The 144,179-nt window shown below is 37.5% G+C and overlaps 26 protein-coding genes across 26 annotated transcripts in view; 16 read left to right on the forward strand and 10 right to left on the reverse strand.

Moving 5' to 3' along the window:
- Nucleotides 1-220, forward strand: part of EAF02_010890 (uncharacterized protein) — a gene marked incomplete at both ends in the record, with an annotated part of 1,165 nt that extends 945 nt beyond the window's left edge. The window contains one exon of the mRNA XM_038906938.1: nucleotides 1-220. This exon is cut by the window's left edge and continues 385 nt beyond it. Within this exon, the coding sequence (XP_038753228.1) occupies nucleotides 1-220 (220 nt within the window).
- A 6,387-nt stretch (nucleotides 221-6,607) lies between these two features.
- On the forward strand, nucleotides 6,608-8,414 carry EAF02_010891 (uncharacterized protein; the record flags this gene model as incomplete). The annotated part of the gene is made up of 2 exons (XM_038906939.1): nucleotides 6,608-6,755; nucleotides 6,817-8,414. 2 exons carry the CDS (start codon nucleotides 6,608-6,610, stop codon nucleotides 8,412-8,414), a joined length of 1,746 nt encoding a protein of 581 aa, XP_038753229.1.
- A 390-nt stretch (nucleotides 8,415-8,804) lies between these two features.
- EAF02_010892 (uncharacterized protein) lies at nucleotides 8,805-10,312 on the reverse strand (the record flags this gene model as incomplete). Its single annotated transcript, XM_038906940.1, has 3 exons — nucleotides 8,805-9,280; nucleotides 9,335-10,064; nucleotides 10,166-10,312. The coding sequence occupies 3 exons, from the start codon at nucleotides 10,310-10,312 to the stop codon at nucleotides 8,805-8,807; spliced, it is 1,353 nt and encodes a 450-aa protein (XP_038753230.1).
- A 994-nt stretch (nucleotides 10,313-11,306) lies between these two features.
- Nucleotides 11,307-13,476, reverse strand: EAF02_010893 (uncharacterized protein; the record flags this gene model as incomplete). The annotated part of the gene is made up of 9 exons (XM_038906941.1): nucleotides 11,307-11,666; nucleotides 11,714-11,870; nucleotides 11,917-12,032; nucleotides 12,088-12,211; nucleotides 12,262-12,514; nucleotides 12,564-12,678; nucleotides 12,727-12,825; nucleotides 12,880-13,238; nucleotides 13,290-13,476. The coding sequence occupies 9 exons, from the start codon at nucleotides 13,474-13,476 to the stop codon at nucleotides 11,307-11,309; spliced, it is 1,770 nt and encodes a 589-aa protein (XP_038753231.1).
- A 572-nt stretch (nucleotides 13,477-14,048) lies between these two features.
- EAF02_010894 (uncharacterized protein) lies at nucleotides 14,049-15,682 on the forward strand (the record flags this gene model as incomplete). The annotated part of the gene is made up of 3 exons (XM_038906942.1): nucleotides 14,049-14,174; nucleotides 14,224-15,145; nucleotides 15,210-15,682. The coding sequence occupies 3 exons, from the start codon at nucleotides 14,049-14,051 to the stop codon at nucleotides 15,680-15,682; spliced, it is 1,521 nt and encodes a 506-aa protein (XP_038753232.1).
- A 596-nt stretch (nucleotides 15,683-16,278) lies between these two features.
- On the reverse strand, nucleotides 16,279-16,850 carry EAF02_010895 (uncharacterized protein; the record flags this gene model as incomplete). Its single annotated transcript, XM_038906943.1, has 3 exons — nucleotides 16,279-16,523; nucleotides 16,625-16,632; nucleotides 16,786-16,850. The coding sequence occupies 3 exons, from the start codon at nucleotides 16,848-16,850 to the stop codon at nucleotides 16,279-16,281; spliced, it is 318 nt and encodes a 105-aa protein (XP_038753233.1).
- Nucleotides 16,851-17,602: 752 nt separating this feature from the next.
- Nucleotides 17,603-18,175, forward strand: EAF02_010896 (uncharacterized protein; the record flags this gene model as incomplete). Its single annotated transcript, XM_038906944.1, has 2 exons — nucleotides 17,603-17,848; nucleotides 17,963-18,175. The coding sequence occupies 2 exons, from the start codon at nucleotides 17,603-17,605 to the stop codon at nucleotides 18,173-18,175; spliced, it is 459 nt and encodes a 152-aa protein (XP_038753234.1).
- A 1,019-nt stretch (nucleotides 18,176-19,194) lies between these two features.
- Nucleotides 19,195-20,319, forward strand: EAF02_010897 (uncharacterized protein; the record flags this gene model as incomplete). Its single annotated transcript, XM_038906945.1, has 1 exon — nucleotides 19,195-20,319. One exon carries the CDS (start codon nucleotides 19,195-19,197, stop codon nucleotides 20,317-20,319), a length of 1,125 nt encoding a protein of 374 aa, XP_038753235.1.
- A 1,294-nt stretch (nucleotides 20,320-21,613) lies between these two features.
- On the reverse strand, nucleotides 21,614-21,844 carry EAF02_010898 (uncharacterized protein; the record flags this gene model as incomplete). Its single annotated transcript, XM_038906946.1, is given in 2 exon segments — nucleotides 21,614-21,722; nucleotides 21,735-21,844. 2 exon segments carry the CDS (start codon nucleotides 21,842-21,844, stop codon nucleotides 21,614-21,616), a joined length of 219 nt encoding a protein of 72 aa, XP_038753236.1.
- Nucleotides 21,845-22,788: 944 nt separating this feature from the next.
- On the reverse strand, nucleotides 22,789-24,199 carry EAF02_010899 (uncharacterized protein; the record flags this gene model as incomplete). Its single annotated transcript, XM_038906947.1, has 4 exons — nucleotides 22,789-23,016; nucleotides 23,066-23,243; nucleotides 23,337-23,795; nucleotides 23,859-24,199. 4 exons carry the CDS (start codon nucleotides 24,197-24,199, stop codon nucleotides 22,789-22,791), a joined length of 1,206 nt encoding a protein of 401 aa, XP_038753237.1.
- Nucleotides 24,200-25,457: 1,258 nt separating this feature from the next.
- Nucleotides 25,458-26,302, forward strand: EAF02_010900 (uncharacterized protein; the record flags this gene model as incomplete). Its single annotated transcript, XM_038906948.1, has 2 exons — nucleotides 25,458-25,505; nucleotides 26,045-26,302. The coding sequence occupies 2 exons, from the start codon at nucleotides 25,458-25,460 to the stop codon at nucleotides 26,300-26,302; spliced, it is 306 nt and encodes a 101-aa protein (XP_038753238.1).
- Nucleotides 26,303-26,702: 400 nt separating this feature from the next.
- EAF02_010901 (uncharacterized protein) lies at nucleotides 26,703-27,315 on the forward strand (the record flags this gene model as incomplete). Its single annotated transcript, XM_038906949.1, has 2 exons — nucleotides 26,703-26,972; nucleotides 27,304-27,315. The coding sequence occupies 2 exons, from the start codon at nucleotides 26,703-26,705 to the stop codon at nucleotides 27,313-27,315; spliced, it is 282 nt and encodes a 93-aa protein (XP_038753239.1).
- A 27,489-nt stretch (nucleotides 27,316-54,804) lies between these two features.
- Nucleotides 54,805-56,693, forward strand: EAF02_010902 (uncharacterized protein). Its single transcript, XM_038906950.1, has 3 exons — nucleotides 54,805-55,166; nucleotides 55,220-56,019; nucleotides 56,076-56,693. The coding sequence occupies exons 1-3, from the start codon at nucleotides 54,952-54,954 to the stop codon at nucleotides 56,570-56,572; spliced, it is 1,512 nt and encodes a 503-aa protein (XP_038753240.1). The 5' UTR covers nucleotides 54,805-54,951; the 3' UTR covers nucleotides 56,573-56,693.
- Nucleotides 56,694-56,950: 257 nt separating this feature from the next.
- On the reverse strand, nucleotides 56,951-57,415 carry EAF02_010903 (uncharacterized protein; the record flags this gene model as incomplete). The annotated part of the gene is made up of 1 exon (XM_038906951.1): nucleotides 56,951-57,415. The coding sequence occupies one exon, from the start codon at nucleotides 57,413-57,415 to the stop codon at nucleotides 56,951-56,953; it is 465 nt and encodes a 154-aa protein (XP_038753241.1).
- A 2,808-nt stretch (nucleotides 57,416-60,223) lies between these two features.
- Nucleotides 60,224-60,602, forward strand: EAF02_010904 (uncharacterized protein; the record flags this gene model as incomplete). The annotated part of the gene is made up of 2 exons (XM_038906952.1): nucleotides 60,224-60,424; nucleotides 60,489-60,602. The coding sequence occupies 2 exons, from the start codon at nucleotides 60,224-60,226 to the stop codon at nucleotides 60,600-60,602; spliced, it is 315 nt and encodes a 104-aa protein (XP_038753242.1).
- Nucleotides 60,603-67,965: 7,363 nt separating this feature from the next.
- Nucleotides 67,966-70,419, forward strand: EAF02_010905 (uncharacterized protein; the record flags this gene model as incomplete). Its single annotated transcript, XM_038906953.1, has 3 exons — nucleotides 67,966-68,104; nucleotides 68,156-69,712; nucleotides 69,776-70,419. 3 exons carry the CDS (start codon nucleotides 67,966-67,968, stop codon nucleotides 70,417-70,419), a joined length of 2,340 nt encoding a protein of 779 aa, XP_038753243.1.
- Nucleotides 70,420-70,954: 535 nt separating this feature from the next.
- Nucleotides 70,955-73,001, reverse strand: EAF02_010906 (uncharacterized protein; the record flags this gene model as incomplete). Its single annotated transcript, XM_038906954.1, has 3 exons — nucleotides 70,955-71,170; nucleotides 71,243-72,169; nucleotides 72,249-73,001. The coding sequence occupies 3 exons, from the start codon at nucleotides 72,999-73,001 to the stop codon at nucleotides 70,955-70,957; spliced, it is 1,896 nt and encodes a 631-aa protein (XP_038753244.1).
- Nucleotides 73,002-77,204: 4,203 nt separating this feature from the next.
- On the forward strand, nucleotides 77,205-77,886 carry EAF02_010907 (uncharacterized protein; the record flags this gene model as incomplete). The annotated part of the gene is made up of 2 exons (XM_038906955.1): nucleotides 77,205-77,633; nucleotides 77,701-77,886. The coding sequence occupies 2 exons, from the start codon at nucleotides 77,205-77,207 to the stop codon at nucleotides 77,884-77,886; spliced, it is 615 nt and encodes a 204-aa protein (XP_038753245.1).
- Nucleotides 77,887-78,991: 1,105 nt separating this feature from the next.
- Nucleotides 78,992-80,096, forward strand: EAF02_010908 (uncharacterized protein; the record flags this gene model as incomplete). Its single annotated transcript, XM_038906956.1, has 3 exons — nucleotides 78,992-79,053; nucleotides 79,100-79,794; nucleotides 79,867-80,096. The coding sequence occupies 3 exons, from the start codon at nucleotides 78,992-78,994 to the stop codon at nucleotides 80,094-80,096; spliced, it is 987 nt and encodes a 328-aa protein (XP_038753246.1).
- A 577-nt stretch (nucleotides 80,097-80,673) lies between these two features.
- On the reverse strand, nucleotides 80,674-82,792 carry EAF02_010909 (uncharacterized protein; the record flags this gene model as incomplete). The annotated part of the gene is made up of 9 exons (XM_038906957.1): nucleotides 80,674-80,842; nucleotides 80,903-81,063; nucleotides 81,129-81,239; nucleotides 81,321-81,650; nucleotides 81,738-81,829; nucleotides 81,919-82,033; nucleotides 82,113-82,374; nucleotides 82,426-82,489; nucleotides 82,543-82,792. 9 exons carry the CDS (start codon nucleotides 82,790-82,792, stop codon nucleotides 80,674-80,676), a joined length of 1,554 nt encoding a protein of 517 aa, XP_038753247.1.
- Nucleotides 82,793-83,634: 842 nt separating this feature from the next.
- EAF02_010910 (uncharacterized protein) lies at nucleotides 83,635-85,841 on the reverse strand (the record flags this gene model as incomplete). Its single annotated transcript, XM_038906958.1, has 3 exons — nucleotides 83,635-84,753; nucleotides 84,922-85,775; nucleotides 85,838-85,841. 3 exons carry the CDS (start codon nucleotides 85,839-85,841, stop codon nucleotides 83,848-83,850), a joined length of 1,764 nt encoding a protein of 587 aa, XP_038753248.1. The 3' UTR covers nucleotides 83,635-83,847.
- A 14,699-nt stretch (nucleotides 85,842-100,540) lies between these two features.
- EAF02_010911 (uncharacterized protein) lies at nucleotides 100,541-102,319 on the reverse strand (the record flags this gene model as incomplete). The annotated part of the gene is made up of 3 exons (XM_038906959.1): nucleotides 100,541-100,977; nucleotides 101,041-102,071; nucleotides 102,120-102,319. 3 exons carry the CDS (start codon nucleotides 102,317-102,319, stop codon nucleotides 100,541-100,543), a joined length of 1,668 nt encoding a protein of 555 aa, XP_038753249.1.
- A 771-nt stretch (nucleotides 102,320-103,090) lies between these two features.
- EAF02_010912 (uncharacterized protein) lies at nucleotides 103,091-104,718 on the forward strand. The gene is made up of 2 exons (XM_038906960.1): nucleotides 103,091-103,757; nucleotides 103,839-104,718. Exons 1-2 carry the CDS (start codon nucleotides 103,375-103,377, stop codon nucleotides 104,539-104,541), a joined length of 1,086 nt encoding a protein of 361 aa, XP_038753250.1. The 5' UTR covers nucleotides 103,091-103,374; the 3' UTR covers nucleotides 104,542-104,718.
- A 1,171-nt stretch (nucleotides 104,719-105,889) lies between these two features.
- On the forward strand, nucleotides 105,890-106,827 carry EAF02_010913 (uncharacterized protein; the record flags this gene model as incomplete). Its single annotated transcript, XM_038906961.1, has 3 exons — nucleotides 105,890-106,233; nucleotides 106,291-106,358; nucleotides 106,419-106,827. 3 exons carry the CDS (start codon nucleotides 105,890-105,892, stop codon nucleotides 106,439-106,441), a joined length of 435 nt encoding a protein of 144 aa, XP_038753251.1. The 3' UTR covers nucleotides 106,442-106,827.
- Nucleotides 106,828-107,315: 488 nt separating this feature from the next.
- EAF02_010914 (uncharacterized protein) lies at nucleotides 107,316-109,084 on the forward strand (the record flags this gene model as incomplete). The annotated part of the gene is made up of 2 exons (XM_038906962.1): nucleotides 107,316-107,634; nucleotides 107,700-109,084. The coding sequence occupies 2 exons, from the start codon at nucleotides 107,316-107,318 to the stop codon at nucleotides 109,082-109,084; spliced, it is 1,704 nt and encodes a 567-aa protein (XP_038753252.1).
- Nucleotides 109,085-109,810: 726 nt separating this feature from the next.
- Nucleotides 109,811-111,098, forward strand: EAF02_010915 (uncharacterized protein; the record flags this gene model as incomplete). Its single annotated transcript, XM_038906963.1, has 4 exons — nucleotides 109,811-109,825; nucleotides 109,930-110,014; nucleotides 110,076-110,353; nucleotides 110,409-111,098. 4 exons carry the CDS (start codon nucleotides 109,811-109,813, stop codon nucleotides 111,096-111,098), a joined length of 1,068 nt encoding a protein of 355 aa, XP_038753253.1.
- Between the last annotated feature and the right edge of the window lie 33,081 nt (nucleotides 111,099-144,179).

The raw sequence follows: 144,179 nt of genomic DNA on the forward strand, positions 1-144,179 counted from the left end.
ATTGGAAACAGAATACAGGGCTACGCAGACAGATAAGGGGGGAATAGAAGGCTGGGTGAAGTTGATGGGGAAACAGTTGTTTGATGTTCTTGGGGATGGGGAAGAGAGAAAGGAGGCTGAGAAAGAGGTTTGTGAGGTTTTGGAAAGTGTGTGTAGGAGTCCGGGGGGTGGAGATTGGATTGGCTATGTGAGATTGAGGGGGATGATTAGGAGGGTTTAGAGTCTGGGGTTTGAGGCTCTAGGTTTAGGGGGGAGGATGTTTGGATTTTTTTCGGGTTGGCTGAATGATTTGATGAGAGAGTAGATTTCAAGGAGAGGGCTGGTAGGTTGATTCTCATTTCTGCTACGTTAGTCTTAACTTGGTTTTTATGGAAAGAAGCTGCACGCCTACAGATCCTCTTCGGAAGAAGTTTCTCTGCAACTAGAAAAAACTCAAAAACGTGACTTTTGAAGCCCATGAAAGTGCACAATGCCTATTCCGGTACTTGTACCAAAATGTTTTCGTCCCAAGACTCGAAACTAGTTCGCCACATTAGAAGTTCATTTTTATCGAAAGGTGGAGTTACTCCTGTATCAACTGGTGGGAGAAATGAGTACTTCGTATTTTTGCTCCATATTGCATTATCGCCATTAACATTTCTTTAATTTTATTCCTGTTGCTAATATCGTTCGAGAAAATTCGAAAATTTGTTGTCATTAAATTAATTCATATTATCACATGTCGTCCCACGACTCTTTTTCTTTTCTCCTTTCTCCCTTTGGATACCCGCACTCTCAGATTGTCAGATAGGTGACTGTAGAATGTAGCAAAAAATTCAGATACAGAGTCCCTTGACTTAAGTATAGGTCCGGATTAGAGTGAGTACAGCTCGGATAGTACAGTAGAGATTGACAATAAAGAGGCATTTTTTGAGCATGAGAATGGTGCGATAGAATTCGAAAGGCAGATTTGGAAGCTATGAGAAGTGACGGAGAGAGACCGAGTTAGAGATCATACTACGCACAGTTGAGAGCACAGGTAAATATCTACACTTCTATTGGATAAAAGTTTCTAGGCTCTTTCAAACTCTTGGATCAGTATAAAAGAGAGCAGATTTTCTTTCCCAGTGTCAAAAGATTGCATTCAAGACCACAGAAAAATACGTATTCATTTTTGCCTGCTATTAGTACATCATTATAAGAGTAGGGGGATTGCCGTTGCATGTGTTGCCAGCGAGGAATCATTGTCGAACTGAAGAATGATTGTTGAGTGTCATTATTAATGACCTATTTGTCTTCTTTTATCATCGCTCAACTTATTCAACATGAGAATCTCACATGCGAGAGCCGAGTTAAGCTTCCGAATTCACTGTCTAGAGAGATTCATCACATGTTTTCTCATCATCGGTCGATGTTTAAGTTTTTGTGACAACGAGAACCTCACAAATGCGGATTCAGTTTGTGAATATAAGTGAGTTTTATACAATGACAAGCTCCAAGATACAGTTGTTCAATAACTCAAAGTCTACGCAACTACACCCCACCAATCTCCTGGAAAAAGCCCAGTGTCGAAACTCACAGAGGTGTCGTAGATATCTGGTGCATTGAGAATAGCGCTTTTATACCCAGATTCGATGCTACCTACGCGAGAACTCGAGAAGTTCTTGATTTTCAAAAGAACAACCATTTGAAGTGGAAATGGAAGGTAATTCAGTTGTGTGTAAATTGCAGTTATTTTTAGTTCCGCTTGCAAAACCCAGCGCTCGCGTTACACATGGCTATGCTTGAAGAACTTCGTGTGTTTAAATAATATACGTCTTCTCTCGATTTTTCTTTATTCTGAGGATTAAGCAGATGATACTCTTTTGTTTGACTTGGAGTCTGTGTTCTTTTAGTTTCGAGTGTTCATGCTGTAATAAAGTTGAGCATATATTCCTAAGGAAAGATTCCTCATTACGTTGAATGTAAGCTAAGAGCTTTTGTAGCTCCCCAACAAAAATACTATCATTAAAACCTATCACTTTCTTAAAAATTCACCACTATCATCTAGATATCTCGTTGTCGGTTCGACTCATACTAACCAACGCTCTCATATAGTATATTATTATCGTAATTATCTGAGCCGAGATCCCATTAATTCTTCGAGAGTAATAATATATCCAGCATTCTGGGCACGATAGAATTCTCGAGAGATGATGGATAGAGATATTTGAACTAGAAGACTTCCTCTAACTCTACAATACGGAGCTGAACGAACGCCAAGAGTTTCTTCTATTCATAGGGCGAGCTTTGTATACACTTAGATTGTGGAGGAAAGGGGCTTAGCTTGGAAGAAGAAGAACAGGGAACACAATGTTTGGATGAGGTGGGAGGTGGGCCTGGATAGGAATATTAAACGTTTTGTTGTCATTGTGGATGGATATTTCACTTGAAGACTTGTGACACACCATTTAACTTCCTGTCTAGTTTCAAGATTACCCAGGAGCATAATTTCACTCATCTTGTAATTCTATCTTTAGATCTGAAGTCCCAGCGATGACTGGTTTTCTGCCACCATCGCGTTGATTTCTAGTGTTGTTTATAAAACTGACAGTGCATTGCCGTAAGTCATCTCAATGTCAACCCTAAATTACACAAAATCGCGAAGGTGTCTGTAATCGACCTCCGAGCTTCCCTTGATGGACTATGAGCTGATATAGCTTGCGGAACGCATCGCCCTCAATAATAAGAATGCTCTCCCATAAATCTAGACTCCCATTAATCTCTAGATTTATGATATTATTAAGAAATTAGAGACCCGTATCAAGCGAAATCAATTGAACATCAACGTGGAAGACCATTATTGCTTAAGTATGCCTGAAGTATCCTGCTTGGAGGAGTTTGTTTGAAGTTTCCATGAAGGCTATTGCGCGGTGTGCGCACTTGCTCGTGTAAATACTTGATACATTCAGATATGAAGGTACCAAACGAAGCTTTAAACAATGAGAAATCCCTTTTCCACCATATTATGAGCCATATTCACTTGACGAAGCACCTCAAACCATCCTATCACGAGTCTTAACTTATGCCCTTCAGAGGGAAATCCAACCCTAGATGTGCAACAAACTACCAAAAGTCTCGAGTAATCTCAATAAAATTTCATGATTCACCAATTCCTAACAAAATGAAAGTCATATCGCGAATCCTAATCATGATACTGAAAGACGAGTAGTATCCCACCCTTGCCATGTCGTCATCACATAAGCACAACGCCCGAATCCTTCAATCTCTATACGCCAGTTCGGTGAATACTAGGCCAAATGCGGTATAGCAATTGTATTAGAATACTCCCCCAGATATCGAGATACAATGTTTCCACGAGCGGTGCAATCACCTTATCACCTCTTTGAACTTCGAAGTTTGCACATCTAGAGATTGAACTTTCTCCGGACGCACGATATCTTATCTCTTGGTTGGAATCGTGAAGTTTTGTTGTATGTCTCGAATTTGAACGTTCTCCGGAAAGCAAAGTTTGCTCCTCAGACTTAAGACATGACTAGATTGCTCAATGGTTGTATTGAATGGCCATAGTATGATGGGTCAGCAGCAAGAATGGCATGGTGGTCATTTTCTCTTCTCTCATGGTCTCGTCCATGAATAAGAAAGTGTTGATACACCCTTCTTTTCAAATGATAATAAATGAATACTTTGGAGCATTTTGACCCGAGGTCTAATAGTTAGAAGGCCCGACATCCACTCATTCTCACGACAGGTTTAATTGATTCGTTAACAAGGCAAAACTATTGGACTTGCCTCCGAGTTAGCCGGACATGAGCGAGTGCGAAGAATATACAATAGACTGTATTCATTGACTTGAATTGGCGCCGGTCAAGCCTCGTATCTGTAGATTTCTTCCCACACCCTTGAGCTGACATAAAATCGGACCGAGAATACTACCAATATAGAATCATCATCATCGTTTTTGCAAAGATGTGAGATAAATAATGCTACCATGTTTGACAGATGAGATCCTGGGGAAAGTGAAATTGTCTCTACCTACGGCAGCGTTCGCCTTACCAGGTTTGTAAATATTGGAGTAAATCTGGAAAAGGACCGATTCCCCGCACCTCCGCAAACTGCAGATCAATCCTCTAGTTATATGCTTCAATTGCTATTCGTACAATCCACATGAAGTTTTGAGGGGTATCTCTGCATTCTTTTCGCGAGATGCTTATCATGTCGCTTGATAATATGCCACTTTCAATCTATCATGTCGATTAGGCCACTAGGCTTATCAATGTCGATGGTACTTTGACAGCACACGAGTTTTTCACCAAAATAGTTTGAGTTGCCCACTCTCAATGACGAGAAGTGCCACGCAAAGCATCGAAACCGAGTCAAGGAACGTCGAGGAACCGATCCAACTTCTAGTTCCCCCTAGTAAAAGAAGGACTTTGACCTGAGCCGTCTAGCCGGCGAATTCTGAACTTCGCAGGGAAGAAGACAGTATCAACATGTCCCATACGAGTAAAAACCATTGTGCACTTCGTGCATCAAGCTTATGCACGAGCTCTCATCCTACTTTACTGGCGTCACTAATCTCCATGCGGGGCAGCAATTCCATCTTGCATCTCCTCATATTCACTAAATCTAACCTGGAGACTCCAGAATCCAGCGACTTTGTCAATGTGGGACATTGTTAAGATTCCACGTGATGGTGGATCATATGCTGACGTATATCCGCTTTAGCAACTTAAAGCCCGTTTACCTTACCATAGATGGAAAAGTTGTCAGCGTTGCGATTCCAACAGGATATCTAATCCGAGCACCTATCGGGCCTTATATTGCGCTTATTGACTCAAATTGTGGAAATCGAGGTTGGTTTATCGATTCATTGGAATTTTATGAGAGCTTCGTAAGCCAAGGTGAACGGGTATCGGCACAAACACGGGGTCTCCAATTTGGGGTTCAGTAAGGTTGAGAGTCGGCTAAACGTCGGTTATCGCTCTTATTCAGTGCCGTTTCGACACCCGAGTCGGCTTTAGTAAGGAGTTTGGCTTACAAAAAGAGGATTTTGGAAAAACATTCTTTCGATACAAGGAAAGTAATTGCTTTGGTGATGTGCTGTGATGTATGTCTCCTGTCTCCTCCAATAAGGCGTGGTCATCGGGTGATTATGGACGTTGATTAGTTCGTATGGCTGTCAGACTGTGAGGATGCTCGGATATCGATCCTAGAATCCCGCTATTTGTCGGGACCGAAAAGAAAAAATTGTTGAAGCAATTTCAGAATTTTATGCTCATTTTTCATCATCTACATCCTTCAGTATTTAATGATATGATGCTAGTAAAACGGTCTGTTGCGGGGAATGAAATTGTCTGATTAACAAGATTCTTGAAAGCGTATAGAGCTAGAACTGATGCGAGCCCCTTTATTTTCCGGAAACTCTCCTCGTCACCATTCTACATATGTCCCCACCACAGTGTCTCCACTGGCACTAGGAAAAATAGAATTATCAAACATGCACTAGGATATTCTTACCATATACGAAGTAGAGATTCAGCTCCTTGATGTTCAAAGTGATGTTGGGGTTTCCCCACCCCGACGAACCTCGGGGTCGAAAAGTCACTCCATCTGGAGAAAAAGGGCCGAATAAATATGGAGTCTATCTTACCCGCCGCCCGCAAAGTGTTGTCAGCGGTCGAGGAGAAGTCATAAGTGCGGAGTTTAGCGGAGTTGTAAACATTGCCTTGTTCGTTGCCGACATGTTAGTATTAGCGAGGGAAGTCTTCGAATATTGACGAGAAACTTATTGACTATCGCGCTTATTTGTCTGATGTCGTTGAAGGCCAAGAGTCCAAGCAAAGCTTGACGATATTCGCATGACGAACAGCGCCCCAGTCGACGGGTGGCTTGTAGAGCCAGCCTGACGGTTGATAGGCTAAGGCTTTGGAGCCCTATTAATCGCACTATGGCACTATAATCCTTGCATCTAGTTTGTTCCGTAGCCTTGGCACATGATGCAGTGGTAGAATCCTAGCCGAGACTTATCATTCTTCAGGGTGGCGCGCGCGACTCTCTAATTCAGAAATAGAAGAATGGTCTAAAATTGGGGAAATGAGAGAGGACACAACTTCTGGTCTAATGGGAATGCAAGGAATCAGGATATTCAAGAGTGGCTTGAGCTCCGGTTGTTTATTGACAAATGGCAACCCGAGCTACTGGCAACGAACCCTGGGGAGGAAGTTGGAAAAGATGGAAGAATGGGGATCTTCGTATGACATTCAGGCTTCCCCGAATCCTCCATGAGTTCTATTCATACATTGATAACCAAAGAGTTGGGAATTAACGTGTGGCACACCTTCCCAGAGCGTCCACTTTGAAGTGGGGAGAATCTTTTGCTGAAAGACTACTCTTGAGTTTATCTGTTATTTAGTGTTCTCGAGCCTAAGCTTGATCGGGAATCCCCGCGGGAAAGGCTTTATCCTTGAATATCCGTAGAAAGTGGGAGATACGGAGTATATATATGAAGTTCTCTTCTTCTTTGTCTTCTTTTCACAGACTGTCTTCATTTCATCTTCATCGGGCTCCGCCTCCCCTCATCTCACTCCTCCAATTGCGCTCTCGTTTCATTTTCACGCCGACGACAATGGCCATCATGGCAGAAAAGGGGGCTCCGAGCCAGTCGCTCGTTGCTCGACAGAATGCAGCCAAAGCTCATGGTCTCATGGGCATGCTCAAGAATCCTTATGTGTTCTTGACATGTTTATTCGCATCATTGGGTTGTATGATGTATGGTTAGTACAAGCATTTCAATTCCTTATGACTAGCGAGCACTGGCTAACATTGGAATAACAGGTTACGACCAAGGAGTCATGTCCCCAATCCTGGTTATGGAAAACTTCGAGAACGAATTCCCAACTCTCACTTCGTCGACACTTCAAGGATGGCTCGTTGCTTCCCTTGAGCTTGGTGCCTGGTTCGGGGCTCTTTTCAACGGATACCTCGCAGATAAAATCTCAAGAAAATACAGTATGATGGTTGCCGTTCTCATTTTCACACTCGGTACTGGTCTCCAAACTGGTGCTCAGAATCCATCATACTTCTTCGCAGGTCGTATCATCGGCGGTGTGGGTATTGGTATGTTCTCCATGGTCATTCCATTATATCAAGCAGAAATTGCCCCTCCAGAACTTAGAGGATCTTTGGTGTCACTTCAACAACTTTCCATTACCATCGGAACTACCATTGCTTTCTGGCTCGACTTTGGGTTCTCCTTCTCTGGTGGAAACAAGTGTAAGCCAGAGGGTATTGCAGACCCATATCTCGCTGATGGCACCTATAATGCTGCTGCAAACCATGGACACCCTTGTACCGGTCAAAACCAAATTTCCTGGAGAGTCCCATTGGCATTGCAATTGATTCCGGCATGGACCCTTTTCATTGGAATGTTCTTCTTCCCATTCTCTCCTAGATGGTTGATGTTGAAGCATCGCGAAGAAGAGGCTATTGCATCTCTCTGCAAACTCAGACGTCTTGACGCCAATGATCCATTATTGCGAGCCGAATTCCTCGAAATTAAGGCCGCTGTCATGTTCGACGAGGAAACCCAAGCGGAGCAAATTGGCGCTGGTGGAATGATGGCCCCATGGAAAGCATTATTCGTTCCACATGTATTCAAAAGAATCTTTTTAGGATGTGCTGTGATGGTGTTCCAACAGTTTACTGGTATCAACGCTGTCTTGTACTATGCCCCTCAAATTTTCGCCAGTTTTGGTTTCTCTAGCACTACCACTACTCTTCTCGCTACTGGGGTCACTGGTATCTTGCAAGTTCTCTTCACTTTACCAGCTGTTTTGTACCTTGATAAATTCGGTCGCAAGACTTTCCTCATTGTTGGTGCCATTGGTATGTGCATCTGCCACATCGTTGTCGCTGCCGTCGAAGGTGTTTACGAAGACCAATGGAACCTCAATGAAGGCCTTGCTGTTACACAAGGATGGGTCGCCATTGTGTTCATTTGGTTATTTGCGGTCAACTTCGCCTATTCTTGGGGACCTGTCACTTGGGTTCTTGCTCAAGAAATCTTCCCAGCCAGTGTCAGATCCCGTGGTGTCTCCCTTGTCGCATCTACCAACTGGATGTTCAACTTTATCATCGGCTTGACCACCAAAGACATGCTTGGCTCCATGAAATATGGTACATACATCTTCTTTGCTGTATTCAGTGCCGGAGGTGGCTTCTTCATCTGGAAATTCTTCCCTGAAACAAAGGACAAGACATTGGAGGAACTCGATCTGTACTTCGGCGGTAGCATTGACAGTATTGCGGCTGCAGATAAAGCAAGAATGCAAAGTATCAACGAGAGACTTGGTCTTGCTAATGCAGAGCGACCCGAAGATATCAAGTTGAACAACGACGAGAAGATTGCTACAACTATTCACCAAGAATTGTAAACAAAAAAGTTGATGTAAGGTTAAAGTCACGTGGGCCGTGTGGGGTCCTGGATCATACATGTGAGATCACCAGGTGGATGTCAATGATTAGCATATGTAATGAAACAATAAGACGAATTCCGATTAAAGAGAAAAATCTCCCTATCTTGTGCTCAACAGTGTGTAGGTATTTCCACGCGATGTCTCCAAATGTTCTTTGGGCCATCCGCTCCGCTCTCAGCTCTCTGCCAGGAAAAGATTTCTATGCGTACGAGACTACTTCAAATGATCTTGATTCGATTGCTAGACGTAAGCCACCTCCTAAAATCAATGCAAAGAGAACGTGCCAATTCCATCTTGTGCTATTATTCCGTTTTGAACAGTCCGAATACACATGAGAGTAATGAGAAGTCACTTTCTTGGCACTGTCACTTTCGCAACTACCTGCGCTGGTACAAGCGAATTCCACACCTCCTGTTGGTGAATATCCCGGAAAAACAATCCGCCGTAATAAGTATACGCAACAGTTCCAACCTCATTTGCGGGAAATCCTGCTTCCTCGCCCCGAACCTGCATTGTATCAGGATTATATTTATCCTCCCCCTCGGGTGTTATTGAATCTCCGGGTTGTGGATAATATATCTTATAATAATCAACTGGCTCTGCTCTCAGAATCTGACTCAACATGAAGGCCTCTCTGCAAATTCTTAACATTACTTCCCGGGTGGTCTTTACATCTTCTTTTTTTGGCACAGGTCTTAAGAAGTCTTCCCAAGCTGATACCAAAGCAACTATCTTCCTCTCTGAATCTCTCTCTCGAATCACCTTTGCACACCTGTAGGTAAATTTTCTCCAATTATGGCAGTCAAGACTCTCGAAAAGTTGACCTGCAAAGTCATTAGCAAGGACCAGCTTTACATTTGACACTATCTGGTCATCACCTTTAGAAGATTCCCGGAGCTTCCTTTCAAAAGCTGTAAGTCCAGCTTCCATCTTTACACCCTCGTCTTCATCATCAAGGCCGAATGCTGGCTGAAGCAATATCTCATCGCTCAAAAATTGAAAGACAGCCCTTTTGAGGCGACAATATCGTTCAAAGTCTGGTTTCTTTTCGAAAGCCCATCTCAAAGTTCTGTCTCTCCATTTATGTTGACCGATAAGCTCCATCTTCGGCTCTTGTTTCCAATCTAGGTATAAGAAGACGAAGGTATCCAGCTTATGTAACATTTGTTTATATCTTTCTCCATACAGCGACATTGGCCCAGCCTTCTCCACACTGTTGTATCTGTTGACCCACCGACGCCACGCATCAGGATCCTTGTCCAGCCGTTCGACTCTTTTTCTTTGCAGTTCTTTATTTTCATTCTTGAGTTCCTCAAGTTGAGTCTCTAATTCTTGCACATTTTGAGGATTCTGATGAGCTTGTGCTTGTGCTTGATAGTCGTTACACTGAGCTTGAAGGTTCTGAACCTCGGCTTTCAATTTTTCGACAACATTTTGAACCTGAGCAAATTTCAATTCTGCTTGAACTTGGCCGCTTTTGTCGGGTGCACTAGCTATTTGGCGGCCGAAGACTTTAAGCTCTTCTGATATCTTCTGATAATTGCTTTCAAGGATTTTGTATCGTTTCTGGGACTCATCCTTTTCATTTTCGGGAGCATCTGCTTCGGACTGCCGAATGATGTTCATTAGTAATGGAAAATAAAATGCAATATTGAAGCCATAATTCAGAAATTACAAAACAAGTCATACATGACTGGGGTCAAACTTACTGGGACTTCACCACGTTGAGATAGCATTTTCTCAAGCTCAATTTGAATCTGCTCGAGCATCTTACCCACCAGCTCTACAGCTTGTTGAACAGCTCCTCCATCTTGAACATCTTGGCTGTCTTTGGGCGCGGGAATCTCGGGATTCATTTTGAATACTGTAATTGCACCTTCTGGAGATTGGTTGAATTATGTCTTCGTTGAGCTCATGGAGCAGATTTTGAGGACTCGAGTGTTGTGATCTGACTACTTTCACTAATTTTGTCATGAAAGAGACCACCATATCGTTCATTGTCAAAGAACTAGAGACTATTTCTTTGTCAGTCTCGATATCATGCCAACCATTCCCTTATCACAGTGCTTACTCTTTTCCGTTTTCCGTTTTCAGTGTCGGATCTTGTAAGTATCAAGTCTTTCAAAAATCTTTGTACATACGATGTTTGTTCGATCGATATCCATTACATCAATTATCCAATGTTGTTATGTGCCTAACCGAAGGCAACCTCTCACATACCTAAATGCTCTTTCTCTTCATTAAAATTTAATTATTGCTTTGAATTATCAGGGTTATGTTTTGAGAGATAATAGATGAAGTTTTAAGGAAGAAAAGTATTATTTAGTATGTGTGAGGTTGTCCTTGACTGTCATGATAGTGAATAGAGGTATAATATGACAAGCTAAAAGTCTTGGTATAAGATGGTGCACCACACACTGTACGAAGAAATCAGTCGCCAATTGATGGCTCGGTCTTCACTTTGATATTTCGAGCCGTACATCAAGGCCAGATGCATCAAACAATAGTGGGGGCATGGATTTGGAGAACAATGAAAATATCAGTTCAATCTCACGCTTTGAGTGTCACTTCAAGCATCTTGAATATTCGTGCAATGATTCATCATAAATCAAACAATCTGCAAATAAATTCTCAGAAACTTCAGAAGAGATTTGAATTAATTATGCTTCTTGTAAAGTTGAGAGGCGTTTTATGAGTTCATCGGCCCACTGTTGAAACCTCCAACCAAATGACAAAACAACACGCAAAGTTCCTTGTATCAACAATTTATTCCCTTGAAAAAAATACCACTACAGTGCGAATATCTGTAATCAAAACCTCTTTGGGTTTGAGTAGCCTCTGACTTGGAATTCAGGAATACCTCGCCTTGACACTACCCATGTTTTTGCCCTTGTACTCAAGTGAAAACATCATGATAGCGGAGTTGATTGTCACTACCAACTTGTAATGAACATCCCAGCACGGGTTTCCAAGCCTGTCAGTTTTCTCCCTGAACGTCTTTGGATCCACGCTTCTCAGATCAACTTGCAGGCTACAATTTACTGCGACCGTCGGATCGGGGCGGATAGGCGCACTGTCAACTTCACAGTGTTCAAGATGTTCCCTGAATATAAGATTCTCATCCGAAATGCTGTGAATAGTTCGATAAAACGAGAAGCGGATCTTCTGTGGTCGTTGGAGATTGTCTCCGCGCTGTATGTACCAAGTCATCTAGTTTTGTGAGTAGACAATCAGAGCGAGAAGTTGTTCTGTCTTACACGTCGTGTTCTCCACTTTCCGTATACATCCATGAACTTGGGATAGCCTTTATCTTCTATGTCATGATAGATATTACTAGCTGTGATACCATAGTGTCGTGTCGCCTGTGTTGAAACTACCATGACTTTTTGCGGAAGCTGAGTCAGGACAGCACCCCTTACAGCGTATCAGCAACTTTCTTCCTTGCACTTAGAGAACTTACTTGACGATTGCGGACCAAGCATCATGCGGCTGGATAACTTGGATAGTTGGGTGCTCTTGATCAAGTCGAGATTTGAGGTACCCCGAACAACCAAAACCGCCTACAAGTATGATTGCCTAGAAAGGGTTATTGAAAATTTCAAGAAACTTCGAGGTAGGTTATCTTTATAACCTTGATTGTTTTCGCCTTTGGATGGTTCTCCACGAGTCTCTTGGCTATAACATCCTGCACCTGCTTGTTGACCTTGACTATGATATCTGCAATTACAGGGTCAAATATGAGTTTTAAGTCATAACTGTTAACGTATTAGCTCTGTTGATATTTACTGACTGAAGACAGCCTCACCATTTCAAAGTCCAATGATCGTTCTCAAGGCCTATCTTTTCGCCGTTGAGGAGATTTCCCATGAAAAAATTGAATATATGCTGGTCACCGGCAAGGTTACCATTGAAGACTCGCTTGACAGTAGACTCGAATTGCATAAAGGCATCCGCGAAAACCTTAGCATTCTTGGGATCGTGAAATTGAGCTTCCCCCACCAGTTCTCTCAGGACTTCCTCAAACCTTTTGTTGAGATTCAATGAGCCTGCCATGCAGCCTCAGTGCGGTTCAGCCCAATGTTCATACCAGCCGAGAATAAGACTTACCGGTACCAGGTACGAGCTCTTTCAACTCTAACCTGGGATCCAATTTAACGATCTCATATGATATGAGATCCACTGTACCACCACCAGCATCGCAAATCACGATTGCATCACCGATCTAGAGGAGATGTTAGTCGGGGACCTATAAGGAAGAGTGTAGTCATACCGATAGCGCCTTGTCTTTGAATTCGGTTAGCGCATATAATGCTGCTGCTTCCGGTTCTTTGACGAGAGTCACTGGATAAAACCCCGCATTCCTAGCTGCCTGTATGAAGAATACCAGTCAGCCTCCCAACGCATGTACACGGAAGATACCAACCTGCAAAGTTAAGTCTTTCGCCCTGTCTGACCAGACAGCGGGCACGGAAAGGACAAATTTCTTTTCACAATCTTGAATGTAATCCTCAGGCCAACCAGCCACGATTCTTTCCATAGCGTGTTTGTAAATGGCTCGCATAAAATCAGCTGCCACTTCAACGGCTGGCTTGCCCGAGCGCTCGAGGTCGCGTCTGAAAGTCGACGCGGAAGCATAGGATGGCATTTCCTGTGTAGGATCAAGTAGTAGTTTGATTCCGTGTATCGGGTGTTCGTTATGTTTCTGAGCTCCCCAGGCAAAGCCTCCGGCATTTCTCTTATAGCTTATGATCGTAGGGGTTTTCGGTTGTTTGCAGAGAAGCCCTTTGCGTTGGGTTAGAAATTTCAAAGAGAGCAGTACATCAGAAGCCCTACCTGGCCACATTTCCACACCATGAACCCTAGGGTTCTCACCTGGAAGAAATGCAAATGCAACGCCGCTATACGTCGTTCCAAAGTCCATTGCGATAATGATTTGCTCGTCAGATTTGTAAGTGTTTTGATCTCTAGGGGGTGTCAAAATTCCACTGGTTGGCTTATCTTGCTCTATTTGGTTGACCATGGTGACAAGTGTCGCAAGAAGGACTACAGTACTAAGCTGTTGATATGAAGATACACAGTGTACTGCTATTAGAAACAGAAAAGATTTCATACTGTGACGAAACCTCTATTTATGGATATCATGTCTAAGATAAATTCTTTGTTAGTGTGTTGGTACATTCTGCAACTTACTAAAGTAGATTCAGCGACGAACGTAATAGAATCTTCCAAACTTCCAAATCTCACAGATTTTTTGATCATGAAATTTCTGCTCCATAACTCACTCCGTCAACGTGTGCTGGCTGAACTGGTGCAGCTTCCAGCCAAGTCTACAATTGTTAAAAAATTCGATGGCACATCTAGAAGATGGGACTCACCTTCTTCGTGCTCTGAGAATGATATGGAAGAATAGAAATGTGAGACAATGCACTCTGTCGGCCTTCTGCGCCGTGTTCTTAGCTTACAAGTAGTTTTACACAACTCGGATTCATATCGCGTTCGCAGGAGCATATCTTTGGTACGAACTACAAACCGCAGTCACGGAACTACGCAAGTTAATACAAGGAGCTAAATACCAACTCGATGATGGAGAACATGGAATCTCAACTTCCTTTTGACGATCCATATTTGCACGTCAGACGAGAAACAGAAGAACCCACAGATTATAATGGGATCAGGGGGCGGCCTTGTTATTTTCGTCGATTGTATGATGGACTTTTTGTAAGTAAAAAATCTAGCCACTGTCCCAGACCAAGATTAATTGTCATAGCCGAGGAAAATAGCAGGGAAGACTGTCACCTTTCACAACACCAACGACCTTACACAGCTTGCTGCTGAGATCAATCTCTTGAAACAGAAAATGGATAGTCTATTTCCAGAAAGAGACCAGGCTAGAATTCAGAACCAGGCTTTCTCGCAGCAGCTTGAAAATTTCACTCGCGAAAACAATGGACTCAACACCAGGTGCGAGAAGCTACAGCACGATATCAGCGTCTGCTTCAACCAGAGAAAATCTTGCGAAGCAGCTGCTGAGAAGACTCTCGAAGATCTAGACAGTACGAAAAGCTTACTTCAAGCAAAAAAGGACGAGCTTCACAAACTTGAGCATAAATACAACACAGTGGTCATGGATCAGAAATCTCAAGCTCAAAAACATCAAAATCTGTTGGAAAACTTCGAAATACAAAAGAGACAGAATCTCACCCTGAGTAACGAGCTCACAACATCCAATAATCAGAACCGTTTGACATCCAATTGTGTAGACTTGCCACAGAAGCTTGAAGCGCTCGAGGAAGAAATTGAATATCATAAACAAAAAGCCATGAGATTTCGAGAAATCATTCAAAAATCAAATGCACCAATGGAGATCAACGAAATAGTTGTTTGCGAAGAATTTAAATGGCTACGAGAAGAAATCCATCGCATCATTCACAGTTCCTATACAATGAGGCGAGTCCATCCAGTACGTCGAAATCCGACCTTACAGATTGCCGAAAATTATCTTTCCAATCTTTTCAGTCTTGGTCTTGAACGATTTGAATTAGAAAATGCAGTGAGAGCTTTCGTGTTCGGCCGCTTGGATCAATCTCTGCTGCTCAAACCTTTCTTTGGACTTGAAGATATGGATGAGAGCTTGGATATGCAGCTTGGGCTGAGAAATTTCGAGTCAGTGCTCAATCAGAATCACCCAGGTATGTTGCGCTCACCATCTACCTTCATTCTGAATAGATATATTTTGAGTACTGACACCTCTAGACAAACACGACGAAATCGCCGAATGGAGAACCGCAACAATGAAATGTGCGAAACTATTGCAACCCGTCAACCCAAGTCGTCTACCAGGCCCTTGCATCCACGTCGCTAAAGAATTGATGTGGCTTTTAGACCCCTTACTAAAACACTCCCAGAATGAGACAGATCAGCTCATGGGTCGCTGGCAGACACTTTGCATGAACGCCCTCAAGTTTACCATCAAGCTGAGGAATTACAAAGATGTGTACCGCTGCGAGGTTCCTCTACCAGGAGACGTGCTTAACGATGACGAGATAGACATACAATCTGAAGTTCGTAGGGAGGATTGCAAGAAGTATGCTGTACCAAATGGCTGGACTATTGCGTACGCTCTTTCGGGTGCATTAGTCAGATACTCAGCCGAGGAGCCGGAGACAAAGGTAGTCTTATTGAAGCCATGGGTAGTGACATATGCTCATCCAGGCGAGAGTGAATGAATTCTTTTCTGAGATTTGGGGTCTGCTGACCTGGCCTTAAATTTTCCTGGTCAGAAACAATGGTTGGCGAGGGTGGTAGGCGCATTGAAAAGGATAGGCGTTGCATTTAACATCGGGCGGTACAGACCGCTCACCTATCAAGGTCATCGAGCTCAAGGACCACTTCGTAAATTCAGAGGTTCTCTTCCGCGCAATGGGTCACCATATATTATCTATTCACCATCCTTTGTGACACGTATCTGGTGAAGGAGATATGTTGGCGCGTGTTACCATGAATGACAGCCTACTTTTGCTTCTCACAATGCCTGGTGTCCGTCCCTTCACAAAAATCTTGTCAATTCTCATGTCATGGTGTTGTGCTCGTCTCATGAACTTAGCCCAGAACGCGCTATTTTGATTAAGGCATCGAGTAGAAGCTCGCGGCAACAATGCCGGCTTACTTGATTGTTCTTTCCAGGCCGCAACATTCCACCCATGGCGCAGTGTGATATATATTGGTTGCTGGGAAAGTATCTTCATACATCGTACACAATCTTTGACTGGGCATGTTGCCAGAGTGGTTAATGGGTAAGACTTGAATGAATAATTCGGTTATCTTATGGTTTCGGCCTCGTAGGTTCAAATCCTGCACATGTCGTGAGAAACATTTTGCCATTTCTTTTGGTTCCACGACTTTGGATGATTTGAAAGAACCTTGGAAGTGCTTTCATTAATAAGTTTGTGGCTGGTAGCTGGGCAGTGATTCTGAGTGGATAGTACGTTGTGCGCAGCCCCGCAGAAAATAGCGGACTGGTGGAACTCTTAACGCCGTGATATTCACATTTTAACGCCGAAATAGGTACTGAGTGTTGGCACCACATTCATTTTGATGCGGGCGTTAAAGCATTCGAGATGTTGTCCCATTTCCACGTCATGGCTGGCTGGTGTCTTGTTTTGACGCACGTTTTTCACTGATCGAATCTCTTCAGATGGCTCAGATCGTTGCGTTTCATGCTTTCGATGAAGGTGGATAGAACTGGATTTGGATCAGCACGCAGGAGGTATTGGGCACTGAGTGTTTATGTCTTTTCTCTTTTTCCCTTAGAGCAGAAGTGTCGGTTCACGTCAGGATTCTGTCGGCTGGTGTCGTGGGTAAGTTAATGGCTGCAGGAAGTCCGGAGTGATGCATCACACGTTCATCGTCTTGTGGGTTTTGTTGAGCGACCGCATGTGGAATAAGGATAATCAACCGGGGAAATTATTCGTTGTCCCAAAAAATGCCCAAACCTTTGAGCTCAGCGAAGGTTACATTGATGTATAGCAATGCGACGAGCCACTTAAACATAATGCCTGGCATTGCTGTCGAATCCATGTCTTTATCGTGATGTTCCATGGTTCGGTGGAAGTCGACCTATTGAGGCGACAGCAAGCACACTAGCTATGACGAACATGTACAGGACAATGAGGTAAATTCATGCCTTCGTTCAATGTCGAGTAGACTTTGGTTGAGATGCAAGATCTTACCTTACGTCTTGACCGGAAACGACAACAAGATTAGAGGAAGGAAAGAAAGAGGAGAAATATATAATCATGTATAGCAATAGACATTGTTTTCTTATGTGTGTAGGTAACTTTTAATCGAGTAAATATAATATAAATTTTTAGTTAATTTAATTAAGTTGTCGTCGTTGTGTATTCAATTATTCAATATTTGCAATGGGTGGTGAGGTGATGAATTATCAAACATGATAGGCATTCCTGATAGCGTAGAGGAAATCGAATCTCGCGAACTTTAATTTCCAAACATTCCAAACAAAACAACCTCAACCTACAAATCATCCCACCACCCGTCAACCCTCAACCCGTCAACCTTACCACGATCCCTCAACGTCGCACTCTTCCTCGACGATAACCCGTATCCCTTCTCAAAACACCATCATCATGGCCGATACCGAAATGGATGTCGATGCGCCTTCATCACCACAAGAGCAACGAAATGACACCAAGAATGCCTCGATGACAACTCATTCAAATGCGACAGCGGTACGATCTATCGAAGGCTGGATCATCATCGTCACCAATGTACATGAAGAAGCTAGTGAGGAGGACTTGAATGACAAATTCGCAGACTTTGGAGAGATCAAGAATCTTCATTTGAACCTCGACAGAAGAACTGGATACGTCAAGGTGAGCTCATACGATTACGTCTTTTGCATGGAAGCTCTCGGATCAATTTAGCATTCTCGCCTTGGGGATTTGTAAGACAATTTCGGACAGCTAACACAAAATGTCTGCAAGTAGGGCTACGCATTGATCGAATACCCAACATTGGACGAGGCAAGGGCCGCTATTGACGGTGCGCATAACACCAAGTTGCTGGAACAGACTGTTGAGGTGGACTTTGCATTTGTTAGACCGCCACCAGGAGGAAAGGGTAGAGGAGGTCGGGCACCTGCCAAAGGTAGAGCCAGGAGCCGATCACGTAGTCCCAGTGGTAGAGAAGGGGGCGATTGAACGAGTGCAGGTGACGATATTGTGCCACATGAATGGTAGATACATGAATGATTTCTAATCATCAAATTACATTCTTGAGGAGCGGTGGAAGAAATCTGGGGAAAATTACAAGGAATATGGAGGAAAATTAGAAAAGCTCCCTAGGTACTATGTACACCTCCTTTAAAAGCCGATGTGTTTTCATGGGAAAGACATGTCGGCGTATATTCAAATCATTACGGTTGTAAGTGCATCTAATCGCCTTGGAATTCGGGGCAGAACATGTCACTAATCTATATTTAGTATGGAGATACCAATGAGATACCAAGATGAATTACCATTGAATTTCCTCTGTAATCTATTTCATTCTAACGAGTCTGAGCCCCACGAGAATTTGATCGTTACATCTCCGAAGTTTTCATCCAACTGTTGGACATCGCCGAGACGTAACACTTGTCTACACCAACGCGTTCTTGTATAAAAAGAGTTGTCTTTGCAGAAAGTTAGAGGACCCTACTCACATTTCTCCAAGAACCTAGTGGACCCTACATTCAGAAAGAAAAAAGACTCTATTCCGATTTGAAGAACCTTGTACGGTGGGCTGACATAGAATGATGTGAGCGAGCTTTCCCCCTGGCACCACATTATTTTGACATTTACCGACGATTTTGCTTCTTCCACAGACAAGGCTTTATCCGGGAATCCCACCATACCCTTGACAACCTTTCCTTCTAGAGATCCTGGAATCCCAGAGGGTCATGCAAGCATATCTGTCGATCTAACAACACTCTCCGACAGCATCTAACAACACTTGGACCACTACTATATAAGTATCCTGTATCACCAGACCTTTGAATCCTCATACCACTTCATCTTGTACAGTTTACATATTCACACCGCTACACGCAAAGAAGACCATTGAAAATATCTTCACATTGATATATCTACTACTTTCGGTTGCACCATTATATATTGTCTTTATTGTCTTTTAATCCAAACAACTCTTTATCTCTCCCTCACCTTGGTGAATCAACGTCACAATGGCTCGTACATTTTTAGATACTCTCCCAAGAGAGATTCGCGATCAAATATACGGATATGTTCTATCATCCCACTCCAGAAGTGTGTATCTATCCGAAAGCGTGGTCAATGACCCCGATTACCCTCAAGAAGAATATTCAGCAGCTGGAAAGCCCCCATATACCATCCGCTCCAAATCTCACGGCGAAACCATACGCCTTTCCTTTTTACGAACCTGTCGTCAAATTTACCATGAAGCTAAAGTTGTCTTCTGGGAGCAGAACTCACTCATTCTCGATGGCATTCTTCCTCGAACATATATCGATCACCCTATACTCGGCAGACTGCCAGGTTCGATAGCCTCGATGGCTACCTCGGTCGAACTCAAGATAGATATATTAGGTCGTTCAGCTTTCCGCAGGAAGTCTGAATTATCCGAAGACAGTCCTTCGCTTGTTCCATTCGAATACCAATTGAAGGATCTAGCACGATGGCCAAACCTAAAGAGAATAAAACTACATATGAGTCTCGGGGAAGACCCATGGGGTAATTACGACGGGTATGGGCACAGTGGTTTCGCAAGACTACTCTACTGGAGACTTAGAGGCGGATCAAATGACCATTGGCATAACTTGGTCCGATCAAACATCAAAGCGTTGGAAGAAGCGGGCGGAAAGGATGGTTACCTGTCTCACGTCAAGAAGGAATTGGATATCAACACAGGCTGCGCACTTCCTAACGGTAATGGCTTCCCTCAAAGAATGCTAAAGGTGTCTACTGGATCTCCTGGAGAAGTTCTACAAGAATTAAGTGAGGCATGGTTTGGTACTCTATCAGTTGATGGTAGACTATCTTATCTGGAGGGTGAAGAGAAAGAAGATATGTTTGTTCAACAGCCAGCACCACGTCTACCTATGCTCGATCATTTCTTCTTCTTCAAATACGACATTGATCGTTGGGTGGACGGACAATCAGGTGTAAGGTTATGGGGCAAAGCAAAGCAAATTTGGCCAGCAGGAGATGAGGGTAAACAGGCAAGAAGAGGAGCTTGGGAGGATTCAGGGAGAATGGGTTGTTCTTTTGATGTTATGCGCGAGATTCACTGGCCATGGAAACAAATGTCACCGCCTGACTTTATTCCGTAAACTTTGGGTTTGAGTCTCTTTCTCAATTGTTACATGTATTACGAGTTTTCCTATCTCTGTATCACTTATTATGAAGTATATCCTCAGCTAGGCGTTGTGGAATTTTGCCTTTGAAATCTTTACAAATACATAATTTACACATATATCTACCTCTTCAATGCAATGTATTCATGTGCTGTCGACTTCGAATATTATCTTTTTTATCTCTCCAATTTTTTTCTTTGTTTAAAGCTTAGCCACGGTGTCGTTGCCGGGTACTATTACGACTGGCGACCCCCATCCACCAGCACAAACACCCAAACAGACAATCCACGTACATACATAGCAGCTGCAGTCAGCGCTATTGAATGCGGGGTAAGGGAATTGGGACAAGTGATACAATGGTGCCTGTCGGAAAGACTGGGCTTACTTGCCACTTTGAAGTCAAAGACCAATGAGTGAGGAGAGCCAAGAAGAGATTCGGTGGTGGTGGAAACAAAGCTGCAGCATGCTGGACCCGAGTCAACCTCGTGAGAGATTGCGGGGCGTGGGTACTGAGATGATAGGAGGATAGTCTATCGGATGCTTGTCTTGAGTATGGGTTGAGTGTTTTTGATATGTTTTTTGATAGGGGATGAGTGATAGGTTGGGGATGTGTTATAACTTATGGGAAAGGATAGAGGGAGGCATTTTTGCAGTTGCATATGCGGATGCGGACTAGGTATCTGATGATAAGGCTAAAACGAAAGCGAGGGATCCCGAGAGCAAAAGCGTGGGATATTATGAGATGAGATCTAGACAGGGTAGAGGCGTCGGCCAGAAGATGAGTTGGGATTTAATTCGCTTGTCGAGTAGTATTTTCACATGTCCTCTCTTTCGAATGCGGATCTGGGGGTGGCGAAATATTATTATTGGGAATTGGTGTCACCTGTTATGCAGTGCATGTGTTTTTATTGTTACTTGACAGCAATATCTCAAATTGGATTGGTAATTTAAATTCTGAAGGCGTTTTAAGAAATTGAGCTGAATCACCTGCCACGATCAAACACTCGGGGGGAGCGCAACCATTCACGTGCACCTCAGTCCTCGCTTGGAAATCCGTGCTTTATTTCATCCATCACTCGGCACCCCCAACAAAACTTCCCCGGCGAACACCCCCAACATCCCGCGCGCAAAATTCTTTAACGGAACATTTATACTCTGCCCCCATAATACTTTTTCGATCCGAATTGAGTTTTTTGAGAATCGTACCGATCGTACGAATTGTGAATTTGTGATTTGATCATCGGCCCGGAAAATCGTTTTTCAAAGGGGCTTATCGGACCCGAGTTGCGGGTTCGGCGGGTGGTGCTACGAGTGTGGGATCTTCAGCTGGGTTGGATGGAAAGGCTTGGTAGGATGGATTTGGATGTGCACAGTATACTCTGGATACCTACCCCTTGGAATTCTGAGGTGGAAGAAGTTCATTGGAAGATGGAAATGGAAGAGCAGTCTCTCCACCCACACCAGTTCGTCCAGCACTCTTAGTATCGTACCCTCCATGCATACGGAGAGTATATTTGCGTCTCCGCTTCACCCTTCATCCTAGTATTTCCAACGCCTATCTATCTCGCCTTATGATGTGGGCATTGGGAAGCGGAGTAGCGTGAACTCGGTGTAACTAGGTTGAAGGGTCTTGCTGTGTACCGGTTCACCGAAAAGATAGGCTGTGTGTTATAGGCAGAAGCTGGTAAGGGAGGATGAAATGCTGTCAGCAATAGCCTATGGTTGTACTACATTTGATGGTAATGGTTCTGGAACACGGGGGTCATGATTTTGAAGACGGCGGGATAGGGTATTGAAGATGGATGGACTAGACTGGGTGTCGCGGTCTCACCGTTGCTTTCTTTTGGCTGACCTGTTGAGATTGACGACATTGATAGAAATCGGAACTATCCGAAGCTCGGGGCGCGGCGTTGATCTTGTTGAGTGCCATGGCTGCAGGGCTTTGATGGAGAACATCAGCTATCTAGATTCTGATTGAGCCTCACGGAACAATGTCTACGGTTGCTTCCCGAAATCAGTTGTTCTTACGTCAGCGTAGTTCATCACCTCTTCGAGTCTATGCGCCGAGATGGTTGTGTGGAGCTTCTTTCTCAAACACTGCAGAGAGAGTGGATATGTGTACTTGCAATGTGGATACAACTGTGCATACTGAGTGGGAAGATTCTTTTGAACGATCATCGATGATTCAACGATGATGATGACTCAGAGATAAAAGATCCAAGACGCAAGATGACATCGAGCTACCACCACCATCGAACCTTACAGCCACGATCGAACTTTGTCAGGAATGCGCTTGTCGCAGATGCATAATCGCGATCTGATATCTTAAAAATGACCTCATGTTACTTCTACAAATCCTCTTGAAACACATCTAGATCGCGATACACTCTATTCTCAAGACCAGATCGCTGATCCTTTGCATGAATAAAACCTCCCCACTCGATCTTAACTATACTTCTGCGCATCCACCACGAAACCGGCACATCTTGTCGCAACCATTGCCGCAGGAGCCATAGTATGATGACTCACAATCTTAGGGAAAACACTCGCATCTGCAATTCTCACACCTTTCACCCCATGGACACGCAATCCGTTATCTACCACCCCAGGAGCATTTTCATCGGCTTTCAGAACCCATGCGACATGTCGATGAATAGTGGAACGTATTTCGTACTCTGTGACGTAAGAACTTATCCATTTCTTCGTGATTTCCATTCTCGACATCGAGATCTTGGGACTCGGATGAGAAGGTGACGGGACGGAGGAGAGGAAATCCGGCAGAGCGCATGGTTTTGCCGAAGGCAAGGGCGAGATGGACGGCGCGTCGGGCGAGGATCATATCGCTTGGATTGGAAAAGATGCCGAAATCGACGGCGGGAAAGGCATGCGCGGGTGAGGATCTAAGTCGTACGCTGCCGCGAGATAGGGGATTGCAGATTACAGCGAGGATGCAAAAGATTCCCATTTTGGAAATTGTCGATTGGTGTTCTTACATATCGTCCATGGCGCTTACGGCGAGTGGTACTAATTCGGTATCCGGGACTAGATTTTGGGATTTTGAGGGATGAAGAGGAGATGTTTCTGTGGGAATAGGTTCGATATTCTGGGGTAAGGAATCTTTGATGTGTGGTCCGCTGGCATCTTTATTGAGAGATTGAGATCGGATGAACAAACTGAGTGTTTGAGATGGTAAACTCATGATATCGGTTCCAAAGAGAAGATATTGGACGAATTCGAGAATGGCTTTTAAGGGGGATACAGCGACTTGAATAATGCATTCTGAAATTGGGATTTGGAATACTTGGATGATCGGTCTGAGGGTTATGGTTAATAATGGTGAGTCTTTTGTCCTGGGTATGTTGAGAGTACATACGAAATTGGAACCCACTCCCGGTAGGTCGTGGATGACTTTGATATTGTGTTCTTCGAGATGTTGACGAGGACCAATGCCGCTGAAGATATTATTGTTAGATCAGAATCCATTACTTAAGCTTTGAGACGAAATCCTAGCTTACCTCAACATCAACACTTGCGGCGAACCCAGCGCACCAGAGCAAATAATTACTTCTTTCTTTACTTTGGCCTCGAAATTCTTCGTAGATGTTGGATCAGTGCTTCCAAAGATAACCTTATTCGCACGAGGAATTCCATTGCCGTTTGAAAATTCAATTCGATGTACAGTAGTGTCAGTATACATGGTCAAATGCTTTTCTCGCTCAAGAGCAATTTCTCTCGGAAGAGAAGAATGGAAAGTGGAATTTCGTTTTCTATCTTCGGTAACTGTACTGTATATCATAGCTAATCCATCGACCGATGCATCTTCCACAGTAGTATCTGGAATTCGAGAGAATCCCATTTTATCAGCTGCATCAGTAAACCTATCATGATAGATACAATTAGCAAGTTACTCTCCCAGGCGAAACAAGAATACATTTCTCACACTCTCAAACATCTCCATCCCCACTCCTCATACCCAAAAGATTTCATAACCCACTGTCCCTGCGTTCCCCTCCCGCGCTCTTTCGTCTCCTTAATATCTTCTCCTACAACTTTCTCCACTCTCTGAAAATAAGGCTCTACTTCTTTTCATCCCCATCCTTCACATCCCATCTCCTTCCATCCCTCATAATCTCCTTTTGTTCCACGAGTATATACTTTATTGTTAACTCTACTACCCACCTAGTACTTCGGCTCGGAAGACTAAAGATTCCCGATCATTACAGTATTTCATCGGAGAACAAAACCGGGATTTAGCGTCTGAAGAGGGGTCATATATATTAGATGAAAGAAGTGGGATACGAGAGATAGGTATCATTTGCAGGGCCATGTTTGAGGAGGAGAATCTTATGGGTGGTGGAGCTGCTGAGATGGGAAGCGAGAACGCACCCGGAGGTTCCGCCTGTGGGGAGTGGAGTTAAGGGGGAGAGGAGAGGAAAACATACCTCCGATTATTATGTAGTCGTATTCTTTCTCATTTGCATATTCGGGGGCTTTTTCGGGATAGTTGGGAGAGAATGGTCAGGGCATTTTGACTCTGAGGGAGGGTTATTTTAGATGGTTATGATGGGATTGTTTAGATTAGATGGTGTGTGTGAGGGTTTGAATTTCGAGATGGAATGGCAGTTTATAAGAACATGGGGGATTGGAATTGGGGGTGTTGGCTGACGCTTGGTTGGTAACATGTCTTTCCAAGTTGTTGTTTTGGAAATACAGTCAGCAATTATTGGGTCTATTGATTTTTGGGATTGTTGTTGTTTTTGTCGTATGTGTGAATTCACTTGAATTTGTATGCTTTATTGGAATTTGGGTGAATTTATGTATAGGTATGCGGTGATATTATAGTGGTTTAGATGTGATGTGGCTGTAGTGAGCAAACCTAGAGAGGGTATTGTGTTTTCCAAACTAGGGGAAAATGTCTTTTCTAGCCTTCAGATATAGATTTACAATCAGTATTCTTCTTCGGATTATGGAAAACAGATTCTTATATGGAGAATGGAATGCCAGCTGGAGATGGATACCATAATGTTTTCCGAGAAGAAATGAGTCCCAAAATTTTAGACCCGAAAAGTCGTCGGGAGGTTAAAAGTTGTATTAACGATTTCAACCATCAAAACATGGCAATATATACACCAAATCAGCGCGAAACTACATCGACGAAAGCGGTAACTTGGCCGAGTGGTTATGGCGCCAGTTTCAGGCTGACCTGATTCATCTATCTTACTGGTTCGAAAGAGCGAGGGTTCGAATCCCTCAGTTATCACATTTGCGCATTCGTTTTGCAGTTTTCATTTTTGACGTTCAGGTAGACCTCAGACAAGACAGTTTTGGAGGTTTACATTTTGCCCGTGTATAAAAAAGTATGCGGTGCGCCTGTGCGCTTATCGTTTTGGGTCCGAGCTCCGGCTAGTATATGTGGTGGGGTCGAGATTGCCCCTCTTCCGCCCCCCCTTCCTCATTTGTTTCTTCAACCTTTACACACAAACAAGACTTTTTATTTTACCAGAGGTGAATGAATTAATTATTAATCTTCTGGATTCAAACAACTCCGATCTTTTTACAACCAATCAAGAAAGAGTGAATTAACCGACCATATCTTCAAGAAAATAGCTACCAGGCTCTATCTTCGATCGACAATCAAAAAAAGCCATGCTGTCGACACTGGGCTTTTTCCAATGCTTCAACTATTTACTTTTTCCCGAAGACGGCCATCGTTGAAACGAGACAGCTCGAGGAGACTAGAGAAGCACAGGAATTGGCCACCCAGGATAGTCATGGCAAGAGAGCTCAGCATATCCAGAAAATTATCGACCAGGCCGACGATGCAATGAACCTGACACCATCGGGAGAACGGTTGATCGATATGGTGAGATATCTCGAAGTGGATGAAGATCCAACCCAAGAAATAGATGATGCGGAAAAAGAGATTGAAAGTGATCCAAGAGAGATGCCCGAAGCCTAGAAAGGTCTGCCCGATAATATAATCATTCAGCCTGAGGAGCCGGAAAACGAAGTGGAGAGATTCCAACTCAAGGATCGGATCTCCCAGTTCTCTCCTTTCATCAAGGCTGGAGAAGGCACCATATACTTACCAGGGAAGAAACTACCGACGAGTCAGACCGAGACCGAAGCCACAGTAGTTAAAACTGTCACGAACAATTCTGGATCGAGCCACCGGTGCCACCTATGTCTGTTAGACGACACAGCTCCTGTGGAGAAGAAGGAGAAATCCTGGCGTCTCCGTGAGCTTGATATCCACTTGAGCACAGATTATCATAGTCGACTGAGTATCTTGAAAAGAACTGTTGCCAATGAATTGAGGCTACAGCGGGAGTGTGAAGTTGAGTCGTCCAATTTGTGAAATGACGAACGAAGGCGACGAGGAAGAAACTGAACCGCCGCAGTTCGCTACGGCGTTCAAAATGGTTGAGCACTTGACGAAAGTACACAACTATGAATGGGATGAGGTGTATGTCGGTGTTTGCTTTATGTTTGGGATTATGGGGGATCTTAGTACTTTGACTGGTGGTGGTGATGTTGCTTGGAGGCATGAGGTATGGAAAGTGTATTATATTAATTACGGGAAGAAGCTGAAACTATTTACTTCGAATGTGTGGAATTTGAATGTGCATGTGAGTTCTGAGGAATGAATTGTATATGTAAAGAAAGGTAAGTGGGTATATTGAGAATCCAGTGAAGTGAAGTGAAGTGAAATAAAAAAGAAGACTCTTCGTCGAGAAATATTAAATCTTACAATGTGTGTAACATGTATGCGCAAGGAATCAATTTCATTTGGGTGAGATGAGAATTTGTTTGTGGAAATTAAATGTTTTCTTTCTTTCTTTTGAAAATGTCAAATGGAGATTGAGTGGGTGAGTGAGTGAGTGAGTGAGTGAGTGTGAGTGTATATATATATAAGTTTCTCATTCCATCTTACTGAGTACTTACTTATTTACTTACTAGTTAGCTAGCTAGCTATGTAAATAAATGATAGCTGGATGATTCGAATTCGGACTTTGAGAGAGGATAGGTATGGTATGTATGTATGTAAGTATGCATTTATACCTTCTATATATGTATCTATTGACTATATTATATATTATAACTGTAAAATTGGGTTTACTTGTAGTTTTGGGATTGGATTGAATGATGAATGAATAGATAAATAGATAGTATAGTTGGGGAAAAGGGGGGGAGGGGAGGGGAGAAATTGAATATGTAGAAAGGGAGGTAGGTGGATAGAGGTTTATTTAGGATGGTTAGTATATTTATTGTATTGTTTTGTATTTACTTGTTTATTATGACACTTTGCCTTAGAAGAACTGCGAGAGCAGGGTACAATTTATCCTTAGAATCTATAACTATAGAATTGGGAGCAAAGCGCTTGTAGAGCGCTTCTATATACTAGCTATATACATATAATTGTATATGTGCGCAAGTGTGCATGTAAGTAATCGCAACTGTAATTGAATGCGATCTATAATATTATCTTTCCTTTTGAAAAAGCTTATCTTCAAGCTTCACAATTATTTAATCTGTAAATACATTGGCAATCCTAATAAAATATTATTATTTACATTATAATATAATATAATAAATAAGTATATATACAAATTTTGCTTTTTTTGTAATAAGAAGATATATGGGAAATGGAGAAAACTGTTTTATAGTCTAGTAATAGTGCAAAGCCTTTGAAATATATAGATCGTCTGAATTTTCCTTTTTTTTTCAAATCTTTTTTGATTATTTATTTTCTTTATATTTCTTAATTAATAATTAATATATCTTTTATATTATTAAGAAAATATAATAGTAAGAGTAAGTTATTATTAGTATAGCTAAAGTAGTAAAAGGATATGTGTATGGTAATAAGTTATTTATTTTTCTTTTGTATTTGCTTTATTGATATATTTCTTTATAGTTTATAGTAAAGAGAGCATCTGTCTTTTCTGTTATACAAAGTAAGTATTTTATTGAGAAAAAGGAGGAGTTGAGTTATAATAGAAATAGTAATAATCCTATCAGCAAGAAAAAGAATAATGAAAAAGATAAATTAAATAATAAAGATATATATAAGTAAAACTTTTTTTTGATATTTCCAGCTTATAGTCGACTTATTTAACAAGTATGATTACAGATATTAAAAACAATATACCTAAGGGTAGGGTCGATCTTCAATATGCTTATTGGATATATTTGTTTTATTATTTTCCGAAATAGAATTTAAAGGAAAAATATAATCCCTTAATTGATTATATTAATAATTATAAAAAGAAGTTCGCTAACAAATTGATTATAGTGATATATCATTTTTGTAATCTCAAAAATAATAGTGAAATAGTTAAAGAAGATATTCTAAAGGCTTTATATTAAAATCAATCTAATCGCAAATTCAATATACCTTGTTATAAAAGCGTTGGCTTTATTGATATCGATAAATAAGGATCTCTAAGTAAGAGATTATCAAAAAAGATAGTATTATAATAGAAATAATATATTCAGAAGGATAATTGGATTTGTGCTGACTATATATATAATTGTGTTTCTAGTAAAAGAGATAGTATTTGCTATTGACTTTCTGAACAATTGTTTGGTCAATCTCGCTATCTACTTTATCTAGCTAGCAAGTATAAGTATAAGTATTTGTCTGATAGGGATATGTATAAAATATTTCTTTAATATCAATTGGCTATTGCTGAATATAGTAATATAATAAAAATAAATTACAATTTTGCTAGCTTTTAGCAAAATTAATTTTTAAGATAGCTTGATATATAGGAGAAGCTAAAGAATTGTATTTCGAAAGAAATGCTTCCTTTTATCCTTACTCAAAAAGCCACAAAATATTGTATAGTAAAGATTATAATATAGGAAGATAAATTGGAGTAATAGTATTAGTTTGTTATAATTCAAATAGAAGTAAAGCTTTTGATAGCTCGCAAATGGTTAAATATAATTAAATATCAGCTCGGTCTTGTTATCGCATATATTACGACTAAGAGTTGTCTTATCTTTTGGCTTATAATTGTTCTGTATATATTTATTATTGCTATTGACTAAGAACTCGACTAATATTTTGATTTAAATTATTTAATCTTTACTATTATACCTCGCCTAATCATAATTATTAATATTCATAGAGGCTTTCTTTCTAACTTGATTTAAATCTATTAAATAAAGGAAAAGATTTTCTTTATTGATATTTTATCTTTATTCAATCGCTTTTAGCCTCTTATACAATTAGGATTTTTTTTGTTATAATAATAAATTAAAAAAGTTCTTTCTATCTTTTTTATTTATATATTAATTATTATCTATAAAATCATAATTATCCTTTCTATTCTTATAAAAGCGAATCCACTCTGATAGATATACAGAGGATTCTGGTAGAATAGGATTTTGTAAATAAAAGTCACAGAAATAGTGTAAGGCAATTTTTAAGTTAAAGATAGAATACCAGGTAAAATCGTTATTGATATTCAGTTACAATACTTTATACTTAAACTATCGGCATACTTTCTTTATAACTAGAATACACTCCACTTCCCATTCAATATTATCAGTAATATTTATTGAAAGTAGTAATTCGAGAATTTATTTAGAAAGTAGATTATCTACCACTTTATAAAGCTTATTAGATAAAAATACAGAATAGATTTTCATAATAGGCAATAAGTTTAATTAAAAGAAATCTCTAGCCCGACCAATAATCTTGAATTTCTTTTAAATAAAATAATCCAGTTTTTTGAATAGTCGTTATATTGGAAAGTCCCTTATATTAAATTATATATAGTTTTCTATATCAAAATCGATTGAGTAGTGATACAAATTGATTGATCGAGATATCTTTTCTTGTATATACAAGATATTTTCTTTTGTTTAATCGAATACTAGTTTATTATATTTGGCATACTCTTTAGTATTGATTATATTCAAATTATTGATAGGTGTGGTGGAGTCGGGTTTTCAATCTTAGGGATTGTGGGGTAGGTAGCCATATAAGGTCTTGTATAGGGTTTGACCGCTTAATGATTTATAGAGAAATATGAATTGAGTATAATTTATTATTAATAGAAATTCAGATTAATTATCTTAATAATAACTTATAAAGAATTGTAAGTATTATTGAAGATATTAATTATAAATCTCAGTTTGATCATTAGTTTGCAAATAGTGAATAATAGATAACTTGACTTATATTTCTAAAATATTATTGAATTCTTATTAGAATTTGAATATAAATTGAGAATCACAATTAGAGATTATAATCTTTAGGACACTGTAGTATCTATATACATAGTATAGATATAAGCAGGCCTGATCTTTTGAATCGATTGATTTATAATAGAATATCGAAATAGCTTATTTAATTAATTGGTTAATAATAATAAATACATTATTATAACTATATTTATCCTTATTGAAATTACAATAGTCCATAGTGATATATTATTATATTCATATAAGGATTAGGAGCAAATAAAGAAGATCGGGAATGCAATCTCTTGGTATAGAGCTGCATTTGTATTTGTAGCAATTCTGTATATATTGGTCGATTATATTGTTTATATTCTTCTAATAGTATTGATTAGTCAAGAGAGTATAGATCTTTTTAATATTAAGATATATAATAGAAACTGAATTATAAACTTTGCAAATCAAATAGGTTTACAGATTTTCAATATCCGGTATATAAAGTCGATTATTATAAAATAAGAGTTCTTTTTCGAGTATAAAATACTTATACGATTTGGTAATCTGAATATACAGAGCTTCTAAACTTGGATAGAATCTATTTGCTTCAATAATGCGATTTATAATATCGAAAAGCAATGTTATTATATATATATTGATATTTACAACTATATTCAGGTCTTGTTGTAAAGATTTGTATATAATCTTTGTATCCATTTGATTATCTTTTATAAGCTACTAAAAACAATTCTTTTTCTTAATATTATTCTGTTAATCCAACTTGTTAATACAATATATAAGCACATTTATAAATGGATTGTTCTTTTCAGTATGGTATATAATAATAAAATTATAATTAGCGAGTAATTTTGTTTAGTATGTTTATCGAGTATTTAGCTGTTTAATAGATATAAAGTACTCGAGCACTTTATAATCAGTATACACTTTGATCTGATATAAGGATCCGATAAGTTCGGCTTTCTAATAGCCTAGGGATTTGATGATCGCAAGTATTTCTTTATTATAAACTTTATAATTCAATTTAACAATAATTATCATTTTCGAAAAGTAGATAATTAATAACCATTTATTGCCATACTTCTGAAATAGCATATTAGTGACTACATTATCGGATATATTGGTTTTTAGTATACAGGGTAGTGTATAGTTATAATACTGTAGGAGAGAAGTGGAGATAAATCTGTCTTTGAATATATCAAATACAATTTGATAGATTTTATTAAAATGGAATTTGATATTTGCTTTTGTAAGTTTATAAAAAGGTTTTATTATTATATTATAATCCTTAATAAATTAGCGATAAAAGTTATAAAAACCTAAGAATAATTGAATATCCTTTATAATAATAGGGTAAGTCCAAATAGCAATTACTTTAATCTTTTCTGGATCGATTTATATACTATTTATAAAGATAATAAAATCTAAATACTTTATATATTTAATATTGAATTTATATTTCTTAAGGTTTGCCTAAAGACCAGCAGACTCAAGTTGTTCGAGAATATACTTGATATATTTCTTATATTTATTTTCGTTTTCAGAATATATAAGAATATTATTAAGGTAAGCAATATAAAAGTCATCTAAATAATCAAATAGAATATTGTTCATATATTGTTGATAAGTTGTAGAGCCATTTATTAATTCAAAAAATAAAACTTTGTATTTATAAAAACCATATCGAATGCGAAAAGTAATATATTCTTCGAAAACTGAATTCATATGAATATAATGGAACGCTTGTCGAATATCTAATTTAGTATATATCTTTGTATTAATAAGTCGTGCGAATATCTTGTCAATAAGAGATAAAGGATATCTGTTTTGGATATTAAAAAATTGAATAATCGAAAGTCTATATAAAACCTTAAGCTTCCATTTGGCTTTCTTATAAAAAGAATCAGTATTATGAATAATGCTTAACTAGATTCTATAAATCCTTTGATAAGATTCTCTGTAATGTATTCTTTAATGATCTCAAACTATTTGAACAATATTTTATATAGAGAATTGTATTTAAAAGCTTTTTCACCTTCTCCTTCAAATATAATCTTATGATTATATAATCAGAAGAGAGGTAGGATATTGAATTCGCGCTTGAAAAATGCTTGGTGATATTATTGATAAGCTTCAAGAATCAGAGGCTCCGTTTCAACATCTGCAATAATATAATTAAAAATAGCAATAGTTTCTAGTTTAAAACTATTTAAAATAATAATTATGATTGAAATTCGATGATTATTATTTTAACTAGATTTATGAATCGAAATAACATTGTTAATCTCTATATATATAACTATAAAGATCTTATAATCTTTACTTCTCTTATAGATAAATTGAAATTGAATCGGCTTGAATATATAGATATCGAATATATTGGAAATACAAAGCAGGAGGGATTTGTAAATAGACTGAATAGAGATTTAACTAAAAATAGATTTCTTTTTCAGATTAACTAGAATCTGAGCTTCGATCGCATCTGAGATTATTATATTAATCTCTTAGAAAGGAATAATAAGTATTTCAGATACAATCAGTATTATGATCGGTTATTCATTATCAAATTGATAATATATCTTTTCCAATCGGACATTCCGATTATTAGTATCTTTCTGTCTTAAATAACTAATTCTAGATTATTAAAGATTATCTCTAATTAAAAATATATTTTTTAATAAGGAAATAATAGGAGAATGCTCAAAAGACTATTCAAGACATCAATTAAAATAATCAACTTTAACTTGGGTTTCTGCTAATCATTTGCAACCTAGAATTATATTATATAAATTCAAATCGATAATGAGAAATAATAAATAAAACTATTATCGAGTATCAATTATGAAATTAAGAAATATGAAATAAGTAATAGCTTCATCTTGTATATCATTATAGCTTTTGACTTCAATTAATGATTCGAATAATATAAAATGGGGTTTGAATATAGGGAATAATAATAAAAAGAATGTTTTATCAATAAAAGCAAAGCCATTTGCTTCGGAATCTATAAGAGATTAAGTATTATATGAATATCTGTTCTTCAAAAGTATACATAATAGGTTTATAGAATCATTTCCCATTAGTTTTGTTAAATTGAGGAATCTCATATTGTCACGAGAGAATTAGCCTATATAAACCCAATTAGCTTAATGCTATCGGTGATATCACTTTTAGCACATCATCGCTAATCTATACTTCAAAACAATACAACTTGTTTTATATATAAATATTCAACGGATACTAGCTATATTATAACAAATCATATTGAAGGAATCTTACAATACCATGATACCGTCAATGTGCGGTCGTGAGCGACCTGTCGCGCCGCCGAGCGCGTCGGGTCGCGACCCAATCGCTCCAACAACAACGACGACGACCACATCGACAACTGAAGCGAGTGGAGATGGCGACACACGGTCTATCTACAAAGCAATAACCGATCAATTCTATAAGGAGGACGGAAAGCGACGAGTAACCCTAAAGATCGCGAGCGCGATCGACGCGTGCATTAAAACCCTGAGCAAGACGGAACTGAGCCACGCCGACGCGCTGAGGTCTGCGTGCATCGATGGCATGATCAAGACTATAAGACAAGCCGGGCCTACACAGAGAACCCCTACACCAATCACAAGAGCAACCCCAGAGGGAACTGCTAAATCCTATACTGATGCGCTCAAGACTGGGGGGGCGCCTCAGGCACCGAAGGGCGCCAAGGCGAGCACGCCCAAAACGACGGAGACGATACAGGAGCGCGAACGACGGGAGCGAAACAGCCGCACGATCCTTATAAAGATGGGAAGTGGGCAACAGATGATCGCCAATAACCCCTTCGAACTGCGACTGAAGATTATAGAAGCAGTTCCTGGATTAAGGCTCGAACTGATCCCCTCGCTCCATCGCAACAGGACGGGGTGGACCCTGGGATGCAAGACGCCAGAGGAATGCAAGAACCTCTTGCGAGACGAAAATCGCATACGGCTGATCACTGCGCTTGGTGCGGATGATGCTCAAGCCGCGGAGACCTGGTACAACTATGTTGTGCCTCAGGTCCCTCACAACCCGCTGGGCGCGCTCACAACACTCCCAGACACGATTATCCGAGAAGAGATCAAGGCGCAGGTAGGAGAGGAACCAATGCAATACAGAGTCTCTAAGTACGGGGTGAACCCTTTCACAGGGAGGGCCAACTGGATTGTTAGTTTCAAGAAGACAGTAAAACCATTCCGGCTATTTAATGTCAGTGAATACTCGAAGCCCCTTGATAGGTCGCGACGCCCTCAACCACAACAGCACTCCAACGGGTGCCAGCTATACTGTAACCCGTATGTGTGTTATCGCCCGGCTCGCTGCTCTAGGTGCAGCGAACTGACTGCTAAACACACCGATGGAAAGATCCATGAGCAATGCCAAAACGATGCTCAATGTGCGGGATGCCTAGGACCCTTCCGATCCGCGCACAGCAACTGCCCAGCGGCACCACGATCAGTCAATGGAAAACTGATCAGGCTCACCCACCGACAAGTGAGAGAAGTCAGGACCGCTGGCCGAAGGGAGACTCAGGAAACACGCAAGGGAAAGGCACCTGCTCCAACGCCAGCCAAACAGCCTCAAGTGGTCATCCCCAGACCCCCTGTACCGGGGGCCCGCATCACTGCCTACGAGAACGAATGGCAACTGGTGGACCGATCACCCAAACGGGCCCGATCAGGGGAGGGCCCCTCCAACAGTCCGATTCACACCCCGGGCCGTAACCCTCCGCGCCGTGCTAACAAAGGGGTAAACTATAATGTAGCAGCTATAGCTGAAAAAGCCTTCTCACCTCCCGACTCTGAAATGAGCGAGGGGAGTGAGTCAAACGCCGACGAAACCGCCACCACCCCTGTATGAGTCGCACAACCAGTGCGAACTCAACAAGGGGAAGGGGGCTCACGATCGCGTGGGCGAATGTGGGGCGCGGACACTCCAATCATATTACCCTCCTACAGGTCGCTGGAGAGGCTGATATGGATATCATCTGTGTCCAAGAACCCCGACTGTACGATAACTCGGCAACCCAAAATCATGCCGCATATGACCGATACCAGCCGATCGACACCTGGGGAGCGGCTGATGGCCCTGAGCGTGGGCCACGAGTGATCACCTACGTACGAAAAGGAGGCAACTTGAAGGTCAGACAAATGAGGCAGACCGGAAGCAGGGACCTACTTTGGATCAATGTTAACGGGTACTCGATCCTCAATGCCTACCGCGCCCCGCTCGATCCGCTGACAATAGAATACATACTTGGACTAGAGATCGCCCCAGGGACTGGTACGGTCATCGGAGGTGACTTCAATGCTAAGTATGATCTGTGGGAACCCGGAGTAGCAACTGCCAACCAAGGTGACACGCTTGCACAATGGGCTGCCGAACAGGGAATGGAGTATATCGGGACTCCTGGTGCCCCTACGCATGCGAGGGGACACGTTCTGGACCTGACCTTTTCCAACCTGACTACCGCTACGACGGTGATCGATGACGACCTGCACAGCGGCTCCGATCACGCCACTCAAGTCACTACCATCTCGGACAGAGGAACCTCTGAATACGAGCAAGTGCACATCCGGATACGCGATTCAGATTTACCCTGCCTGGCAGGCATAATGACCAACCGCTTAGCAAACCTCCAGAACCCGGACCTCTGATCTATCTATGATATCGACAGACTGATTGCCAAACTCACAAGTACACTGAACGCCTTTGTAGTAACTGTAGAACAGAAAGGCTGTAAACCTTACCGATCATCCCCATAATGGACTGACGAGTGTAAGGAGGCACACCGAATATACACACAAGCCAGGAGAACTGGAACTGCTAACGGAATGGCAACTGCCTAGCAGGACCTACAGAGGGTCGTGCGAGCATCGAAACGAGCCTATTGGACTAAGCGCTTGGACGATGTACAGAACGATCAGGAACTATACAAAGTCATGAACTGGCACAAGCTGACCCCAGAAGCAGGCCTCAAGGCCCCTCCTCTGGTGATCGAAGGCTAGGAGATCACTGATACCAGGGAAAAAGCCGAAGTACTCTTTACAACGGTACTCGATCGCTTCAAAGTATTGGACAATCTATAGCACGACCCTCTATAGGAACAGGGCTGTCAGACGATTTTACTATGGAAAAGAACGATCACTGCGGAGGAAGTGGAAAAACATGTAATAGGAGTTAGGAGCACGTCACCCGGAGTCGATCGGGCAACTGTTCGCCTCCTCAAGGCGTGCTGGCCTAGCACGAAGAGTGTAATACATGAGATTTTCGCGGCCTGCCTCAGGCTCAGCTACTACTCTAACGAGTGGAAACTCGCTGAAGTAGTCATGCTGCTTAAGGTTGGTAAGAAGGACAGGACGTCCCCGAGATCGTGGAGGCCGATTGCATTGATATCGTGTATTGGAAAAGGACTAGAAAGGTATATCGCCAGTCAAATTGCATGGACGGCTATGAGATACAACGTTATCAACCCTTAGCATTGCGGAGCGCTGTCGAAAAGAGCCGGTATTGATCTCACAGCTGCCTTCACCCATGATGCCGAGCTTGCTTTAGCAGTTGGCAAAGTGGTCACACTAGTAACAATGGATGTACAAGGCGCCTATGATGTACTCCTTAAAAGACGGCTCCTATAACGTATGAAGAAGCAGGGTTGGCCTATGGCGCTCTTGCGACTCGTTGATTCATTCCTGACTGAGAGACGTGTGTGTGTAAGGCTTGAGGGGATCACAACACAGGATTTCCCGGTCGTATGCGGTACCTTCCAGGGATCGCCACTCTCCCCTATCCTGTATACCCTCTACCTTGCTGAGCTTCTCAATCAAGATAGAGCATAGCGCTTCGGATATGCTGACGACATAGTTATATATCACACGTCTAAGGACCTATTCACGAATACACGTATGCTCTGCCGAACCGTTTGATATATCCTATAATGGGGAGATCAGAATAAGGTCTTTTTCGCTCCGGAAAAGTTTGAGCTATTTCACATATTAAGGAAATATGAAATTGCAAACCCAGCTATGAGGATAAGTCGGGATCTAGTTATCACGCTGACCCCTCTAGGGCTTACCAACGGAGCACAACCGATCTTACACTGGTTTGGCGTCTTTTTTGATCGGTGCTTAACGTTTCTACAACATGTCAAAACACGCACCGCAAAAGCTATGCGTGTTGCGTCTCACATTCGATCAATAGCCCATACAGCTCACGGACCATCTGCAGCCTGCCTGCGAAAAGCGATCATTACCTGTGTACTCCCCGTCGCCCTCTTCGGCTCCGAAGTATGGTTCGATGGGCTATACAAACAACGCCCAAATGCAGGCTATGTTCCGGTTGGCACCGGGATCAAGAAACACATCAACCTAGTCAGCAAGACGATTCACAATGCGGCACGGGGAGCTTTACCTGTTTACAAGACAACCCCGACGACCGCACTCCTCGTAGAAGCTGGTCTCCTAGCTGGAATTGTTGTACTAGAGCAAGCCAGACTGAGGTTTGCGTTTCGGCTTCAGACAATAGATGTACAATATCTACTTGTAAACCGATTGAAGCTGTGTATCAGGAAGAGAGGACGAGGTACAGGTACTCTGAAAGGTCCCAATATAAAACTGCAAAGAATGGGACGGGCGATTCTTGTCACCGAGCGCCCCAAACTCTTACGGCCTCACTTCTCTCCCGAGTGTCGCACCGATCCAACAAATAGTATGAACAAAGAGAACGCCGCAAAGCATTCAAGGAATGGTGGGATTTAATCCCCAAAAAGATTACTCTATGTTTTCAGACAAATCTGAACAATACAACAAACACAGTTACCGCGTAGAGTACGGCTTTGCAATCTACCACAGCAAGCAACAGATCAATAGCGGCTACAGCCATATACACAAACAGTCGCATGTTTTTGACGCTAAGGCGATCGACACATAACAGGAACTAGAACACCTTCTGAGCATCATTGATCGCCCCTACCAAAAACGAATATGATTATACATTGATAGCACATCAGTAATCTGGGGAATACGAGAAAGCGCTGCTGCCTTCTCTCAATGGGCATATCACAAGTGCTATCAAGCGATGCAACACTACGATATTGTAATCAAGTAATCCCCTGGGCATACTGAGATTGAGGGCAACGAGGCAGCCGATCGCTTTGCTGATCAGAGCACGACTGGACTGCTTGACCCTGGCCCATCCTGCCTCCCTACAATCAGTAGCTCCCGCTCTATCCTACGTACCAAATGTCGGCACTCCGAAAACAGATAGTGGAAGGAAAAAAAAGGCCTGATCTCCAAAACATACAATGCATGGAAACCGACATATGATACCTCAAAGCCGGGAAGCCTCAAGCTCCCTCGCGGGGTACTACACAGACTCATAGCGATACAGACCGGACACAATGACTTTGCAGCCTATCACATCAAATTCAATCACGAAAATAGCACAAAAACCTATACATACGGGATTGAGAAAAGCCCACTACACTTCTTTCAATATTCAATCAATAATCAGACGCACAGCAACTAACCACTTGCACCAAATCGACTTCGATCCGAATGGGACACGATAGCATATATCAACCGCATTTTGCGAATACAACATAGCTTTACTGACCTTCTCGCTAGATCCAGATTCTATACTAGGATATACCCAAACTACACGAAACTACGCAAATTCCAACCTACTCCAATACCCCGAGGATGAGCTCTCCACCCCAATCAACCTAAGACCCGCACCGACCAGCCATAAGCGCTCCGAGCGCTCTCCCGATCGACAGCGATCGACCTGATCATCCGCCGACACCCGGATGGCATACGAAACAAGGCCCTCTAAAACAGGACCACAAACCCTTAGACAGAACAGCCGCAGGATCGCCATGAGCGGTACTGAGCGGGGAATACCAGAGGCAACAAGCCCCTGATTAGCTAACATTACACTACTATGAGCGGCTGGAACGCTAGCGGCCTGTAGGCCCGCTCCTTAGTACGTCTAGAATACCCCTTGGGAGGTCAGATATTAGACGTTAATCACTATAAATAAATAAATAAATAAATATCACTTTTAGCGTGATAGTTATGAGCCCGGTATGCGTTTATAGCGCAGTGGCATAATTCTTCACTTTACCGTGCTCTCTTGTAGTGGTTTTCTGTGGGCCCACTTATAAGAGGGTATTTCAACAGACCCACATTAGTCATCTGATCTTGGCCTATTGGAGCTAATGTGAGGACCCTGCTCTGTTGCCCCACTATCTCCGCTCAGCCTATTAGACGTATCCAGAGAGAACCTAATACTAGTTGTATCCAATCAAAAGAGAACCTAGATTTGGCATCACATGGAGATAGGAAGAGATTGCGCATTTATGACTCAATGAGGCTAGTACAGAGATTACTGCCTATACCCAGCTAGTCAGCAATCTCGGGGGTGTGTCACGAGAGAATTAGCCTATATAAACCCAATTAGCTTAATGCTATCGGTGATATCACTTTTAGCGTGATACATATTCCAAATCGCATTTAGAAAAGAACTTCTATTTAAACATATTGATTTAAATATTAATCTTTAGTAATACGAGTGGATTTGATAACTTCCGCTTATACTTTTTAGTTTATATTCTTCTTAGTATTCTTTTTTATATTATAAAACTCTTTGTTTTCTTTAATCTCTTGGATCTTGGTTATAATATTTATATTACCTGTATATAATATAAAACTGCAATTCACTTTCGATATAGGAGTGATAATACTATAATTGAAATTGTTTTCTGGAAATGGAGTATTATTTGATTTGAAGGTTTCTATATAGTTAATAAGAGTGTGAGGAGGATATTAGATATAAAACTAAATAAATAGATTTGAATTATTTAATAAATAGAGAATGCTTTTAAGAATAGTTAATAAATTGATATTACTAGATAGCTTTCTAAAAAATATCTTTTTAATTGTTCTATAATAATTATATTCTCAAAGTATAACTTTGAGTTTATTGATTTTAATAAGCTTAATAGCTAGATCCTTAATAGTATAGTATTTATTAATATAAAGATCAATAGCTTATTAGAGAAAATCAAATATTTTTCTTTCTAAATTGTAAAGAGAATTATCAGATTAATGATTTCTGTCACGGATCGCATCCAATCGCAGCTGCGATCGCTCACGTACGCGTTTGCGTATATACACGATCATGTGTATATAGCTAGTATATAAAAGCACTCTACAAGCGCTTTGCTTTTGATTCTGTAATTATAAATTCTAAGGATAAATTGTACCCTGCTCTTATAGTTCTTCTAAGACAAAGTGTTATATTATCTATAATTTATTATATAATTGCATAGCCATCTAATAGCCAATCAAATAATATCTTATAATTATAATACCTTCTTAGGTATATCGAGGACATTCGATATTACTTATAGGAAAAGAGCTGATTCTGAGTAAATCTATTTAATAGAAGACAATAAATCTTTAATATATAGAATTATAAGTACCGTTATTATATCCAACCCATTTATCTCAAAAGAACTCTATTACTCTTTTTCTCTTACTAGCCAAATGTTTCTAGCTGATAACAGTTAATCTCAACAAAGTAATGATTACAATCCTTATAGTTTTAATATAAATACTGATAGATATAAAAAGGGTAAACAGTCTGGAAACAACTCCTCGATTGAGGTATTAACTCTTGAGAATAATATATCAATATATACTCTCCTATTATAAGAAGAACAAATACCGATTCTTAAAGATTTTAAGGATTTGCAAAACGAAATTATAAAACTCAAAGACGAATTGCTATAATATAATCTTAATATCACTCATCTATCTCAATCTCCAAGATACTAATAGTAATATTATATAGATTCCCTTGCAAATCGCAGAGTCCGGATTCCTGATATTCCAATCGATTTTATTGAGAGGGCATTTTTTATTATTAAGAAAAGGAAGAATAAGAAAAACCCTTATTTGCGAAGTCAATCTTCGCAACGATTTCTTTCGAGTATCAATAGCAGATCCCTTTCAAACCCGATTGTTTTGTCGAGTAATCCACAAATTCACTAAATACTCTACTCTCATTTATTTATTACTATAATAAAGTATTTATATATTCCGAAGCCTATCAATCTTTCATTTAAATTCAAAAATAATATAAAGCTAAAAACAAGCTTCTAGCAGCTATTGGTTATTAAACAATTCGAACTTTACAAAAATTCGTTTATTTCGGAAGTGCAATAGCAATCTTATATAATAGATCAAACAGAAAAAAAGGCATAAGAATATGTATTCTCATTATATACTTAAGTCCCTTGCTTGATAGAACAGTAATTAATCAATCAGCTCACAGTTATTTATAAGAACCCGACCGAAGCCAATTATATACAAACTGAATATAAACACTAGGTTATACCTAATAATACTCAATAAGGAAACTTTCTAATATAGTATCGCAGATTTAGATTATTAACTATACAAGCGGAAATCACTGATCCGACAATTCTCCTCTGCAATCTGGAAAGAAAAATATCCAATTTCCTCCAACAAGCTATTAGCCTCTATATCAACAAATGCTATACTATTGAGAACCTGACTACCAAGCTTACTGAAATCGACAAACTCGAAGTTACACTTCGAGAACACAATTGTTACAAAACAACTAAAGAGATACCTCTTAGAAAACTGTTTAATAACACTGATTCGTTAACTACCCCTAGAAGCACTCTTCGCTCATCGGGTAATTCGAATCTATCTACTCAGTTTCATATCCAATATCCTTCTCATACTCCTATTGGCTATACAGAAACCTTCAAGCCAAACAATACTTCATTTTCAGAAAACAATTTCAATTATAATATTATTGTTCCTATATCAGAAGTGAATTACAGTTTTATATTATGTATAGATAATGTAAGCATTATAATCAAGATTCAAGAGATTAGAGAAAACAAAGAGTTTTATAATATAGAAGAGAATACTGAGAAGGATGTAAATCAAGAAGTACAAGCAGAAGCTATCGAATTCACTTGTATTGTTAAAGACCAATATTTAAATCAACACATTTAGATAGAAGTTCCCTCCTAAGCATAATCCGGAATATAAGATTCCTCGATTTAACAAAACTAATAAAAAGTGATTCTATAAACCTACTATATATACTTTCAAAGAATGAATATTCATATAATACTCAATCTCTTATAGATTCCGAAGCGAATAGCTTCGCTTTTATCAATAAAACATTCCTTTTATTATTATTCCCTATATTCAAACCTCGCTTTATACTACTCGAACCATTAATTGAAGTTAAAAACTATAATAATATACAAAATAAAGCTATCACTCATTTCATATTTCTTAATTTCATAATTGATACTTGATAATAATCTTATTTGCCATTTCTTATCACCAATTTGGGTTCATATAATATAATTCTAAATTATAAATAGTTAACAAAAACTCGAATTAAAGTTGATTGTTTTAATTAACACTTCGAATAGCCTTTCGAATATCCTCCTACTATTTTCTTATCAAAAAATATACTTTTAACTAAAAACAGTTTTCAATAACCCAGAATCAATTACTTGAAACAAAAAGATGCTAATAATCAGAATACCTGATTAAAAGAGATATACCACCGACTTGATAATGAACAATTGACTATAGCATTAATTATATTTGAGATACTTATTACTTCTTCTCAAAAAACTAATACAATAATTTCAGATGCAATTAAAGCTTAGGTTCCAATTAATCTGAAAAAGAAACCTATTCTCAATCAAATCTCTATTCAGTTTGTTTACAAATCCCTTCTACTTTATATTTCCAATACATTCGATATTTATATATTCAAATCAACTCAATTTCAATTTATCTATAAGAGAAGTAAGGATTATAAGATCTTTATAGTTATATATATAGAGATTGATAATATTATTTCGATTTACAAATCTAATTAAAACAATAATCATCGAATCTTAATTGTAATTGTTGTCTTAAACAATTCTAAATCAGAAACTATTACTACTCTCAATCGTGTTATTGTAGATATCGAGATGAAGTCTTTAATCCCTGAAGCTTATCAGCAATATTACCGAGCATTTTTTAAATGCGAGTTCAATATCCTACCTTTCTCCTGGTCATATAATTATAAGATTATACTTAAAGAAGAAAGTGAAAAAGCTTTCAAATATAGTTTTCTATATAAAATATTATTTGAATAGCTTGAGATTATTAAAGAATATATTATAGAGAATCTTATTAAAGAATTTATAAAATCTAGTTAAATATTATTCGTAATACCAATTCTCTTTATAAGAAAGCCGAATGGAAGCTTAAGGTTCTGTATAAACTTCCGACTATTTAATTCTTTAATATACAAAGACAGATACCCTCTACCTCTCATTAACGAGATACTTGCACAACTCACTAATGCAAAGATATATACCAAATTAAACATTTGATAAGCATTCCATTACATTCATATAAATTCAGCTTCCAAAGAATATACTACCTTCCGCATTCGATATAGTTCCTATAAATACAAAGTTTTACCTTTTAGACTAATAAATAGCCCTACGATTTACCAATAATATATAAACAATATTCTATTTGATTATTTAGATAATTTCTATATTGTTTATCTTAATAATATTCTTATATATTCTAAAAACAAAAATGAATACAAAAAATATATCAAGCACATCCTTAAACAACTTGAGTTCATTAATTTTTAGATAAATCTCAAGAAATACGAATTCAATATCAAATATATAAAGTATTTAGATTTTATTATCTCTACAAATAATATATAAATTAATCCAAAAAAGATTAAAATAATTACTACTTGAACTTACCCTATTATTATAAAGAATATTCAATTGTTCTTAGATTTTTATAATTTTTATTACTGATTTATTAAGGATTACAGTATAATAATAAAACCTCTTTATAAACTCATAAAAGCAAATATCAAATTTCATTTCAACAAAATCTATCAAATTGCATTTGATATACTTAAAGATAAACTTATCTCCACTCCTTTCCTATAGTATTACGACTATACACTATTCTGTATACTGGAAACCGATATATTTGATAATATAATTGCTAGTATGCTATTTTAGAAGTATAGCAATAAATAATTATTAGTTATTTACTTTTCGAAAATAATGATTGCCGTCAAACTGAACTACAAAGTTTATGATAAAGAAATGCTTGCGATTATTAAATCCCTAGATTACTAGAAAGCCGAACTTGCTGGATTTTTGTATTAGATCAAAGTGTATACTGATTATAAAGCGCTCGAGTACTTTATATCAATTAAATAGCTAAATGCTTGATAAGCGCACTGGGCAGAATTACTTATTAATTATAACTTTATCATTATATATTATACTGGAAAGAACAATCTATTTGTAGATACGCTTATACATTACACTGACAAGTTAGATCAATAAAACAGTATTAAGAAGAAAAATCGTTTTCAACAACTTATAAAAGATGATTAGATAAATATAAAGATTATATACAAATCTCTATAGCAAGATCTGGATGTAGTTGTAAACATTAATATATATACAATCACATCGCTTTTTGATATTATAAATCATATTATTGAAATAAATAAATTCCATCCGAATTTAAAAGCTTTGTGCATTTAGACTACCAAATCGTACAAGTATCTTACACTTAAGAAAGGACTCTTGCTTTATAATAATTGATTTTATATACCGGATACCGAAAATCTGCAAATCTATTTGATTTGCGAAGTTCACGATTCAGTTTTCATTATATACCCTAATATTAAAAAGACCTACACTCTCTTAGCTAATTAATATTATTAAAAGAATATAAACAATATAATTGATCAATATATATGGAATTATTATAAATGCAAGTGCAGCTTTATACCAAGAGATCGCACTCCCAGTCTCCTCCATTTGCTCCTAATCTCTATGCGAGTATGGCAATATATCATTATGGATTACTATAGTTTCAATAAGGATAAATACAGTTACAATAATATATTCGTTATTATCGACTAATTGACCAAACAAGCTATTTCGATATTCTATTATAAATCAATCATTGCAAACCCGGCTATGAGGATAAGTCGGGACCTAGTCATCACGCCGACCCCTCTAGGGCTCACCAACAGAGCACAACCGACCTTACACTAGCTTGGCGTCTTTTTGATCGGCGCCTAACATTCCTACAGTATATCAAAACGCGCATTACGAAAACTATACATATTACATCCCACATCTGATCAATAGCTCATACAACCTACAAACCATCTGCAGCCTGCTTGCGAAAAGCGATCATTACTTGTATATTCCCTATCGCTTTTTTCAGCTTCGAAGTATAATTCGATGGGCTATATAAACAATGCCCAAATGCAGACTATATTTCGATTAGTATCAGGATCAAGAAACACATCGATCTAATTAACAAAACAATTCACAATATAGTATAGGAAGCTTTACCCGTTTACAAGACAACCCCGACAACCGTATTCCTTGTAAAAGCTAGTCTCCCAACTGGAATTGTTATATTAAAGCAAGCCAAATTGAGATTCACATTTCGGTTTCAAACAGTAAATACACAACACCTACTTGTAAACCGATTAAAGCTATACATTAGGAAAAGAGAACAAAGTATAGATACTCTGAAAGGTTCCAATACAAAACTGCAAAGAATAGGACAAACAATCCCTGCCACCAAGCGCCCCAGACTCTTACAACCTCACTTCTCTCCCGAATACCGCACTAATCCAACAAATAATATAAACAAAGAGGATGTCACGAAAGTATTTAAGAAATAATAGGACTTAATCCCCCAAAAAGATTACTCTATATTTTCAAACAAATCTGAACAATACAACGAACACAATCACGCATGGGGTATAGCTTTGCAATCTATTACGACAAGCAACAGATCGATACCGGCTACAACCATATACACAAACAATCACATATTTTTGACACTAAAGCAATCAACGCATAGCAAAAACTAAAACACCTTCTGAGTATCATTGATTACCCCTACCAAAAACAAATATAATTATATATTGATAGCACCTCAATAATCTAAGGAATACGAGGAAACACCGCTGCCTCCTCTCAATAGGCATACCACAAATGCTATCAAGCGATATAACACTACAATATTGTAATCAAGTAATCTCCTAGGCATACTGAGATTGAAAGCAACGAAACAGCTGATCGCCTTACTGATTAGGGCATGACTGGACTGCTTGACCCTAGCCCATCCTGCCTTCTTACAATCAGCAGTTCCCGTTTTGTCCTATATACCAAATGTCAGCACTCCGAAAGCAAATAGTGGAAAGAAAAAAGGGGTCTGATTTTCGAAATATACAATACATAGAAACCAATATATAATACCTTAAAGCCGAAAAGCCTTAATTCCCTTATAGAATACTACAACAAACTTATAATGATACAGATTGGATATAATGATTTTGCAATCTATCATATCAGATTCAATTACGAAAATAATACAAATATCTATACATACCAGGATTGAAAAAAACCCACTGTATTTCTTTCAATGTTCAATCAATAATCAAACACACAGCAACTAGCCGCTTACACCAAATCGACTTCGATTCGAATAAGATACGATAATATATATCAATCGCGTTCGCAAATACAATATAGCTTTACTAACCTCTTAATAGATCCAGATTCTATACTAGGATATACTTAAAACTATATAGAACTATGCGAATTCCAATTTACTCCAATACCCTGAAGATAAACTCTCCATCTCGATCAATCTAAGATCTGTACCGAACAGCCATAAACGCTTTGAAGCGCTTTTCCAATCGACAGCGATCGACCTGATCATCCGCCAACATCCAGATAGCATACAAAACAAAGCTCTCTGAATAGGACCACAAAACCCTTAGACAGAATCGCGTGTAGGATGTACGTATAAATAGTACTGAGCAGGAAATACCAAAGATAACAACCCCCTATTTAGCTAATATTACACTACTATAAGCGGACTAGAACGCTAGTGGCCCTATAGGCCATATCTCCTTAGTACGTCTAGAATACCCCTTGGGAGGTCAGATATTAGACGTTAATCAATATAAATAAATAAATATTATAAATCAATCGATTCGAGAGATCAGGCCTACTTGTACCTATATTATTATACAGATACTACAATGCCCCGGAGATTATAATCTCTAATCATAGTTCTCAATTCATATCCAATTCTAATAAGAATTCAATAATATCTTAGGAATACAAGTCCGTTATTTATCACTCATTATCCACAAATATAATAGTCAAACTGAGATTTATAATCAATATTTTTAACAACACTTGTAATTTTTATAAGCTATTATCAAGATATTAATCTGAATTCCTATCAATGATGAACTATGCTCAATTCACATTTCTCTATAAATCATTAGGTGGATTAAATCTATATAAGATTTTATATGACTATCTATTCTGTAATCCCTAGAATTGAAAACCCAACCCCACCACGCCTATCGATGATTTGAATATAACCGATACTAGAGAATATACCAAATACAATAAACTAATATTTAATTGAGCAAAAAGAAAATATCTTATATACACAGAAAAGATATCTCGATTGGCTAATTCGCATTGCTGCTCAATCAACTTCAAGATAGGAGATTATATATAGCTTAATATAAGGGACTTTCCGATATAATAATCATTCAAAAAACTAAATTACTCTATTCAAGGGAGATTTAAGATTATTAATTGGGCTAAAGATTCCTTCCAATTGGACTTATTACCTATTATAAAAGTCCACTCCATATTTTCATCTAACAAGCTTCACAAAACAACAGACAATCTACTTCCCGGACAAATCCTCAAAACCACCATCTCTAATAAATATCACCAATAATATTGAATAGGAAGTAGAGGTGTATTTTAGTTATAAAGAAATATACCAAATAACTTAAATATAGAGTATTATAATTAAACACTAATAACGATCTTACCTAATACCCTACTTCTAAACTTAAAAACTATTCCATACCATCTCTATACTTTTATTTACAAATCCCACTCTATCAGAACCCCCTGTGCACCTATCGGAATGGATTTGTTTCTATAAAAATGGAAAGGATAATTACAATTTCATAAATAACAATTAATATATAAATAAAAAAGATAGAAAAGAATTTTTTTAATTCATTATTGTAACAAAGAAAATCCTAATCATATAAGAAACTGAAAATAATCGGATAAAGATAAAATATTAATAAAGAAAGTCTTTTCCTTTATCTAGTAAATTTAAATCAAACTAGAAAGAAAGCCTTTATAACTATTAATAGTTATAATCGGGTAAAGGTATAATAGCAAAGATTGAATAATTTAAATCGAAATACTAGCCAAGTCTCTAGTCAATAGTGACGATAAGTATATATAGAATAATTATAAGCTAAAAGATAAGATAACCCTTAGTTGTAGTATATATAACCATAAGACTAAGCTGGTGCTCAGTTATATTCAACTGCTTGCAAACTGCCAAAAGCTTTATTTCCATTTGAATTATAATAAGCTGATGCTGCTATTCCAATTTGTCTCCCTGTATTGCAATCTTCGCTATACAATATTCCATGGCTTTTCGAGTAAGGGTAAGAGGAAGTATTTTCTTTCAAAATATAATTCTTTAGCTCTTTCTGTATGTTAAGTTATTTCAAGAGTTAATTTTGCTAAAAACTAGTTAAGTTATAATTTATCTTTGTTTATATTATTGTATTCAGTAATAGCTGATTGGTATTGAAGAAATATTTTGTATGTATTTCTGTCAGGCAAGTGCTTATACTTATATTTGCTAGTCAGACAAAGCAGATAGTGAGATTGATCAGACGATTGTCCAGGAAGTCGATAGTAAATGCTATTTCCCTTGCCGGAAATACAATTGTGTATGTAGTTAGTATAAACCCAGCTATTCTTCCGAATATATTGTTTCCATTGTAATACTATCTTTTTTGATGATCTTTTGCTTAGAGATCCTTACTTATTGATGTTAACGAAGTTAATGCTTTTGTAATGAAATATATCGAATTTGTAATCAGATTGATTTTGACACAAGGCCTCTAGGATATTTTCCTCAATTATTTTGTTATCATTTTCGAGATTACAAAAATGACATACTGCTACAATCATTTGTCAGCGAACTTCTTTTCATAATTATCAATACAATCAATTAAGGGATTATATTCTTCCTCTGAATTCTGCCTCGAAAGATAATGAAACAAATACATCCAATAAGCATATCGAAGATCAACCTTACTTTCAGGCACATTACCTTTGACATCTATAATCGCATTTGTTAGATAAGCCAACTACAAACCAGAGATACTAAAAGAAAGCCTCATTTACATACATCTTCATCATCCAACCTATCTTCCTCATCATCCTCCTTTTGCCAACAGAATCATTACCACTCCCGCTATAGCTTAACTCCTTCTTTTCCTTAACAGGACACTTACCTTGCACAACAAAAAGGCAAACACTCTTTTTACCACAAGCTATAAAAAAGTATATTAGTAAAACAAATACAAAAAAAAAATAAACAACTTATTGCCACACACACATCCTTCTGCTACTTCAGTTGCATTAATAACAACTTGTTCTTGCTGCTGCGTTTTCTTGATAATATAGAAGGCATATTGATTATTGATTAAGGAATATAAAGAAAATAAATAACCGGAAAAGATTTGGAAAAGAAAAGGAAATTCGGGTAATCTATATATTTTGAAGGCTTTGTGCTATTGCTAGGCTACAGAACGTTTCCTCCGTTTCCTATATGCCTTTCTGTTACAAAAAAAGCAAAATTTATGTATACACCCATTTACTATATTATACTATAATATAAACAATAATACCTCATTAGGATTACTAATATATTTACAGATTAAATAATTGTAAAGCTTGAGAACAAGCTTTTTCGAAAGGGGAAATAATATCACAGATCGCACCCAATCACAGCTGCGATCACTCATATACACACTTGTACACAGACACAATCACATATATATAGTTAGTAATATAGAAATACTCTACAAACACTTTGCTCCCGATTCTATAGTTGTAGATTCTAAGGATAAATTGTACCCTGCTCTCGCAGTTCTTCTAAGGCAAAGTGTCACAATTTCCGTTTATATAATTAATAATCTAAACCTACAATATTATATTAAGAAGTTTCCTTATTAAATATTATTAAACATAATCCAATATTTGTATTCAATTCGTATATAATCGGCTTTAATTAGGTTCTTATAAATAACTATAAGCTGATCAATTAATTGCTATTCTGTTAAGCAGAGGACTTAAATATATAACAAGAATATATATTCTTATATCTCTTCTTCCATCTGATCTATTATATAAAATCACCATTATACTTTTGAGATAAGCGAATTTTCATAAAGTTTGAATTACTTAATAATTAATAATTACCAGAAGCTTGCTTTCAGCTCTATATTATTTTTAAATTTGAATAAAAGATTAATAGACTTTGGAATATATAAATACTTTATTATATATAAAGTAACAAGAATGAAATATTTAGTGAATTTGTAGGTGCTCAGTAAGAACAAACCGGATTTGAAAGGGGTTTGCTATTAGTATTTAGAAGGGATTATCGCGAAGACTAACTTTACAATAAAGGTTTTTTCTTATTCTTCCTTTTTAATAATAAGAAATACCCTTTCAATAAAATCGATTGGAATAATCAGGAGTCTGGACTTTACGATTTATAAAGGAATCTGTATAATATTATTATTGATATTTTAAAGATTGAAATAAATAAGCAATACTAAAACTATACTATAGCAATTCGTCTTTGAGTTTTGTAATTTTGTTTTACAAATCCTCAAAGTCTTTAAGAATTAATATTTATTCTTTCTATAACGGAAAAGTATATATTGATATATTACCCTCAAGAATTAATACTTAATCGAGAAGTTGTTTTCAGGCTATTTTACTTTTTTTATGTTTATTAATATTTATATTAGAATTATAAGGACTATAATCATTGCTTTATTGAGATTGACTATTGTTAGCTGGGGGCACTCGATTGGTAAAAGGGGAGAAAGCAATAAAGTCTCTTTGAAATAAATAAATTGAATATAATAATAATACTTATAACTCTATATATTAAGGGTTTATTGTTTTCCGTTAAATAGATTTATTTAAAATCAGCTCTTTTCCTATAAATAATATTGAATATCCTCGATATACTTAAGAAGATATTATAGTTATAAAGTATTATTTGATTAGCTATTAGATGGCCGTGTGATTATATAGTAAATTGTAGATACTGTACTACTTTGTCTTAAAAAAATGCAAAAGCAGAATATAATTTATCCTTAGAATCTATAATTATAGAATCAGAAGCAAAGCGCTTGTAGAGTACTTCTATATATAGCTATGTATACGTAATCGTGCATATGCGCAAGCGCGCACGTGAGCGATCGCAGCTGCGATTGGGTGCGATCCGTGACATTTATTAGTTTATTAGGTAGGGTAGGTAGGTAGGTAGGTAGGTTGTGTTCTAGATTCTCGTGATCTTTGGAGAGGGAGTTGCATGGCGAGGGAGAGGGAGATGGGGATACTGAGTTGGTAGGTAGGTATATAGGTTGGGTGTTGGTATTGGAGTTGATGTTGGAGTTGAGTATTGAAGTTGAGTACGGAGGTCGCGGTCATTTGGAAGAGGACTAGGTAGCCCTGTAGATGCCTATAATCAAGCACACTAATTGGGCACTATAGAGTCTGTGTTTAGATAATTTTAAGCCCGCATTAGGCTTGACAAGCCTATAAGCTTTAGGCAATATAGTTTTGGGTTTGATCTAGAGCCCAATTGAGCCGAGGATACAGGCATTACTAGCCTATTCGGGTAGAGCGGAGATTAGATTTTATAGATCCCGATCAAATCCGATGAATTATAGAGCCTTACAGCATAGCAGTAGTAAATTCCTAATCGATTCGGTCTATATAGCTATGCTACCTTACAGCATATATACCCTGAAAGAGCCTATAATCTCTTTCAAAATGACCGCGACCTTCGTATTGGAGTTGAGTATTAGAGTGAGTATTGGAATTGAATACTGGAATTGAATATTGAAATTGAGTATTAGTGTCACGGGATCACCTCTGGGAGTATTCAGAAGCTTTACCGCTGAGCTAAACGCCCAAAAGACTAGGAGGTAGAACTGAAAGTTCTACCTTACTCTCACATATATAGCAGGACAGGACAGGACAGAAAGGGCTTAGTGTCCACCCTGTGACAATTAGTATAATATTTTTTTGCTTGTATATTTGTATATACATGAAGAAAAAGAAACGAGAGATCACATAGAGATTGAGTGGGTTTTTATTTAGATATATATCCAGGTAGATATCTAGATATATATGGAAAGGCTAGCTAGAATGGCAAGTATAGCCGAGTCACGTGTCCAGAGAGTACGTGCGCCCTTACATATATTCTCTATATAATTCTCTATTAACAAAAATAAACTTACAGTTATTGATTGATTCTATATTAAAAAATATTTCGAAATCAAATTAATTATTTGTATTTTGAATTATTTATTTTAAAAATATTTTCGAAAATCACGTGTCGCGTGGGTCCGTGCACCCACTGGTGGTGCTCGGAATGATAAGCGACAAGCGGGTGTACCGAGAGTGGAAAACAATGCGGATTTGTATATAGTCTAGTCTAAGAAGATTCTGATATGAACAAACAGAGCAAACACAAGCCCGGCTGGCACAATTGGTTAGCGCGTGGGCCTTTTAAGATAGATTCTATCATACGAAAGCCCAAGGTTGAGAGTTCGAGCCTCTCGTCGGGCGTTTGCAATGTTTTTTTTTTTGCAGATTTTTGCTAATTTCCCCCTTCATCTCCAGCCACACGTGACGCTCATCAGGAGCTCGAGCCTCTCATCGGGCGATTTCTTTTGTGATTAGTTTTGATCTTCCCTTAAATGAGGTGATTGTATCTTTTTTTGACCTGGTGTTGATCATTGGTGATGTGACTTAGTTGTTGTAGGCAAATTGAGGGATTTTTTGACGCCAGACAATTTCTTAACGCCGTGTATCCACATCGGGAGAGAATTATCGATTTCGACTTTTACACTTGCTCCAACATTACAGTTTCAATAATTGAGTTTTGAACACCTGCTTCTCTGCCAAGCAGTGCTTACGCTGAACAAGTTAACAATGTTTTCAAGCCATCAATCGAGAGGGTTGTTGATAGACGCTAGAAAGTTTACTCTCCCATACCTTCGCTTACATGACCTATACGTCTTGTCGCGATTCAATAATATGACTCTTAATCTATAAAATATTCAAAGAAACTTTCTATTATTGACTGTTGGAAATGTTTCTGAATCCACTCTCTTGAACAATTGATCCACTTAGACCCACATAGTTACGATCCTCCATACCCGCCATATACGCTTACTCGTGCAAGACGAGACGAGCTGGAGTAGAACGAAAAGCATATAGGATAAATGCGGAGGGATACTGGTAAATGTATGTGAATCCTTCTTTTGATTGTATGAACTTTTGATATCTGTCACTGGCAAGTACACACTAGTGATACTGCTGTGTATATTTATGATCCTTCGTATTATCACCCTGTAAACGCAACGCAACGCATTGACATCTGATAATCTGTTGTGTACATCTTATCGATACGATAAAACTTATGACTCTGCTGCTACGATTGATAATAAATAAGAAGTCGGTATTTGAACAGTTGATACTTACTATAACCGAGACCTGTGGCTGAAGAACAGCTTAATGAGGTATTTTCAGGTCGATTCGAAGTTTATTTGTAATTCTTCTAGGTTCTCTAGAAAATGAAGATTAGACACGGTTGTCATCCTCGACAAGATTTGTCCCGCTTGATAATTAAAGAACGATTGACAATAATAAAAGTATAGTGACAGTCTTTTACGAATATAATATTCATGAAGTTATTTGATACTCCAGACTGACTATGTGAGAGAAGAGCAATCAGCCGAGTCCCCTTGGTTTTATATAATTGTGGCTAGAGAATAAGTGGCTGGATCCACCATAATTCCACTTACTATCGACTAATTTGGCAGGTCGACGCCTTTAGAGAAATGCAGGTGTATGGAGAAATTTGATAAGCGGTCAGATTGCTAATGATTATTCGCTGTCAGCACGCTTTTGCTTTTCGGGACGACATACCGGTATTGAATTTAGATTATAAATATCTCTCTCGAAATCTTGGAGTATATAAGTAGGAGAAAGAGGTTTCGAGCATTTCAATCTTTTAGACAAACCTACGAAATATCTCTTATTCGTTTTATTCATATACAATCCTACACCGACTGATGGACGAGACCCAGCCATTGCTCGCACCGGTACCACCGCCTACAACCACAGCTGGGCAATTTCCATACATACCGGATGTCAATGTTCCAAATGATGAAGTTTTCGATCACAGAGTCGATTTCAATCCCAATGGAGACCCGGAAAATCCATTGGAATGGCCAAAGGCTTATCATAATGGAGTGATTTTGCTTTTAGCTTTTATGGCTTTCACAGTGTACGCATCTCATCCCACCTTCAACCCGAACTCAATGTCTAACAATCCATCAGAACATTCACCTGTATCGGTGTCGTCCCCATCGCCCGAAAAATTGTCCTCGATCTCGAGAATCGAGAATCAAAATCTGCATCCGTTCTTCTGGTTACGATATGGGAACTCGGAGAAGCAGCTGGTCCGTTACTCATTGCCCCACTTTCCGAAGTGTACGGTCGAGCGGCCGTGTTTAACGTGGCGAATGTTTTGTTTATCGTTTGGACCGTCGTGGCTGCGTGTAGCCAAACGTCGCATTTGTTCATCCTGTCGAGATTCATGACGGGTTGTGCGGTGGCTTCGAATGTTCTGAATCCGGCTGTTATCGGCGATATGTTACCACCTGACCAAAGAGGTTCAGCTATGGCAACACTCATGCTTGCACCACTTTTGGGTGGTGCTATTGGACCTGCTATTACCGGAGCAATTGCTCAATCGATCGGATGGAGAAATGTTCTTTGGTTCGCGGCGGGCATGGCTGGTGTTTGCGAGCTTTGTTTTATTCTTCTCTTTCGGGAAACGTATAAAATTCGTATTCTACAACGAAGAATTGCAAGATTGAAAAAGCAAAAGAATGAGGATGGTCTGGCACTCAAAGTTGTGGTGGAAGAAGAGTGTGAACATACAGCGCTTGCTATATGGAAGGCTATCAAAAGACCTGCAGCAGTATTCGGGGGATCTTTCGTGCTTCAAATTTTGTCCTTCTATGGTGCAATTGTTTTTACATTTTATTACATCATGTCGACAACTTTACCGGAGGTTCTAAAGAATGTCTATGGATTTGCCCCCACGACAATTGGTTCTTCTTTCATTGCTTTTAGTAAGCTCCACGCTATCCCTTCCAGCGAATCTCGTACATCTGACTAACATGATTAGGCGTTGGATCAACCTTTGCCGTCTTCCTTTGTAATATGCTGATAGATCGCATATACATCTATCTCCGAACCAAGAATAACGATCAATCGCATCCAGAATTCCGCATGCCTCTCACTATCATCAGCGGTTGCATTCTCCCCATCTCCATCGCGCTTTTTGGATGGACCGCCGCAAAGGGCTGGCCCGCTGCATTACTTCTCTTTCTAGTCGGTCTCCAGGGCTTCGCTATCTTAACGAGTATGGTTCCACTAATGGCTTATGTGGTGGATGCATTTGGATTGTATTCGGCAAGTGCTTTGACAGCGGTACTCATTACAAGATGTTTGATGAGTACATTTTTACCGTTGGTGGTTGGTCCGTTGACTGATCAGTTGGGATATGGATGGGGATTTATGATTGTTTCGGGTGTATGTTTGGTGGTGGCGCCGGTGCCTTGGTTGGTTATGAGGTATGGTGAGAAGTGGAGACAGTGCTCTGCGTATACGAGGGATGATTGATTATGATTTATGACTAGATTGGATTTCGGATTATGGATGTCGGGATCTGCCTGAAGTAGAAAAGATGGATGTTTGGAATTTTACTGTTGATATGGGTATAAAGGTGCCTAGGAGCCTATATATCAATGATGGAATGAATACACAGATTGCCTTGTATTTGTCAAAGTTTCATTCTTTGGGGCAAGACTCGAGATCGCAAGACCTGGAGCAAATATTCCAACATAATCAATGTCTCAGAGTCTGTGAGAAAATCAACATTCGACCATAGCGCTGCCTATATAAATCTATAAGTCTCATTGATACCTTGCTGGTCATCTGTGGTGTCCTCGGCGTGCATAACTCCCCCTCTCTCCGCCCCCAATATTTGCTATATCAAGATTATTGTCCTTTTTCTGCACTGTCAAAATCGATGTTCTCGACTACAGTCTCATCTAAACCTCTCACCCGCTTCCTCAATAGTTCGAGAATTTCATCAGAACCCCATGCTTGCAGTCCAAAGAAAGGCTCGCCTTCCCATTCATTACGGCCGTTTCCATCATCCTTCCAAAGTGTCATATCTCCTGCCTGGGTAATCGGGTCGTTTGTCTCAGTCTCAAGTTCCCATGTGTCATGTAAACATTCCTTCGGCTTAGATCCTTCGAGGTTCTCTAACCATTTGCGGTGGCCAGCTAATCCTCCCTCAATCCACTCGTCGTATCCGGGTAGAGTTCGCCACAAATTGACTCTTTCTTCAATTAATTGTTCGTAATGCCTTAAACAGAGAATGACCTGATCAATATTTTCATCAAATGTTTCGAAAAGGGAGCGATCGGTGAAGTGGAAGGGGCCCACCAAAGCAGGCATGCAATATATCGTTTCTAGCAACACGCAAGTATTCCTTATGTTTAAAATACCTTGCGGCGGATGAGCAGTAGCGGGTCCACAACTGTCCCCCGGATCATAACCAATCCAGAATGTATGTGGACGATGTTAAAAAGACATAAAGCTTTTGGCTGTTAGACTTGTCATGTTTGTCGCACGGCTCCGCAAGATCAAGCCAATTCTTGGAGTCGTCTGAAGTTTGATTCAATTCCTGGGACTGGCGTTGAAATTTTCGGTTATCATTCTTAAGTATTTTAATCCGAACCTCGTCCTTCAGGAACAAATCTGGATAGAATACTGCGCACAGTGACCATTCGTGAGATTCCTCATCTCTAATCATGGTGATTGTATGTCTGAAAGCCTGTTGCTGAGTAGTGTGCAAGCCGATGTATAACTCAAATGTCTTTCTCTTTGAAAATAGTCGCAGCGGAAACTGCGCTGGACGTAGTGAATGAGCCGAGAAGTGACCGTCTGCACATACTGGCGAGAGTTGATTGAACTGTAACCATATCGGGAGCCAAAACAGCCATCAAGCCAAGCTGAATTTGCTGTGGTCATTTTGAAGGTGATTCGCGATCTGGCATCCATCTTTCCTTCCTTCCAACATCTTTGAACAAAGTCTTCTCTCCGAATAACATACGGTCTCATGCTACGGAAAAGTAAGATGACAGCCGCTAACGGGCGATCAGGAAGACGCAAACTCTTTTGGGCCATCGTTTTGATATCTTTTGTTCCAGTCCATGTTTCTAGATGTCCTTCGGGGTTAAATGTTAGACACTACACTAGAAACTACGTCGACAGTGTTTACCCCTTGTAGAAACTCTATTATAATAGAAACTGGAGAGTGTGGACATACACAATAGTTGATCATACAAGATTACACTAGTTTAAAACACCAATTATACTTTTTGCAAAATCCACTCATTAGCCGGATGTTCCTAGAACTATGTAGTGTAAACTCTATGCGACCTCTTCCCAATGCACAGTGTTTCTCTGCCTTCAAACATTTCTGACCCAACTTATCATATCTCTCTTGAAGATAACGTCCATCCTACCACCATTGTCATCAACAAAGATGTGTTTTGGTTCCCAGGAGCGCCACATAATCAAGTTCCCACTTTCCTCAACCCTGATCCCCTCCACTACCACCGGATCATCGACAAATTTGATCAAAACTTTTTGTTGATCTTTGGTTGTCAAGTCGGGCATCACGCTTTGGGCTGGTCTGAAATTCATTGTCCGTAAGTCTGCCATCTGTCCATGCTCATGCTCCCATCTCTGGAATAATGGCACGAAACGCCGCTAGTATTAGGAGGCAGCTGCATAACTGGCAGCTGTGCGACAGTCTCAGAGACATTGTTGGTTACACTTCCTGACCTCTTGAATAGGGTAGGCGATTCTTCAATTGCAGGTGACCCAGGGCAATTATCACTTACGCTCTTTTTGCGCAAATGGCCAGATTGCGCAACTTGTTCCACGCTCATCCTTTTCTTTGCGTTCGGTGTCAAGTCTTGACTTTGACAGCCTTTCCCTTGATCCTTCCACCATTACCAATCTGTCAGTCGCTTGGTTCAACTGCTCACAACGCCTAGTCAGTATACATGATCAGTTATTTGCATCATAGTAGCCCTCTCACTATATTTTGAACATAATCCTTTCCGTCACTTTTTCTCTTCTCTTCCCTCTCTATTGTCTTCCTGGTCGACAGAATGTTGATCGTATTATGGATAGCTTTGCTTCAAGGAGCTCTTCTGGGTTGTCTGGCCACAATGAAATGCGTCGGGATGGGTTGACTTGCAACTTAACTTCCTGGCCATGAGCGGGAGCAAGTTGTGTATCTGCAGGCGTGATTTCGTTATTCGAAGACGTCTTCGTCAATAATCGCCCATGGGTATTGTTTTGGCGGGGATTCATTGACTTTCTGCAGCCAGTAACTATACAGAGGTTCGAGCTCTGCGACCCTTCTTCCTCAGCCTTCAGTACGTAGTCGTTGTAACTGGTTCCACATGTGGAGGGAAAATGACCTGGGTTGTCGATCTTGCAGTTCCGAGAAAGTAGTTGGATGATGGTAATAACATTTTCAAAGTAACGTAAACTTGCAGGAAAGATCGGATATCTTCTTAGGAACAAACGGCGTTTGGCTTCCCTCTTGGAGATGACTTTTGCTTCGAAATGCAAGTTGCTCGGAGCTTGAGCTGGAGGAGATTTGGAAAGTTGGAAAGTTGGATGGAAGAGGGGGAAGAGGGGAGAGTAGAAAGAGGAAGGTGGTTGGGACTTGAGAGATACGGAAAGTAAAGTACAGAGATAATTAGCGATAGCAGGTTTAATTGTTATTCACCCTCCAGATTTTCGAGTTGAAAATCGAGAGAGATATATATTAATTCTATAACCTAAAGTGAATCTTTCAGAATTTTCGATCAGTTTTGCTAGGACGACTTGTCTGCTAAAAATATAACCAAGATTTCAATCGATCTATCAACTTTCTCTTCTTCGTATTCTTAAACAACAGTTCAGAGTACTTCAATCCATTTCTTGAAGAACTTTTTCTGCAGCTTTGAATAAATTGAAAAAGTGTGTTTTACTTGACAGACTATTTGAAGGATATTTACAGATATAAATATCTACTTCCTACAAATAGCACGCATCAAAACAAAAATCCCAAGGAAAATCCCAAATCAACATGTACATTCTCACAATCCGACAGATGGAAAATGTATCTGTCAACTAGTCGTCACCCAATCCTTCGAAATCAAGGAGATAGTCTATGATAAGGCAATCACACTTCAAACCATGGAAGTTAAAACTGAGTATAAATGGAGTGGTGCCATACCAATTGAGAAATCGACCGATGCCGAACTATTTGCGGTGGTGTGCGAGGAATCGCCAATTGTGAAGCGGATCGCGTTTTTGGTTGCAGATGTGGTATTTGTAATGAAGAGAAACATAATTGTATGGACGGATTTTCCAATCCCTCAATTTTTCATTGAGATGGTAAGCAGCTTCTGAAGAAGGGGGCGTGAAGAGAGACAGGAAAGATGCTAACGTTGATCAATAGTGCCTGAAGGCAACCGATTGTCCTTGCAAATCGTACCATTCTGGTTTGAGCGAGGTGGACCGACAAGAACTGCTTACCAGATTCAACTCGGCAGGGAAGCAGCATTCGGGATGATAATGTCGACGAAGCTATCGACGTACGGCCTGAACATTCAACACAATTGCTCCGACGGGATCATGTCTGGCACCACCTTCTCCGATCCCCAAGAGGGCCAAGCACTCGCACGGATTTACCGAATTGGTCAAACACGAAGTAGTCGGGCCCGTAAGCTCGTGGTGGAGAACACGTTCATGCAAGTCCGCATGACTAAGCGATTTCATAACGTTGCGCCTGATTTGATTGCACATATGGCGTAAGAGGATGACATGGCGAAAGCTGATATGGAGTATTTTGCTGAGATCTCGAATCCGATGGCGCTGATTCTGCGGAAAAGATACAGACTGTGGTTGAAAAGTTATGGGGGGAGTTGAGGGTGTAGCGATATTTTGATGTATTTGATGTGGGGTGGAATATGGGCGGCTTGGGTATAGAGTGTTCTTCTGAACAGATTATTTCTGACTTGTGGGTTGGAGAGTGGTTGATCGGTGATGATTTACTACGTTTTATAGATAAATCAAAGTGGGAGCAAATCCAGAGAATAAACGAACTTTATGATTTGCGATAGATCACGCATTTATTTGCCATGATGTATAAGAACACGTCCTGCTTATATCACCCTTGACGTTAGCATAGGCATGCCATTTCCATCCTGATACAAAATGTGCGTTGTATTCGTTTACTTTGGAAATCATCCATCATCTAGGAGCGGTCTCGGAAGATTAGCCAAGCGAAAGTCACCTGAATGTATCTTTTCCATTCCGACTACAAAAATGACCATAACTGCCATCGAGGAGCTTGTCGGGCATCATAAAAAAATAATCTCATGATCTCTTGATGTCCTTAAGACGTGCGATAGTATAACGGGCCATGAACACTCAATTCAAATCCAAGATGAAGTAAGCCCCTTAGTAAATGAAAAAGACGTATGCGTGGGTAGCATTTAACACAGGACTCGAACATGCACACTGCAGCCGAGCAACGGTTCGCATATGACTGGGAGAATCACGTGCGCTCTCTAATATCTCTGGAGTGAGAGAGATCAATTGAATATGTGATATATCTCCGGAACTATAATGTCAGGAATATAAATACTGCATATGTCTACGCTTGGGAAAAAATTTCGTGGTAATCCTGTATTAACCGTTGAATTTTTTTCCAAATAACGTAGAATCAAGAGGAGAATATTCAACGTACATGCATATATCTCTATCAGGATCGTAGCAAGTGGTGCGAAGGAGGGAAGAAACTTATGATCACTTTCACTCTCACCCTCACTACTACGTTCTGAGCTCGATATCTTTGAGTCTGACTACAGAACTCTATAGAGATGTTACACGGTAGTAGGTCATCCAGTCTCAACTTTGCTCTGAGACCTATCGGTGTCGTAGTTTTCTAGATACATTCTATATGGAAAGAATGATAAGGAGCTAGCAAAATGGGAAGATTTATGCCTTTAATACTTGATATTCGTACAGGTGTTCAAAATTCCAGCTGCCATTCGATAATGAGCGAATTTCGACATCTGAATCCGCCTGGAACATTCAATTCCTCATGAACGTTTATTTCATGTGAAAGTTTCCAACGCCTTGAATATTTGAGTTTAGCTTGGGACATTCGTTTATCCTGATTGTTGAGATAAATTCGAACATTTACGTTTAGTAATTTATCTAGAGTATTGGTCTTGCCCGACAAGAGACAGACCCATAAATGCACTCTCGTTTGAAACCGTTAGATGGTTGCTTGATTTGAATATTTTCTTTTTATTGTTCGGATTCGTGATGTTCATAGAGACAGAACGAAAGGGCAGTATTGAGAGAAAGATGTGATTCAAAGTATTCCTCACAGTGATCCGATGAGATTGTGATTTTGAGCCTTTGATAATTTTGAATTTCTTTGCTTGGTCTTGATGTTGCAATCACGGCTGGTTTCTCTTCATATTTATACATACATATATGTACATGTCTTGCATGTGGGTGAGAAGAGCGAATATCACATTCGAATCTTCTAATCCAGACTGAATAATCGGATGCTTTCAATGTTCGAATGTAACTTAGATAGTTAATCAATCCTCTGGGTGTAATCATAGAGTTGACATCTACATCGTACGTGAATGCGATTCAGTCATCCCTCCTCGTGTGGCATGAACTGTCATTTGAATGGTAAAGACTGGCTGCTTAAATTTTGCTGCTAATTGGTCTGAATTTGAATGTTGATACTAATGAGATATCCAGTCAACATGGTCTATTCTCAGTACATCAATCCTCCAGTAGTTCGTGGTAATCCTCTCCGCCGGAGATGTATCCGCGGTTTCGTCACCTGTTGAATGGATTCACTGTCCTACATGTACACTAGCTTAGCATTAGTCATCAATAGACGTACCTTGACAACTTTTTTGGAACTGTCTTCTCTTCTAGGCAAGGACAAGTGGAGAAAAGGGGTTTCGACCAATACTTCGCTTGCGTGACAAAAAGATTCACGATACTATTCTCCACCAACTCCACCACCATCGAAGAAAAAAATCAATCTCGATATATTTTTACATACGACCTCGCGCCCATACCGTAAATTCACGCAACCCTCACTTGGTGTAATGGTCAGCACGTCGGATTCTGATTCCGGAGATATTGGTTCGATTCCTATAGAGAGGTTCACAAGATCATGATGAATCCTCTACGTGGCTCAGTTTGATTCTGAGATTGAACGCTACCTTTTTGGGTCACCTTTTTACTGTTGAGTAGTCAGCAATCGTCAGTGTGATTGAAACCCTGCGAGAAAATCATTGTGCCGAGGTTTTGACGGAAAGTTGTAGTATGGCTGCGCAGTACATATGATAGTCTGGATTGTAGTCCAACAACAAGGGTTTGAGTATCTAAAAATAGTTAGAAGTCTTAAAATAATTCAGTATTCTAATCAAATTCAATATCTCGAATGATTTGAATGTTCTAATTGATTGAGGATTTGGCAATCTTCATTATTGGTCTGCAATCCGGACAATTGGACACGCTGGTATAACATCAGGGTAATGTTTTGTATGTTTGAGAGCTTATGAGAAATCATCGTGTTAAGCTTTTGACGGAAATTTCTATACAGTACAGAATCTCTTTACTACACCTTAGACATAATCAGATTGTTATGTTAGATTCTATAGTAACATATACGAGTGTAAGAGTAATTACATAGGGACTTGAAAGGGATGGGGTTTACAAAGGGACTCACTCTCCATTGTATGTACACTTCCACTCCCAGACACAATGAAGTGGAAGCACAAAGATTTGCCCTCTGCGTCTATCTCCCAACTCCTATACACAATGACTTTACAAGCATACAGACGCCAACTCGCCTACAATTTAGCTTTGTGAGTGACAGTCGTACCAAGAATCTGACATTTATTAATGCTCAGGTTCTGAACCTCAACACAAATATTTTTACGAAATCTAACTCTTGTAAACAAATCATCTAGTAAATCTCTACTCTCATACGAAATTTCAGACTACAAGACTCATTGTTCGAATTGTTTTTCATTTTTTCCGTAGTAGAAACCCCCACCTAAAGATCTTCGCTTCCGGCACAGCCCCCAACATTTCCTTTATAAATTAATTTGAGGGGCGATCACCAACATCACATGATATCCCTGCTGGCGCAATGGTAGCGTGCAAGACTCCTAATCTTGAGGCTACAGGTTCGAGTCCTGTGTAGGGAGTTTACGCATAGTAAAACCGGTTTGAATCCGAGAGTTGATATCATATTTTTGATTTTTCAAAAGACCCCCTTTTTATTTTGTGGTTGCACGATGTTTTGCGCATTGGAACAGTAAGACGCGGAGACTAACGGCCGATTTGTCCGATGGTTTGTCAGGGCTTAATGAATTTTGTGAGCTTTTCCTCAGGGGAAGGAGGATTTAGCTCTGGAGTACATCTAGGTAGTAGATGGATGGTATTTGGATATTCTGTCTTTTTTGAACGTCTAATTCTCTCGGGATAAGCACTATGAAACTAACTACACATGAAGCTTATCATGTCCATCTACCCTCAAATAATCATACAATCCTCACCTCTACCCCGCTTGTTATTACCGATCAAAAAGTCTCATCGGTAGTCTGCGTGTCTGCCCCTCCTCCTCCCCCCTTCGCTTCAATCGACGCAACTCCAACACCCATCAATCTCTTGGAAAGAAAAATTGCATGCCTCCTCTTGTACATAGCTTCTCCACTAAGTTCCATATTATCTGTTCATAAATCCTTTGTTGTATCCACAGTGCCCAGATAAATCCCACCTGATAATTCTCTCCTCAGATGATGAACATGGAAACGTCGCGATGACTGCTAACGAAGTTCCTTGACAAAACGATCGTTCTTTTTTGATCCATAGAAACTGCTTATATTTAGATGCTAAGTTGTTTGAAGAAACTCTGAATAGACTCGATGGTTGAATTTGAGCCCAATTTAATTTATCACAGTATTCACAAGGTGGTCGAATTTGCCCTCTTTCTTTTTCTTCCGAACAGTCTATCTCCTTATGATATCTCTGTGGCTGTTCGAGCTTTCTTCGTATCAAATAAGAAATACGATGACTGAGAAGGCCTGACTATAGAGCACTTGTATAGAAGTTATTATAGGTGTACAGAGGCTTGCATTGTAATGACTATCTTATTAAGACTATGGAATTAAGAGAAACTTTTAGAGCTTCAAAAGTCTTCTAATTATTTTGATCATTTTAGAAAATAAGCATCACATGTAGAATCATCTATTAGCCAATCACGATATAGCAATCATCAAGATCCTCACTCTGCATAATTTGTTGCACATCGCAAAAAGGGCGAGAGAAAAGGGCCTCCAGTTTCCATGTTGAACAACGCCCTTACAACGCCCTTTTGTGCAAATTGATGAGTAATCTCACTGTCCAATCCGATGACCAAGGTCTGTTGCCATGCAATCAGATCATATATCTTACGTATAGATATGCAACACTACCTTTCAAGACATCTTAATGATGATTGTGATTGGAGTAGGGCTGTAAGCTTACATATATGTATGAGCTATGATTGGATGACATGTAGGGCGTTGAAGCTCCGACCTCGAATCCAGTTTTATCAAAACATTTGTTGCACCTCTAATCTTCAAAGTGCCCTCTTTCTTTGCCCTCTCGCCCTTCCTTCGCCCTTTGCCATCGCCCTTCCGCCCCATCTTCTACCTCGTTAACCAATCACCCAATCATGTTCACTTACTTTCTCTACAAATCCAGATTCTAACACATGTTGCACATCGTACCTTTTGTTGCACATCATAATTGACCTTGGTGGTGTCCAATAGCTTGAAAGTCCGAGAGCCGAATGAGGGTGGATATCCGACTATCCCGAGAACGAATAGAAAAGCTGAAATGATTGAATTCTGTGGACTAGCTACGGAGACATGGATGACAATATCATGGCAAAAACGTGAAAACCACGCTCAATATTTTCAGATGTGCAACAAATTGAAGAATAAAAAGTTGCAACGTAAGAACAGAAAAGAAACGTGATCTTGAAAAAAAGTCATGAGACTCGTTATGTAATCAGGCCTTCTCCCATGAATTGATCATTTTGAAGATTACTTTCAATGTTCGCATAATGCTGATGTCAAGCAAGCATCAACCTCATCAAAAGCATCATTTCGTTATCCATTCTATTCATAGATATCATAGGGTTGATGCAAGTTTATATGATCGTATCTCGTTACTGGCTAAGAAAGCCGAGGTTTGGGCTTGCTTCCGGCTCCGCTTTTACATGTTTCAGCTAGCAGCAAGCCAAGTACAACACCACAATGCGCGTTTGAACAAGGTCGTGAATCTTACATGGGAAACTCCATGATTGGCACTTGATGACCGGGGAGACAAGGAAAAGAGCGGCACAACATCAAGTGATATTATGGCAACATCTCTGATATATTTTTCTTGTTTCCCTGGGTGAGTTACATAACACACAAGGGTTCTCGAACATGTTGTTTGTGTGCAAATACTCATACTCTGATACCACCCATACGAATTTTCATGCGAGGTAGGCCTCCAAAAACTATACACAGCAGGTCCATATTTTATACACTTCGGAAAGAAGCTGTGTTTGTTTGATATTGTTTGCGAACTTCATGCTCGACATTCATTCCGCAAGCAGTCTTTCGGATTCTGATTTCTAAACTGTATGATGTGCTGGAGTAATATCAAACGAGGTGCACAACACGATTGATGTTGGATGGAGCATCAATAATCTGGCTAAAGTGGACAAGGCGGGGTAAATCACTCGTAAGGGGATACAGCGATGCTCGCAAAGGTTCTTTCTCAGTGGTAGTACCACATACATTAGAATGACTTCTAAATGGGATTCCGTGTGCCTAGATCTTATATAATGGATGAAATAAGTGGACTAAACCATCCAACTGTTACATGGTACTACAGATTGATTACTCCAATATCTGCCTATGTCTTCAGGTAAGAGAATTCGAACCTTGACTATGCACTACTTCTCCGCACTTGGGGATCTAGGTGCGTCTACCGCATATCGCATCGGTACTTGGGATGACTATTCCTACAGTTGGCAAGGTCTGCATCCCTCCAACCACTACTATGTAGACCTTTTGCTTCTACAATTCCCTTTTGCCGATATCATAAGATTTTCATAGTGAATCTGATAACTTATTGTTATACTTTCAAGGGTGCAAGGGACGTGCGATAGTATTTCACGTCCGTCATTGGTCTTTCCGTCTACCGTTCTGGAAGCTTAAACACCCGGACGAAGAAGATCGTGCGTAAGTGTTGCTTGTTTCACATCATCTTTATTTTTGTTCTGGCCAATGATGACTTTCTTTTTTTTACTAGCTTGTGGTTGAAGAACATGTGTTGATTTGTTCGAGAATTCCAAAGAACGAATGGTGTCAAACTTCATCTCTCATCGCATCGTATCTTCGCGGCACGGTTTCAATAGATTGGACCCATTAAAGTCAGACGCGCAAGGGTTCTTTGTTCCCCAATTAGTTTACCTCTCAATCAGGCAGTCATGTCCTTAGAGAATCCTAGTTTAGCTACCAAATCTTCAATTTTGGCCACTACAGTAATCCTAATCGAGATTGCAGCGTCTTTCGTAACCCCAGCGTTTGTTTTGAGTATGCAATTTATTATCGATCTATTTTTGCTTACCTGGCGGATCGCTTGAACGACAGGTGACAAGTTTCAAGGAGAATCTATGTTCCTGTGTCATGTTCAAAGTGTGTACGATTAATATGAATATGAATAATTTTTATAATCGATGGACATATTAATATTCCTTCCAGCTGTCATGTTCTCCTAAAAGAACGAAGACATCCAAACCAACTTTTAATATACGTCAATTTGTGTGAAAAACTTCTTCCATAATGACTTCTCTTGCAAACTTTCTCCAAGCTGGACGATGGAGACCGATATTGGCTTTTGTAATTCTCTTAATATGTCTCTTACAATTTCATCTCTCAACTACCCTCCCACAATCATCGCTGCGTCGTCGAGCATTACATGGTACATCAGCAACAATCCCATGCTGAAAGATTTTTATTCTAACTAGTACAGCAGATAATTATATTGAAGAACGAGGCTTTTTAGAGGCAATAAGCAGTGCTGCTGAAAAACTTACCGGTGGAGGAAAGGGTGGAGGCGCTTTATCGACAATAGGAGAGTTGTTCTCCGGAAACATATCAGGGATTGTTAGTGGATTAGCAGCAGACATAGCTGTGCCTGCAGGATTTCTGGGAAATGGCCTCGCCCTGGGTGTTATTGCCGGAATGATGAATACGTCCGTACCAACTACGAACGCCACCGGATTTAACTTGGCAGCGCAAAATCTTGGTTCCGGACTTACAAAGAGCTTAGTTGGATCCATTGCAGTCGCACCAGCTGGCACCGATATGAAAGCAGCAGAAGCTGCAGCCAATGATACAATGACCATGATGATAGGAGCTGGAACAATAAATGGAGCCATTCTTGCTCTCGCACAAGGTTTAGGAAGTGGAGCTTCCCAAGCATTAAATTTTACAGCACCATCTCAGAAGGCTGCATTCAACACGAGTGGTATCAATGGCGCAGCTGGAAATCTAGGCCAGGGTCTCACATCAACATTTCTTTCGGGTATTAATACTACCAGTCTTTTCTCAAACACAATGTCTGGTGGTGTCAGTATAAACGACTTGATACAGGGAAATGGCACTATTCTTGGAAGTTCTCTAAGCCAACTCGCCGCCGGTGCCGGCAATGGTCTCGGACAGGGCACAGCTATTGGTCTCGGACTTCAGGATGCAGCTACAATGGAAACATCTCCCAATGGATCTGCTGGAGCCGTGCAATCTTTTACTATGGGACTTACATCCAGCTTTTTGCAAAATGACACATTGTCGAAATTAATGACTTCATTAATGGGGTCAGGGGATCTTTCAAATGCTATGGGCATGGGTGTAACGGAAGCAGATATGACTTCGGGTTCCTCTTCTTCGCCTTCTTTCCTCGCCAATATGAACATCGCTGCGGTAGCACAAGGCTTTGCAGTAGGACTTCTTGACGGAGCTGGAAATACTCTGGCCGGAATGTCTACACCTCCAATGCAAACACTGATGTTTAATGATTCAGTTGGTGGAGCAGCGACGGGATTCGGACTGGGTCTAGGTGCACAGGGTACTATACTTGTGAAGCAAGTCCTCGCAAATCCATCCATCATCTCAAATCTCACCAAGTCATCGACTGCAAAACGTCATCTTCTTCAGAGCCGCGCCATGATTCCACCTTCCAGCATATCAATCATTCAACGTCGCGAATCGAGCTCCTCTTCGGGCGACAATTCTTTCATCGACGCTCTTAATGCTACAACTCTCGATCCTATTCTACAGATGGGAATTGACACTATTGGCTGTGCAGGTGTAGGTGGACTCTTTTCAATTGGTTTCGGAATTCTCACAACGGGAACTATCAATACCGATCAATTGAAGAGCGTGCCCGAAATGAATAACGACATTACGAATAATCAAACCTTCATCCTCGAAAATGGGGGCAACACATATATCATTAATCCCGCCACAATGGACATCCAAATTAATGGTATACCAATCGAGAGAGCAACTATATTGATTGTTTTGCATAGTAAGTTTTTTCCCCCTCACTTCAAGTATCATATTAGAAACAGCCAAACTAACACCCTCTCAGTCGTTTTCGCAATCCTCACATACTTCATCCTCGCACCAACATACATTTTAGTACACAGCACCAAACGTGTAACCACCCTCTCCTCGCTCCCCTCTCCATTCCCCGCCTTCAAATCGCCCCTCTTCACCACCTTCATCCCCGCCCTCCTCTACATCCTCTCCCCCATCCTCATCATCTTCACCGTCATCCTCGGTTTCGTCATCAAAGGCTCTTCATCCGCATCCCTCTCCGCCCACGGAATCATCGGTCTCATCCTCCTCGTCCCTACATTCCTCACCTTCGCCACATCCGCCTCCGCCATCCAGCGCAAGAATCCCGGTCTGAAAACCCTCTACAAATTCAGCTTCGCTACAACCATGATCGTAGCGGTGTTGGTGCTCTTCTCCGGATTTGTCGATCTGACGAATTATACTTTCTGCGCAGTGCAGGCATTGCCGATCGTGGTGTGGATTGTGCTTGGAGGCATCCTATTAGGGCCAATGGGGTTAGCGGGGGGAGTGGTGGGCATGGAGGGCTTACTTTCGAGACAGGGCGGGAAGAAAGGTGTTGAGTTGAGACCGGATATGCGAAAGGGGGATGAGAAGTCAGGGAGCTATTTTGATGATGATGATGAGAGAGGAAGGGTTTCGGGAGGAAAGGTATAATTCAATTGTGCGAGGAGTTGAAGCGAATTGATTTTATTGTATGGTTATGATAGGATACCCGGATTGGGCTGCCAGTTCAATTGCTTTTCTTTTGATTTGTATTCAAAACGAAGATTCTTGTATTATTATTACTATTATTATTAGGTGAGTTACTAGTTTCTAGATATTTCTAATGCAATCGTCTATCAGGCATAGACTTTCAAAGATTATAAAAATATTGCATAAAATTGGAGCGAACGCGTTAATCACAGAATGATATGCAATCAATCGAAGAGAAAGACTCTATAGTTGAGACTATGTATAATTATGTACAAAATTCTAACAGTATATGTATATAATACGTTTCCATCAATCATAAATGCCCAATTATCCAACCCGTCCCAAAGCGCATATTTCCGTAATCAATATCGTATGGGTATCATCCGAACCTTAGTCTAAAATGCAAATTCCAACTCTGGAATGCAGGCCAAGGTCCAAGCACGCCATGCAATAAATGACTTTTCCCATAAAAAAGAATCTCTGTCCTGCAGTTTTCTCAAGAAAGAGCTTTCTCTCCCTCTCCATTTGCCTGTACAACCGGCACTCCAGCCTCTACATCTGTCGCTTTCTTCGCCTGCTTAGCTTCGAGTCTTAATTTCTCCTGTTCAACCAATCCCACTTTCGTGGTCTCGTGTTCTTTACTGAGCACATGTTGACCAATAGCAAAACTAATTGCCAAACCCAGCGCTGCGAATGCTACGTATATGATCCACTATATTCCAGTTAGCATTTCTCATTACTTGATAGGAGCCTCTCGTTGAATGGCTCTCGGAAGATAACTTACCATAATCCTCAAACTTCCCCAATAAGCATCCCTCGCAACTTCTCTTCCAGGAGCTGGTAAACCTTTGACAATGTCCACACTGGCACCCGCACTTCCACCACTCAATTCCGATGCCACACTGCTTCCCAGAGCTTTAATCAATTCCGCACTCCTTTTCTCCATTTCATTTTGAAATACTACACTTCCAACCACCACACTGATACTCGTGCTTAGATTTCTAGTAAATCCAAATGTGGCGGTTGCGGTCGCGATATCTGCTTTCTTGACCAAGGTTTGTAGAGCGATAAGTGGAGATTGGAAGTTAGGTCCTACACCAATACCGGCGACGATTTGGTAAATGATGATTTTAGACCAAGTAGCCTTGCGAGGAAGATTGATGAATAGACCGAATCCGAGTGTCATGACCACGAGACCGAAATAGATGGGTGGGAGGTATTTGCCTGTTTTCTTAATGAACACACCAGTTATCGCGGACGTCAAAGATAGAGAGAGAGCGAATGGTAGTAAATAGACACCGGAAAGTAGAGGGGTAGCGCCAAGAACAGCTTGGAAGTAAAGCGGGAGATAGTAAGAAGCTGAAATGAAGACGAATCCATGACAGAAACAGACGCCCAAAGCCGCGACATTAGATGCATGTTTGAAGAGTCTAAGAGGCATAACTGGATATCGAGCGAATTTCCATTCGTTGAGCACGAAAAGACCGGCAACAACGATTCCGAAGATGATCAGACAGATGACCGTAGCTGAGTCCCATGGTTTCGTGACACCTCCGAATTCCAGGCCAAGGAGGACCATAAGTGTACCACCGATAATCAGTAAACTTCCGAACCAATCTACAGCTTTTAATCCATCCCAGACGGGTGTTTTTGGATTGTCGAGATGAAGGTAAAAGAAAAGTGCGATTGCGACTGTTCCCGTAATCGGTAACTGTTCATTTCCAGTCAGTATTCGAATTCCTTGAAAAATCTACCACAGGAGAACATTGAAATTCAGTGTAAAAACTCACATTAATATAAAAACACCATCTCCAACTAACTTTCTGGGTAAATACACCTCCCAGCAGAGGACCAATCGCACTAGCAAAAGCCCAAGTCATTCCAATTAATCCAAAGTATGCACCCCTCTTCCTCATGCTGAACAAATCGCTAATGCAGATATTGACCAAAATAATCAATCCTCCACCGCCAATTCCCTGGATTGCTCGCGCCACAATCAACATCCCAATACTAACACTCGTTGCTGCCAATAAACTCCCAATGAAGAATACTCCAGCCGCTATTAACAAAATCGGTTTCCGTCCCCATATATCTGAAAATTTACCCCAGGAAGGTGTAGAAGCCGCATTCGCCAATAAATAGGCGGAACCGATCCAAGTATATCCAGCGTTTGAATGGAAATGTTCGGAGATAGTAGGGAGAGCAGTGGTAATAATCGAGACATCGAGAGCGGCGAGGAAAACCGATGCGCAGAGTGACAGCATGATAATAGTCGTTTGCAATTTCGTGCGCGAAGCCTCTGGATCTTGGGGAGAGGGCCCAGGAGGAGCCGCAGCATTGGGAGTGGTGGTAACATCGACGCTACTTTGATTTGAGGTATGATTTTCGGAGTCAATGACTTCCTTTTCGCTATCTTCTGGAGTTGCGACGGTCGATGCGCGGGAATCGGGTGAGGGTTGATGGGTAGGGGATTGTGTGGGTATTTCTTGCGCTTTAACTGTTCGATCAACAGCGTTCGTCTCGGTTGAAGTAGCACCTGCCATTTTGGCGCTGTCGGACGTGTACTATGTTATGTATTCAACCAAGTCCTCGGATACTTTTGTAAACTTCTATTGGTGTCGTCCAATTTCTTAGCCAATTCGATGATCTGATATTAACTCTCGTCAAGCTTCTATGTATTAAGCGTTGTAAAAGAAGAGACGAGAATAGGGGATTTCTGTTGTTGTATCTTAATTATGATTATTTCGCCGTCCAGTGCCTGCAGAGTCAAACGACGTAAATGGAAAGCAGGATACATCAATCATTACTATATATATACTTCGTAAACAATCTGCAAACATTAATAGACTAATCATTAGCTAGTTAGACACAGTAATAGACCAACCAATTTATTAGTCGTTAGCACGATTCCACCCGCCATCAAAACTACTCCGATGGTAGAATAATGCGGAGTTCCACTCTGAATCCTCCTCAGAAATGGAATTATGGTGGACCCTCGTCATAGATTCTAGATCTCTTTTGTTTTTGAAGGAATGAGGGTTTGATTGGTAGATAAGCACATTTTTCTCCAGTTATTATGTCAGTGACATTCAAAAGGGCGCTTCTATCGGACTTCGCTGCTTATCCTGTGCCGATGTTTAATTCACCGTGGATGAGCTCCCAATAAGTTCTTCAATTTGGGACGTTTTTCCTTGTCAGTTTTTCGTCTGATGAGGTGTAGTGATTTCGGTGTCCGATGTATCTGTACAATTGGCTATGGATTGGATATTTGCTTGCAACTACATTATTGGCCTGTCAAAGGCGAAAAATTGAATATAGAGACACAATTAGTTTCAAGAATCACGCCCGGAGTTAGAACTTTTGAGTATTCGGTCCCGACGTTTGGCGGAGTTAAGAATGTAAAATGAACTCTTTGTACCAGAACTTCGAGGGTTCGGTCCCGAATTAAGGAGTTAAGGAGAGAGTGGTATATCCGTTATAGTTCACGTCCACCCTCCGCCGTTGGAGCTTGTCGAATTCCTGCTTATCTAGGCGGAGTGGGATTGGCAAATGTTCCAGATGAAAAAGCAACTTTCCAACGATCCCCAGATCTTGGCTCTTGGCTTCAGAAAAGCTTTTCTAATCTTGTGCAAGGAAGAAAGATTTGCATCAAGGGAGTGGAGAGCATAGCGAATGCCAAGTGTGTGTTAGCGGAAGATTGTTTCCGGAAAATTAATCTTATCTGAGGTCAAAAGTATTTGTTATTTTCGCGTTGGAATTGACGATATCTATGACTACTAAATGGAGCGAGTTCTTGACCGCAAACTAGATGCAGATAACATCGTGTTCCGGGTTCTTAACAACTGCCGAGATAATTCTAATACCCCAACAGGATCTAATACCGGTAAGGACCAAGCATGAGGGTGGATTCTCACGAATTCAGGACATTTTTCGCGTAGGGCAGGGAAATTTACCAAATAGGCATTTGTGAGGCCATATTAGGATTCATCATACTCCAAAAATTTGGTTTTGATGATGATTTTCAGCCCTTGAAATTGGAACTTCAACCAAGTTGTCCCTAGTATGAAAAAATAAAGGTTAAATGCTCCAGGGCTTACTCAAGTAGTGCTAACGCCCCTTAGGCAAGTTACCCAGCGTGTTCGACGTCTAAACTGCACAACATATATTCGCGTATACTCATTCCTTCAACTTGAATACCCATGGGGTCAGAGGACAGAATTGGCCATGGTCGGATCACAGATCTTTCATACGAGGTCGTAGTGTCGATCTTCAGGTAGCCTAACAATGTTCATTTCTTCTACCCTCTCTTCTTGTCTGTCGTCATTTATAGACTGCTTATTAACAGTGTTCACGGGTTGGGGGAAAAAATCCCAGGGAAACAGATTCCACCAGCCCTGCTTCGATATGATATTGCCGCGGAGAAGTCCACAGATCTGGGGAGGTGATCCAACATTGAACTGATCGATGCACTGCTCGACAAACTTGACAAAGAGTTAGGGAAATGTCAGTCATCCAAAAGAGTGACGCTTCAAGATACATTTCGTATAGGTCATACACACGACTTTATCCATGGATCGGTGACGGAATTTTCCAGCCATGCGTGGTTGATTTTTGAAACATTTGACGTCCTGCCCTGTGAGGAGTCAGTTCTCTCCCCGAGCGAATATTTTCGATGCTACCGCACGCTAGGTTCCAACTTTTCTCCAATTTATCTCACCCAAATCCCACGAGAAGACAAGGCATCACTACCTCTATCGGTATTCATCATGGAAATTCGAGCAAATTAAATGTGTTGACAATTTCATAAGCAACCCATTGCACAATATTTAGTAACAAAGTAACTCATGTGTCTGGAAAAGCATATCTTTTCACCATGAAATATGTCATTCACGAAATAGCCCGATCACTATCAGACATTCGAAAGGTCCCATCTTGTACTCGCCTGACCACTTGTGATAGTATTTCGTCCTTGAACGGACCATAATTGGGAAGAGCGCCGGGTAAGCTAATGCGCTAAGACATCGAACTCGGAGCGATATTAGATTTGAATGATCGCAGTGTGATCCGACTCTATTCCCCGGGTATCACAAGATCTCGAATCTTTACATCGGCCGAGGAAAGAAAAGTCGTTTGAAAGGTAGACCTGTTATTAAAGTCCATGGTCGAAGCCAAAATTAGAATAACGGCCTATCCTACCGTTCTAGTAAAGAGAGAAATTCGTGAGGAATATGATCGGGGTAAACCGAAGAAAAAGCGCAAACTTTGTTTCAACGAGAGGATGGCGAAGATGATGATGGAGGTCCCATTCCTGGTCGAAATCTCAAAGGAGTGACACTATATATCTGTTTATAATCATTCGACTCATTGCTACCCGTGGACACCGATATAGCTGCCCGAGGATTCATTGAAGTAATCTTCACAAGTCAAACGAAGGAATCGACGACTCTTCAGTCTAGAATTCATAATATCTGTGATATGAACACTTTCTCGTTTGTGATTCTAGCTGTTTTGATTCAAGTGGTAAAGACAAAAATTAATGTGTATGGAATTGAATCTCGAGAGATCAGAGAGAGAGAGAGAGGTGTCACGTGGATTACAGCCACACCACCTTTTGATTTGCCGAATCAGCCACGCCCCTTCATCTTAAGCGTTCACCGAAAATCTCAAATCTTCTTGCAAATCTTCCATGTCAAAGATAAATATCCGACGTCGTCCTATGGATGCATATACGATCCAACATTACTAAGTGCATGCTGGTCTGAATATACACGATTATCATGTGGGATGGACACGACTTGAAAGATTCAAGGCGGGAAAATTGTAACCATGTCAGTGATTTGAAGAGGGAAATTTCAGCTCAATCCAAGAGAACTCACATCCTAGAAAATCATGCGAAGCTATTTCTAACCTTCAAAACACCAACTCTCTAGGTTGTATTCATGATGAAGCAAGAAAATAAGACAACCATACCTGAAGTGACTTTATGAGTTTCGAAATCCTTCGATTTCTCAGTCTGAAACAGCTCAAATCGATTGTCATCAGGCAGGCCCAAACGCTCGACCACCGCCAAGAACATCAAAAATAGCCCCTTCGTCCTAAGTCCGGAGTGTCATCTCAAGTATGAAACTCGGTATGTTAGTAACCGGTAAAAAGTTAGATGGGACGGATCTATTTTCAATGCCTTTTCAAAATTCCACCTATAGCATCCCAATTCACGTTACTTTAAGGTTTAATTCTTGCTCTTTGTTGGCCTAGTGGCTTGAGATCTTATCTGATGAGTGACAAGTGCTCTTCGGACGAGTTTGAAGATGTCAGATTTGATCAATTGATCCTGGCAAGATATGTTACTTCAGATGTACTGGGCGTCTCATTCCCCGCTATTCTGTACATAGACGCCTTTATCGTAGGGATTGATGTCATATCCTAGGAGATCAGATGTATTGTGCCTGTCAAAATAACCTTTGAGATCAGGAAGAGTAAGCAAAAAAAGCGTCGGCATCAAGAACTATAAGATCACCAGATATTTCCTTAATACATTTCTATTTCATTATCATCATCATCATCTTCTTCACCTTCACTACACACATTCATTCTAATACTTTCTACAACAGCTGTGCTGTCTATTGAACTGTTAATACATTCATTCTATATTACAAAATTTATATTACGAGTTTCATTCACTTACTACTACTTACTTCAACTATCCATCCTTTATAACACCCAATCAACCAACCAAACCAATCAAAATGCGTTTCTCCCTCCCAGCTCTTGTCCTCTTCCTCTCTGTCGTTAACGCCTCTCCTCTTCCTAAGAAGGAAAAGGCCGCCGCGGCATCCTCCTCCGCAATTTCATCGGCCACAGCAGCGGCATCCGCCGCTTCCTCAACTGCCGCAGCCACATCGGCAGCATCCAGCTCAAATTCAACGGCTGCAGCCGGAAGTGTTTTGACCTCTTCGGCATACAATGATTTCCAAATCTCCGCGGGAACTGCCGGATCCGCTCAAGATGAAGCCAATGCACTCTTTACCGGTATCGATATGAACAATCTCGCTGCTGTTTCCGCATCTGATCTTAAGATCATTCAAGGAGTTCATGATGCTGCTGAGGATGCTGAAGTTGGTGGATTCAACCCAGCCATTGCGGCCGCTGATGGTGATGCTGCTACTGCTCTTCAGGTATATTTTCCCATCCATTTTCCGTCATATAATTACAGTACATAACAGCAACTAATATAAACTCTAGAACGGCAAAATCAAGAACAAGGTTCTCAAACTCACCGCCGAAGTCCTTGCTCTTCAAATCAAGGTAGCTCAAGGAAAGGCTGGAGATCCCGCACCCGAACAGACAAAGTTGGCCAACAACATTAAGTTGGATACTGCGGCTGCAGGACAAGCCAGTACCCCCGTCAGTTTTGATGCTACGAGCTAGAGGATGTGATAAAAAGGTTAATTGAACATTTGAGGATTTGGGATATAGTGGAAATTGTTCGCGTGGACGTGAACCATGGATACTTTAATACAACGTGTCATTTTACACAGATGTATACAATGGGCCGATCTTGGGTAGATGGTGGTTGGTGGGCACATGGAATTAAAGGGATGGTTATTCATTACTACTTAGTATAATGATAGTAATCACGCTATGAAAATTCTTTACTTTTAAAATTCTTCGGCTTGAGAATGGGATTTGGGAATAGTTTCTTGTAGATCCAAACCATAATATATGACTCTATATCATTCTTTTTGTCTTGATAACATATTTGCGATTGGTCAGATAGATTTTCCTACTGCGGATAATTTGGCACCTCCCAGATTCACACTTGATAAATGTTGAAGATATACACCTCAGACTGAGATATATTAGTGACAGTCATCTTAACTATGAAGAGAAGCATTTAGTAGGGTAGTTCTTGCATCAAACCGCCTCATTTCGAGGTTCGCTTTACTTTCATTGAAGAACATACTCCACCAGGCATACTGGGCGAGTCGTCTTACTATATATAATTTCATATCCATGAAAGTGTACCTCAGTTTGCTGAGTTCACACGGTAATATTGAACAGAAAATCACAGAAGCAAGCCAAATTTTGAAGCTCTTGCCAAAAGGCGGCAGAAGGTATGGATAAACTGGAGGGAGTTCCTTCCTCAACCCATCTAGTCTAGAGGGGTGTAAGAGATCATCTCCCGTTGGACCCTTCGAATAAGGCATAACCCTTCCGATAATCGAAAGAAACAACCTTATGCTAGGTACATGTGGGTTGTCAGAAGAGCTCAGAATCCTGTTAGTGCATGAAATTGCTCTCAAAACTAACATGCGAATTTTGGGATCTCTACCTTTTCTATTTTCTTCAGCGCACGCGTACTCATGCTGCCAGAACCACGCAACTCCGAACTGGATGCACATAACACAGCCTGGCAAACTACAATAGGAATGATTTCGTGGTTGCGGAATTCGAACGCAATTGGCAATTGATTCGTTGTGAGAAATTGTTCGACAACGAGCCAATTCGAACAAGCCGCTGGATAAAAGCAACCATGGTAGCAGGGTTTTCCCAAGTGGGCTCAGCCAGTTACTATTGTCCAAAGCGACGCTTTTGGTGTGATGCTTCAAAAAGCTTGGATGGGAGCTAATAGTGGTCACAGCACCAAATCCAAAGCTGTCTCTTATCCTTCTCCGATTTATGCAGAGGTAATGGATGAGTTCAGATTGAAAGGCGTTGCCAATTATCCTGTTTTCATGTCAACTTGGTCAATATCCCTGTTGATGTATGTCTTTGATGATTGGCGCCAGGATTATCTTACTATTGGGGACTATAATTTCTTTTGCGAATACAACCAAGATCAGGCTGGTGCTCAATTCTTATCACCACTAAGGAAAGAGATGGCAGCAATTTGGGACATGCCAAAACTTTCAGACGAGATCCAAATTCGTAGATCACACATGCTCTGTTCAATGGCTTTCTTTGACCTGAAGCGCAGACACAAATCGGAATTTCTCAATCATGATACAGACGGACGTACTGTCTGGATCCACGAAGATAGAGATATCTGGCGAGATGTCAAAGCTTTAGATTCAGCTGGCTATTCGCATTACTTGTCATATTCCATTGGAGCTAATGGGCGCGACGACATGGTGCTGGCTGGTTTAGTCAATGACTGGATTGATCTCGGACCTGACTTGCGCTACCAGGAGTGCAATCAATCCATTTTTGCGCTCACTCGAGGATCATTGACAATTAAAGACCTGACAAAATGCTATGAACAGACGGTGTGGATGCTAAGCGCGAGTTTTGACTCAGAAGAGCGACGTGTGGTGCGTAATGGCATTGTCGGAACCCGTATCCGACAGCTCACTAACCACCGCCATGAATTGTGACGCTACTACTCTCTGGCCTATGATAACTGCTCAGTTGCGCAGCAATTGGATCTTTACCAAATTGGAAATCTCGCCGATTGCTATGCTTCGGATTTCACGCCGAGGACATTATCTGACGCCAAAGTGATATCTATTCCGCGTCAAGACTATTCACATCACGTCCGGGTAAAGAAAGTCGAACACAAAGGTTCAATTATGCTCCAAACAACAGTTTGTGACGCCGTCAAATCTGAACTGATCCCAGCATCCGTCATCGACTACTAAATTGTTCTTCCACTCCTTCTTCGCACCGGGCAGATAGAGGAAGCCACTTTTCTGAGTTATATGGATCATCACTGTTGTAATCACTTTGCTGATATCATGCGATATGGACACGCTGGTGGATTTAGCCATGCGTATGCATCTGTCATTGCAGCGTTGGTTATGGAAGGATGGTCGCCGGGAATTTACTTCGCTATTGGTATCGGGAGCCTTATTGAGGCTCAGCCTGATCACATTGCCAATGAACGCCCGCATGGATTCGTTCTGTCCAAAGAAACATCTAGTGCTGCGCAGGATATATTCAGAAAATACTTTAGTTTTGATTCACAATATTCTATTTGTTGCAGACGGATTAAACTCAACTGGAGCTTTCTTATAAATCATTCAAAATTCAATCAATATCAACCACGTAGCGAATTCACGGCAAATCTGATTACAAATCCTTTTAGTTTCATTCTTCAATTTGATCATACTAGGTGTACGAAGTATATGCTAGCAGAGCTGATATGATTTTGCTGTTTCTAGGTTGTTTCCAGCCTGACTTCTTCGTCGAAGAAGTTCAGCCACTTCAAGCATATCACTAATTATCGGCCCATCTATCGCGCTTAACAAGCACCTTAACGGTCGATCTATTACTCGCATTTGCACGATCTACCCACTCCATAGTTCTAGCGTCTGTCTCATAGAGCTCCAATTCGAACCGGGAAATGAAAAGCGCAAGTGCTATATGTATTTCTTCAATCGCAAGACTAAATATTCAGTTAGCAAGCTGATCGACTCTGTCATTCTGGAAGAGAAAAGTGACTTACTTCTTGCCAAGACAACCTCTTGAACCTTTGCTAAATGGAGCGAAATACTTTTCTAATACTTTCTCTTCGTCCCTAACCCATCGTTCGGGGTCGAATTTTTCGGGCGAAGGAAAGATAGACGCGTTGTGATGAAGTGATAAAAGGGTTTGTGTGATGGCTGTCTATACGTTTTTCGCGCGTGTTAATAGTCTTTCCACTCTGGCTATTAGGAAAAGTGTATACGTACACCTGCTGGTATGAAATGTCCATCTATAACTACCCCCCCATCGGGTACAATACGCGGAAGAAAACCTGGCACCAAAGTATGAACACGCATACTTTCCTTGATAACTGCCGTCTGTTTTAATATTTTAGCAAAACTCCTGCATCAAAATTCTCATCTGATGTATTTTCGCGCAGGTGCGAACGAATTACTTACCAGATATGGTAATCTTTGAACTCGGCTGCAATCAAAAGTTTCTTGCGATGTAATACCGTTAGCAGTTAGTTCGTCTAGCAATTTAGAAGAAACGGATGGTGAAGAGAGAATATAGTATAAAGCATTTGCAATTGTAGCTCCTGTAGTGTCAGTCCCTGCAAGTACGAATAAGAACGCCTCGTCTGACAAGTCTGGTATGGAAACTTCGGAACGCGGTTCATCGGGAGTTGAAGCGAGAAGAAGATCGAAGAAGGTATTTGACGAGTCATCTTTGGTGATTTCGCGTAATTTCTGTCGTGCAACAGCCATTGTGGCCCATTTTGTGCATTTCTAAGAAAAAACATGATGAGTATGAATAGATATGAAGAACACTGTATAGGAAGTAAAGGCATGAAAAAGAAAGTGTAGTGTATTCACATCTCTAATATCTTTAAATCCGGGAACTGTCTTCTGGGCTAGCGAATCAGGTAGGTTTGTTGCCAACCACGTAACGACCGGGAATGCTTTCACTGAGACGACAAAATCAAGGTTAGAGAAAAGACCCAAGAGAGACATCGACTGAACGTGAGCAGGCAGAGAAGTGGGTGAGAAATCTTACATATCCAAAAATTGTTCAAGAAGGCATCCATGCTTGCCAATAATTCCGGTTGCTCTTCCTGTGAGCTTAAGAGATTTTGACGTTTGTCAAAAAGTATTTTAAATATTACTTCCGCCTGTTACTCAAGTCTTAGCATGATGATTCGTGTGAGAAGAGGGGGAAAATAATATTGAACTATAATAGCAGTGACTAACGGAAATGGAGCGACAGAGTCGATGCATGTCAATAGGTCTTTTCTCTTCTCCACGCTTAATCATGACGTTGACCGCTTCCTGAGTGATTGCGAGAATACCTGGTGCCATCGAATCTGCAGCTTTTGACGAGAATATAGATCTGACTTTTTGTCGCCGTAGACGATGTTCGTGTGGGTCTAGTATGGAAAGAAGAGACTCGGACAGGCTTATCTGCTTATAAAAATCTGGGTCCTTTCGATAAGTTGTTCTGTTGTTGAACATCCTATAATGACTCAATATCCACAGTTCGATGTTGTTTACCTCAGGTGCTTACTGTGAATAAAATTCCGGATCATTGACATGGACATGATTGGGAGCAATTCGGACGACCGAAGAATCTGAGGGTGCTATTTAGCCAAACGGGAGCCTTGAGTAGAAAAGATAGACTGACTGTATTCTTTGTGCATTTTATCAAAAGTCTTGATATATGTTCCATCTCGAATTGCGTTGTAATAAAATTCATACCAGGATGTTGCGGCAGCTAGCTTTGGTCCTGGAATTTTGGACAGCGGATGGAAGTATAGACGCTGAAAGGCACAGCATAGAGAAGTAAGAACCGCAGAGATTACAATTATTTGTACTGATAGAGGAATATGTGATGAAGTTGAATACCTCCACTGAGAATCCTTAGTAGTATCCATGCTTTGAAGTTGTGCGAATGGTAATGAAAACGAAGTATTTCTGTTCGAACAAAGAGAATCAATGATACTTATACGTCCCGACATGTTACATTGTATCGTATTGAAGGTTCGCAGATCTTTCTGGGTCTGTACAAGATTGTTCAGTTGTTGGAGTACGGATGCCGAGCACCATATCACAACGCATCATGTGGGTGACAATTAAATTAGCTTTTGGACGAATCTTTGATACTTATCTCGCATGTAAACCGCATTAATGGCTCTTATCCTAGTACTGTCCAGTAATAAATCTAGTTTCTCGATCAAGGCAGATTGTATTCATAAGCGAAAAATGAAGGGGCAGCATGAACGACCCTGCTTTGTGTCCAGATCCAGAATGATCTGCTCTCCATAACCGCCGCTTAATTTTCTTCAGCCAAGGAAAATTTTTGATAGGATATTTACCTAGGAGAGTTGCAATGAATAAACCAGGGAAAAAGATTTTGTGGGTATTTATGAGTTGAGACAATAAGTTGCACCTTCCACATTCAATCCTCTTTGCATGCCAACGAAGTGGGGTAGATGACAACTCTTTTGCATTGCCGTCGTATTCCAAAAGTCAAATCAAACTGCCGAACATTTCCCTTAAACCCTATCTCCTTATGCACCTTCACTCTATCCTCAACTTTGTCTTGTAACACGATGGCGTGAGTGACAATATTTTCTACAGAAAGTACAAAAATACCATGTTCGGGGGCACACAACTTGAGCTGTATCTTGGATCTATGTTTGCTTTTCTCGATGAATCTTCATTGATGAACGAGAGACTCATGTCTTAACAAACCAATAAGCACGCTTGCCGTTCAATATTATACGGACCTTCAAACACTTTATATACCATACACTTCTGAATCCGTCAGACCACTTGAGAAAAACTTTTCCCGAAATCTTCTCTATAGTTTACACACAAAAAACTTTCTGTTGTAAACTTTAAAATATACAAACTCTTGTGTAAAATGGAAACGTGTTCAAAGTAAGGTGATAAAGTACTAGCAGTAATGACCTCTCTCTGCAACAGCTCATCCCGTTTCCTCATACTTCTTTATTCTTCGTATAATCTCCTCCACATCCTTCCAAATCCTCTCTCTGTTTTGTAGCCCTTTCAATCTTCCCTCCTTGAATCCTTTAGTAATTCCCAAATACAACTGATACCAATCTAATTTCTTCGTATTAACCCCATCCTCAAACCCCGTCTTCAACGCTCCCTCAATTTTCTCATCAAACACGGGCTCAGCAGCTTTCCATTCATCGTACAGCTCGGGAAGTTCTTCCCAAATAAGTGAACGCAATGCCACTAACTGCTCATTATGCTCTGTTCGTCTTTTTTCACGAGACTTGAGGTCCGCCCCAGAAACTGTAGCCCAGAAAGATGGAGGTGTGAAATCGTATATTTCCCACAACCAAGGCATTTCAGAAACAACAAGTTTATAAAAGAACCCCTGAGAAAGTTGAGTAAAAGCCCTGGATACGAGACGAATGGAGGCAATATCTTTAGATAGAAGATACAATATAATCTCATCTTGAAGTTCTTGAGACAGCTTGAGGAATGGATCCCGATAATCATTACGTGGGGACCGTCGGGGTCGGGGTTTCGAAGGGCGGATAGGGAAGGCTGGCGAGCTGAGGGAGAAATGTGAATTTGTGGTTATTGCTGATTGAAAGACAGAGCGCAAAGCTGGTATGAAGACAGGATTTGCGGCGAGCCATTCTGTGCCGAGACTATGGTTCCACCATTGTTCACTGCAGTGACGCACAGCGCGATCGCGAGGAAAATTAGTGTCATATCTGTAGCAGGACTCTTTATCGCGCCACTTCATTAAATCTTGAATAGAAGTCTGATTGAAACTTAGCCGTGATGCATGTTTATAGACCTCGAGACAAGTTGGATGAAATGGCATTGCCACTTCCTGAGTATTTGGAGGCACCTGTAGATCATGACATCAGTTTTCAAAACCTATATTCTTAAGATAACGGTGTGTGAATAGAATATTCAATATTCTCGGCTGCAGTCTGACCATGAGAACATGACTAATTCTTAGAATTGATGGAAGAATTTCCTTTGTTTGAGATTATGAAGAATTGAAAAGACCTACTTGCCAAATCATAGTATCTGCGAGCACATCGCTATCTAGTCCATGGCGGGCTGGCGCTAATACGACGTAACCCATGTCCCGTGAAGGTACATGGTCACCAAGACCGGAAAGAAAGACATCCCCCTCGAGTTCAAAGTCTTCGTCATCAGGGCTAGGACTCCAGTCATGATCCTTGTAAACGAGACATTGTGCCGTGGTACACCCTCTCATTTCTTGAGCAGTGATGAGATTGCCATTGTATGCTTTGCTTCCTGAGCATTTGGGGCCTGGTAGATGTGTAAATTTATTCTCCCACTGCACACTTTGTGCTTCTTCATTAGTCATCATGATCTTCTCGACTCTTGGAGGATTTGGTAACTTGTGTTGATCGAATTTCGACAACCATTCGTGATATAGCTTTGTTTCCTCATCTGAGTCGAGATTACCATCACCGTCGTAGTCATCAACTTCCATTTCACTGCCTATTTGGGCGTCTTGGCGATCTTCTATTGTGGAAGATGCTTCCAAAACATGGTCTTTGGAGGAACCCCCATCCGAGTCTGAATCATACTCCAAAGGCTCATCATCCGATGCACTTTCATAAGAATACGACAAATTGTCATCCTCAACCATGGGTGTGTTATCTTCATAGAAAGGTAGATTATTTTGCATATTGTGCTCTCCATTCTGTTCTGGAATCAATGCTGTACGATAGAACAAACATCCATACTCAGTACCACAATTTTCCTCCCCCGCCTTGTAACCTCCATCCGGATTATACCAGGAAGCACTTTCGTCATCAATTTCATCTGGAGTCCGATCTCGTCCTATGTTAAAGCTAACACCACAGATTTGACATGGAATCTCCGAGTAACCTGAAGACGATTTGGTCAATATTTTGGAAGTAGTATGCGTAGGTAGTTCTCGTCAAACTTACCCATCTTAAATAATGAAATTGAGTGAAATTTCGAGACACTTCTCAACATGCGATAAATTACTGACAAAATCTCTGTATTTAAAAAACTGGAAACAAAAAGAAAGTGACAAGAAAATACTTACCCAGTGGTTGCGAATAAGCTTATTTAAATAAGCTTTAGCAACCCCGTATTCCGGGTCGATTAAAAATCCACTCCAGGCTAACCGATTTCCCCACTATGTGCATATCCCTACTACGTGCACAACTTTGAAAATATCAATATTATAGCTTCAAACATCAATGATATGTTTTTAGAGGCTTGTATAGAACTTGCATTAGATTATTTGAAAAGAATTCAAGCTCCTAAATACATCCAGATAGCTAATTTCTTTAAAATTAATCGATCCACACTCTTCCGGCAATATAGAGATAAAACTATCTTAAGAAAACAGTTCCTTTTTGATACGAAACAAGCGCTTTCTAATAATCAGAAGAAGATTTTAGTTAATCAAATCAATAAGCTAACATAGAGATCTATCCCTTCTATAAACTATATAATCAGAAATCTTGCAGAAGAGATTTTAGATAAAAAGGTAGGAAAGAATTAGATTAGCAATTTTGTCAAGAGGCATTCAATACATCTTAAAAGTCGATATCTCCGTTGTATTAATAATTTGCGTGTGAAAGCCAATAATATTGTTATATTTGATTACTTTTATAATCTGGTTTGAGCTATTTTCTATTATTATTGATCTTTATTACCTAAAACACTCTTATTAATACCCCTCTTTTTTTAATTTAATTAATAAAAGTAACTATAAATACAATATACAACTAAGAGATATATATAATTGGAATGAGAAGGGCTTTATAATTGGTATAGAAAGGATTATAAAGAGGATAATGAGTACTAGCATCTATAATAAAGGCAGAATAACAAAGCTAAATAAGATGAATCAAGAGAGTGTTACGGGAGCTGCCTCTAGGGTCACGTGGAAGTGGCTAGAGATCTTTCGAGGTGGTTTAGACTAAACTTCAAATAGGAATTCAATAAGATTATAACTAGTTGCAATTCTTATAATTATAATAATGAAATTAATAATTTGTCACGGCGCCAACTACATAATCTGTAGTTGTCTTCGTGCCTCAGGCATAGCATATTAGTGTGCCCTATTTTCTATAAGTAGGGCTTCATTCTTTTATAGCTTTTTTATTCTTATAATATAATATAAGTCTTTATCTGTACCTTAATAATTTGTATCATTTTCAAATAAACTATTACAACTTTATTTCTTATTTTATTTCCAAAACCCTACCAACGCTTTGTCCCGATCGCACTGATCGCATTCATTGTTGATTATTATATACCCTGCTACCAATATTTTGAACTTTAAAAAGTGCTGAAGATAGATAAACAAGCATTTACATTAGAAACGCTTATATTTGGTTTATCTTTGTAATTTCTTTTTTTGAATTACGTTTTCAATTTTGCTGAAGCCGATATCTCTCCCTTTATAGATTTATTCAATGATCCAAATGCTACACACTTCACTACCGCTTAAGTTGTATTTGAATCGATCGAATCGATTACAGATTCATTATAAATCTAAGCTGCTACTGTTTAGACCTAAGCTATTGATATTCAATTAAAGATTATCGAATTAAAAAAATACAATTAAGATATTAAAATTGTTGTTTGTAATAATTTGCAAGTTTTATTTTGTTATAAGTATTTTGTTATTCTTGAAAAATTTAGTAATAATAAACAAGATATTGTAAAGTGTTAAAATCAGTATATGACTTTTTGTAATATAATTAATCGCTACTTGACTGTGGATTACAAAAATGAATCAGAGTTTCAGAAAATCATATTTCTTGCTAACCTACTTTTTGATTTTGCTTATACGAATAATCAGATACACTTTAATATAATTATAATAACATACATAATTCCAATCTTTAGCCTTCTGAATAGCATATTGTAGTAAACATTTGATATAAATTAAATAAGCAATACCAAATTTTAGATCTTTTATACAAAGTTTTATAGATTATGATAAATATAAAATGAAGAAGACCCTATTTGATAACTTTATTATCGAATTCAAGCAGCTCATTATCAAATACAAGAAAACTATCAAACAATAAGTTGTTAATCTTAAACTCAAAGTTTTATAAAAACTAATTAATACTTTAGTTAACTATTTCAATAATCTTTTGCTGCCGATATTGATATGTAAGTAGTTTAGTAGCAAGGCATTTATAATGATTTAGAGGAGAAGATTTATTTTGATAATCAATACAAAAATCAAGATATCAATTTCAGTGATTAGAAAAAATCTAATGAAAAGAAGTTTATTATCATTATTATATATTTACACCTAATCCCTTTGGAGATTCTATATAATTGGATACTGTTTGTTAAGGTTAACAATTCTTATTATGTTATAATAGAGAACAATATCTAGATCTTAGCCTTTATCTTTATTACAAAAAGCTTGGTTATCAAATTCAATTAGAAAGAAAAGTGATTATAACGATGTAAAATATAATACCAACTCAGGAATTATATAATACCCCAATCATTCCCCTATTACAAACCAATACGTTTCGAATATCCACTGTTTTCTCGTTACCAATTATTATCATAATTCTGGACTCTATCACAACGCTTATAGTCCTTACTTATCAAAATACATTTCTGTCTACTAATCGTTTCCCAATTATTGCAGTACATTTCGATACACCTCTCCAATCCCACTGATAATAGAGATTTGGGCGGATTCGTTGAAGGCTTTGTATATTCGGATGATAGTGGAAATTTAATTTCCAATTAAATATATTAAAAGACTAACCTTGATTTATAATCGCGAATCGAGATTCTTTATGAAAAGTTTGCTTTTATAAATTAAGAGATTGATTATATTTAGGGATCCTTTATATTTTAAAATAATGAATAACAAATCTCTTAAAATCTTAATAGAAATTTTCCTTACACTTAATATAATTATTCTATTCATTAGTTTAATAGATAATGGAGCTATGAAATATGAATTTATAGATAGAATCTTTATATTCAAACTTAATATTCCTATACATCTTTTCCCTATTATTTATAATCTATTATTTATAAATAGAAAAACTTTTAATATCTTATTTCAATATACACTATTAAATCTATGGATTAATAATTATAAAGAAATTAGCTTATTCTATATTATTAATCTGGGATACGATGACTCTCACCTGTACGTGGTGTATCCTACGAACCTTCGATCGTGCGATCGGAGAGCTAAGTAGAGTCAGCTGGAGCCGGGTGGTGGTTGTACACTAATCGGAGGTCGTATTGGGAGCGAAGGTACGCGCAGCTGATCACTAGAGGGTGATTGCGAAGATGCTCGGAACAGAGGACTACCAGCAAAACGGAGATGAAAATCATTCGATGGTGGAAGGGAGATGAGAGTGGGATTGATGCGGAACTATGCCTTTACGAATCTGTGTGGGGAGCAGAGCTAGAGCATATCGCGGCAGAGCGTCTGCGAAGCGGAATTAGCCCTTGAAATAGCGGATAATGAAGTTTCTATAATATAGTTGAGTCTGACTGAAGCCTGTGTTGGGAGTAGGGTCGATATCTTTAACTTGATGAACGAAAATCGACAGAACACCTTTGGGGCGCTAGTGTGCAGAGTTTTCACAACTCAACAATACGTACGATCTGCGGGTATACCGGATTGGATATTTACAAATGGTGAGGGGAGTAGTAGGAAGTATACAAAGGCTAGGACAGTGTCTATTGGGGCCGGCGGGAGTATATATGGAGTAGGAGAAGGGATGTTTTTAGCACCTTACCTTCGAGTGCGCGGGAGCGGTATGGCGGCGAAGAAGCTCCGGTATAGGAAGGACGCTTTTAGCAAGCCACACTCGACAACGCTCGATCGGTATTACGGCGGCGGAGGATCTCAGGCAGAGGCCAATCCTATGATATACATGTGCAACACGCTCCTAGCACTCTACTTTCGATTACAAATTATATATTGGGGGAATGGATTTTACAAGTAGAGCTTTGGTTAATGGGTTGGAAATACTATAGAAGGGCTGCCTGGCTAGGGGTCTGAAATAGCAAGCCTGCGAGACATAGTCGGCCTTGTTGTGCAGGAGAGATCCGGTAAGGTAATGTGAAACGGTTATTAGCTGCGAGGCGTAGCATATAATAACAGCGATAGCGATACTGTCTATATGGCTCGAGAGGACGGATGCGTGTGTCGGTCTATAATCGGATACTATAGAGCAGAGGGCATAATGGAGGTATCAGATAGGCTTAAGGAGCAAACAGGAATGGAGGCGTGAAGGAATGGTTTTGGTCCTGGCCGGAACTTCCGAAGGTAATCATACAATAGGTAGTTTAACGTAGTTAGAAGATTCTACAGAAGCCTAGTACTAGTGGCTTTATCACAAGTGAGCCGGGAAAGCGTCTGTAGGTATAGCGAACCTACTTTGTGTTATAATATATTCTAGAAAGTAGTTATAATATAATTCATTTCTGTCTCGGACAGAGGAACCTCTGAATACGAGCAAGCGCATATCCAAATACGCGATTCAGATCTACCCTGCCTAGCAGGCATAATGGCCAACCGCTTAGCGAACCTCTAGAACCCGGACCTCCGATCTACCTACGATGTCGACAGATTGATTACCAGACTTATAAGCGCACTGAACGCCTCTGTAGTAGCTGTGGGGCAGAAAGACCGCAAACCCTACCGATCATCCTTGTGGTGAACTGACGAGTATAAGGAGGCACACCGAACATACACACAAGCCAGGAGAACTGGAACTGCTGACAGAATGGCAACGGCCCAGCAGGACCTACAGAGGGTTGTGCGAGCATCGAAACGAGCCTATTGGACTAAACGCTTGGACGATATACAGGACGATCAGGAACTATACAAAGTCATGAACTGGCACAAGCTAATTCCAGAAACAAACCTCAAGACCCCTCCTCTGATAATCGAAGACTAGAAGATCACTAATACTAGAAAAAAAGCCGAAGCACTCTTTACAACGATACTCGACCACTTCAAAGCATCGAACAATCTACAGCACGATCTTCTACAGGAATAGGACTACTAGACGACCTTACCATGAAAAAGAACAATCACCACAGAGGAAATGGAAAAACATATAATAGGAATTAAAAGCACATCACCCAAAGTCGATCAAGCAACCGTTCGCCTCCTCAAAGCATGCTGGTTTAGCACGAAGAGTATAATACATGAGATTTTCGTGGCTTGTCTTAAGCTTAGCTACTACTCTAACGAATAGAAACTTGCTAAAATAGTCATACTGCCCAAGATTGGTAAGAAGGACAGGACATCCCCGAGATCGTGGAGGCCGATTGCGTTGATATTGTGTATTGGAAAAGGACTAGAAAAATACATCGCCAGTCAAATTGCATGGACAACCATAAGATATAACATTATCAGCCCTCAGTATTGCAGAGTGCTACCGAAAAGAGCCGGTATTAATCTCACAGCTGCCTTCACTCATGATGCTAAGCTTGCTTTAGCAGCTGGCAAAGTGGTTACACTAGTAACAATAGATATACAAAACGCTTATAATACATTCCTTAAAAAACGGCTCCTATAACATATAAAGAAGCAGGGTTGGCCTATAACGCTTTTGCAACTCGTTGATTCATTCCTAACTGGGAGATATATGCATGTAAGGCTTGAGGGGATCACAACACAGGATTTCCTGGTTGTATGCGGTACCCCCCAGGGATCGCTACTCTCCCCTATCCTGTATACCCTCTACCTTATTGAGCTTCTCAATCAAGATAGAGCACAGCGCTTCGGATATGCTGACGATATAGCTATATATCACACATCTAAGGACCTATCCACAAATACATGTATACTCCGTTGAACCGTTCGACACATCCTACAATAGGAAGATCAGAATAAGGTCTTTTTCGCTCCGGAAAAGTTTGAGCTACTTTACATATCAAGGAAACATGAAATTGCAAATCCGGCTATAAGGATAAGTCGGGATTTAATCATCATACTGACCTCTCTAAGGCTCACCAACAGAGCACAACCGACCTTACACTGGCTTAGCGTTTTTTTTGATCGGCACCTAACATTTCTACAGCATATCAAAACGCACACTACGAAAGCTATACATATTGCATCCCACATCCGATCAATAGTTCATACAGCCCACGGACCATCTGCAGCCTGCTTGCGAAAAGCAATCATTACCTATATACTCCCTGTCGCCCTCTTCGGCTTTGAAGTATGGTTCGATGGGCTATACAAACAACGCCCAAATGCAGGCTATATTCCGATTGGCATTGAGATCAAAAAATATATCGATCTAGTCAGCAAGACGATTCACAGTACGGCACGGGGAGCTTTACCCGTCTACAAGACGACCCCAACGACTGCACTCCTTATAGAAGCTGGTCTCCCAGCTGGAATTGTTACACTAAAGCAAGCCAGACTGAGGTTCACGTTTCGGCTTCAGACAATAGATACACAACACCTACTTGTAAATCGATTGAAGCTGTACATCAGGAAGAGAGGATGAGGTACAGATATTCTGAAAGGTCCCAATACAAAACTGCAAAGAATGAGATAGGCGATCCCTGTCACCGAGCGCCCCAGACTCTTATAGCCTCACTTCTCTCCCAAATGCCGCACTGATCCAACGAATGGTATAAACAAAGAAGATGTTGCAAAAGTATTCAAGGAATGGTAGGACTTAATCTCCCAAAAAGACTACTCTATGTTTTCAGACAGATCTGAACAATACAACAAATACAGTCACCGCATGGGGTACAACTTTGCAATCTACTGCAACAAGTAATAGATCGATATTGGCTACAGCCGTGTACACGAACAGTCGCATGTTTTTGACATTGAGGCGATCGGCGCGTAGCGGGAACTAGAATGCCTCCTGAATATCATTAATCGCCCCTACCAGAAACGAATATAGTTATATATTGATAGCACCTCAATAATCTAGAAAATACAAGAAAGCACTGCTACCTCCTCTCAATAGGCATACCACAAGTACCATCAAGCAATACAACACTACGATATTGTAATCAAGTAGTCCCCTGGGCATATTGAGATTGAGGGCAACAAGACAGCCGATCGCCTCACTAATCAGGACACGGCTGGGCTGCTTGACCCTAGCCCATTCTGTCTTCCCATAGTCAACAGCTCCCACTCTGTCCTATATACTAAATATCAGCGTTCCGAAAGCAAATAGTGAAAGGAAAAAAAAAGCCTGATTTCCGAAACATACAATACATAGAAACCGATATATAATACCTCGGAGCCGGAAAGCCTCAAGCTCCCTTGCGAGATACTACACAGACTCATAGCAATACGGATCGGATATAGTGACTTTGCAGTCTATCATATCAGATTCAATCACGAAAATAGCACAAACATCTATACATACGGGATTGAAAAAAAGCCCACTACATTTCTTTCAATATTCAATTAATAATCAGATACACAGCAATTAACCACTTATACCAAATCGACTTCGATCCGAATGGGATGCGATAGTATATATCAACCGCGTTCTGTGAATACAATATAACTTTACTAACCTTTTCACTAAATCCAGATTCTATACTAGAATATACTCAAATTATACAGAACTATGCGAATTCCAATCTGCTCCAATACCCCAAGAATAAACTTTTTACCCCAATCAACCTAAAACCTGTACCGAACAGCTATAAGCACTCCGAGCACTCTCCCGATCGACAACGATCGATCTAATCATCCGCTGACACCCGGATGGTATACGAAACAAGGCCTTCTGAAACAGAACCATAAACCCTTAGACAGAATAGCCGCAGGATCGCCATGAGCGGTACTGAGCGGGGGAATACTAGAGGCAACAAGCCCCTGTTTAGCTAACATTACACTATTATGAGCGGCTGGAACGCTAGCAGCCTGTAGGCCCGCTTCTTAGTACATCTAGAATACCCCTTGGGAGGTCAGATATTAGATGTTAATCACTATAAATAAATAAATAAATATATTATTAATCTTTCTAATGCGAACCCTATAATCCTCAGTCTTTTATGATTTCAGCGTTATAACCCTACCATTATTAAGCAATAATAACTTTTAAGTTTATATTTATATATTGCTTCAGATATTACTGTTCAATTAATTTTGTTACAATTATTATTTCTGATTGTAATAATATACTAATTCTAATAGATATAATACTTAATCCAATATTATATATACTTGTTAGGAAGTCTATTTTGAAATTTACTTTAAAAAAATCTATCTCAACCCTATATTATATTTTTGCTGAAAAAGTTATTAATAAAAATCTCCAAACTCTCTTCTTTTATTCTAAATCAATTGATATTTTTGGAATATAATTCTCTAACTCTAATTATAAAAAGGAATACTGATAAAAACCTTTATAATATAAATCCTATTAATTCAATACCATTTAATTTAAATCACTACTATATTTACCAAATCAATAGAAAAACAGAGATCTGTGTTAAGATAATACCAAACCAACCAATCCTGAAACCAGTCTTAGTATAGATTATTGTAGACTTTAGGATATATAAAAGACTACTACAAAACCAAAACATTTTACTCTTATTAAATCCCTTATTACTATAAAAGCTCTTTAAGAAACCAATTAATACCTTACGAAATATCTGATAGAAAATGAATAATATAAAGTTTCTTATAACTAATAGCTTTATTCAATTCTATAAAGATTAGGAAGCTTATATCACAAAAATAATCTGGGATGAATTAGATAAAGCTTATGAGTTACATTGTATAATAATAAACAATCCTATTCAACTACATTACAATATTATAAAAAACAATATCAAAAAGTTTATGGAAAAGATTGACCGATTTGTATTATCTACAACAAAGATTTAAAACAAGCTATTATTCTGGCTTCGCAATCTATTTATTAAGTTCTTATTCTCTCTTATTAACAAATTCCTATTACAATACTCTTAAAATTACAAGATCGAGATTATACTAAATAAAAAGCCTTTGTACAACAAAGATCGCTTAATATCCCCAGCCAAGCTTTAAGTTGTTTGTAAATGACTTGATAATAATCTAAATAAAGAATTCATTCATAAATTCTGCTTTCGATTAGCTATTCTACTTCTTTTAGTTGTAAAGCCCAAAAGAAGCATTCGAATTTGCTAAAACTATTATAAACTAAATAATATTATTATTAAGAATTGTTATTTATTATTATTAATCAAAAAAACCCTTGATACCTTATACTATACTAAAGTTTATATCAAATTGGATATCATCGCTATATTCAATAAACTACAAATCGCAAAAGATCATAAATAAAAAATTGCTTTTACAATTCATTTCAATTTATTCGAATCCCTAATAATACCTTTCAGCCTTTATAATACTTTTGCCTTGTTTTAGAACTATATCAATTATATTCTTTTTGATCTCCTGGATAAGAATTGTATAATGTACCTAAACAATATCTTAATCTACTCTGAGAATATTATAGATTATCAAAAGCAAATTTGCAAAGTTGTTTAAAGATTTATTGATATTGAATTACAAATTGATATTAACAAATACAAATTCGAAACAAAAAGAACAAAATATCTTAGTCTGATCATTATTCCTAATAATATCAAGATGGATCCTAATAAGATTAAAATTATTCTCGAATGAAAATTGTTAATTAAGCTAAAAGACTTTCAACATTTTCTAGAATTTGCTAACTTCTATTAATACTTTATTTACAACTTTTCTAAAATTATGAAATCTTTAAATTACTTATTGAAAAAAAAGAATATATAGAATTGGATTATTAATTAAAAGAATACCTTTAAAAACCTAAAGTATACCTTTACCTTCACTCTAGTCCTTATAATGTTTAATCACTATTACTGTACAATTATTGAAACAAATACTTTCGACTAGACTACAAACAAAGTACTCTCTCAGTATAACAATAAAAGCCGACTACACCCAATTGCATACTTCTCCTCAAAACACAATATTACCAAATACAATTACAAGATCTATAATAAGGAATACTAGCTATTATAAATTCTTAAAAGAATAAAGACCCGAATTATATAAAACTCAAAAACTATCGAAATTATTACTAATTATAAGAATCTAGAGTACTTCATATCAACAAAGATATTGAATCAAAAACAAACTAAATAAACTAAATTCCTAGCTGATTTCAATTTTCGTATTATATATAGACCAGATCTTAAAACAGTTTACCCCGATATACTAAATAGAAAAGCAAAAGATCACTTTGTATATACTAATCCTAATAATAATCGAATTAAAAATTATTTATAAACAATCTTTTCAAAAAGAATATTTAATATTACTATATTTAAGAATCTCATTCAACAAACAAATAACAATATCGATCTTATTACAGTATTTATGGATATAATCATTCCCAATACTGAGAAGCTAATCAATAATTTTATTAATAAAGTATATGAATTATCCGAATTGATTACTACTATATATAAAACACTTCAAAACCCAACTATTCGCTATTAGCTGTTATTAATCCGAAAAGATCTCCGAATTACTTTTCAAGACTGTAAATTAATCAATAATAAAATTTTCTATTACAACTATTTTTTTGTTTCTCTTTCTATAAAGCTTTACATCTAGATCATATACTAAACACATTTTATTAATCCAATAGAATATCCTGGTCGAATTAAAACTATTGATCTTGTTTTCTGTATATATTAATAGCCTAATATATCAAGGAAAATCGAAACTTATATACAAGCCTATCAACTCTACTTCCGAATCAAAGCCTCCCATCTTATTATACCCGGATTCCTAGAACCCCTATTAGTACCATTCCGCTTTTGATTCGATATTTCTATTGATTATATTACACTACTACCAATTAGCAAATGCTATAATAAAAAGTATCAATATATTATTACAATTATCTATTACCTAATAAAAATATATTATTTTATTCTGATTATAGGACTATCTGCAGAGAAGCTCACCAATCGATTTATTAAAAAAGTCTATTATCTATATAATGTATCTGATAATATAATATCCGATAGAGATTCACAATTTATATCAGAATTCTGAAAGCATTTATCCAAATATCTATCAATCACTTTAAAACAATCCTCCTCGTTTCACTCCAAGTCCAATGGATAATAGAGAGAATCAATACTATAATAAAACAATATCTTCAGGCTTTTATGAATTTTCATTAAAATAACTAATATAATTAACTCCTACTCACAAAGTTTGTACTTAATAATACCATCTCAGAGATTACCAATATATCCCTATTCTTCATTAACTATAATTTTTACCCACACCTTAGCATTGAGCTCTCTTTACCTATTTCCCCAAACCTATCATATCAATACAAACACAAATTCCTAAAAACCAACAAGATTATAAACCGATTTGATATTATCCTAACAAAATTGAAAACCCTAATTACTCAATCCATTTAGAGATATAAAGATTATATTAATAAGATTTATATCAATACCTCTCTATACAAAGAAAATAATAAAGTATAAATTAATATTAAAAATATAAAAACCAATTATCTAATAAAAAAAGGTAATAACAAATGGGATAGCCTCTATAAGATTCTAAAAGTTTATAAATAAGCCTATCTACTCCAGCTCCCTACTAGTTTTAAGATCTTTCCAGTATTCCACAATTCATTACTCCAACCACTCTACTGTTCATCTAAACTAGCCAGTCAAAAAGCAATTAATAAAGCCAAATCCTACTAAAACTAAGATTATATTCTAGAAAGAGATAACAAAATAAATAAAGAAACCGAGCAATAGGAATTCGATAAACTACTTAACTATTATAACAAAAACGGATTTCACTATTAAATCAAATGGAAATATCACCCAGTATTTTAACAATCCATTGAAGACCTTTGTAGCCAGAAAAACACAATTATCGCTTTCCATTTAGCAAATCCAGATAAACTAGAATCGCCCATTTGAATAAACTTCAAAAGATCTATTATTCCTAATTCTCTGCTAGTACTTACACCAAGCATACCCCCGAATCAAAACCGAAACAAACCTAAAAAGCTCTAGCAATTGATTATTATTTCCAAGAAAATTTATTTTAATCTAATAATAGAAATTAGAGTATTTTAATATTATTTTGTTTTCTAAAAGATCAATTGATATTGCAATTGTAAACCAATCGCTTTGAGCAAGGAGTATTATTACAGCACCAACTACATAATCTATAATTGCCTTTATATCTCAAGCATAGTATACTAGCACGTTCTACTTCCTATAAGTAGGGCTTCACTTTTTCATAGCTCTTCTACCCTTATGATACAATATAAGTCTTTACCTGTACCTTGACATAATTGTTTTTGAGCACAAAGCTTTATCTTATAATGAAATCTATTCCCTATATAGGCTTTCGTACTGAAATCGACTAACAAGTCGATCAGCAAGTCGATCGATAAATCGATCGGTTTTTGATCATATAACATTTGTCCTATAATTCCTGTTGTTCTAACTTGTCTTTTTGTTCTGGAGCCTAATCCCTTGGGATATTACTAATCTTAGTGAAGCCTTTTTGCTTATTGTGTTCTATCTTTCCTAGAACCTACTATCCTAGAAACTATATTCTAGATTCCTAGAGTATTCTATAACTAATACTATATACATGCCTAAGGCTTTCCTTAAATGCCCAGTGTTCCCTGGTATACTACAGCTGAATCACTAAGGCCTATAATACCATTATAGCCTATAAGCCAGTGATTCTACAGCCTGTTACTAATCCGTTGTAACAGAGAGTTTATTATTCTATTAGCAGCTATATGCACTGATAGGACAGCTCTCCCTTTTACTCTTATTTATAAAGGAGACTCAAGGGATCTATAAGATATATGGATTCAGAATATAAGGGAGAAGGATAAAGCCTATTTTGGAGCCTCAAGCAATAGGTGATTGTCGAATGCTTTTAGCCTATATTGGCTTATAAACGTATTCAACCCTGCTATATATCGAAAAGCAGGTGGAAGATATCGTCTACTTATTGTCAATAGTTATTTTAGTTATATCAATATAGAATTCCTTTCAAAATATAATAAATTAAAGATTATTATCTTAATTCTCCCCCCTCATTCTATATATCAATTATAGCCTCTTAATATTAGAACCTTTAATACCCTTTCAACAAATTATAATATATTATTGAATAATTTGATATACAATAACAAGGGGATTGTTAATATGACAAAGCACATGTTTTGGAATATATTTAAAAAGACTTGGGAGCTTACTTATACAAAGCATAATATCTTACAATCCTTCAAAAAAACAGGCATATATCCTATAAATAAGAATCTTACAATCAACTGTATTGCTCCGGAAGCTTCTTTTACGCTATCTACATTATTTAAAACTCATAGGAATGCTTTTGCTACACTATATATATCAAAAGCGATACATAGAATGAAATTAGAATTTCGTCGCACTTCCACCTATAAGATCACTTTAAAGCTTTTTAAGGTTACAATTATATTAGGAACTGAAGCTTCTATACAGAGGTATAGATTTAAAGGTTTAAAAGAGACTCTAAAGCTTGAAAAAAGGAAAAGAGTTTATTCAAAGCATTTAAATCTTATTAGAGAGAAAAGGAATGATATGTTTTTATGATCACCTTTTGCTATTATTAAAGCTAAAGTGTATCAAGAAGATAAAGTATTTAAAAAGAAATAAAAAAAGAAAGCTAAACTTTAAATAAAAGCTGAAAAGAAAGCTGAGAAGAAATAGAAGGAGATTGAGATGAAAAAGAAAGTATTACAAAGAGAGATTGATTATCAGATTGTATATAATATAAAAGAGAAGGTTAAAAAGATTCTAAAATCAATAAAATCTTTAATCAAAAGAGATAAAAAGTTTTCCAAAGCTTTTTCTACTATAGATCTAATATTGACAAAGACTATAGAACTCTCTGATGCTGTAGAGGCTAATAATTCGAAAGGGAAGGAGGAGAAGGTCATATTGCGATCTAGTAGAGGGCGAGCATTACGAGTTCCATCGAAATTCAAAATCTGAAGATTTTATTATGTTTTTAGATAGTATTATATCTTGTCATTTATCAATTAAATTGCTAGCTCTTTATCTTATAAATTGGAATTGTTATTAATTTTTAAAGTTATTCAAAATGGGTGATCGAGATCGTGCATATAGCAGGGACGTGCACGTAGTAGGGAAATCGGTTACTGGAAAGAATATCTAGGCAGTGTATCCACAACATTCTAGGGCCTCTTGGGCCTCAGACACCATTTTTCTTGTCACAGACTTAGCTGCTTTGCCTGTATACCGACTTAGGCAAATGTTGCGAAATGAATCTGGATACGAGCCAGTGCTTCCTAGATGTGTGATTTTACAAGTTCTCATTCCTCCCCCCACCCCAGCCACTGATGAAGATAGTGTTATCTCGAGGTTTTCTTTCTGGCAGCTTCATCAATTCTAATTTTCACTCATTCACAGTCTCAACATATCACGATGAGATGCTGTTGCAAATCTGGAATTCTGGAACCAATCTTTTCTACTCGGTTCAAATGCATAGTCCGATTAAAAGCATCAAAAAAGTCAACTAATTTTCCAGTTTCCTTGATACACCCTAACTCTGATCCCTCCCACACTCAACCCACTACCAATCTCCCCCTCCTCAATCCCCAATACCACGCCCCAAGTACCACTCCCACATTCAGAAAATCAAAAACCAGCGCTCCCCCAAAAATAATCCCATCATACGTCCACGCATTCTCGCTCGTCATGTGGATTCTACTTACCGCAATTGCCCAAGGTAGCATCCATAGTAAATTACTTCCCAGACTTTGCACAAAATAAAGCTTCGGGACAGTAGCCAGGAGAATAGCGGCAAGTTGCGTGGTGACGGCATAGAAGATATAACACCAGTCGATTGTTCTCCACATGTGTTCCGTGATTTTTGCTACAGCTGCGGATTCGGAGAGGTAGAAAGAAAACTTGCGGATGCCCCAGAGGGAGAGGAAGATACAGAACAGGCTTTCTATGAGAAGGGCAATGACACTGGATACTAGGGCGTAGTGAACGATTTCTGTGATTGTCAGCATTATTTCCTCCCTCATATTTATTCCAATAGATGGAGCTCAAGACCTACTTTTAACATCCGCCCTCTCAGCTCTCGGCTTCCTGGTCTCAATCCCAACACTCTTTCTCCAAGCTCCCCACGCATGACCCACGAAGGTCGATGTAGATGCCTGCAATGCGTTTACAGGAACCATAACAATACCCCATCGGATATTATTGAACACACCCCATGCAGTAGCATAATCAAGACCCATAGATACAATCCCATGGATGAGCCATAGATAGATCGCATTGCGGAGAGCGGATTCGAGGAATGTCCATTTTCCTGGTTTGAAGAGTGTTTTGAGTGCTAAAATGGTGATTCTGGGGTTTGACTCGGTTGCGTTTCCTGACTCGGATGGTGATAGTGACCCCGATGGACATGCCGATAAAGATGCGGATTCGCGTGTAGTAGAAGGCGAAGAAGAAGACCGTTGCATCTTCAAAGCAAGATAAATAAAATATAGCAAGCCACATCCTGCAGAAGCAAGATCACATGTCATTCTGATCAACGCCTGTGTATTAACTGTTGGTGTGAAAGAGCCTACATGGAACTTTGAAATGATAAGCAAGTCCAACAAAATATTCACCGCAAATTGTACCGAACTAATCAACAGCGGTACATCCGGATGATCCAAAGCTCGTGTTGAATTTGCAACCGCAGTGCTCATTGCACTGGATAATGCTTGTACTGATGAGATTCTAACATATGTAAGACTAGCTTTTCTTACAATCTCAGGTACGAAAGCCGCGGCGAGATGTTCGGCACTTGCGAGAAAAATTATCATGAGTAGAATACCGAATAGAATTTGGAAGGAAATGAGGGTATAGGTGAGTGTCAATCGTGAACGTAGACTTCGATTTGATTCATCAGCTATGATAACCCAGACAGCTCGAGGGAGTCCCTCGTTGAGTACCTCTACTATTACGCCGATATAGGTGTATACATCTGTGGTTGCCACTTGGGTAGAATCGATATTGGCTACCCATAGTTTGCTGAGGGTGGAGTAAAGAGCTGGAAGGATGAAAGCCCCCGTGTTGAAGAGAAGGGAGCCAGGATAGCTGTGGGGAATTAGTACTACTGAGTGAGAGATGATGGACTCAGCTCACGTTTCCCGGTCAAAAATGCTTCTCCAGTGAGGAAGAGACTCCGTGATGTATCTCCATCTGCTATCGGAACCCGTGACGCTTTCTTCTTGTACCACCTCTTCTGATTCTTCATCCACTCTCCCTACCGCGGCATTCAATCCGTCATCTTTCGTCGGTATCATCCTGTATCTAATTTTGTAAGATGAAGAAGGTGAACTCATGTTGAGCAACGTGAACTACTAACCATCCTTATCACTGACAGTTTAAAAAGCAGGAATGAGGGGAAATCTGCAAATGACCCATTGAGGAAGAAGCATCGTGATGCTACACTTGATTGTGGCTTTATGCAAAGAAACCTTTTGACGGTTGACAAACCAATGATATTTTTGAAATGGATTGTGGTGGTGTCTTCATTTGTGATGTTTCTACTTTACAATTCTGCACCTATGGTTTACTAAGATCTTTAAATGATTCTGGACAATCATGTTTAGACACACAATCAAAACGTTACATCGAGGACTGTCAAGCATTTTGGGGACGGAATACGAAACTTCTGTATTTGTCCAAATGATATCGCGATGATTGATTCTTTGCTTGCGATGTGGGTTGTTTCAAGGAAAGTTTCTCCGAACAAAGAATGCCATGACATATGTACTGGAATATGTATCATCTCCTGTTTGACAAATCTCGTGATGTCTACTAGCATCATCACTATTCATCCCAAGGAAACCCGATGACAATGGATTCAACAAGTACTCTGTATTATTCCTCTATCGACGTCAGCTTACTCGTAAAATTCACAAACAGCTTTGTACAGAGCCCGAAGTCCGGGCCCACAAAGCATGTACTGTATTGCGGCCAATGAAAAACCGCTTATAGTCAGGGGTTCAATTGCGGGGTTCCACCTACTAACTTCTTTAGCAACTAACCTTATCGCTGCCATAAGCTTTGAAGCTCCAAAGCTTCATTCTTCAGGCATCTCCTATCATCTCACCTATAAGATTTTGTATCGCCGACGACCAGCAAAATTTTAGCTTTTGATTAGTTGTTATGATGTATTTGATCACAAATTATATGCAGAATGCATTCAATCTCCGCACCGGCTTTAAGGCGCGGGGTAGCTGTTTCCTTTATCTTTGCTCTGATGTCTGCCCACATTCCTAGAAACGCATACATCATTTCTTCCCTCTTCCTTCAAAAGTAATAAATATAACGAAGCTTCTCTCCCTCCCTCTTGTTTCCACAAGCACAACAACAAAATCCACTCATCCAACTCATGAACACCATAACCACCCTCCCAACCACTCTAAAAAACAAAGCTCAAGCCCTCATCTCCACAATGTCCCTCCCAAAAACTTACAAAGCTGCTGTTTTCGAAAAAGCCGATAGTCCATTCGTCATCAAAGACATCGAGCTCAGACAACCATCCGCAAATGAGGTTCTCGTAAAAGTCATTGCATGCGGAGTATGTCACTCCGACGCCGTCGTTCAATCTGGCGGTTTCGGAAACGGGTTTCCGATCATCCCGGGCCATGAGATAATTGGTACCGTTGCTGCTGTTGGAGAAGGTGTGCAGAAATGGAAGGTTGGAGAGAGAGTAGGAGGTCCTTGGCATGGAGGTCATGATGGCACTTGTAAACAGTGCAATCGAGGACAATTGTATGTTTTTCCTCTCGCTATTGTCTCTCTTTTCTGCAATAGGAAAATGACTTGTGATTTGCTAACGATCTGATTCCGCAGTCAAATGTGTTCCAATGGTGCCATTAACGGTGTCACTCGCGACGGAGGATTTGCCGAATATGTTCACCTTCGAAGCGAAGCCGTAGTGAGAGTTCCAGAAGATGTCGATCCTTATGAATATGCCCCAATTCTCTGCGCCGGAATCACTGTCTTCAACAGTATGAGAAAATTACAGATTACACCTGGTGAAGTTGTTGCTATTCAAGGATTGGGCGGATTGGGACATTTGGCTGTACAGTATGCAGCTAAGATGGGATTCAAGGTTGTAGCTATTAGTGGTGGTGACAAGAAGAGAGATTTTGCTCATAAGTTGGGTGCTCATGAGTATATTGACACATCGAAGGATGATCCCGTCAAGAAATTGACCGAAATGGGAGGAGCAGCCCTAATTGTTTGCACGGCTCCAAACCCAAAATCTATTTCTCCCTTAACTGGTGGATTAGGCGCGGGTGGAAAGTTGCTCATTTTGGCTCCTTGTGGTGGCGTGGAGATCAACTCGGTTGATCTCATCATGAAGATGGCTTCTGTTTGCGGTTTCCCATCTGGTCATGCGTTGGATAGTGAGGAGGCTATTGAGTTCACCAAGTTGCATGATGTTCACTGCATGATTGAGAAATTCCCATTGAAGGATGCTCAGAAGGCTTATGATCACATGTTAAGTGGTGATGTTAGGTTCAGAAGTGTTTTGGTCATGGATCAATAATTGTTTATGGGGTAACGAAGATATGAATGATGGAATGGAAAAACTTCATGGCGATCTGTCGCTCGATACTAAAAATTCAAAGGCTAACGGAACGAGATTGAATCAAGTAGTTATTAGGGTTTCAATATCATGATATCAATAATTCTCGGAAAGAAAATTTACATTTGCTCTTCTTGAAAATTGTTGTGAACATCTCGGTTTCTACCTCGAATATCTGCTTGATCAGTGGTCATGTCAGTGAGAAATCAGTTACTGTGGTAAGATGGCCTCATATTGACCTTCCGAATGAGGAAGTTTCTGAGACTTGGCGAGCGTAAAACTGAATTCATAAGTCATGGATGTCTTTTCGAGCTTCAAATGAGGGAAACCAATCACCCTATTCCTACTTCCTCCAGCGAGTTCTTAAAACATCTTCATCTTATGTACCTAGGTACTATGTGTATTTTTGAGTGAGTAAAGACGGCAGCCATCCTAATTACAATTTGACTCGAGTCAACCATCGCGATTTTATACTTTCAGATATGCAACAAAAGTCTATGGTAAGTTGTTCAAGTATCCAATCAGTCGAAAGGCAAGTAAACTAGAGCGATTTTGAGTTTCCAGACATGCAACAGAAGGGTCTGATGAACCATTGAAGTAGCTGGAAATATATAGATGCGAAAGTATATCCTTTAGTCTGAAATTGGAGGTGGATTGTTATCACCCGCAGTATCAAATATCCAATCAACTAGGCTGAACTATATCCTGTCTGCGGTGTAGTCTACGTCGTAGACTCCTAAATGAGAGACATGATCTCAAGAAATCTGTCAAGACAGGCGAGCGAATAACATCTGAATCGTACCTTGAGCATGTGTTGAGATCAATCAATTAAACTTTGTGTAACCATTCATCTGCTGCCCTGCCCTATCCTGACTGATATGCTCAAGCCCAATCATTTACCGCCAGCAGTTCATCAATCAATCCCTTCAAAACCTTGAATCAAGTTCGATTATGATTATCATAATATCGTACAAGCATTTGAATTTGGTGGTCATTTATCTATTGGTTGTATAATACAGGAAAAGGATGATCGCTGACGTCGCAAAATTGACGTCATTGTGTGCACCCCCTGTTCCCTCAAGAGAAACTTGGCAAGAAGCGAGATTCTTATGATGATGGGGAGGAGGATTGAATGAGAGAAAGGAGATAAGTATCACGAAACTGCTCGTATTCTTGGAGGGAAATTCTCATTATCAAATCATCAAAAATAATATACACTATAAGCTTTCGCCAAGTCATATACTCCAAATATTCATTTATATCCTTGAACAGATATCAAATCTCAAAACAACCCATACCAACCATCAATATGCCTCTTTTCGGTCGCCATCAAGAAGAATATGAGCCAGAGCCAGTGGTGGAAGAGCCCAAGCGAAGCTCATCTATCTTCCATCGTAACCGTGGCGAGTCTATCTCACCGTCTGAACGTTCCATGTCCACCGTCTCCTCCACTCCATCTCACAGTAGTCGCAATCGCGGATTCTTACACAAGAATCGAGAAGTTCAAGACCCAGTTATCGCAGCTGCGGAGCAAAGAATCATTAATGCTGAGCAAATGGAGAGAGAAGCCGACAGAGCATTGATTAATGCTAGAGAGGCGGTGGCAGAAGCAAGAGAACACATGAGACAACTTAAGCTGGAGATGGAAGCACAGTAAGTCATCCAAACTTTGAAGACAGCAAGAGCACAAGATACTAATCTGTTGTGTAGAGCAAAAGCACTGAAGGTTCGACAAGGACAAGCGAACAACATTTACAAGAGAGCCAAACCTCTTGGTCGTAAGTGACTATCTTGATCCCATTCATTTTTAGAATATCATCGCTGACACCAGTCATTAGGTCATCAAGTCCCCGGCTTGTGAAGAGTATCATTCCAATGTGACACTTGTCCCGAATTGTAATATACTTTTTGCAATAATCTATTTGAATGTTTAGCGGGATCGGTCTTGGGAGGATGATTCTTTTTCAGCGTGGAGTTGACAGGAGCGAGTGAGACTTTTTGGAATATGGTTGGGATAGAAACAAACAATAAATGTACTATTATTATGACCATAATGAGAACGAATGCCGTTGATACCAATCTTTTTTGAAACATAACGATAATGTAAAGCTAGTTGATGTCTCTGCAGACATTTCATCGTGTTGGCCTCGTGTGTGGGTGCCATCCTGTGTCCTTGAACATTGTGAGCAGAAAGCATGCCGTCGATATCAAGTGAGAAAAATCGTTTTCGTAGGTTTGGCAAGAAGCGATACTATTCCCAAAATTGAGTGTTGTTATGATGGGTGAGAATGACAAACATGCAGCATTGAAATGAATAAAGAGAAACTTCTCGGAAAGGCACATGATCACATGACACGACCCCGCGCCTCCGCCTTTTTTGGAAACAACTTAGTTCTCGAATCGGATAAGCCTTACCTTGGCACTCCCCCAAGATCACCGGAGACCAGGAACACGAGGACTCCTACAACCCTCGCAAGCTTCAATTCTGAATCATAATCTGCTCCCGTTCCTTTCCTTTCCCTTCCTCCTTTCCTTTCCTTTGTGACCTCGTGGACAACTTCATTGTCATTTTCTTCTTTTTTGCTCGAATGTATATGTCTTCCGTCTCCTAAGGTTATTTGGGTAGAAGGATAAAAAGGTCCTACTTGTTGGAATAGTTGCTTTCCTTTTGTTTCAATCGCTTTTCGTACATACTACTGTTATTCTTTGATCGGCGGCGAGGAGAAGCCTCAATCATGATTTCGTTCTCAATACATACCAATCCACGACCGCGCATGTCTTTACTTCTGCTGTGTTTATTCTGCGCATCATCTTTCTCAATTGGCGTATATGGGAGGTCAAACGATGTTGTGCGACAGAATGATTTGATTCAACGACCACTTACGAATAATGAAGATACCACAATCAATGGGAGCCCTCAAAAGCCCATCCAGCCTGAAGATACAAAAATCCTACCGGCAATGTTAAGCGCGCTGGACGTGCTACAAGGAGACTACTTTGCGACATGGCAAGGCATTTATCCAACGGGAATTGATTGGACATCTGCAGTGATTGGTATAATTCTCTCTTTCCATGTTGAAATCTTTATTGAGCAAGAACTGACACCAGTTTCCAAACAGGCACCTATGTTGCTGGTGCTCTCACCACTATTACCAAGTCCTTTTCTGAACTTTCCTCGCCAAAAACGAACGAGAACATCATCAATAAATACTTCACCGAAGTAGTTGGATTTTATTTTGGCCAGGATGCCTTCTCTCTACGACAGCAAGCCTATGATGATATGTTATGGGTAGTTCTTGGTTGGTTGGATACTGTCAAATTCATTGATTTGCACTCTGAATTACACTATTCGAACGACTCTCAACCAGAGTGGTACGGACAACAATACAAACCTGCATTTGCCCACCGGGCGCGACTATTTTGGGAATTGGCATCGCAAGGATGGGACACGACTCTCTGTGGTGGTGGGATGATATGGTCTCCATACCTTACTCCATACAAGAACGCAATCACCAATGAACTCTACATCGCAGCTTCGATATCGATGTACCTATATTTCCCTGGAGATGACAATCAATCCCCATTTATTCATTCCAGCCCTACATATCCACCTCGCGATCCGAAATATCTACAGGCAGCTATTGATGCTTACAAATGGCTAAATGGCTCAAATATGACGGATTTGCAAGGTTTATATGTCGACGGATATCATATCTCGAATCTTTCTGGTGGTGACAATACCCATTGCGATTCTAGAAATGAAATGGTATATACCTACAATCAAGGCGTTTTACTTACTGGACAACGTGGTCTGTATGACGCGACCGCCGCACGATCATACCTTGTGGATGGCCATAAACTTATCGCGAATGTTATTAATGCCACAGGCTACGATCTGAAAGACAATGCTGTCATCTCACCGCCACCCAAAGATGGTTCCGCATTGGCAAAGTGGTTTGGTCTGGGTAGAAATGGAATACTGGAAGAAGGTTGCGATTCAAGTGCTTCGTGTTCCCAAAATGGACAAACTTTCAAAGGCATATTCTTTCATCATTTGATTGCATTCTGTAGTGATTTGCCACGAGAGCCTATCGCAGGGACGAAAAAAAGTCTGGAACTCGACAGAGAGTGGCATTCTGACAAGTGCTCAAAGTATACAAAATGGATCAGGCGAAATGCCGAAGCTGCATTAAGTACCAAGAATGAAGAAGGGAAATTTGGTATGTGGTGGGGTGTGCCGGCCACTCAGAGTTCATTCGCAGACTATACACAGAATCAGACATCGGGTGGCTCTGTAGACTATCGAAATACTGGAGTTCCAAAGAATGCCGAATGGAGAGGAGAGGAATACCCCAAAGAAGCGAAAGCAAGCAAGACTAGAGAAGGTGTAAATAACAATAGTGGGGTAGAAGATCCCAATGATCGAGGTAGAGGAAGAACTGTAGAAACTCAGGGTGGAGGATTATCTGTCTTGAGAGCATTATGGGAGGTAGAACTGAGATAATTGCATATATAGCTACCTATTTTGTTGTATTTTTTTTCTCGGAAGGATCGTCTAAGATTTTGGCGTTTATGTTTATATTTATACCGAGATCTATATAAGGTTACGAATTTCAATGAATATTCTATTCCGCAAGATACTTAGATAGGTATGTTGATCATATGAGAGTCTACTATACTACAAGTGCAACTACTTCACTATGTGACTTTATCAAACCGATTTTTATTAAAAGAAAGATTGATTAGATTACTTAGATTGTCCAATGATCTACTAGGTACCTAGTTATGGTCCCCTATTAGACCCTTGCTTGAACCCTTATTATTACCTAATCCACCTGCAATACGAGATACCCTCAAATTCAGCCACAATCCAAAGCATCAGCCACAAGCGAATCGCTGAAGCTATCCATTCCTTTAGCCTGTGACAACGTTACCATGTTTCACCTCATTCAAACTGTCCTGATTCATTCATTTGAGCTCATTGTTCTCTTGAAAGTTTACAAACCTAACTTGGAGATATTGCATTGAGGATTTCGAGGACAGTAATGCTTCGTATTCTCTAATGCTCTTTACCTAGGTATTGTCGCATAACGACCGCGACGCGTAATCTATCGGATACCATAGCTTTCACAGCTCATCAATTACTTATCAATCACTCTTTGAACATCCTCACTTAGCAACTGTTATTTACAACTATCCTGTTGGGAGTTGATTGATACAAGTAGATAGGATGGTTGGGTTTAATGTATGTCAATCTTGGAAATCATTCAAAGAAGCTGCCTCTCATTACCCGCACAATCCCAACTCTATTCCTACCTTTGCATTACTAACCCTCTCTTCTCTCCTCAGTTCTTCCGCATTCTAGGAGATATCTCCCATACTCTCTCAAAATGTATCCTCATATTCGCCATTCACCGTAACTCCTCTGCGGAAGGTATGTTTCCCCGCCATCCCCCATCCCTCCGATAAGCAAACCCCAAACTAACATCTCCCAGGTGTCTCCCTCATAACCCAATCTCTCTATGCCCTCGTCTTTATAACCCGCTACCTGGATCTCTTCTCTGGGATCTTCATCCTCTGGAATTTCGTCCTCAAAGTCTTCTATATAGGTTCTTCTCTCTATATTCTCTTTTTGATGTTAAGAGTGTATGCGAGAACCAGGGAAAGAGAAAAGGCTTGGAAACTTGGTGGATTGTGTTTTGTGGGAAGTGCGGTATTGGCACCGATTGCGATGATGATTTTTGAGAGGAAGTATGGTTGGGGTTTTATGGAGGTGAGTTCATTCCTCAACATTTGAACATGGGCAATACTAATCAAGATGAAAACAGGTCCTCTGGGTCTTCTCCATTCTTCTCGAGTCAACCTGCATCCTCCCCCAACTCCTTCTTCTCCGTCAAACAACAGTTCCCACAGTCCTCGATTCTTTCTACCTTGTAACACTCGGCTCCTACCGTTTCTTTTACATCTTGAATTGGATTTGGCGTTCCTTAGATATAAATGATCGTTCTCCAGATGCGATATCAATTATTGGTGGGGTAATCCAAACAGCGTTCTACATCGACTTTGCTTGGGTTTATTATACAAGACAAAGAGTCAAGTTGAGAAATGGAGGAGTTGTTGACGCGGATGATATCAGTAGAGGCTGGTTGTTGAATAGAGTGTTGGGCAATAAACATATGGTGGGCACGGATGATGATGATGAGGGGGATGAAGAAGCAAATACTGTCGGTAGACAAGAACCAAGCCGAAATGGTACTAAATGGGGAGCAAGAGGTATTTCAGTTAGTGCAGATGAGGGAGTTCTTGCAGGCGAAAGTCAAAGACAAGCAGGATATGAAGGACAAGAAAGTGGAGTCATTGATGCGGATGTGGATAAGGATGCGAAAATGAAGGATCCGGATGAGCTGGCGAGAATTTTGGATGAGGATGAGGGGGAAGAAAGTGAGGAGGATGGAACATTACCCATACCTGGAGAGAGCGGAAGTGGAGTTAGTAATGGGTCCGAGTGGAGGGGTTAGTGGGTGGTGATCTGATTATGAATGAAAGTGAGAATAGTCAATTCCACGAGAGAAAAGGGCATTTATGTACTCGTATGATTCAACAGATATGAAATGGGAATTTGGTGGACAGGCAAATGCATTAGGATCTAGGATGGATGAATCATGGATGGGTTTAAAAGGGATTGTTTGTTCATTTTGTTTTTAAGTTGGGAGAGAGAAAACTTGCTAGGTAGCTATGTTAGCTGAATAGTGATGATTATCAACTTCTCAAGAACGGGCCTGAGTGATTGGTGTGTTTGGTGTGGTGTGGTGTCCTGTGGTTTTTGCTTTGGTTGTGGTTATACTTGAGTTTCTCCAAGGTAAGGTTTGGCTTGGGCTGGAAATGATGGAAGTGATGGAAGTGATAGAAATGTAGAGATTAAATGTAGAGATAATGTAGAGAATAAATGTAGAGATAAATGTCGAGCTAAATGTAGAGAATAACTGTAACGATAAATCTAGCGATCAACTGTAGAGCTAATGTAGAGATAACTAGCGATAAATATTAGAGATAAGATAGAGGATAAATTATAGAGATAAATAGAGAGCTAACTCTAGAGCATAAATAGAGTAGATAATCCGATCTAATCTGAGATAAATCTAGAGATAAATCTAGAGATAAATCTAGAGATAAATCTAGAGATAAATCTAGAGATAAATCTAGAGATAAATCTAGAGATAAATCTAGAGATAAATCTAGAGATAAATCTAGAGATAAATCTAGAGATAAATCTAGAGATAAATCTAGAGTTTTGAGAAACTTAATAGGGTAGTAATGAGTTTTATAGGTGTGGTCTGGATAAGATTAATGTAGATAAATTCGGAGATGTGTATTTAAGGGGGGGGGGGGGGGAGGATCGGGCGGGGAGATATAGGTAGATAGGAGGTTAGGCGTGGGATTGATGTCTTTTGGGGATGGGAAAGGAAGGAAGGGAGAGGAGGTTTATGGTTAGGGGATGAGGGGTGAGAGAAGGGGAGGGGGAGAAGGAGGGGAAATGTATAGGATGGGAAATGCGGATGGGAATTTAAGAGGAGAGCAGACGGGGGAGAGGAGAATGGGAATATGGAAGATATGTATATGATTGGAATTATTTATTAGATGCTCTTGGAGGTTGGGTATGAGTAGAGGAGATGAGGAGGGAACAGAGGAGATTTTGTATGATAAGTATGGATGTGGTATCATATACTTGGAATTTGGTTATGATGGATAGATGATATGTAGGTGGAGGAAAGTTGATTTTGTAGTGTATGAAATTGATTTTCAAAAGGGTGGTAAGGGGTTTGCTATTGAGTTTGTGGGTATAGAAAGTTGAGGTGATGGAGTCAAGGTTCTGTAAGGGGTTAAAATTGGAGATATGGGATTTTATAGAATAGGATTTCAAATAGGGTTAGGGTGGAAAATGAGGGGATAGAGCAAGAGATTTTAGATGAGTGATGGGAGATGGGAGATGGGATAATAGATATTATTCATTAGCTATACTTATATGAAAATTTCAGGAAAATTAGATCGTAGTGAGATTCTTCGATTGAGAAGATTGTACTGGTGGTAATCCATGGATGGAATGTATATTGGTATTGATATTCAAGTGTTCGGACTTGTTGATGGTGTTGGTGCTGGTATGATTGAAGAAATGAAAAGAGGGTTTTTGATGGGGAATGAGGAATGGAGAATTAAAAGGGAGGGAGATGGTGGAGATGGTTAGACTGGGATGTATTGATATACCGGAGTATCTGTTGCCAAAAGCATTCCCTACCATGCTCGTTGAAACAGTATTCGATTTTTATCACACAAATCTAGAGACTATGCCGGAGATGTTATGGGATATTTGTGATTTATTTGAGGCTACATTCGAAGGTCCAGAGCACAAATGAAATCTCATGCGATGGTGGGAGATCATTACGCTAAAAAGTGTGATGGCAGAGCCGGACAATGATAGGAAATCAATCGCCTATTATTTATAGTTGATGGTAACGCGACTTCGTCACTTACACAAAGGTCTCAGTGCTGTGATGAGAACAGACGAATTACTTTATCAAAAGATCGTTAACATATGTTCATCAGTGTAAGGGCTAGTTTGGATATACAAATCCGCACTGGATTCGCTGAATATTCCGTTCTTTTTGAAAGCGGATTTTGAATTTATATTTGGACGTCAAATTACGGATTTTATCAAATAATCTGTATTTCAATAAATTTAGTATATTTTGAGGTGGGGAGAAAATGGATCATTCTAAAATGATACTAAATAATCCGTGTTTTTCATCAAATTTGTATGGGAAAATAAGGATACAGATTGAAAACAAGAATTAGAAAAAGCAGTCCTCGTTTTCAATCTGATAAATAATCCGTATTTTTATAGGCTTTTATAGACCTTTTATCCTATATCCATATAATATTATAATAATATTAATACTTTAAATATCCAAATTTATAGGATATCTTTATTTTTCTTCAAATTGTCTTTGATTTCGATTTAGATTACTTTATATTTCTATTCTCTATATATTAGAATATATATAGCTTAGTTTAAAAATAGATTCTTCAATATTCTTTTTATTATAGCTTTAGATTCTATTAATAATTTAGATTATAAATTGTCTTTTTTTTATTTACAATAAGCGATAATAAAATTAATAATTCTGAATAGTTTATTTCTATCTTGATTTATAATTTAGTTGTTGTTATTGACTCTTTTTATTGTATTTCAATTTCGAAAAAAGAACTGATACTTTTAATGAATTTAAAATACAATCTCTTTTTAATTCTAAATACTCTTAATATTATCAAGAACAATTGTATATACCTTTATACACTTTTCGACTTTTGATTGAATTTTGTTACAAAAAAACAAAGCTACAACACTTTCAATATATTTCAATTAATTAAAAGCTATACATATTTCTCTATATTATAGGTTAGTGTAGAACTATACATAATACAACTAAAGCCTTTTCTTATTCTAAAGAAATAATCTATAAATACAAAAAACATCTTATATAAATCTATTTATTAGTTTATTCTAATATACTTTAAGATGGTTTTATTAAGTTTTAGATATTATAATGATATTATATCTATTAATAATAAAGCTACTGAATTCAATTATATAATTCGCTTTTTCTCGAATAATAGAAGATGAAAAATATCATACATATTTTGTAAATTATTTAGAAGCTTTTAATAGCATTTTTATTCTAGTAATAGTATTTTTCAAAGATCGATCTACTTATTTCAATTGAAAAGGATATACTATATAGAATATTCTTGTAATAGTTATTTTCAATTTACAATTCTACTATATATTAACCAATTAAAAAGATTCTGCAAATAATCAAAAGGTACTTTCAGATACTTTGATTTCAAAAGGTTTACAAATTCCAGAAGGTTATTATTATCTAGATAATATAGGATATATAAATACTGGACAGATTCTTATTCCATTTAAAAAGATAAGATATTATTTACAAGAATAATTAGGATCCAATAAGATATCCAAAATATCAGAAGAGCTTTTCAATCTTCGATATTCTTCTTTACAAAATAAGATTGAAAGAATTTTTGGAATATTTAAAATACGCTTTCCATTTTTAATATAACAACAAAAATACTTATATACAATTCAAATATGTATAGTTTATACTTTATTTATTTATTTATTTATAGTGATTAACGTCTTGTGGGGGACCTCCCTAGGGGTATGAAAGACGTGGCTAGATCTAGAGTTACAAATACAGAAAGGCGCTGATGCGTACACTAGTAAAACCTTATAGGGTAAACCCAGTTCCTTTTATATATCCTAAACAAGCCAGTGTAATGTTTGCAAATAGGGCTGTTTGATCGGCTTTATATTCCTAGCGCTTTTTGCTACTCGTGGAGAGGAGCGCTTTGATTGTACGATTACTTTTGTTATAAAACCATATGGGCAGGAGTAGTGTGTGTATAGATATATTGTTTTAAAGAAGTAGGTGTGTGTGTGATGGTGCTTTATGGAAGCGGAGGATTCAGTTATTGGGTTGCTCGAAAGGAGTAGCCGGAACGATGATTCCGCTGAGTAGCGGAGTGGCGCATAAGCACAGTGGTAGCAGCTGGAGGGGGGATCAGTTCCCTTTCAGCATTCGATTGATTGCTTTTGTAGCCTATAATAGAAAAACTTTATTAAAATTAATAATAGATTGTTAAAGTTTAATAAAACTGTATCAAAAGGTTTATATTAAGGTGGTTTATAAAGCGGCATATAGAATGGATCTATATGGATTAGATCGCTATAGTCATAAATCGTAGAACAGTAGGAGAGTGACCCGATCACTCTACCACTGAACCAGCCAGGCTCCTTGCGGAGGACAATGGTCTTTTTGTCAGTTTATACTTTATACACTTTATATAACTTTATTTAATAAAATAGCTTCAAAGAAAATCCATTCGAAATTCAATTTGATTGTATCATTAATTGTATTTCAAGTATTATGAATAATACAATAATGAATTCAAGCAGTAACAAATTAGACTCTATTTTGTTATAATCTATGGATTACTTTTGATAAGGAATTACAAAGGTTATGTAGAGAGATTATTGCAAGATGAAAAGAGTTCGAAAAGTGCGAAAGAAAGAAAAGCAATACTGTATTGAAATAGAATTTGATAAATACATATAATTAGAATAGAAAATAATCATTAGGGTTTTTCCATTTATTATTATTTTTTGTTATAGCTTTTAGCATTTCTTTGAATTCTTTAAGGAGTTGAGAAAAATCTTCTTTTCATTCTATATAATAGAGTACATCCCAAATTCACCTTCCTATTGTTTGCTTTAATAATAGCAATCTTGTAATTGAACTCTTTCTCAATCTGATTAATGAGATTTATTAGTATGGGTATAATAATCTCTACAGATTTATTTTTTGTAAATTTAAGTTAAGTTTTTTTTTATTGTATTATCAATAACTATAAGTATACAGAGTCACACGCACAACTTTCCAAGGGACGATTCACATATACTCCTTATTTATTTCCCCTGCCCCAGCAGGCTTAATCTTATCAAACCTTATAACCACAAAAGACTCCTATCACACCGATAGTGATATACACCCCTAATACACCGAGCGATTCCTCAACCCAAAAGGCGCTCCCCCTCCAAGTAGTTATTAACACCTTAGGGGCTAGTATATAGCCCTTATTATTGGGATAGGGATCATGTGACTGACCGCGCTAGCGCATACGCTAGCGCCCCCGCATTATAGTATATACGTTCATAGCCTTTAGTTTTTAGAATCTCAAGCAATATTATAATAGTGTAAATCATTAATATTATATTATTTTACCATCCCTATGGTAATATTAATACTGATTAGTGATATTATAGATCAGAAGTCTGGCACCTTAATTTCAAATGCAATGTAGGTTTGTAACTAAGGTTGATATTTTCTTTGAAAAAGCATAAGTTCTCGTATCAAAGCAATATAGTTTGATACCTGCCCTTATGTAAATAAGGATTGTTGGTAACGTAACAACAATTCTTGCATTCAGCATTAATTCAATGTGGTTTAATATTAATAAATTAAGTTTAGTCAGCAACATAGTGATGACCTTTATAATCAACCTTAGTCTATATTTTATTCTTCAAAGCAATATATATTAAAGAATACAAACCAATAACTACCAGTTCGAGCTAAGTATTATCTTCTAACGAATAAGTACAACTTTGCTGGATTTTGGCAAAATTATATTTAAGCACTTTATCTTATTATCTACCTGTTATTTGTTAATATGGCAGGATTTTATAAAAACAATTCTGCAAAGTATAAGCTTAAATGCAACAATGATATTGAAAGTATGGCCGAATCAACTATACCATCAATTATTGCAATTAATGATTTTAATATAATAACTAAGCAATAGTAGGACAACCCTATTGATTTTACAAAGGAAATAGATATAAAAAAAATCAGGGATTTTTGCAAGTATAAAACTTTATAAATATCAATGATCGAAGTATTATAACAGCAAGCTATGATCGAACTATTTTCGTGAATTTGAATATTTCAATTCAGAACATTTTCAAGTAATCAGTATACGTCTTTTATACAAGTTGAAATACAAACTGTGTTTGTACAGCGTATTTGTTACAAAATATAAGATCTGCACGATATGATCTATTTATGATGCTTTAGTTAATACAATCCAATTATTGTATAGAAAATGGTCAGATAAAAAGATTGTGGATGTACTTGCAGATAAGGGATTTATATTTCGATTGAAAAGCATATAGAAAAGGATAGATAAAAAAGATATTCGAACTTCTGTATATATATTACTAAAAGAATCTGAGGTATTTTAAATGAGTAGCCAGCCCGGACTATCAGGTTTCAATCAATATAGATTACCACAGTTATCAAGTATTCTATTTTAGATCACAATAATTTCAGAATTTAGTTTTTTAGATAGTAAAGGAAAGAGTATTAATATTGAATAAAAAGCATTATCAAACTACAAGCATTCTATTACTATAAATTCGTTTCCCAACCTATACCGGCTTTCTATAAGAAAATAGTGAACCCAATTCATCCACATACTTATTCTATAATCAAAGAAATCATTACCTTCGCGGCTGGTTTAGTATAAACAGTTTCGACTCGAAATACCTTTTCGATAATCCGACCCTTCATTACTATAACTGCCTTCACCATTATAAGAGAGAGGTGGTTAATTATCTGGTGATCTATCTGATAGTAACAATGGTTTGAGTAAAGAAGGAGAAGGAGGAGGTAACAAAAACAAAGAAACAATTTCCTATAAGATAATTATAATAAAAATAGTAGTGACGGAGGTAAAGGCGGTATGGAAGGAGGAGGAGGAGGTGATTTAGGATACGATTATGGTATTCCGGAGATCTTTCCAAATCCATTATCAAGAGTCATAAATATTAGTTAATTTCTCGGAAATCTTGTAAAACTTTATAATAAGGATAACAAATATAATGGACAAGACAATAATTTTATATACAAATTCAATATATTCCTCAATAATTGTTAATATATTGATCTACCTGACAATCTACTCCTAAGAGCATTCCCTACTATACTTATCAATACAATACTTGATTTCTATTATACAAATTTAGAAACTATGCCAATATTGATATGGGAGATTTGCAAATTGTTTGTGAATACATTCAAAAGCTCTGAGTACAAAAGGAATATTATATAGTAATAGGAAGCTGTTATATTAAAGAATGTGATAGTATAACTAGAGAATAATAGGAAATCAATTACTTACTGTTTACAACAAATAATAACAAGATTATGTCACTTATACAAAGAATTCAGTGATATAATTAGGATAAAGGATTTATTTTATCAAAAGATCGTTAATATATGTGTACCAATACTAATATACTCTCTAGTTTGTTTTTGCTCAGCTAACAATATATCAAGTCTCCTTGAAGAATTTTATTCAACTATTATAATATAGAAGCTAGCTTATTTGAACAAAATATAACATTCTATATTAACCGGAAGTATTAATGTGGAGGAGGATATAAATCAGAATAGAGGATTTGGACGAGGTGGTCGATAATTATTCAAATTACGAATTAAAAAAAAGTGTTTTATTTACAAAAAGGATAATTGTTGGTTAACCAGATATAGCAAAGAGGAATGTAACAAGTTATGAGACAAATATAAGGAGCAGTTTAAGAATATTAATAATAACTTACTCAAGGTTTTAAGCAGTTTCTTATTGAATACAAAGGTTCCAATCAAAATAATATTGAGGAATCTGATATTGATACTAATAAGAAGGTCAAAGTTTATTTTGTTTAGTATAAACTTCAAGATTCATTAGAATAAGAATTATATTCAAGCTTTGTTATTTAAAACGGATTTATCAATAATAAAAAGATTACAATAAGATTAGCTAATAAAAATTTATTTTATACCCTAACACACCAAATTTGGAAGAAAACTATATTTATAAATAAATACAACTCTAAAGAGTTCAAGGGTATTATTATTAATATAGCTTGCAGCGGAATAATTTATAGTAGGATTCAATCAATATATGGCATACAAAACAACTATCAAGGATATTATCTTAGACAAAAGCAGAGCAGAAGTTGCAAACATGGTATTCGGGATTGGAAAAGCTGAATCTTTCGGATTAGTCAAACTTCATCTATCCCTAGGAACTATCGAATTTCATGTTATAGATACGGAAACACTATTCCTATTGTTATTTAATGATATGGATCGTCTCGGCATATACTACAATAACATTATCGATACTATCGTTACAAGAATAGAAGAAAGTTACCCTTGCATTCAATATAATAAGTATACAATTCTACTATAACAAATAAACATACAGTAATTCATATAACAAATTATCAAGAGTAATGAGTGTTACCTTACCGATATAAAATTATAATGTCTACACTATTGCTTTGGTTATCTATCGGTATATAGACTTTTATAAGTATTATAGCAAGCTGGCTACAATGACATCTCAAAAGCTAAGATTGATAAGTTCAACAAGTTCTGTTAATATTATCAAAAGTACAGAAAATTACCGAATCGATTTAAATTCAATCTATAAAATGATATTGATTTCAATCATTCAATAATAGTTGATATCATATATATTGATATTCATTTTATTCTATATGTCATTAATAAAGGTACATGATTTCAAACTGTACAATGGCTGGATAATATCATTGCAAAATACATTTTCGATGTGCTTTGAAAATGCTGGATGGATATTTATATCGATCCACTAGATTTTATTATATATAATGCTGGGAAGAATTTCGTAAACAAGGAATTCGTTTAATACATTGCGATTATATCAACAAAAATAAAGAATATACCAATTGAAGTATATTAATCAATTGGTATAGTTGAATACTATTATGCAATTATCAAAAAAATGTATACTATCATTTCCAACAAGCTTGATAGCTCTACCACAAAAGAGATGATGCTATAAATGGTTATAAAAGCAATAAACGATATTATAGAACCAGATAGATTAATTTTAATATTTCTAATCTTTAAAGTATATCCATGGATATCTGAATCTGATCCATCTGTATTTATAATTCTATAGCGGTAATTAGTAATCAAGAAAGCAATAAATAAGATTTATAAACTATAAGTGATATAACAAGTATTTAACACTTTAAATCAGCGAAATAGACTATCTACAATAACTTTATACGATTTATTTATCAATTTGAAGGTTTGGGTATAGAGAGAATATAAAGAATGAATAGGATTATATTATTTATTGAATATAAAAAATAAGATATATATAATACAACTATTAAGCAGATCAATAGAATTCCGTATTATTCAGATTAAACCTTATATAAAGGATATACAAGATCGGCCTCAGGATCAACCCTAACCACCTGCCAAATCAGTACAAATACTATTTATACAAACTAGATTGATATAGCAAGAGCAATTTGCTATATCTAATATAAACAAAACAACTTTGCTAAAATCTAGCAAAATTATATCTACCCTTTTATCAGTTATTACTAGGAATAGGAATTCAAAGGAGACTCTTTTGGATATATCCAGGAATCTCTAATCTCAATAACAATAAATCCCTCAAATAGTAATTTCAATATAATCAATATTTTTTGTAAAAAAAGAAAATATCGAATTTATAGAATATCTATCGGATTTGTTGATTTTTTTATTAAAGAAAGACGAGTTTAATAATATATAATATATTGAATGCTATATAGTGTTTACTAATACCTTACCATCAATAATTTTCATAAAATCAAAACAAAAGAAGGTTGATGAATTTATAAAAAACAGTATTTTCTAATTTATAAAGATTACGGATATCCCCACAAGTATAAGGATTTTTAATTTTCGTTTTATTAATGAGATTAAGAATAAAGAAACTAATAAAGTATTTCCCAAATCTTGATTAATTATATAAATATAAAAAGATTAAGAAAAAGGTACTGTTTTAATATAATCATTAATAATACAATGTATCAGCTAATATATTATACTAACAATAATAGTGATGCTATCCAAAAACAAGATAATTATAAATATTTACGATATCACACAAGTATATACACAATCGATATCAAATTTAATTCGAAAGTTTTATACTTGATCACCACCAGAAATAAATATTCTAAAAGACTTTATCCTACAAGTTGTACAACCATTATATAATATTCCAAAAGCAGGTAATTACTGGTTTAGTACCTATTACAAGTATTATATCAATGCTCTCAAGATGATACAATCGATCTACAATTCATATTTATTGTATACAACTAAAAACAATATAGCATTCGATATTGTCAAATTACAAACAGATAATATACTTATTGTAGCTAATAAAGTATTCGCAGATCATAAGCAAACTGAACTCAGAAATACTAAATTCATGACAAAAGAGCATAAAATACTTACACCAGATATACCATTTAAGTTTAATAATAATCTGATCATTCAGTAGAATAATAATACAATCTATCTTAATCAAAAAAAACAATACAAAAATCTTTATTTAGTCAATTCAGAATTATCTGATATACAAGGTATATATAGCAAGTTCAGAAAGTTAGTGATAGCAAAAGACCAATATATTGTATAACATATTCAAGAAGTATACATAGCAATTATGTATTAATCAGAGGCAGTCTTTGACTTATCATATACAGTATAAACAATTAATCCAAAAGAAGAAGATATTAATACTCTCAATAAATATATCTAATAGCAGATTGATAATTCAGAGAAAGAATTACAATTTATTCCACTTGATATGAATTCTTTCAAATTGGTTATATTTATAGATGTGTATCACGGGGCAGGCGGGCTGGATAGGGTTCTAATAACTTTGCCCTAATCTGGCAAGGCTATACTGATTCGGGTAATAGGTTCAGATTGAGGATTAAGATGTAGCTCAAAGAGCTACAATACAGGATCTTTTGAGTTGAAGATATACGGAATTCTTATAGCGAGCTAGCCCGATCGGGCTCTAGCTCGCTTGTGTTCCGGTGCGAACGCTCCTTTCGGTCCTCTCCGATAGGACCAGCATATCACGTGAGCTCATACCGTAACATTACCCCCCTCCTAAGAGTCGAGCTCCGTCGAGGCGGTACGTTACGGTTTACAATCTACAGGTAGGCGGGGCCCGGTCAAACGGGATCGGGTTTGTTAGGGTATCTACAGTGAAAGTTGCGGATCAGTTCTTATACGTTTTCCAGGTAGCTTGCAGGTTCTTCGATCAGCATATCGTAGCCGACCCAACAGATAGTGTATTTCAGGCGAGATCCTTTACAACCTCTTCTTTCCCAACAGGAGTTCAGGATTTCGGTAACCTCAAAACACTCGAGGCCGTTTATTTCTACAAAGGGTAATAGCGGATTACACTGCCCAGGAATAGGATCATTGTATACAGGATATAGCAGGTTGATATGGAAAACAGAATGAATCTTCATCGAGACCGGGAGCTCCAGTTTATAGGTATAGAGGCCTATCGGGTTCAGGATTTTGAAGAGCCCGAGGTTCTTCCAATCGAACTTCTTCTGTAAGCGCAGAGTCTTGATGTTTCTAGCATTCAGCCAGACCAGGTCACCGGGCAGGTATCTACGGGCAGGGGAACGGCGAGTATCGGCATTCTTCAAATATCGGGCTTGATTGGTAGTTAGTTCGATCTATAGGTATAAGGAGATAGCTTCCATTTTAGCAATGAATTCTTTAGCATCTCGTACGGCAGGACGATTACTCTGGGACGATACGGGCTCGAAGCCTAGGCAGGGGTAGAACCTGTAGTTCGAGAAGAACGGGATCATTCGAATACTTTCGGATTAGGCATTGTTAATAGAGAATTCAGCGAGTAGGAGCCACTCTGCCCAATTGTCTTGCAGGTAGGCTACATACGACCAAAGGTATTGTTCCAGCATCGCATTAGCCCTCTCGGTTTGTCCGTTAGTTTCAGGATGGTAAACAGTTGAAAGCTTAACAGCTACACCCAAGCGCTTGCAGATATGTTTCCAGAATTCAGAGACGAATTAAGCTCCACGATTAGATATAATAATCAGGGGTAAAGCTGTGGAGCTTTTAGATATTTTTCTGGAACAAGCAGCAACCTCTCGGAGTTGCAGGTACCATAGTAGGGCAAGAAATGTTTCATTTTTGTCAATCAGTCGACTACTATTATAATAGCATCGAAATCAATACTTCGGGCAGGTGTGTAATGAAATCTATTAAGATATCTTGCCAAGCTTTCTGTGGGATCGGGAGTGGGCGGAGAACTCCCTTCTGGCCTTTGCGATTCGGGCAACGCTGTGGCAATTATAACAATTATGGACCCACTGGTAATATAATCGTAATATCCAGGCCAGTAATAGTTTCGGAATAGTAATTCGAAGGTTCGGGTACAATGCAGGTGACCAACAACGGGCGATTCGTGGTACAAACAAAGCAAATAGGTTTTCAGGGGGGGTGTGATCGGGAATGTATAGTTTCCCTCGATAGTACAGCAGATTGTTGTTTTCGGTACACTCGGCAAGAGTGATTTTCGGGTGGTTTCGGGATCCCTCTCGTAGGGATTTTAGGACAGATTCGGGTACAGGGTCGGCTTGGTAGCCTTTGTGGAACAGGGTAAGCAGGTCGGCAGGAAGGTTTAGAGGGTTTTCTGGGTCCTCTAGTTGTATCGTAGAGTTGGGTACAGATATGGCATGTGGGATTGCAGGCTCTATAACTTTGCCATTTTCTGGTAAAGTTACGGTATCGTCGGAATCCAAGTGGTTGGTGGTGTCGGTAGGGTTGGGGTTTCTCTGGCTACAGGTGGTTACAGCGAAGCGTACTCTCTTGGCAATCTTGGGTTCGATTAGGGTAACAGTAGCGGGAAACAGGTCGGGATCCAGATTCTCTCGTTTCAGGATAGTACGGCTTTGGTGCAGGAGGCGTTCATCCCCCTCCTTAGGGAGATCTTCTGACCTCCTGGTTAGCGCGTCGGGTTTGGCACCTAGCTTTTTGGGGCGATAGGTGATTCGGAAATTAAATCGAGACAGAAATTCGGACTAGTGGGCTTGATGGCGGTTCAATAGCTTTGTTGTGGTAAAGTATTCCAGATTCCTATGATCGGTGATTACTTGAATTAGTAATGCGGTGCCTTTCAACTCGGGATGTCATTCTTCGAAGCAACGGATAATAGCTAGTAGTTCTTTGTTGTAAATCTCGTAGTTGTATTCAGTTGCCGAGTGTTTTTTAAAGAAGAATGCAATAGGTCTAAGTATTCCATCATTGTTGTATTGGGAGAGTATTCCAGCGGATATGTAATCGGAGGCATCGGTTTCTACGATTACTTTCTTTTCCTAATCGAAGAAAACCAGGACAGGTGCTTCGGTAAACGCTCGCTTCAATCGGTCGAACGCTTCTTAACAGGCAAGGCTCCACAGAAACGAAACATTCTTTCTGATCAGGTTTATCATTGGGTTGATAATCTTCGAAAAATCTCTAATAAACCATCAGTAAAAGTTCGAAAACCCAATGAATACTTGAACGTCGGTTACGCTAACAGGCGGTTTCCAATCCACAATTGTTCGGATTTTCTCTGGGTCTATTCGGATATTATTGCTTCCTACAATAAGGCCTAGGAACTTGGTTTCGGATTTCAGGAATTTGCATTTTTCGAATTTAGCGAACAAGTCGGCTTCCCTCAGTGCTTGCAGGACCTTCTGGACATGGCGGACGTGTTCCTCTCGAGTTCGGTTGTATATCAGAATGTTGTCTAGGTAAGCGGTTGCAAAATACATCCAGGTATCCCTGTAGGGAATCATTAATAAACCTCTGAAAGGTTGCGGGAGCCTCTGTCAGCCCGAACGGCATGACTAAGGATTCGAATAGTCCGAATCGGGTATGGAACGCAATCAGGTATTCCTGCCCTTCTTTCACTCTTATATTGTTGAAGGCAGAGATGATATCGATCTTACTGAAATATTTCATTTCTTTCAGATTGTTTAGAGATTCTTTTGTTAATAACAAGGGATATCGATCCTTAACCGACAAGTTGTTCAAAGCGTGGTAATCTACACAAAATCGAAGGTTTCCATCGGCCTTCTTAACAAACAAAACAGGGAAGCGGTGGGAAAGGAGCTCGGCCGGATGAATCCTTTTCTAAGATTCTCTTTCAGCTATTCTTTCAGGACTTCTAATTCGGGGCGGGATATAGAGTACAAGGCGCCGAAAGGAGGAACAGCTCTTTTTTAAGACGGATCTTATGGTTGTATAGTCAATGAGGGGGTAGCTTCTCTGCATTCTTTGGGGAGAAGACATCTTTTCAATTTCGGAATTCGGGTAATAGATCTTTGGGGTTGAATACCTTCTTTTTTTTATTTAGAATATTATCGATTTGTTCGATTGATATCTGGAATATTTCATATTTCCGGCGGGCGTAAGCCGAACAGGCTCTCAGGGAGATCGCAGCTATATTCTTATTCTTTAACCCTTCGGAGCGGGCAGGCAGGTGTACAGATCGGGCTTTTAGAGGAACATCTGGCAGAGCTTTTATGCAGGACGGGCGGAACGGAGTGTTACAAAATTCGTAGCAAAACGAGCTATCGAACTGGAACGAGTTTGTCGCGAAGTCGACACGGGGGTTGTGTTTCTTAAGCCAAGCTATCCCCAGTACAATAGGATAGTAGGCTAGCTCGATTACATACAAAACGATCTTCTTCTCGATATGATCGTTGATTCTGAGTCCTACTCAGATGTAGAAGATAACTCGATTGTCGGGCAGAATGTTTCCGTCGAATCCTATAACTTCGAACGCCGTAGACAGTTGGTGTACTGGTATTTTCTAGGAAGACACCCAACTTCGATTTGCGAAGGCAATTCCTTCGCATCTGCTATCGACTATAGCATATATCAGGAGAGTATCTTTTTCCAAGAACAAAGTGACAGATAAAATCATTAGATTCGTATGATTGTTTAATTCATCTTCCAAAAAAAAGCCATAAATAGCAGCAGCAAATAAATGGAGGGTACACGGAGGATCATCCTGATCGCGATTTAGATCAGGCGTATCCCGTTTCCCGAATTGATTGAGCTAGTCGGTGAGCGGGGAGGAGAGCGAGGTGGGAAACGGATAGGGACTCAGCCCCTCGGAGGACTGTTCGGTACAGAGCTGGTTCTCATAGGGCTGGTTGTAGTAATAGTAACTCGAAGTTGAACAGGACGGGTATCGGAGTGCAGGCAGTCTCGTATCAGGTGGCTGGCAGAGCCGCAGCGATAGCATTCGCCGCGTTCCCGCCGCGAACCTAGATTTTTAGTAGTGTATTCCTTTTTTCCTAAGCTCAGGTCTATTGAGTCTCCAGGAGTAAACTTCGGGCTAGCAAGTCGTAGAGGCGGAGCAGCGATTATTCTCCGGGATGAAGTTTTGGAAGTGATAGGACGAATACAATGGACTTGTTGTTGGTATTGACGGAATCGGTTATTGAGTTGTTGTAAGTGATTAGTGTATTAACGAAATTCACAGATCGAAGCAAGATTATGCAACAACATGTCTTGTAGTTCGTAAGAGATTTTTTGAAATAGGAACAGGGTTAGAGCATTATCAGGCATCTCTCCTTCTAGGACGAGTCTCTGGAATTCTGCAAAGAAGGTGTTAAAATCGAGGTGTCTTTGCTTCAGTACATATAGTTTATTCTGTGTGTTTTGTATTCGATCAGGATTCTCAAAGGTGTTTTCGAGATATTCGAGGAATGCGGTATAGTTGGTGAACTAAGGAATCCCACGGGAGATCTTAGATAGTATAAGCTTGTATGCTTTTCCAATAAATCTTCCAATAATATAAGTCAAGCAAGCAGAAGTCATCGGGAATTTATTATTATTCGTATTCAATTTTCTATATATCTGTTGAATAAATCTACACAGATCGGAGCGGATGCTATCAAACTCTTTCGGATCGGGGATGCGCTTACTCAATCGAGTGGTTGGAGCAGATATAGTAGATTCGGGAACAGAGTTAGCAAGAGTTTCGGGGGATACGGTTTCCAAACGAGCAGATATAATAGGTATAGATTTGGCAAGGTAATCGAATAGACAGGTGTTTTGAATAACAACCTACTTGTGTAGAGCGGTTTGAATATATTCGCGGATTAGGGATTCGGAAATTTCGTATTCGAACAATCTATTAATCTCCTCCAGCTCGATATAATATACAGATGCCGACTAAAGGTATTAATACCAAACCTGGGGGTCCTTCGATACAGAAGCACCAAATTCCGAGGAGTCCCTAGGTTGGCCAGGCGGGTGCGGAGCAGTTATCGCGAAAGCGATATTTTAATGGGTAGGAGCTACATAGTATTACGGGGTAGACAGGCTGGATAGGATTCTAATAACTTTGCCCTAATCTAGCAAGGCTATACTGATTCGGGTAATAGGTTTAGATTGAAGATTAAGATGTAGCTCAAAGAACTACAATACAGAATCTTCTGAGTTAAAGATATACGGAATTCTTACAGTGAGCTAGCCCGATCGGGCTCTAGCTCGCTTGCGCTCCGGTGCGAGCGCTCCTTTCGGTCCTCTCCGATAGAACCAGCATATCACGTGAGCTCACACCGTGACAATGTGTTCTTTACTAATAATAAAGATTTATCCTCCCAGATTAGATATATTATTATTCTAATAAACAAATTTGATAGGGCTAATATTATTCATTAATTGTTAATCAAATATAAAAGAGTTACTAAAAATATACTAGCATCAGAGCTCTATAATATAATTTTGGGCTTTAATATTAGCACAGCAATTAAAGGCATACTTAACAAGATCTTCCCAAATCGCAAGATATTATTAGTTATATATATCAACTCGAGATCATTATATAACTGTTTTATGAAGCTTGGTACAACTATCGAAAAGAGACTAATGATCGATATAATAGTGATTCGAAAGGTATATGAGAAATGGGAGATTATAGAGATTAAATGAATTAATGGAGAATCTAATTTAGCAGATGCAATGACTAAATCTAAATCGTATTAAGCCCTAAAGGACTTGATCGATAATAACACTATTAAGATTAAGGTTATAGAATGGGTTGAAAGAGATTAGTGGTATAAATGATTATACTGAAAAAAGGACATTAGCTAGAAAAGATACAATACAATAACTTTAGAGAGTTGCCAGTGTTGAGATAGGAATCATGTGACTGACCGCGCTAGCGCATGCGCTAGCGCCCCCGCACTATAGCATATACGTTCGTAGCCTTTAGCTTTTAGAACCTCGAGCAATATTACAACAGTGTGAATCATTAGTACTATATTACTTCACCATCCCCATGGTGATACCAACACTTATCAATTATAAAATCGCCTACAAACTCTACTCTTGATACAATTAAGGAATAATTTGAAAGAATCAATAAAATAAAAAAAAAGAGATGGGAAATAATCAAAACATTTGTAATACTAGTAAATAAACTTGTATAAAAATTCCAAAGCTAATAATACAAACTCGCCGCAAAGTTTAAAAGTACGATTATCTTTACTCTATTAGAAATAATAAAGACTACCCTTAATCAAAAAAGAAAGCCTATAAAAAAGCAACTATAGCCAAAAAGCAATATGTAGAAAACCTATATTGATACATTGAAAATTTAAATAAAGCCTAAGGCAGTAAGCCCTATTACAGACTTTATTAATATAATACACTCTATTCCTAATAGAAGTATGAATACTGATCGCTCGGGAGTATACAGACTCAAAAGGGAGAATGATCGGATCAAGAAAACAATCCTTATAATAGCTAACAGAGAAGCTCTGTTTTCAAAAACTAGCCCATTCCTATTAAGACTTAAAATAAAAGAGGCAATTGCTGGAATTATACTAGCAGAGATTCCCTTTCTTCAAAGAAACAATACAGACTAAATATTAAGGTATAGCTTTAATACTAGTTAAGAGGAAATTATAAAAACAGAAAATATCGAGCAGATACTTAAAACCCTTTATGCAATAAATATGTATAGATTAGAAAAATAATTCATATATATAGTCCTACAAGTATCATACAATTTCTATTATATCGAAGGTGCTCCTGCTTTTATACCCACTAAGCTTATTAAGGAGAAGATCACAATTTAAATCAACAAATAACCAATCAACTACAGATTGGCATGTAGCAGAATCAACCCGATTACTAAAAAAGCCATCTGGATTATTAGCTTTAATATTGTAGTATTATAGTTTCAACTATTCAATAACAGCTCCTATTCAATTCTCCTAAACAAACCCCAGGAAATTCAATTTTATAGTATTGACTGCCTAGAGTATTGTAACCCTTTTACCTGTAATAGAACCCCAAGATACTCGATATACAATAAACTAAATACTAAGCATAAAAGCACACTTATACATCAGCAATACACTAGAACAGCTCAATACGCTAATTATCATAAGTCCTTCCGTGCTAACCATTCCAACTACCCAGCTGCTTCTAGGGTTTACACTAAACAATAAATCGTTCTGACCGCAAAAAAACTAGCCACAATCAGAACTGTTAGCAGAAAAGACTATAAAACACTACACAAAGCAAATACAAACAAAGCGGATCATACCCCTAAACCACCTTTACCTCCTAGAATAACAATTACAGAAACCCTGGTCACTCCGGGGGCGAGGATTATAGCATATGAGAATGAATGTTTCAGCAACGCCTGTGTAGGCTTAGTATAAGTCTGTTAATCACATTAATCATACTATATATATATTTAGCTTATAGTTAAAGCTAGTGGAATCTTAATATAGAAGTTTTAGCAGAAAAAGCCTTCATTTCAATAGATCTAAAAATAAATGATGTAGAGATCTCTATAACGATAAATACTATATCTAGATCCTCTTTATAAGTAATACAATCGACAAGTACACTCAGAGGAATAAAGGTCTCACTATCGCTTGGGCAAATGTAGACTGGGGATACGCGAATCATATTATACTATTATAGCTAGTAGCTGAAGCTTAGCTGGATATAATCTATTTATAGGAGCCAAGACTATACTGGAATTCAATCATGCAAAATCACAATGTATATGATTGATATCAGCCGATTGATAACTAAAACCTTTAGGGAGACTTAAAGAAAAACGAATAAGGCCCTCGGGTTATAATATATATATAAAAAAATGTATACTTGAAAGTAGAGCAAATGGGTCGATTCGAAAATAGAGATTTACTTTGGATATGAATTAATAATATTTGATTCTGAATATCTATAAAGCTTTATGCATTTTGGATATTATTAATTATATTATATATTTGATTTTAAATGAGTATATAATTATAGAAGGGGATTTTAATGTAAAGCATAAACTATGGGAATCAGGGGTGATTGTAGTTAATTAAGGGGTGTAGCTTGTAATATAGGCAAACGAGCAGGGTATAAAGTTTATAGGTATTCTAGGTATATCTATCTATACAAAAGAGTATATATTAGATCTAATCTTTTTAATATATTATTTGCTTATATAGAGATACTAAAAGAATTCTATTATAGATCTGATTATACTATTCAGATTATTAATCTAGTGAACTGTAGAATAACAAAATAGAATCAGTTATTATTACTGGATAAAGGAGGCGGATCTGCCAAGATTGGATGGATTAATGATTAATTAGTTAGCTTATCTCAATAATATAGACATTAATTATATCTTTATAAAAAGAACTTTCATTTCAATTGTATATACACTTATTCTATACAAATCATACAAAACAAAAGTCGGATACTAGCTATATTATAACAAATCATATTGAAGGAATCTTATAATACTATAATACCGTTAATATACAATCGTGAGCGATCTGTTGCATTGCTGAACATATCGAATTGCAATCCAATTGCTTCAATAATAACAACGACAATTATATTGATAACTAAAGCAAATAAAGATAATAATATATAATCTATTTACAAAACAATAACCAATCAATTCTATAAGAAGGATGGAAAGTGATAAGTAACTCTAAAGATCGCAATATGATCAATATATATATTAAAACCCTAAGCAAAACGGAACTGAGCTATGTCGATATACTGAGATCTATATATATCGATAGTATAATCAAGACTATAAAACAAGCCGGGCCTATATAGAGAACCCTTATATTAATTACAAAAATAATTTCAAAGAGAATTATTAAATCCTATATTGATATACTCAAGACTAAAAAAGCGTTTCAGATATCAAAGAACGTTAAGACAAGTATACCCAAAATAATAGAAATAATATAAAAACACGAATAATGGGAGCGAAATAGTTGTATAATCCTTATAAAGATAGGAAGTGGGTAATAAATGATTATTAATAATCTCTTTAAACTATAATTGAAGATTATAGAAGTAATTCCTAGATTAAGGTTTAAACTGATCCCTTTACTCTATTATAATAGGATGGGGTGGACCCTAGAATACAAGATATTAAAGGAATATAAGAACCTCTTATAAAACGAAAATTGTATATAATTGATTACTGTACTTAATATAGATAATACTCAAGCTGTGGAAATCTAATATAATTATATTGTATCTCATGTCTTTTATAATACACTGAGTATACTTATAATACTTTCAAATACAATTATCCAAAAAAAAATTAAAATATAGATAGGAAAGGAATTAATATAATATAGAGTCTCTAAGTACAGAGTAAATTTTTTTATAGGAAAAGCTAACTGAATTATTAGTTTCAAAAAGATAATAAAACCATTCCAACTATTTAATATTAATAAATACTCGAAGCCCTTTAATAGATTACAACACCCTTAACTATAATAATATTCCAATAAGTACCAGCTATACTATAATCTGTATATATATTATCACCCGGCTTATTACTTTAGATATAACAAATTGATTACTAAATATATTACAAAAGATTTATAAACAATACCAAAACAATACTCAATATATAAATACCTAGAACCTTTTCGATTTGTATATAGCAATTGCCTTATAGTATTATAATTAGTTAATAGAAAATTAATCAGACTTATTTACCAACAAATGAAAGAAGTCAGAATTACTGGTTAAAGAGAGATTTAGGAAATATGTAAGGGAAAGGTACCTGCTTCAATATCAGTCAAACAGCTTCAAGTGATTATCCCTAAACCCCCTATATCGGAGGCCCGTATTACTACCTACAAAAACGAATAACAACTAGTAGACTGATTATCTAAACAAGCCTAATTAGAAAAGGGCCCCTTCAATAGTTCGATTTATACCCTGGGCTGTAACCCTTTGTATTATATTAACAAAGGGGTAAACTATAATATAATAGCTATAGCTGAAAAAGCCTTTTCATCTCTCAATTCTAAAATGAATAAGAGAAATGAGTCAAACGCTGATAAAGCTGTTACCATCCTTGTATAAATTGTATAATCAATGCGAACTCAATAAGGGGAAGGGGGCTTACAATTGTATAAACAAATATAGGGCGCGAATACTTCAATTATATTATCTTTCTATAGGTTACTAAAAAGGCTGATATGGATATCATCTGTATTCAAGAACCCTGATTATATGATAACTCGGCAACCCAAAATCATACCGCATATAACCGATATTAGTCAATCAACACCTGGAAAGCGACTAACAGCTCTGAGTATAGATCACGAGTAATCATTTATATACGAAAAGGAGGCAATTTGAAGGTTAGACAAATAAGGCAGACTAGAAGCAGGGATCTATTTTGAATCAATATTAATAGATACTCGATCCTTAATGTTTACCATACCCCGCTTAATCTGCTAATAATAGAATACATACTTGAACTAGAGATTGCCCCAGGAATTGGTATAATTATCGGAAGTGATTTCAATACTAAATATAATCTGTGAAAACCCGAAGTAGCAACTATCAACCAAAATGATATGCTTATATAATGGGCTGTTGAACAGGGAATGGAGTATATCGGGACTCCTGGTGCCTCTACATATACAAGGGGATATATTCTAGATTTGATTTTTTCCAATCTAATCATTATTATAATAGTAATCGATAACAATCTATATAACAGCTCTGATTATGCTACTCAAGTTATTATCATCTTGAATAGAGGAATCTCTGAATACAAGTAAGTGTATATCTGGATATATAATTCAGATCTACCCTGTTTAGCAGGTATAATAGCCAACTGCTTAGCGAATCTCCAGAACCCGGATCTTCGATCTACCTATAATATCGATAGACTGATCATCAGACTTATAAATGCACTAAGTGCCTCTATAATAATTATAGGGCAGAAAGACTGCAAACCCTATTAATCATCCTTGTAATGGATTAACAAATATAAGGAGATATATCGAATATATATATAAGTCAGGAAAACTAGAACTATTAACAAAATAGTAATAGTCTAATAAGATCTATAAAGGGTTATACAAATATCGAAATAAGTCTATTGGACTAAGTGTTTGAATGATATACAGAACAATTAGGAATTATACAAAGTTATAAACTAACATAAGCTAACCCCAAAAGTAGGTCTTAAAGCCCCTCCTCTAGTAATCGAAAGCTAGGAGATTATTGATACTAAAGAAAAAGCCGAAGCACTTTTTACAATAATATTTGATTACTTTAAAGTATCAAACAATTTACAGTACAACCCTTTACAGGAATAGGGCTATCAAATAATCTTATTATGGAAAAGAATGATTACCATAAAGGAAATGAAAAAATATGTAATAGGAGTCAGGAGCATATTACCTAGAATCGATCGGGTAACTATTTACTTTCTCAAAGTATACTAGTTTAGTATGAAGAGTATAATATATAAGATTTTCGTAATCTGCCTCAAGCTCAGCTATTATCCTAACAAATGGAAACTTGTTAAAATAGTTATATTGTTTAAGATTAATAAGAAGGATAGAACATTTCCAAGATCATAAAGACTAATTGTATTGATATTGTATATTAGAAAAGGACTAGAAAAATATATTACTAGTCAAATTATATAAATAGTTATAAGATATAACATTATTAGCTCTTAATATTACAGAGTGCTATTGAAAAGAGCCGGTATTGATCTTATAGCTGCCTTTATTTATAATGCTGAGCTTACTTTAATAATTAGCAAAGTAATTATATTAGTAATAATAAATATATAAAGTGCTTATAATATATTCCTTAAAAAACGGCTTCTATAATATATAAAGAAGTAGAATTAGTTTATAGTACTCTTATGATTTGTTGATTCATTTCTAACTGGGAGATATGTATATATAAAGCTTGAAAGGATTATAATATAGGATTTCCCGATTATATATAATACCTCTCAGGGATTGTTATTTTTCTTTATTCTGTATACTCTCTACCTTATTAAGCTTTTTAATCAAAATAGAGCATAGCATTTCAAATATACTAACAATATAGCTATATATTATATATCTAAGGATCTATTTATAAATATATATATATTCCACTAAACCATTTAATATATTTTATAATAAGAAAATTAGAATAAGATCTTTTTTATTTCAAAAAGTTTAAGCTATTTTATATATTGAGGAAATATGAAATTGCAAATCCAGTTATAAGAATAAATCGGGATCTAGTTATTATATTAATTTCTTTAAAATTTATTAATGAAATACAATTGATCTTATACTAGCTTAGTATCTTTTTTGATTAGTGCTTAACATTTCTATAGCATATCAAAATGCGCATTGCGAAAGCTATGTGTGTTGTATCCCATATCCGATCAATAGCTTATACAGCCTATGGACTATCTGCAGCCTGCTTGTGAAAAGCGATTATTATTTGTGTACTCCCTATCGCTCTTTTCAGCTTTAAAGTATGATTTGATGAGCTATATAAATAATGCTCAAATACAGGTTATATTCCGATTGACATCAAGATCAAGAAATACATCGATCTAGTTAGTAAGACGATTCACAATACAGCACGAGAAGCTTTATCTGTTTATAAGATAACCCCAACAATCGCATTCCTTGTAGAAGCTAATCTTCCAACTGGAATTGTTGTATTAGAGTAAGTTAGATTGAGGTTCGTGTTTCGGCTTTAGATAATAGATGTACAATATCTATTTATAAACCAATTGAAGTTATACACCAGAAAGAAAGAACGAGATATAGATATTCTGAAAGATCCCAATACAAAACTGCAAAGAATGGGATAGGCAATCTCTGCTACCAAATGCCCTAGACTTTTATAGCTTTATTTCTCTTCTGAATACTACATTGATCTAATAAATAATATGAACAAAAAGGATACTGCAAAAGCATTTAAAGAATAATAAAACTTAATCCCCCAAGAAAACTATTTTATATTTTCAGATAGGTCTGAATAATACAATAAACACAATTACCGTATAGAATACAGCTTTATAATTTACTATGACAAATAACAAATCAATATTGGTTATAGTTATATATATAAACAATTACATATTTTTGATACTGAGGTGATTAATGTGTAGCGGGAACTAGAATGCCTTCTGAGCATTATTGATTGTTTCTATTAGGAACAAATATGATTATATATTAATAGCACCTCAGTAATCTAGGAAATACAAGAAAGTGTTACTGTCTCCTTTTAATAGATATACCATAAATACTATCAAGCAATACAATATTACAATATTGTAATCAAATAATCCTCTAGGTATATTGAGATTAAGGGCAACGAGGCAGCTGATTGCCTTGCTGATTAGAATACAGCTGGATTACTTGACCCTAGCCTATTCTGCTTCCTTACAGTCAACAGCTCCTATTTTATTCTATATATTAAATATCGATATTCCGAGAGTAGATAGTAAAAGGAAAAAAGGGGTCTGATTTTCGAAATATATAATATATAAAAACCGATATATAATACTTCGAAGCCGGAAAGTCTTAAGCTCCTTTACAAGATATTATACAGACTCATAGCAATATAGATTGGATATAATAATTTTACAGTTTATTATATTAGATTCAATTACGAAAATAATATAAATACCTATATATATAGGATTAAAAAAAGTCTATTATATTTCTTTCAATATTCAATTAATAATTAGATATATAACAACTAACCGTTTACACTAAATTGATTTTGATCCGAATAGAATATGATAATATATATTAATTACATTCTATAAATATAATATAATTTTATTAATCTTCTTGTTAGATCCAGATTCTATATTAGAATATATTCAAACTATATAGAATTATACAAATTATAATCTACTCCAATATCTCAAAGATAAGTTTTTTATTCCAATCAATCTAAGATCTGTATTGAATAGTTATAAGCACTCCAAGTGCTTTCCCGATTAATAACAATCAATCTAATCATCCGCTGATATTCAGATAGTATACGAAACAAGGCTCTCTGAAACAGAACTACAAATCCTTAGACAGAATAGCTATAGGATCGCTATGAATAATATTAAGCAGGGGAATACCAAAAGCAACAAGCCCCTGTTTAGCTAACATTACATTACTATGAGCAGCTGGAACGCTAGTGGCCTGTAGGCCCACTCTTTAGTACATCTAGAATACTCCTTGAGAGGTCAGATATTAGACGTTAATCACTATAAATAAATAAATAAATTAAATAAATCAATAATATAGATATTCAGATTATAATCAAGATCGAGATCTATATTAATAAGCTTACGAAAATATTAGATAAATCAATTCAAATGATTAGCAAAATCGATCGAAAGGTAGAGAAAGCCTTGTTATAATGAATAGATAAATGTAGAGAAGCTTATCGAGTATATATAAAAGTATAAAGGGAAATGGATTTGAAAAGAAAGACTTATACTATATACTTTTTACAAAAAGTAATATAACAAGCTAAGAGATTCTATTAGGCTATACATCTAGATGGGATCAAGGACAATAAAGAACTCTATCGAATTATGGGATAGCATAAGTTAACCCCTAAAAATAATACGAAATCCCCCTCCCTAATAATCGGTAAACAAGAGATCTACAATATAAAAAAGAAAGCAGATGCTCTATTTACAGCAGTTCTGAATCAATTCAAAACGGACAATGATTTTCCAAATGATTTATTATATAATCAAATATATAAGGAAACCCTTTTCTAAAAAGAACAATCTCGGCTAAAGAAATAGAAAAGCATATTATAGGAGTCTTATGTATTGCATTAGGAATAAATCAAGCTATTATATATCTCCTTAAGGTATACTGGCTAAGCATCAAGTTATTGATTCGGGAGATATTTGTATTATATTTAGCTTTAAACTATTATTCAGAAGGATAAAAGTTAGTAGAGGTAATAATGATTTTTAAGGTAGATAAAAAAGATAAAATATTATTACGGTTGTGGCAACCAATAGCCCTGATCTTTTATATCGGAAAGAGTCTCGAATAGTATATAGTCAGTCAAATATCTTGGACAGCTTTGAGATATAAAATAATCAGCTCACAATATTGTAAAGTGCTTTCTAGAAGATCAGAAACAAATCTAACAGCTGCCTTTACTTACAATATGGAATTTGTATTAGCAATTAGCAATATAGTTTCGATTATTACTATAAATATATAGGGAGCTTTTGATGCTCTCTTGAAATATCAACTTTTAAACTAAATAATCAAACAAGAATAGCCAACTTTGTTGTTCAAGTTGATAAACTCATTCCTTACAAACAGAAAAGTTAGAGTGAAATTTGAAGGCATTATAACTGAGGAGTATCTAGTGATATATAATATCTCTTAGAGGTTTTCATTATTATCTATACTCTATATACTCTATCTTGCTGAGCTCCTCAATCGAAATACGAAATTCCATTTCGGCTATACAGATAATATCGCGATCTACTATTCTTTCAAGTATCTCTCTATAAATACTAGGATCCTGCAATAACAAGTATAGCAGATCATCAGATGGGATAAGGAAAACAGAATCCTATTCACCTCTGAGAAGTTCGAACTACTTCATATTATCAGATAATATAATATTACTAATCCACTATTAATAGTAAATCCAGATCTAATAATTACTTTAATATCGATTACAACAAATAGAAGTACTTAGTTTACTTTAAGATAGCTGGGCATCTTTTTCGATTGCTAGCTCTCGTTTTTATAATATATCAAAATATGTATAGCAAAAGCTATAAAAGTAGTCTTACATATTAGATCAATTATCTGCACTATATATGAACTGCCAGCTTCTTCTTTAAGAAAAGTAGTGATCACCTGTGTTCTTTTAGTAGTATTATTCGGCATGGAAATATGATATACTGGTAAATATAAGCCTAGTGTCAAGGTACGGGTAAAGACTTATATTGTACCATAAGGGTAGAAGAGCTATGAAAGAGTGAAGCCCTACTTATAGAAAATAGGGCGCGTTAGTATACTGTATCTGAGGTATAAAAACAATTACAGATCATATAATTAGCACTGTAACAATATCTCTTGTTTAAAACAATCAATCTACAATTGCAATATCAATTGACCTTTTAGAAAACAAAATAACATTAAAATACTCTAATTTCTATTATTAAATTAAAATAAACTTTCTTGAGAATAGTAATTAATTACTAAAGCTTTTTAGATCTATCTCAGCCTCGATTCGGAGATATGTTTAATATAAGTATTAACAGGAAATTAGGAGTAATAGATCTTTTAAAGTCTATCTAAATGGGCGATTCTAGCTTATCTGGATTTACTAAGTGAAAAGCGATAATTGTGTTTTCCTAATTACAAAGGTTTTCAGCAGGTTGTCAAGATGCTGAGTGATATTTCCATTTGATTTGATAGTGAAATCCATCCTCGTTATAATAGTCAAATAATTTATCGAATTCCTATTATTCAGTTTCCTTATTTGTTTTGTTATCTCTTTCTAGAATACAGCTTTGATTTTGATAAAATTCGGTTTTATTGATTACTTCTTGATTAGTTAATTTAGATAAGTAATGGAGTGATTGAAGTAATGAATTATGGAATATTAGAAAGATCTTAAAACTAATGGGAAATTGGAATAGATAGATTTATTTATAAACTTTTAAAATCTTATAGAGGCTATTTCATTTATTATTACCTTTTTTTATTGAATAATTGGTTTTTATATTCTTAGTATTAATTTATATTTTGTTATTTTCTTTATATAAAGGAATATCAATACAAGTCTTATTAGTGTAATCTTTATATCTCTAAATGGATTGAACAACTAAGGCTTTTAATTTTGTTAGGATGATATCAAATCGATCTACAATCTCGTTAGCCTTTAGGAACTTGTATTTGTATTGATATGATAGATTTAAGGGAACAGATAAAAAGAGCTCAATACTAAAACATAGATGAAAACTATAATTAGTGAAGAATAGGGATATATTAATAATCTCTAAGATAGTATTATTAAACACAAACTCTATAAATAAGAGTCAATTGTATTAGTCATTTTAGTAGAAATTTATAAAAGTCTAAAGATATTGTTTTATTATAGTATTGATTCTCTTTATTTATCCATTGGATTTAAAATAAACGAAAAGGATTATTTCAAAATGATTGATAGATACTCGAATAAATACTTTTAGAATTCTAATATAAATTGTAAATCTCTATTAGATACTATATTGTCAAATGCACTATATAGATAATAGACTTTTTCGATAAACCGATTGGCGAGCTTCTCTACAGATAGTCCTATAATCAGAATGAAATGATATATTTTTGTTAAGCGGCAAATAATTATAATAATATGTTAATACTTTTTGCTATAACATTTACTGATTAATAATAATATAATGTAGTTAATAGAGATATCGGATCAGAAGCAGAATAGTATTGGCAAGGATTCTAGGAATCCGAATACAACAAAACGGGAAGCTTTGATTCGAAAGTAGAGTTGATAGGTTTGTATATAAGTTTCGATTTCCCTTGATATATTAGACTATTAGTATATACAGAAAACAAGATTAATAGTTTTAACTCGATTGGGATATCCTGCCGAATCAGTGAAATGCATTCGGTATATAATCTGGATGTAAAGCTTTATGGAAGGGGAAATAAAGAGATGATTGTAATAGAAAATTTTATTATTAATTAATCTACAGTCTTGAAGAGCAATTCAAAGATCTTTTCGAATTGATAATAGTTAATAACAAATAATTGAGTTCTAAAGTATTTTATGTATAGTAATGATTAATTCAGATGATTTGTATACTTTATTGATAAGATTATTAATTGACTTCTCAATATCAGAAATAATTATATTTATAGGCACCGCAATAAGATTGATATTGTTATTTGTTTATTGAATAAGATTCTTGAATATAGTAATATCGAATACTCTTTTCGGAAGGATTATTTATAAGCAATTCTTGATTCGATTATTATTAGGGTTAGTATATACAGAGCAATCTTCTACTTTCCTATTCAATATATTGGGGCGAATTGTTTTAAAACCCAGTTTATATATGATACAAAAGTTAAAACCAATTAGGAATTCAGCCTATCTAGCTTATCTTTGATTCAATATCTTTATTAATATAAAATACTCTAGATTCTTATAATTAATAATAATCTCGAATAGCTTTTGAGTTCTATATAATTTGGGTCTCCATTCTTCTAAGAACTTAATAATAATTAGTAATTCCTTATTATAGATTTTGTAATTGTATTCAATAGTATTGTATTTTGAAAAAAAATATATAATTGAGTATAGTTAACCCTCATCATTATATTGAGAAAGTATTCCATCTATAGCCTAATCAGAAATATTTGTTTTGATAACTATACAACAATGGTAATCAAATATTATAAGAATTAAAGCAGAGATAAAGATATACTTTAGATTTTCAAAGATATTCTTTTAATTAATAATCTAATTTTATATATTCTCTTTTTTCAATAAATGATTTAAAGGTTTTATGATTTTAAAAAAGTTGTAAATAAAGTATCGATAGAAATTAGTGAATTCTAGAAAGCATTGGAGGTTTTTTAGTTTAGTTAACGACTTCCATTTAAGGATAGTCTTAACCTTATCGGGATTTATCTCGATATTATTAGGAATAATAATTAAATTGAGATATTTTATTCTTCTTGTTTCGAATTTGTATTTATTAATATCAATTTGTAATTTAATATTAATAAATCTCTAAACGATTTTGTAAACTTGCTTTCAATAATCTGTAATATTCTTAAAGTAAATCAAAATATCGTTTAGATATACTATATAATTTTTATTTAGAAGATCAAAAAGAATATAATTGATATAATTCTAAAACGAAATAGGAATATTGCAAAGGCTAAAAGATATTATTAGAAATTCGAATAAATCGAAACAAATTGTAAAAACAATCTTCTATTTGTAACCTTTCGCGATTTATAGTTTATTGAATACAATGATGATATTCAATTTGATATAAACTTTAGTATAGCATAAGATATCGAAGGTTTCTTTAATTAATAATAGTGGATAATAGTTTTTAATAATAACATTATTTAATTTACAATAATCCTGACAAATTCGAATACCTTCTCAAGACTTTATAGTTAAAAAGAGTAGAACAATTAATCGGGAGTGGAATTTACAAATAAATCCTTTATTTAGATTATTATTAAGTTATTTACAAACAACTTAAAGTTCGATTAGAGATATTGGATGATCTTTGTTGTATAGAAACTCTTTATTTAATATAATCTCAATTTTATAATTCTAAGAGTGTTGTGGTGAGAGTTTGTTGATAAGGAAGGATAAAAACCCAATAAACAGATTATAAAGTTAAAGTAATAATTTGTTTTGAATCTTTATTGTAGATAATATAGATTAATTGATCTTTTTTATAAACTTTTTAATATCGCTTTCTATAATACTACGATATAGTTGAATAGGATTGTTTGTTATTATATAATGTAACTTGCAAGTTTTATTTAATTCATTCTAGGTTACTTTTGTGATATAAGCTTTCTGATCTTTACAGAATTGAATAAAGCTATTAGCTATAAGGAACTTTATATTGTTCATTTTCTATCAAATATTTTATAAGGTATTAGTCGATTCCTCAAAGGGCTTTTGTAGCGATAGAGGATTCAATGAGAATAAAACGTTTTGGTTTCGTAACAGTCTTTTGTATATCCTAAAGCCTGCAATGATCCGTACTGAAATCGGTTTCAGAATCGGCCAGTTTGATATCATCTTGGCGTGGGTCTCTGTTTTTCCGTTGATTTAATAAATATAATAGCAATTTAAATCGGGTAATATTAGATTAATAGAATTTATATTGTAAAGGTTTCTATTAGTATTCCTCTTTATAACTAAAATTAGAGAATTGTATTCCAAAAGTATTGATTAGTCTTGAAATGAAAAAAAGAAAGTCTGAAGACTTTTGTTGATAACTTTTTTAGCAAAAGTATAATATAAGGTTAAGGTAGATTTCTTTGAAATAGATTTCAAAATAGACTTTCTAACAAGTATACATAATATTGGATTAAACGCTATGTCTACTAGAATTAATATATCGTTATAATCAGGGATAACAGTTGCAACAGAATTAATTGGATAACAATATCTGGAGTAGTATGTGGATGTAAACTTAAAAGTTATTGTTGTTTAATTAATAATAGGGTTATAATACTGAAACTATGAAAGACCGAGGATTATAGAGTTTGTATCGGAAAGATTGATAATATAGAATAAGCTAATTTCTTTATAATTATTAATCTATAGATCTAACAATATATACTGAAATAGGATATCAGAAGTCCTTTTATCTATAAGTAATAGGTTGTGAGTAATAGGAAGGGGACATATAGAAATACTAAGCTTGAATATAAGGGTTCTATCTATAAACCCATATTCCGCAGCTCCACTATCTATTAAGCCAATAAATAGGATAATCACATTAAATATAAGGAAAATTTCCATTAAGATTTTAAGAGATTTGCTATTCATTATTCTAAGATACAAAAGATTCCTAGATATAATCGATCTCTTAATTCACAAAAACAAACTTTCTACAAAAAACCTCAATTCGCAACTATAAATCGAGATTAGTCTTTTAATATACTTGACTAGGGAATTGAATTTCTATTATTATTTGAATGTACGGAGCCTTTAACAAATCCGCTTAGATTTTTGTTATCAATAGGAACTAGAGAAGTATATCGAAATAATGCCATAGCAGTTGAAAAACGATTAGCAGATAGGAATATATTCTGATAAATAGAACTATAAGCATTACAATAGAGTTCAGAGTTGTAATAGTAATTGGTAATAGGAAAACGATGAATATTCAGAGTATATTGGTTTATAATAAGAGGATAATCAAGGTATTATATAATTCCTAAATTGATATTATATTTTGTATCATTGCATTGCTTTTCTTTACAATTAAATTTGATATAACCAGACTTTTTGCAATAAAAATAAAGGCTAAGATCTAGATATTATTCTCTATTATAATATAATAAGAATCACTAGTCTTAACAAGCAGTATCCAATTATATAAGATTTCTAAAGGAATCAGGCATAGATATTACAGTAGTAATAACAGGCTTCTTTTTATTAGGTTTTTTCTGATCACTAAAATTAATACCTTAATTCTTACATTGATTATCAAGATAAATCTTTTCCTCTAAGTTATTATAAATACCTTGCCATTAGACTACCCATATATCGATATCAGCAGCAAAAGATTTATTGGAGCAATTAATTGAAGCATCGATTAATTCTTATAAGACTTTGAGTTTAAGATCAGTAACTTGTTGTTCAACAGTCTTCTTGTATTTGATAGTAAGCTGCTTGAATTTAATAATAAAATTACCAAATAAAGTCTTCTTTATTTTATATTAATTATAATCTATAAAAGCTTTGTATAAAAGATCTAGAATCTAGTATTGCTTGTTTAATTCACACCAGATACCTACTACAATATACCATTCAGAAAGCTAAAGATTGGAATTATACGCATTATCTATAATTGTATCAAAATATATCTGATTATTTATATAAGCAAAGCTAGAAAATAGGCTAATAAGAAATATGATTTTCTGAAATTCTGATTTATTTTCGTAATCTATAATTAAATAGTAA

The sequence above is a fragment of the Botrytis sinoallii genome (assembly GCF_014898435.1).
Source record: "Botrytis sinoallii strain Bc 23 chromosome Unknown BSIN_028, whole genome shotgun sequence".
In the NCBI taxonomy this organism is placed as follows: Eukaryota; Fungi; Ascomycota; class Leotiomycetes; order Helotiales; family Sclerotiniaceae; genus Botrytis; species Botrytis sinoallii.

Bases quoted from the DNA above. Each gene is read 5' to 3' on its own strand.
- EAF02_010902 (XM_038906950.1), top strand. From the start codon at position 54,952: ATGGACGAGACCCAGCCATTGCTCGCACCGGTACCACCGCCTACAACC. The intron at 55,167-55,219 runs GTACGCATCTCA...ACAATCCATCAG, and splicing joins GCTTTTATGGCTTTCACAGT to AACATTCACCTGTATCGGTG. The intron at 56,020-56,075 runs GTAAGCTCCACG...TAACATGATTAG, and splicing joins TTCTTCTTTCATTGCTTTTA to GCGTTGGATCAACCTTTGCC.
- EAF02_010912 (XM_038906960.1), top strand. From the start codon at position 103,375: ATGAACACCATAACCACCCTCCCAACCACTCTAAAAAACAAAGCTCAA. The intron at 103,758-103,838 runs GTATGTTTTTCC...CTGATTCCGCAG, and splicing joins CAGTGCAATCGAGGACAATT to TCAAATGTGTTCCAATGGTG.